This window comes from Rattus norvegicus, chromosome 2, assembly GCF_036323735.1.
Source record: "Rattus norvegicus strain BN/NHsdMcwi chromosome 2, GRCr8, whole genome shotgun sequence".
Classification (NCBI taxonomy): Eukaryota; Metazoa; Chordata; class Mammalia; order Rodentia; family Muridae; genus Rattus; species Rattus norvegicus.
In genome coordinates this window covers 166111827-166256005 of record NC_086020.1, presented here as the reverse complement: position 1 = coordinate 166256005, position 144179 = coordinate 166111827, and the positions used below count along the sequence as shown (strand labels likewise).

General features: G+C 39.7%; 1 protein-coding gene across 6 annotated transcripts; it reads left to right on the top strand.

Moving 5' to 3' along the window:
• Positions 1-26561: 26561 nt before the first annotated feature.
• On the top strand, positions 26562-131773 carry LOC103690241 (uncharacterized). 6 transcript variants are annotated; one of them, XR_010064319.1, is made up of 5 exons: positions 30692-30941; positions 39328-39421; positions 76300-76477; positions 83546-83647; positions 130949-131773. XR_010064319.1 is itself a non-coding variant. In XM_017591289.3 (2 exons), exons 1-2 carry the CDS (start codon positions 30747-30749, stop codon positions 76828-76830), a joined length of 726 nt encoding a protein of 241 aa, XP_017446778.1. In that variant the 5' UTR covers positions 30693-30746; the 3' UTR covers positions 76831-76966. The 6 variants fall into 6 exon arrangements, 1 of the variants encoding a protein (XP_017446778.1); XR_010064318.1 differs by lacking the exon at positions 39328-39421 and having other exon boundaries at positions 30694-31122; XR_591150.4 differs by lacking the exon at positions 39328-39421 and having other exon boundaries at positions 30695-30941.
• Positions 131774-144179: the final 12406 nt, after the last annotated feature.

Sequence of the window (144179 nt, the reverse complement as noted above, 5' to 3'; positions counted from 1 at the left end):
GAATAATGCACAATAGCTATTCTGTGTACATCAACCATGAAAAAACTACTTTCCAATTTGCAGACTACTAACACAAATGTCAATCTTTAAATCTTTCCTGACATGATACTTGAATGCTTCAGTAAATATTTGTATTAAGCCCTTCATAGGCAAAATATCCCATGCCAGACACCTTAGGGCCTTAGGTTTCATGAAAAGTCTATGACTTATTTTAACATCTTAGAAGTAAAAAATTCTCAGTGGGTTAACTTTCAAGGACTTTACTGAGGACTTGAGGAAAACTTGAGAACTTGGTTATTCCTTCTAGACACGTTACGTAAGAAACATTTATTTTGTCTGCTCCTATACTTATCTAGAGACCTCATTATCTGGGAATACACCATGGCTCTCTCCCTTGAAGTCCTGAGGGAAATATCTTCACCTACCATAATATTAGCCTTTCAGTTTTGAAAGTAGAAGTGAATTGTAAATTTATCCTCTAGTCTTCAATTTAAGGGATAGTGCATAGATAAAATGGGGGGAAAAAGCAAGTGGATGAAAAGCTCTTGTCTTTATTCTGAATGTGCTAAGAGCTCCGTGAAGCTAAAACTACTGTCGTGAGGGGTTGACATGCTCAAATTAGAAAAAAGTCTGTTCATTAAAAAAGACTATTTCAATAATTCTGCCTGTCAGATGAGTACAGAGAGTATATGAAAATTGTCTAAAAGTGTCTGCACAAGGGATAACTCGATGGCATACAAGTGTCAGCACTCAATTAAAAAGCTATTCCAATCATTATAGAATATGGGTCATCTGTGGCACATGGCCTATCTCTGGGGATGTGAAGGATGGCTAGACATGTTTATTCTCCTCCCGCTTTCCCTCCTCCATCACTTTCCTTTTCCTTTGAATAAATCGGCATTAGTCAGTTGAGATTTTGAAGTTTTATTTTTCTCTTTTCATGCTTTGGAGGAACACTGAAAAAGAGTTCTCCCTTTTGGGGTGGCTGGAATTTGGGTACTCTTTAATACAGTGCTCAAGGAATTTTGACAAACTAAAGAGGAACCTCTTCTGGCAATGTGATTGCATCAGAACAGAGGTACTGTGACCTAGTACTGTATTTGTAGCCCTGAGTGGCTCTTGTCACATTGTGCTTTTCACTGGGTTGTCTCGTTCGAGTTAGAGCACTATTATTCTTCAATCTTCCCAAAGAACCTTACATTCACAGTAATAAATTAAGAAAGGGGGCTTTAAATAGTTAAAGGCTTAAGGGTTTAAAGGAATATAAGCCACTAGAATGCTATCAGATTAGAAAGAAAGGACTTGTTAATAAGAAGACTCCATTTAGAGGGAAAGTAACTTGGTAGGTACAAGAAAAGGATACAAGGGAATAAAATTATTCATTAGCAAGGAATGGGACTGAATGGAGAAAAAAAAGGGGGGTGGAATAGGCACACTTGTTGGTTCTCAGAAATAAGTTCTGGTGAGAGTAAGATCATTGCAATGTTAATGTGATCCCAGGAGACAAATTTCCTCTCAAAGATGGGAGAGATCCTTGTTCTTTCATTATCTCCTTACCTTCAGGGACAGCCCAGTATCCACAGCTTTTTATCAGTGCCCAAACTACGGTTCTGTAGAGAACAGAACAAGAGGATAGAGACATGAGCATAGATACAGACATAAGGCCAGAGCGGATTTATTACATGAACTTTTGGCATGTGGAGGCTAAGTTTCATAACAGACTGATCATTGATGACTTTGGGATATGGGTAGTGTAGTTCAGCTAAAAGTCAGATAGAGGATTCATGGTATGACTCTCAGTCTGAAAACAGAGACCTGAGAACCCAGGGAGTTTCTGAGTCCAATTCTTGACAAACCTGAAAAATTTTTTAAAGATTTATTTATTTTATATATTATGAATACACTGTTACTGTCTTCAGACACACTGGAAGAGGGCATCAGATCTCATTACAGATGGTTGTGAGCCACCATGTGGTCCTGGAATTTGAACTCAGGACCTCTGGAAGAGCAGTCAGTGCTCTTAACTGCTGAGCCATCTCTCCAGCTGGAAACCTGAAAATTAAATATTCAAGGGCAACAGAGGAAGATTGTCTCTCAGAATGGGGTAGGGAGAGTGAGAGAGAGAGCAAGAGAGAGAGAGAGAGAGAGAGAGAGAGAGAGAGAGAGAGAGAGAGAGAGAGATTGATTCCCAGTAACTTTTGTCCTCTTCTGGAAGATGCTCACCTTAACTGAAGAAACACCTTCCTTCCTCTTACCCTCATTGAAGGCCAAACTCCTTCACTTATCCCACCAGCTCATATGAGTGTTCCTCTGAAAATTATCTCACAGATACTCACAAATGTAGGGGTTTATGAGTTCTTTTATGCGTTTCTCAATGTAATAAAGTGGATACCTGATATTAGTGAGAATACTTAAATATGTGGGATTCTTGATCTTATGGGAAATAATGAGAAATATACCATAAAGCTATTCATTTACAAATTCTTAGTAATTTGACATATTTTCTCTTATAAAAGTTTCATTGGTTGTTTTAGTTTGATAGCATTGCCATAATATAGACAGAATGACCTATAAATAATAGAAATTTGTTTGTTGCCATTCAGAGGCCGGCAAAGTCAAGGTTATAGCTAGCAAGTTCAAAACCATGGCCAACAGATAAACTTACAATGGTGGCCTTGAAGAATTCAGTGTTGGGTGGGGTCTACATCCTGGCTCTCAGATAACTGCCTTCTTATCACCTTACACAGTAGAAAGGAGAAGGAGGTTTTATAGGGCCTGTTTTTAAGATTTCATTCATGGGTGCTCTTCCCTCATGACCTAGTAATGGCTCAAAGGATTAGGTACCAGCATATATACATATGCACATATATACATACACATATACATACATGTGTGTATGTGTGTGTGTTTGTGTGTGTGTGTGCATGCATACACACATATACTCATCTTAGAGGATGTATAAATTCTTTCCCTACAAAACAAATATAGTTCTTTGAAGTCAACTCAGAATGGCCATGAAATATGGCAAAAAAGTACTAAGCACTTTATTCATGAGTTGTTGTCTGAGCCCTGTCACCCAAAATGCTCTACTTCTCTTAGGAGGTGATGACTAATTCAATTCTGTTTGACAGAACACTGTAAGTGCTGCAACTTTGTGAGCAGCTGTGGAAAATAGCTAAGGCACTGGTTCTTCAAAATTTGTTTAGGAGATTAAAGAGGGATTTCAAGCATTTGTAAGCAGTTTCTGGTCGGATGCCTTTTAGCCTTCCTTTCTCCCTTATGACAATTCAGCCATGGGAGAAGTGTTTCTCGGTTATGAACTAAAAACATGTTTCTTAGTTTGATAACTACATCCTACACCTGTGACTTTTCCATTCTGATTTGGAGACATTTTGCCTGAAGGAGTATTCTACCATCCCTCTTCTTTGGACTCCTTGTACTTGGGGTGATTGTGGAGGGATGTACATTGATGCTAATGGGAAATGACATCTGTAAGAACAAATATACATGGAAACATATCTATATGTCTTATATTGTATCTATTATATCATATATCTACATATCTTATATACATCTATATTTTTCTATATTTATATAACATGTTATAAATATATGTTTATACATGATTTACATACATATAAACACAGAAGTATACATTTATGAATAAATTATATATAACTTATATATTATATATCTATATATCTCTATAACTTGAGGCTGTCAGGGCAATCATCCATTCTTCTTGAAGCACAGGGATGTTTGAGTGGCTAAAGCAGTCAAATACAAATGGGACACTCTGACCCATCACAGAGCTGCTCCTTTGAGGTTGTTTTTTTGCTTCTTCCCAATTTGTATTTTCAGGAGTTTTTGCCCTTTGCTATCCTCCTGCATGGTTTAGTCCCCCTTTCCCCTGCATTCTGACTTCTAAGGAAAATCCCTACCTAATTGGCTAGGATACTACCTGCAATTCCTTCTCTAGAATTATAGAACCCAGAACCTGTGAAAACATTTATAATGCTCCTTTTTTAGTCTTGAGCTTGTAAACTGGTATGCAATTTAACTTGATATTTATATTGTAACAAAGCTCCAGGAGGCAGAGCCCCACTGTGTTCCAGTCTTTAAATCACCCGATTATCTCCTGTGCACTCCTGGTGCTCTTTCTGTCATATTGACCTTCAAGTGAGAGCTGTCCTAGTCTCATTTAAGAATAAAGGTTTTGCTCAAAATCCTGCAAATGACCCATTCAAGTCTCTCTCTATACAGATATTTTAACTTCCTGGAAAGCTTTTTGTGGGAAGTTTTAACTAGGAGAACAGTTATTTGTTATGCTTGACCAAAAGAACAGCCTGCTGTTCTGGAGAGGGTTGTCTGCCTTGGCTGACTGGGTGGCTTCTAGAAAGGCCCTGTGGAGCAGTAAAGGAGGAAGAGGACAGCCACCTGGCCAGTCAGCCAGCCAAATCAAGCCCCTGCTCCAAGGGACAGGTATCAGTCAGAGACCCCTCACATCCATCTCATTGATGTGATCATTCATCTGTTTCTGTCCTCCAGAGACCGTATTTGCCTTACAGAGTCTCTAATAGCAATGATGATCATGATTTCATACAGAGCAATAACACTAAGTTTCTGCCAGCTATCAAGACCTCTTCCTAGTGTGTCCTCATCTAAGTGTACGGAAGGTAACATACCATTTTAATTATCTTACAGAGGTGACCACATGAAGTCATGCACAGACCTATCTGTCAAGATTCACATGGGTCTCATTTGCTGTACCTTTTATTTTTCATTAATATAAGGTGGGTAACTATGTAGCTCAGGCTTGTCTATAGCTTGCCATGTAGTCCAGGTTGATCTGGAGTCTAAGAGCCTCTGGTTAAAGCTTTCAGATGCTGGGGTTACAGGTACACACTACCTGACATGGACTTTGTTTGAGCTTCACTTCATCATCATTTTCTCCATGATATATTTCCTTCCATAAAACACCTGATTGATTTTCATAACAATACACAATCATAAAGTTTTGTTAGAATATATCACTTTGAGTTTCCCAGAGAGACTACGCATTCAACTCTCAGGAGCTCGGGTCCTAGACAAAAACAATATGGTAAAAACATATTAAGATACAGCTAAGCATCTGAGCTTTTGTTTGAAAATAAGTCAATAAATACAGCCTCACATGCAGACTGAATATCTTCAGGCACTGCTTTTTCTTGGGCTGGGAATTTGTTACCCCAAGGAGTGATTTATTCTTATTATTTTTCATGCATAGTCAAGCAGTTTCATTAAGTTTCCATATTTATTTCCTAACCACATGGATCTCCTCATAATCTCTTGATCACACTGTGTACATTCCCAACTGCTCCTGTGTGAAGGCCATTCCTCAGGATTAGACTCTTCTCTCTGCCCCTCTTTATTTCCAGGAACAGTCTCCAAACTTCCCAGCTCCTCTCAGCCCTGAGATCCTGCACTGCATCATCCCCCTCCCCCCCACTTCTCAGCTACATAAAGGACACCCTCTGCTCTCTGTCTGCTACTTTCATCATATTACCTTGTACAATGTATCTTTTTTAAGGTTTGAAAGGAATTTAAACATTGTAAGAATAAGAAAAGAAGCACGAACCCCTGTACATCCTTTCCTAGAGCAACTTTTAGCTTTTTGTCTGCTTTTTCTCTCTCCATAATTAGAGTTATTTTCTAAAGAATTTGAAATTAATTTGAAGTCAAAGCCTCTAGATGCCTTAGCAGTTATTTTCTAAGCAAGTCCAGTATTCGTGTGGTCACCTTTTATTTAATATACTCAAAACTGCTAATTCTCACCTTCTACAGTGTTTTCGTTTTAGCATTTACTTTCCATTCTTTTTCGTTTCCTCTTTCCGTTTGCTTTTCCCAATTGTCTTTGAGTGTTGTCTGTCTTTTCTGCTGGCTGCCCATTGTGGTTTGTTTGTATGTGGAATGTTCCCCGTACATTCAAGCATTTAAAACCTTGGTCTCCAGCTGGTGGCATAATTTGAGAAGTCTAACATCTTTAGGAGGTGGATGGGGTTGGCAGGGGTTGAGCCTTGAGGTTTTATAGCAAGCAAGCATCATTTCCGATTTGCTCTCTGCTTCCCTATAGTTACAATGTGACCAGCATCCTCCAGCTCCTGCCTCCATGCTTTCTCCACCAGCATGACCTCATTTGTTATCAATGGTTACTTCATGTGTATGTGTATTTGTGTGTGTGTGTGTGTGTGTGTCTGTGTGTGTATGTGTGTGTGGTATCCCCAAACATTAGCTGTTGAATCCATAGAATTTTACTTGTGTCTATGTTTTCAGGGCTGAACATTTGGCACTGGACAACCAATAGGTGTGCTCTTCCCTGGGGAGGACCACCTCTTCTGCTTCCGGTTGTCCTTAGTCGCCTGTAGGTTCAGCTTTGGTTATCTACTCCTACTGTTTTACCCAGTCAGAAGATTATTTGGTTTTTAGACTAACAACTTGTCTTGCAACCTGAGTTCTATGAAGGATCTGAGAAGACTCATTTGTTTAGTGTTTTCTTGCAGAAGACATAACTTACACATTCTTGTATGTGACATATAGCTGCTGTCTAACAGCACCCCGGTTTTCACAGTCATCATAATTATGTCCTTTGTAGAATTTAAAATAAATGGATCTAGGACCCAGTAGCCTACTTTGGGTTTTGTAGCATTTAGTCTTAAATTCCTTGTTCTCTGTTGTTCCACCACAGTGACATTTGGAGAACTTATAATACTTCCTCTTTGGATTGTATTTGTTAATGGGAGCAGACCTCCCCCTATATTCCCCTGCCTTTTCTTTCCTTTTTGAGACAAGGTCTTGATATGTAGCCCAGGATGGACTCAAACTTGCAAAGTCCTTTAACAATTATTATTGCTATTATAATTGTTATCATGTGTATGTGTGCATGCGTGCATGTGTGCATCTGCACACATACACGCGAGGATAACCATATGCTCACGTGCCACAGTGTGCACGTGGAAGCAAGAAGACAATTCTGTGGAGTCAGTTTTTCCTTCCACTCTTTTATGTGGTTCAGCGATTGAGCTCAGATTAACTAGTTTGTGCAAGAAATATCTTTCTCCACTGAGCCATATTACCAGCCTCAGACTTGAAGGTCCTCCTGTATCAACCTTCAATTGCTGCCATTACCAGCATGTGTCGTTGTGATGCCCAGCGTTGCCTGTTATATGTTAATGATGAACTTCAGAATACTGTTATTTTGAGAGTTCGTATTTCTTATGTGATTTTTCTTGTTTCTCCCTGTTTATCATGGCTGGGGTGCTTCACATCAACTGTCCCACAACTAGTGATGATTGATGATTAGTTAACATAGTATTGCTGGTTAGTTAAGGTGATATGAGCTAGTTAGTCAATGTGGTATCAATCAGGCATCTCCAACACAGTAGCTCTTGCTTTCTAGTTACGAAAATATTTTATTCTTCATTGGACAAGTGGTAGCTTGTAGTGGTTTTCTAGGTAATTTGCTTACTCTCTGTCTATTGCATGCCAAGGAAGCCTGTTTTTGCTTTTTCCAATCATCTATTATTGACCATATGGTGATATGATATTAGAATTCATTTTTGCTACTTTTGCTTTTAATTTTGAAAATTTTTAATTTTTAAAAAATTTTAATGTCCACATTTTCCTAGATCTGGTAAGTGGGAAAGACTTCTCTCCAACTTCTGTTGCCTTTGATGTAGCCATAGTTTGTGGGATAGTTCCTTTCTGGCTCACCAAAGTGACCCAAGGTCCCCTTGAGCTTCCTTACTTTAGCTGTGGATTTGGCTCCATCAAAGGAGCTCTTATTGCTTCTGCTCAGTGGAAGTGTTTGAAACCAAGATCAGGACCTACTTCTGTATTGTTCTAGTTTCCAAAATGTGTTTTAAGTTCTTTAGTGGAGTTCCCCAGAGTGTTTCACAGGGCACATCAGAGCAGCTGTCTTTCACACACTACTTGGGGATTTTAAAATCAGAAGTGACCTTAGCTATTTCTGGCTCATAGTTATCAATAAAAAAAAAAAAAAAAGAAAAGGTGAGTTCAGAATAGTAACTTGGTGGGACTTCTTACAGTGGCAGCTTTGGTTTTGGAATGAAAGTGTTTTGTTTCCTCATTCACTTATCCGTCAGAGTACTTGTGCTCTCTGAGATGCGTACTAGCTGGCATATACGCCATGACCGCATTCGGAAGGAAGGTAAGTTTCTGCAGATCACGTCAGTGAAAGCTAGTTTCATTCTGCAAAACCCTGTTTTTCATCCAGTTTCTTCTCTAGGAATCAAGACTGTATTTAGGGGTTAAATACACACACACACACACACACACACACACACACACACACACACACACACACACGCACACACACACACACACTTCACACTTTCTGGCTAAGCCAGTTTTCTTTGGAAAAAAGAACAAAGACAAAGGCTTAAGGAAGTTAGTCTCAGCATTTCCAAATCTTATCTCATTATATAGAAGTGGAAGATACAAGGTAAATTTTGCAATGAAAACAAAGTTAGGGAGCTACTGGATTTAGTCGTTCACCAGTACTTTGTGACTGTGTAAGAATGTATTAAGGAGGCTGCCCCCAACTCCAATCCTGCTCCTCTCTTTACTTTAGAAAAAGTGATTTCTATAACGTATATCTATGTTCTTGTCCAAAAAGACCCATGTAAGCCAGGTGTGGTGGGTGTGAACTTGCTGAGTCTGAGGCGGGGCAATGGGCAACTGAGGCCAGTTCACTGAGACTGGCTGTGTCTCGAGACAAAGCAGACAAGAATTCATAATCAGTTTGTTATTTCTTATAAGATACTCATCTTTCCACACACGTCATGAGTACATTCATCCTTAATAGTGTAGTCTCAGGGATTGCAGTGGGGTCTATCTCATTCACTGGATTATATTTGTTTGAAGCTAGAGCCTTGAACATGCTAAGCAAGGATCTACCAATGAGTGGAATTCCTAGTGTGCACTGCATTCATCCCTTAATCCATGGCTTGGGGTGCAGGGCCTGCACTAAAAGTTGCTAACAAATGTTTCACAAATGACTGCAGTTTTTGATGTCTGCTCTCACGTAATTACGTAGGCCAGGCGCACATATGTACTGTCCTCATTCATATGCATTTAAGAGAAGTGGTTTGCCTCTTTCAAGTGGGAAAGCCTCTGTAGCGTGGGCCCTGCTTCATACTCAGAACGTTCTACAGTTAGAAGAGTTCTTCCAGATGAAGAGTTTTTTGTTTTTGTTTTCTTCCTCCCAATTATCCATAGTCAGATTCAAGCAGGGCTGCCTTTGTGAATACAAAGAAAGTTCTTTTGTCAATCTATTTTAGGAAGTTCACCATCTATTTTAGTACCATTTCTTGTATTTTTAAAACTTCTTTTAATATGGCACTTAAAAAAGTCATTTTGATTCAACATTAAAAAAAAAACAGTGTGGCTCACAGTTGCATTTTTTTTTTATTTATTTTTTTTTATTAATTTGAGTATTTCTTATATACATTTCGAGTGTTATTCCCTTTCCCGGTTTCCGGGCAAACATACCCCTCCCCCCTCCCCTTCCTTATGGGTGTTCCCCTCCCAACCCTCCCCCCATTGCCGCCCTCCCCCCATAGACTAGTTCACTGGGGGTTCAGTCTTAGCAGGACCCAGGGCTTCCCCTTCCACTGGTGCTCTCACTAGGATATTCATTGCTACCTATGGGGTCAGAGTCCAGGGTCAGTCCATGTATAGTCTTTAGGTAGTGGCTTAGTCCCTGGAAGCTCTGGTTGCTTGGCATTGTTGTACTTTTGGGGTCTCGAGCCCCTTCAAGCTCTTTCAGTTCTTTCTCTGATTCCTTCAATAGGGGACCTATTCTCAGTTCAGTGGTTTGCTGCTGGCATTCGCCTCTGTGTTTGCTGTATTCTGGCTGTGTCTCTCAGGAGCGATCTACATCCGGCTCCTGTCGGTCTGCACTTCTTTGCTTCATCCATCTTGTCTAATTGGGTGGCTGTATATGTATGGGCCACATGTGGGGCAGGCTCTGAATGGGTGTTCCTTCAGTCTCTGTTTTAATCTTTGCCTCTCCCTTCCCTGCCAAGGGTATTCTTTTTCCTCATTTAAAGAAGGAGTGAAGCATTCACATTTTGATCATCCGTCTTGAGTTTCGTTTGTTCTAGGGATCTAGGGTAATTCAAGCATTTGGGCTAATAGCAACTTATCAATGAGTGCATACCATGTATGTCTTTCTGTGATTGGGTTAGCTCACTCAGGATGATATTTTCCAGTTCCAACCATTTGCCTACGAATTTCATAAACTCGTTGTTTTTGATAGCTGAGTAATATTCCATTGTGTAGATGTACCACATTTTCTGTATCCATTCCTCTGTTGAAGGGCATCTGGGTTCTTTCCATTTTCTGGCTATTATAAATAAGACTGCGATGAACATAGTGGAGCACGTGACTCTTTTATATGTTGAGGCATCTTTTGGGTATATGCCCAAGAGAGGTATAGCTGGATCCTCAGGCAGTTCAATGTACAATTTTCTGAGGAACCTCCAGACTGATTTCCAGAATGGTTTTACCAGTCTGCAATCCCACCAACAATGGAGGAGTGTTCCTCTTTCTCCACATCCTCGCCAGCATCTGCTGTCACCTGAGTTTTTGATCTTAGCCAATCGCACTGGTGTTAGGTGAAATCTCAGGGTTGTTTTGATTTGCATTTCCCTTATGACTAAAGATGTTGAACATTTCTTTAGGTGTTTCTCAGCCATTCGGCATTCCTCAGCTGTGAATTCTTTGTTTAGCTCTGAACCCCATTTTTTAATAGGGTTATTTGTTTCCCTGCGGTCTAACTTCTTGAGTTCTTTGTATATTTTGGATATAAGACCTCTATCTGTTGTAGGATTGGTAAAGATCTTTTCCCAATCTGTTGGTTGCCGTTTTGTCCTAACCACAGTGTCCTTTGCCTTACAGAAGCTTTGCAGTTTTATGAGATCCCATTTGTCGATTCTTGATCTTAGAGCATAAGCCATTGGTGTTTTGTTCAAGAAATTTTTTCCAGTGCCCATGTGTTCCAGATGCTTCCCTAGTTTTTCTTCTATTAGTTTGAGTGTGTCTGGTTTGATGTGGAGGTCCTTGATCCACTTGGACTTAAGCTTTGTACAGGGTGATAAGCATGGACCGATCTGCATTCTTCTACATGTTGCTCTCCAGTTGAACCAGCACCATTTGCTGAAAATGCTATCTTTTTTCCATTGGATGGTTTTGGCTCCTTTGTCAAAAATCAAGTGACCATAGGTGTGTGGGTTCATTTCTGGGTCTTCAATTCTATTCCATTGGTCTATCTGTCTGTCTCTGTACCAATACCATGCAGTTTTTATCACTATTGCTCTGTAATACTGCTTGAGTTCAGGGATAGTGATTCCCCCTGAAGTCCTTTTATTGTTGAGGATAGCTTTAGCTATCCTGGGTTTTTTGTTATTCCAGATGAATTTGCAAATTGTTCTGTCTAACTCTTTGAAGAATTGGATTGGTATTTTGATGGGGATTGCATTGAATCTGTAGATTGCTTTTCGTAAAATGGCCATTTTTACTATATTAATCCTGCCAATCCATGAGCATGGGAGATCTTTCCATCTTCTGAGGTCTTCTTCAATTTCTTTCTTCAGTGTCTTGAAGTTCTTATTGTACAGATCTTTTACTTGCTTGGTTAAAGTCACACCGAGGTACTTTATATTATTTGGGTCTATTATGAAGAGTGTCGTTTCCCTAATTTCTTTCTCGGCTTGTTTCTCTTTTGTATAGAGGAAGGCAACTGATTTATTTGAGTGAATTTTATACCCAGCCACTTTGCTGAAGTTGTTTATCAGCTTTAGTAGTTCTCTGGTGGAACTTTTGGGATCACTTAAATATACTATCATATCATCTGCAAATAGTGATATTTTGACCTCTTCTTTTCCGATCTGTATCCCTTTGATCTCCGTTTGTTGTCTGATTGCTCTGGCTAGAACTTCAAGAACTATATTGAATAAGTAGGGAGAGAGTGGGCAGCCTTGTCTAGTCCCTGATTTTAGTGGGATTGCTTCAAGTTTCTCTCCATTTAGTTTAATGTTAGCAACTGGTTTGCTGTATATGGCTTTTACTATGTTTAGGTATGGGCCTTGAATTCCTATTCTTTCCAGGACTTTTATCATGAAGGGGTGTTGAATTTTGTCAAATGCTTTCTCAGCATCTAATGAAATGATCATGTGGTTCTGTTCTTTCAGTTTGTTTATATAATGGATCACGTTGATGGTTTTCCGTATATTAAACCATCCCTGCATGCCTGGGATGAAGCCTACTTGATCATGGTGGATGATTGTTTTGATGTGCTCTTGAATTCGGTTTGCCAGAATTTTATTGAGTATTTTTGCGTCGATATTCATAAGGGAAATTGGTCTGAAGTTCTCTTTCTTTGTTGTGTCTTTGTGTGGTTTAGGTATAAGAGTAATTGTAGATTCGTAGAAGGAATTCGGTAGGGCTCCATCTGTTTCAATTTTGTGGAATAGTTTGGATAATATTGGTATGAGGTCTTCTATGAAGGTTTGATAGAATTCTGCACTAAACCCATCTGGACCTGGGCTCTTTTTGGTTGGGAGACCTTTAATGACTGCTTCTATTTCCTTAGGAGTTATGGGGTTGTTTAACTGGTTTATCTGTTCCTGATTTAACTTTGATACCTGGTATCTGTCTAGGAAATTGTCCATTTCCTGAAGATTTTCAAATTTTGTTGAATATAGGTTTTTATAGTAAGATCTGATGATTTTTTGAATTTCCTCCGAATCTGTAGTTATGTCTCCCTTTTCATTTCTGATTTTGTTAATTTGGACGCACTCTCTGTGTCCTCTCGTTAGTCTGGCTAAGGGTTTATCTATCTTGTTGATTTTCTCTAAGAACCAACTTTTGGTCCTGTTGATTCTTTCTATGGTCCTTTTTGTTTCTACTTGGTTGATTTCAGCTCTGAGTTTGATTATTTCCTGCCTTCTACTCCTCCTGGGTGTATTTGCTTCTTTTTGTTCTAGAGCTTTTAGGTGTGCTGTCAAGCTGCTGACATATGCTCTTTCCTGTTTCTTTCTGCAGGCACTCAGCGCTATGAGTTTTCCTCTTAGCACAGCTTTCATTGTGTCCCATAAGTTTGAGTATGTTGTATCTTCATTTTCATTAAATTCTAAAAAGTTTTTAATTTCTTTCTTTATTTCTTCCTTGACCAGGTTATCATTGAGTAGAGCATTGTTCAATTTCCACGTATATGTGGGCATTCTTCCCTTATTGTTATTGAAGACCAGTTTTAGGCCGTGGTGGTCCGATAGCACGCATGGGATTATTTCTATCTTTCTGTACCTGTTGAGGCCCGTTTTTTGACCAATTATATGGTCAATTTTGGAGAAAGTACCCTGAGGAGCTGAGAAGAAGGTATATCCTTTTGCTTTAGGATAGAATGTTCTATAAATATCCGTTAAGTCCATTTGGCTCATGACTTCTCTTAGTCTGTCGACATCACTGTTTAATTTCTGTTTCCATGATCTGTCCATTGATGAGAGTGGGGTGTTGAAATCTCCTACTATTATTGTGTGAGGTGCAATGTGTGTTTTGAGCTTTAGTAAGGTTTCTTTTACGTATGTAGGTGCCCTTGTATTTGGGGCATAGATATTTAGGATTGAGAGTTCATCTTGGTGGATTTTTCCTTTGATGAATATGAAGTGTCCTTCCTTATCTTTTTTGATGACTTTTAGTTGGAAATTGATTTTATTTGATATTAGAATGGCTACTCCAGCTTGCTTCTTCTGACCATTTGCTTGGAAAGTTGTTTTCCAGCCTTTCACTCTGAGGTAGTGTCTGTCTTTGTCTCTGAGGTGTGTTTCCTGTAGGCAGCAGAATGCAGGGTCCTCGTTGCGTATCCAGTTTGTTAATCTATGTCTTTTTATTGGGGAGTTGAGGCCATTGATATTGAGAGATATTAAGGAATAGTGATTATTGTTTCCCATTATATCCATATTTGGATGTGAGGTTATGTTTGTGTGCTTTCATTCTCTTTGTTTTGTTGCCAAGACAATTAGTTTCTTGCTTCTTCTAGGGTATAGCTTGCCTCCTTATGTTGGGCTTTACCATTTATTATCCTTTGTAGTGCTGGATTTGTAGAAAGATATTGTGTAAATTTGGTTTTGTCATGGAATATCTTGGTTTCTCCATCAATGTTAATTGAGAGTTTTGCTGGATACAGTAACCTGGGCTGGCATTTGTGTTCTCTTAGGGTCTGTATGACATCAGTCCAGGATCTTCTGGCCTTCATAGTTTCTGGCGAGAAGTCTGGTGTGATTCTGATAGGTCTCTCTTTATATGTTACTTGACCTTTTTCCCTTACTGCTTTTAATATTCTTTCTTTATTTTGTGCGTTTGGTGTTTTGACAATTATGTGACGGGAGGTGTTTCTTTTCTGGTCCAATCTATTTGGAGTTCTGTAGGCTTCTTGTATGCCTATGGGTATCTCTTTTTTTAGGTTAGGGAAGTTTTCTTCTATGATTTTGTTGAAGATATTTACTGGTCCTTTGAGCTGGGAGTCTTCACTCTCTTCTATACCTATTATCCTTAGGTTTGATCTTCTCATTGAGTCCTGGATTTCCTGTATGTTTTGGACCAGTAGCTTTTTCCGCTTTACATTATCTTTGACAGTTGAGTCAATGATTTCTATGGAATCTTCTGCTCCCGAGATTCTCTCTTCCATCTCTTGTATTCTGTTGGTGAAGCTTGTATCTACAGCTCCTTGTCTCTTCTTTTGGTTTTCTATATCCAGGGTTGTTTCCATGTGTTCTTTCTTGATTGCTTCTATTTCCATTTTTAATTCCTTCATCTGTTTGATTGTGTTTTCCTGGAATTCTTTCAGGGATTTTTGCCATTCCTCTCTGTAGGCTTCTACTTGTTTATTAATGATTTCCTGTGTTTCCCTAAGTGTGTTCATGTCTTTCTTGAAGTCCTCCAGCATCATGATCAAATATGATTTTGAAACTAGATCTTGCTTTTCTGGTGTGTTTGGAATTTCCGTGTTTGTTTTGGTGGGAGAATTGGGCTCCGATGATGGCATGCAGTCTTGGTTTCTGTTGCTTGGGTTCCTGCGCTTGCCTCTCGCCATCAGATTATCTCTAGTGTTACTTTGTTCTGCTATTTCTGACAGTGGCTAGACTGACCTATAAGCCTGTGTGTCAGGAGTGCTGTAGACCTGTTTTCCTCTCTTTCAGTCAGTTATGGGGACAGTGTGTTCTGCTTTCGGGCGTGTAGTTTTTCCTCTCTACAGGTCTTCAGCTGTTCCTGTGGGCCTGTGTCTTGAGTTCACCAGGCAGCTTTCTTGCAGCAGAAAATTTGGTCTGACCTGTGGTCCCGAGGCTCAGGTTCGCTCGTGGGGTGCTGCCCAGGGGCTCTCTGCAGCGGCAGCAACCAGGAAGACCTTTGCCGCCCCTTCCGGGAGCTTCAGTGCACCAGGGTTCCAGATGGTCTTTGGCTTTTTCCTCTGGCGTCCGAGATGTGTGTGCAGGGAGCAGTCTCTTCTGGTTTCCCAGGCTTGTCTGCCTCTCTGAAGGTTTAGCTCTCCCTCCCACGGGATTTGGGTGCAGAGAACTGTTTATCCGGTCTGTTTCTTTCAGGTTCTGGCGGTGTCTCAGGCGCAGAAGTCCTGCCGCTCCTGGGCCCTCCCCCACGGGAGCCCAGAGGCCTTATACAGTTTCCTCTTGGGCCAGGGATGTGGGCAGGGGTGAGCAGTGTTGGTGGTCTCTTCTGCTCTGCAGCCTCAGGAGTGCCCACCTGACCAGGCAGTTGGGTCTCTCTCTCACCGGGTCTGGGAGCAGAGAGCTGCTGCGGGCCGGGATCCGCGGGTGTGGGACTTCCGGTAAACACAGACCGTGCCTTCTAGAGAAATTCTGCTTCCGTGTGTCCCAAGCTCACCAGGCAGCTTTCTTGCAGCAGAAAATTTGGTCTTACCTGTGGTCCCGAGGCTCCTTTTCGCTCGTGGGGTGCTGCCCAGGGGCTCTCTGCAGCGGCAGCAACCAGGAAGACCTGTGCCGCCCCTTCCGGGAGCTTCAGTGCACCAGGGTTCCAGATGGTCTTTGGCTTTTTCCTCTGGCGTCTGAGATGTGTGTGCAGGGAGCAGTCTCTTCTGGTTTCCCAGGCTTGTCTGCCTCTCTGAAGGCTTAGCTCTCCCTCCCACGGGATTTGGGTGCAGAGAACTGTTTATCCGGTCTGTTTCTTTCAGATTCTGGCGGTGTCTCAGGCGCAGAAGTCCTGCCGCTCCTGGGCCCTCCCCCACGGGAGCCTAGAGGCCTTATACAGTTTCCTCTTGGGCCAGGGATGTGGGCAGGGGTGAGCAGTGTTGGTGGTCTCTTCCGCTCTGCAGCCTCAGGAGTGCCCACCTGACCAGGCAGTTGGGTCTCTCTCTCACCGGGTCTGGGAGCAGAGAGCTGCTGCGGGCCGGGATCCGCGGGTAATCTATGTCTTTTTATTGGGGAGTTGAGGCCATTGATGTTGAGAGATATTAAGGAATAGTGATTATTGCTTCCCGTTATATTCATATTTGGATGTGAGGTTATGTTTGTGTGCTTTTTCTTCTCTTTGTTTTGTTGCCAAGACAATTAGTTTCTTGCTTCTTGTAGGGTATAGCTTGCCTCCTTATGTTGGGCTTTACCATTTATTATCCTTTGTAGTGCTGGATTTGTAGAAAGATATTGTGTAAATTTGATTTTGTCATGGAATATCTTGGTTTCTCCATCAATGTTAATTGAGAGTTTTGCTGGATACAGTAACCTGGGCAGGCATTTGTGTTCTCTTAGGGTCTGTATAACATCAGTCCAGGATCTTCTGGCCTTCATAGTTTCTGGCGAGAAGTCTTATGTGATTCTGATAGGTCTCCCTTTATATGTTACTTGACCTTTTTCCCTTACTGCTTTTAATATTCTTTCTTTATTTTGTGCGTTTGGTGTTTTGACAATTATGTGACGGGAGGTGTTTCTTTTCTGGTCCAATCTATTTGGAGTTCTGTAGGCTTCTTGTATGTGTATGGGTATCTCTTTTTTTAGGTTAGGGAAGTTTTCTTCTATGATTTTGTTGAAGATATTTACTGGTCCTTTGAGCTGGGAGTCTTCACTCTCTTCTATACCTATTATCCTTAGGTTTGATCTTCTCATTGAGTCCTGGATTTCCTGTATGTTTTGGACCAGTAGCTTTTTCCGCTTTACATTATCTTTGACAGTTGAGTCAATGATTTCTATGGAATCTTCTGCTCCTGAGATTCTCTCTTCCATCTCTTGTATTCTGTTGGTGAAGCTTGTATCTACAGCTCCTTGTCTCTTCTTTTGGTTTTCTATATCCAGGGTTGTTTCCATGTGTTCTTTCTTGATTGCTTCTATTTCCATTTTTAATTCCTTCAACTGTTTGATTGTGTTTTCCTGGAATTCTTTCAGGGATTTTTGCGATTCCTCTCTGTAGGCTTCTACTTGTTTATTAATGTTTTCCTGTGTTTCCCTGAGTGTGTTCATGTCTTTCTTGAAGTCCTCCAGCATCATGATCAAATATGATTTTGAAACTAGATCTTGCTTTTCTGGTGTGTTTGGATATTCCATGTTTGTTTTGGTGGGAGAATTGGGCTCCGATGATGGCATGTAGTCTTGGTTTCTGTTGCGTGGGTTCCTGCGCTTGCCTCTCGCCATCAGATTATCTCTAGTGTTACTTTGTTCTGCTATATCTGACAGTGGCTAGACTGTCCTATAAGCCTGTGTGTCAGGAGTGCTGTAGACCTGTTTTCCTCTCTTTCAGTCAGTTCTGGGGACAGAGTGTTCTGCTTTCGGGCGTGTAGTTTTTCCTCTCTACAGGTCTTCAGCTGTTCCTGTGGGCCTGTGTCTTGAGTTCACCAGGCAGCTTTCTTGCAGCAGAAAATTTGGTCTTACCTGTGGTCCTGAGGCTCAGGTTCGCTCGTGGGGTGCTGCCCAGGGGCTCTCTGCAGCGGCAGCAACCAGGAAGACCTGTGCCGCCGTTTCCGGGAGCTTCAGTGCACCAGGGTTCCAGATGGTCTTTGGCTTTTTCTCTGGCGTCCGAGATGTGTGTGCAGGGAGCAGTCTCTTCTGGTTTCCCAGGCTTGTCTGCCTCTCTGAAGGTTTAGCTCTCCCTCCCACGGGATTTGGGTGCAGAGAACTGTTTATCCGGTCTGTTTCCTTCAGGGTCCGGCGGTGTCTCTGGCAGGGGTCCTGCCGCTCCTGGGCCCTCCCCCACGGGAGCCCAGAGGCCTTATACAGTTTCCTCTTGGGCCAGGGATGTGGGCAGGGGTGAGCAGTGTTGGTGGTCTCTTCTGCTCTGCAACCTCAGGAGTGCCCACCTGACCAGGCGGTTGGGTCTCTCTCTCACCGGGTCTGGGAGCAGAGAGCTGCTGCGGGCCGGGATCCGCGGGTATGGGACTTCCAGTAAACACAGAATGTGCCCGGTCCTAGAGAAATTCTGCTTCTGTGTGTCCCAAGCTCACCAGGCAGCTTTCTTGCAGCAGAAAATTTGGTCTTACCTGTGGTCCCGAGGCTCAGGTTCGCTCGTGGGGTGCTGCCCAGGGGCTCTCTGCAGCGGCAGCAACCAGGAAGACCTGTGCCGCCCCTTCTGGGAGCTTCAGTGCACCAGGGTTCCAGATGGTCTTTGGCTTTTTCCTCTGGCGTCCGAGATGTGTGTGCAGGGAGCGGTCTCTTCTGGTTTCCCAGGCTTGTCCGCCTCTCTGAAGGGTTAGCTCTCCCTCCCACGGGATTTGGGTGCAGAGAACTGTTTATCCGGTCTGTTTCCTTCAGGGTCCGGCGGTGTCTCTGGCAGGGGTCCTGCCGCTCCTGGGCCCTCCCCCACGGGAGCCCAGAGGCCTTATACAGTTTCCTCTTGGGCCAGGGATGTGGGCAGGGGTGAGCAGTGTTGGTGGTCTCTTCCGCTCTGCAGCCTCAGGAGTGCCCACCTGACCAGGCGGTTGGGTCTCTCTCTCACCGGGTCTGGGAGCAGAGAGCTGCTGCGGGCCGGGATCCGCGGGTGTGGGACTTCCCGCAATTTTTTTTTTTTTGAAAGCCACGGTGCCCACATGTATGTAGCCGCACCATTCTTCTAAAGAAAATCACTTATCTACACGGATCACTTTTGCAGAGGCATCGCTGGACAGCTCCAGTTATACTCATGATGCTTGCCCGGAGTGACACATGGCTGCACATCTCTGAGGTTCAGAATTACACCGAGCTGTCTTCATGCAGTTCGATTCAGAATAATTACCATCAGTGTCCAGTCCTGCTTTCTAAGTCCCAGAGGGTAATGGGGAATTCATGTGGGCAATAAATTAAGTGTGCAGCCTTGTTCAAGGCCTCTCTTTTTCTCTTCTTTCTAAACTGGAAGTAAAAAAAAAACTTCACCATACACCTATTATTTATATATATGTAAAAAATATCACAACATCTCACCACAAACTTGCCCTTATAAAATACGGTGAGATTGAAATCTGTTTGAAGACACCTAGATTTTTCTCGGTGACTCAGAATCATTTGACATTATATCTGCCTCTTACTTACTTATTTGAGATACATTTGCCTACATGATTTAATATAAAATTCTAAATCATGAAATATATTCATATGAGCTATAACAATCTGTTTTCCTTTACTGTGAGTGTGAAAGTAGATGATTTGGTGCTAAAGATTTTTGCCTTGCTTGTTCGTTTTTCAGTGTATTGTTTACACAGAGAAAATCTAGAATGGTTTTATCTACTAATATGTAAAGCTTATGAGATATCGATTTTTCAAAAAGGGGCTGAAGAGAGGGATCACTGATTAAGAACACTTACCACTCTTGCAGGGGATCTAGCTTTGGTTGCCAGTACCTACATCAGGTGACTCACAAGGCTCTGTAACTCCAGTTCTAGGGGAACAAATTACCTTTTCTGGCCTTTGAGGGCTCCTGCATGCTTGTGGTGTACATAAATACACACATACACCCAGATAGATAAATCTATAAAGTTTTTGAAGACAATCCAAAGTGATTTTGAGGCCTTGAAAATGCACATGAAATTTTCTGATTGAAAATGTTAACCTATTGGCTTAAACTTTTCAACTATTTTTAAATAATTTTAAAAACTCTTTACTCTGACAAAAACCTATTTCAAGCAAGTATGAAAGTATTAAATTACTTCTCCAAAGAAGAGTTTTAAGAATAGTTATCAATGTTCTAAATACTAAATTGGTTATATTTTTGAAGTCAAAAGCACTAGAGATGTTTTAAAAAGACCACCAGGAGTGATATTATTCTGTTTACTTAAAATTACTTGTTTATGAGTATACATCTATGCTATATACATGTGTATACATATATACAGTTATATTAGGCATACATAATATATACATATATATACTATAATAATATGGTTATTATATTATATTATGTTATATTATTATATTATTATATTATATTATATTATATTATTATGTTATATTATATTATATTATAAATGGTTATATATATTATATTATTTTATATGTCTATATTAATTGAAGTTATAGTATTGGGGTGACAATACTCCCTCTTTCAGGATGGGAATGGGGTCAGAAGTCCACTTACTATATTTTGGATTTGGTGTTTTATGGGACCCCTGAGTTCTTCACTTACACTTATTGGTTCTGTTTAGACACCCATCGTTTCTTTTCTTGCAAAGCCACTAATGTAGGGAGCCCACTGTCACTTTTTTGTTTACCTCTGTCCTTCTAAATTTCCCTCAAGACTTCAAATATGCGTTTGAAAATGACTTCAATATGCATTTCAAAATGTAGTCTCCATACTTACATGCAAGCATATTGCTTAAATGTTAGTATTTGAGAAGTAATCTTATAGGGATTGCATTCCCTGCCCCCCAAATAGAACCAGATAGTACAGATTTTACTGTGACGAACTTTATTACCTGGGGTTACCTATGGCTAGTGTAGGACCACTGATCACTCTTCTCCCTTAGCAACTTGCACAGCTCCTTCTGGAACCATGGGAGTTAATTTTCAGGGTGGAGGCTTCCTGGGGAGTTCAACCCAATCCCTCAAGTGTCTGAAGTGTGCTGTGTCTTCGTCAATTTAATCTTACATACAAGTTCCTGGAGGCAACATAGGGCAATGGTGGTAGCCTATATTATTTGAGATCACCTGGATTCCTGTGATAAACTTCAAAATATGTAACTCAAATTCTTGATAATTTCATGACAGACAGGCTTTCAGATTTTTGAATAAAATGTATTTCATTTTATACGATCTGATTTTAGAAAGATAAAAATTGCATTCATGTTCATTGACATGTATTTGGAGCTCACGAACACTACATTTGGATATGAAATGTCCTAGAAAGGTTCAGGTCCTTCTGTGCTGTTGGGACGTCCCTTCTCGAGGAGGAAGCTAATTGGACCATAGGTTACTGGGGACATGCCCTAGAAGTGATGTTAGGGCTACAGCTCTTTCTTCTCTGTCACTCATTCTTTAGTTGCTGTGAGGTGAGCAGCCTCGCCCACTCAGTCCTGCCATCATCTCCCATGCTTTACAGGTTCTGAGCACCGATGCAAGCAGCTACACATGGAGATCTCAGAGACTGTGTATCAAGGCAGTGGCTCCTGTTCAGAAGCTGACCATGTGCAGTAATTTAGGACACTAGCTAGCTCAGCGGAAGTGTACCAGGAAAAGACTTGGAGAAATATTAAGTCTATATTACCTTTCATATCTTTTTCTGATATCAGTTTGTCAATAATTTTCCATGGTAGTAATATTCCATAATTTATTTATTTTAACTAGTAAATGTTAATATTTCACACATCTATTTCAAAATGATGCTAATATGAAGAACTTAATAAATAAATCCTATTCTATATCTCAGGTGAGATAATAAGATTCCTATTAAAGCATTCAGCAGTCAAGAGTGTGGAAACATTTTAAAGCTGTTATTACATCTTTGAAAACTTAAAGCCAGAGATATTGGTATGTACACGTAACCTCAGCACTGGGAACATGAGACAACATGATTACAAGTTCAAGGTCATCCTGGGTACATTGTGAGAAGCTTGCCTAAAATTTTTTCCAATACACGTATGCATAAGCAATAATGATAAAGTACCTTTATTAGAGCTTATACCACTGATCTTTTGACTGATGGTGAAGGGCATTACCAATTCAATATATTGCTCCAACACTGGGGATTGTCAGATTTTGAAAAGCAAGTCTAATCTACTTTTAAAAATCTGCTTGTTGTATGCAGCAGGGTCTCATGGAGCTCACACTGGCCTCAAACTTGCTACCTAGCCAAGGCTGGACTTGAAGTCTTGACCTATCTCTCATCTCTGTCTCCCAGGTGCTGGGATTACAAGTGTAGGCCACTGGGCCTGTTTAAAGTCTTTGTTAATATGATAGGAAATGTCATCTTGCCTTTGTCATTGTTTCTTGTTTATCTTTTTGTAGTGCTAGGACTTGAATAGAAAAGTCTCACGTATGCTGGCGCATGCTTGATTGACTATTGAAGTACGCCCTTTGCATAGCTCGTTTAAATTTCCCTCTTTTAGATGTGAGATGGAATAATTTTATTTATTTATTTATTTATTTATTTATTTATTTATTTATTTACTGTGTGCTTATATATGTGTATACGTATGGAAGTCAATGGTGCCATTACCTGAGTGCTCCTTCTTGTTTTTTGAGATAAGGTCTCATGCTGGGACTTTTGCATTGCTGACTCAGCTAGGTTGACTGGCCATTAAGTCCCTAGGGTCTAGTGCTGCATGACAAGCACTTTATTGGTTAAGCTATTTCCTTAGTCTCTGCGAATGAGGACCTCTGAATATCAATTATAGTCACCATTCGAGAACATGTGAACGGTGCACAACCAAGGTATATGCTGTAGTTGACAGAAATAGCTTTTACCTCAAAGGAATGAAAGGCATGGTTTAATCTGGAGCCTGATGTATGAGTGACCGTGGCCTGGGACCATATATTAGGTTTCCCCAAATACAATGTTTCAAGGTGAATATACTTTCATGAAATTTTTATAGTGACAGAACAAACATTTGTAGAAAGATGTTAATTTTTTTCTCATTTGCTTGTTTGCCCCCCAGTAGCTTTCTCTCTCTCCCTTCTGTACACTCCAAACAAGGCAGGGCAAAAGATTTCTGTTTGAAATGTACGTAGAAAGAAAGTTTTTCTTCTTCTTTTTCAAGAAAGTTTTTTTTCCAGGGCTATTTGCCTATCATCAGAAGTGTAGTAGTCAGCACTGAGCATGTCCTCTTTGTCCTAGGAACAGGGCAGAACATTCCAGTACCCTTATGTTTCAGGATATCTGCAAGTATCTTGAGATGAGTAAATGAAGCAGGGAGGCTGGTAGGAATAGGTAACCTCGAATTGCTTTCCAGGGTCTTTTTCCGTTTTTGTAAGCTCTTAACTTTTTAGAAAAGGACAGCTATTTTAATTTTTGTGAGAGTTGGGATGTGACCCTGGTACTTTCAGGGTTGATGTCCCTGTGGTGTATGGTGGGTCATCTTCAGCTTGCTCTTTTGTAATGGAGCAAGTTTCCGTCCAAGATGAAAAGCAAAAGCTTAGTGTGCTGTGTAGATTCCGAGCTGTGTGTTTTGGAATGGCTAGTAAAGCCTCCCACAATCACTTTAGGACATTCCCTCCCCTCTCTGTATATGGAATGCCCCCTGAGGATAAGACAGAAAGCCCTGAAACAATAGAGAAGAGTCTTTCTCTGAATGTCTTGTTCCAATTCGGCCAATTTCTGACAATAAGAAAAATGTTTTCCAATATCAGATGTCAGCCAGGGAAAGTAGTAAATATTCTAACATATCTGGCCATCGTAGTTGCTTCTGCTTCCTTCTGCTTCCATTTTTGCCTCAATCAAAGTAATCTGTCAAGCAACTCCACCTTAATTGGTAAGCTTTTAATCACTGTCAAGTTCTCAGAAGAGGGTCCAACCAGATGGAGCTCACCCGAGAGCTACTACTAGTCCTGAATATAGCCAAAAGAACTCTGTCAGCCATGGACATGTTAATGATATGGGTGCCCGTAGATCTGCCTGATCTTCTAGGTCTTCATTTTCAGGGTTCTGCCCTGAACCCACACTTGGGCTATAAATGGTAAAGGAGACAGGAAAGCAACCCCTGTCGCAGAGGAAGGAGAGGATTATTAACTAAAGCTAGAATAGTGTCAGGACATTAAACAGTTAAAACATCTGCAGGAAATAGTATGCTGTACACGCAAGAGTCTGGTCACCGCATGGGACTCTATCAGGGAGCTGGCTGCCACGGAAGCTTTAAATTCACAGCTTTACTGACTAAAATGGCAACAGGGAATGTGGCAAGTCTCCAGGTAAAAGGCAGAGAAGGTGCGTTTCTTCTGCCTAGTTGTGGCTATAACATAAACAAATCAGGTTCGTTTCACCGATTTCTGCCTGTTCGGTAAAGCAGCAAGCAGTAGAGCTCGGATTCTGGCTACAGTGGCTTCACCAACATAACCAAGTTTTTAATCCATCACACACACACACACACACACATTTATCCTCCAAGTCAGACTTTTTTGTCTGACTTTTGGTGATATGGTCTCTTTTTATCAGTGTTGGACCAAAACCAGAGCCTTGAGCTTGATAGGTAGGCATTTCACCACTGAGACGAACTCTCCACATGGCAGTACAAGTTTTTAAAAATTTACTTTTTAACTGAAACCTAAAAAAAAAAAATCACACATATTTATGGAGTACCATGAAATGTTTTGATAAATGGATATATTGTGTAACATTTAAATCAGGCTAGACCCATCCATCTATTTGAATAGCAGCTGGTTATTGCTGACCACTGTCACTCTTTGTGGAACACTTTTGTGTGCCACGCTACACAAGGCTTCTAGTTCCTGAGTGTAACCTAGTCTGACTCATTCATCCATCCCCCATCTTCCTACGAGAAGTAGTTTTGAAAAAAATGTTATCTATTGGAAATCTGAATTTGGAAGAAAAGAAAACAGGGGCTTGTAACTTTTTTGCCAGTCAAATACCCACAAAAAAGGGTTCTGAGTCACAAATATGTCCTCTTTTCCACTGGCTTTAATCAGAGACTAGGACTCCCTAATAGAAGCTTCTAGAGGGCTAGAGAGATGGCTCAGTGGTTTAGAGCACTGACTGCTCTTCCAGAGGTCCTCAGTTCAATTTCCAGCAACCATATGGAGGCTTACAACCATCTGTAATGAGATCTGATGCCCCCTTCTGGTTTGTCTGAAGACAGCTACAGTGTACTCATATATATATAGATTAAATAAATAAATCTTTAAAAAAAAGATAAGCTTCTAGAATGAGAGATCTGTCTGGCTCTAATGGTTGAAGTGGCCCAAGGCTGAGCACCCGAAGCTAAAGTGGAAATTTTATTTTCCTAGTCCTTTTAGGGTTTTTGCATGGAGTCTGTAAGGAAAGCTGAACAACTAACAAGGTGAGGCAAGTGAATTTAAATTTTATGTAAACCTGGTTTATACCTCAGTGGTTGGGTGTTTGTCTAACATGTGTGAGGTCCCAGGTTCAAATCCTAGCACTGTATGATAGAGACATGGTAAATTTCACAAATATGTTTGATTAGATGTATACTCTTAAAAGTAACATTTTGACTTATTATTGTATTTGCACATGGAGCCTGTGTGTGTGTGTGTGTGTGTGTGTGTGTGTGTGTGTGTGTGTGTGTGTATTTAGATGATAATTCTGTGGAGTCAGTTCTCTTCTACTTTTATGGAGATATTCTGGGGCTCGAACTCAGGTTGAAGCTTGTGTGGTAAGTGCCTTTACCTACAGAGACATCTCAGTGGCCTTAACATGAGAATCTTCATGTAGGTTTGACGGAGAGTGGGTAGTTTGCAGGGAATATGATTGTATGAGAGTATGACCTAATGCTCATAAGTGGGAATTTGCATCATTTGCTTGTCTCCTGTGTCCTGAGTCTCTCTGTTTTCACGCACAGCATGGTGCCTTCGGAAAGATGCTCTCGTGGCCTATTTCAGGAGGAGGAGTGTCATCTTCTTGCCTGCTTTATCCTGCTTCAGAGGGGAAGAGGTAGAGTGGCTTAGGGGTACTTTCTTATGTCACCCAACTTCCCCATTGCCACAGTGCCACGCATAGAGGCAGGGCCGGAAGCATTGCCAATTAAAAATGCTAACTATTCCGACAAAAGCAAGCAGAAAACAGTGTCATGAAGTTAATCGTATGACATCATCAGAGGTACAGTGCCGTGAACATGCAGGACCACATTTTTCTTGTCCTTTCATGTCCTAAAAGGAAGAGGAGGATACAGTTCAGTGGCAGAGCATTTCCTTAGCATGCTCACATCTCTGAGCTCTATCAGGAGTCTAGCAAAAGGAAAAGGAAAAAACAAGGTGGGTTGGGAAGGAGGGAAAAATACAAAACTCGCCAACAACGTTAACTAGGCAGAAAAACTCTCCCAAAGAAATTTGAATTGTAAATAGCTATTCAGAGAAACCAGTAACAGTAATAACAGGAGGAATCTACTGGCTCTTCATGGACCAGGCAGTGGTTCTTTGGAAGGAAAAGTTGAGAGGATTCTACTTGGTCTTTGGTCCTGAAGTTCTGAAGGCAAAAACACAAATGCTTGCTTGCTATCAACATGGCCTTGGAGAGGAAGAAGAAAGAAACCGACAGTGAGTTTCCAATATGGCTCTGCATTTTCTGATGTTCTGGAAAGGAATGGAGGCAAAGGGGAGGCACAGGAGGAAATCTGCATCTCTCTCCGCACAGAATTCCTTTTCTCCTATTTTCATTTGGCCCCAAGGCTTTAGACGGATCAATTCAGATCTTCCTAGGGAAGGAAATGAGACAGAAACATGCGCCCTGGTGGAGCTGCTTAGAATATGGAATAGGTTTTGACATAGCTTGATGCAGATGCAAGGTAAAATTCTCCAAGGAGAGAATTGCTACAGTAGTTTGCTGCTCCAGGGGGAAGAAAAGAAAGTAAATGAGAGCGGGGAGGAGAACGAGTGGAGTCATTCACTCCTCCCACCTCCGAAGTTCACAAATAGACAGCGAGTTGAGAATGCAGGAGCTCAGGAAAAGCACTTCGCTGTGATGAAAACTATTTCCTACCCCATCATCACCGCGGCAGAGGGCACTGAAAATGCCTCTGCCTCGATTTTAAATCAAAATTCATTCTCCGGGGCGGCGCTTGCTTTCTTTCGTGTTTCATTTGATGGCTGCACCGCTGACATGGATTCGCAATGGTTACTAAAATATTCACCGCGAAGAGCTGGTGTGAAACAGTTTCATACACTGCTCCTCTTACTCATCTGGATTAACCTTTCTCGGGAAATCACAGCATTGTAAACACCCCTCAGCATTAAATAAAACACAGCGGTGTGCAGCTTTAAATGATTGCTTCAGCTTTTTTTTTTTTCCTGGCCCAACGCGTGACTTGTTTTATTTAGCAGTTTCTGCATTCCCCACTGTTTAGCAATCAGGCACCGTTGAACGTTTGCTTCCACTTCCCCTCCCTGGTTTAATGAGGTACAAGATAAAATACTCAGGCCTTTCATTTTTTTCCTCCCTTGGAAGATCCAGCCTTGAATAAGAATCAACTCTGGAAGGTCAATGTTCAAAGGTTACTGCTGAGTCTACTTAGTGTCAAGAAAATACAGACCATTGCAGAGAGGCAAAAAGCAAGTCAAGGTTGGTTTAAAAACTTGTAGATATTAATGCAACATTGTGCCTGAGAATTCAAATTCATAAAAGTCAGGAGAGTCAAAATTATGATCCTCCCAGCTCTCGTTATTCCTTCCATGCACACATGATAGTATTTTATGTACTGTGTTTGCTTTTATATTTATGCCCTTATATAGAATATGCCAACTTATAGTTGCTAGGGGAAGCATAACTTTCCATTTCAAACTTTTCTGCATTCTAATTTTTTTCAGCCCAATTGGCATTAGCACATCTCCCTTCAGTTTCCTCTCCTCTGATTTCTTAAGGAAAATTAAACCAGGTGGCTGTGTACCTTCTTGTTTTGAATGTTCGCTGATCTTTTGGGTTTATTATATGTTTGTGGTCGGGGCTGCGAAGAGTACAGAAAAATTCCTTTGTTTGGGAAAGGAGCTTTATGCAGCTTGCAGATTCACTGTACCCATCCAGAGATCCTTTTTGGAGAAAGCAGAGAGGAGTGTACTGGATCTCTCCAGGGTCCTGACACCCTACTCCAGGGCAGGTCACCGCTGGGTATGCACCGTTTAACACTCACAAAATTGGAGAATAGGAATAATAACTACAGCAGTTAAAAACAGTGAAAGAGGTCTGTGTAACTTCACAGGCACTCAAAGAATTTGAGCAGAAAAGACATTTTCACTGCACTGAAAGTGCAGCACCATAAGGGCAAATACTTCAGACTCGTGGGAGCAGAGTATCTATGCTATCTGCTCTAATCAAACCTGGTGACTGCAGAGGGTTTAGGGACAAAGGGTTGCTCAATTCGTTTACAGACACTATTTGTTAAGCACGATTTTAGCTGGTAGTAATTTACGATGGAAAGAGTTTGGGAAGAGGACATTTATATCTTGATGCTGATATGAATGGGCTGCTGTGGTAAGGACTTAATCTCTGCATCCTGATTTAAAAAAATTTTTTTATTAGATATATTTCTTTACTTACATTTCAAATGTTATTCCCCTTCCTGGTTTCCTGTCCATCAAACCCGATCCTCTCCCCTCCCCCTTCCCCATATGGGTATTCCCCCCATACATCCCCCTTACTGCCCCCCATATTCCTCTGCACTGGGGTCCAACCTTGGCAGGACCAAGAGGTTCCCCTTCTACTGGTGCCCCGACAAGGCTATTCTCTGCTACATATGCAGTTGGAGCCTTGGGTCAGTCCATGTATAGTCTTTCAGTAATGGTTTAGTCCCTGGGAGCTCTGGTTGGTTGGCATTGTTGTTCTTATGGGGTTGCAAGCCCCTTCAACTCTTTCAATACTTCCTCTAATTCCCCCCAAGGGGGTCCTGTCCTCAGTTCAGTGCATCCTGATTTTTCAACTGACAAGGCAACTACACACTTTTAGAAGACTGAAAAACTTAACCGAGTAATTTGTATACCTCCATATATGCTATGTGTATTTATGTTATATTGCTTACAAACAATATATATATGTGTATAGATATATATGTATATATAGCCTTTTACACATATATAAGTTAATACTTAACAGTATACAGTTATAAATATTATTACATACATTGTACCTTATAAATGTCTTTGCTTTTTATGCCCTTGGTTATGATGTCAATCAATATTTAGTTTTGTTTTAAATACAGTTTCTATACTTTACAGATTGATCTCTTTCAGTAATTGCATTTCATTAAACAACAAAATGTGAGTTATTTCTTAATAGTTAGAAAACATTTTTTATTTGGTTGGAGAAAATGTTTTGGTAGCCTGCGAGTTGTTTATTCACTTTCATTTGTTCTTTTATTTAATATTTAATAAGTATTTATTGGGGGCTTATGCCAGGAACCAAGGGTATTTAGAACATGTGTGGGGCTTGAGAATGCAGAAGTAAAGAAGACAGACTGAAATATTCCTATGAGATTACAGCATTGAATGTTGCATGAGGGCTGTCCAGCAGAGCAACAATGAAACCAAATATGTAGTTTATAATCTTCTTGTAGTTATTATTAAAAAAATAAAGAGAGTTAATGATAATAAGAGTTAATGCTGACAGTACATTTAACCCTGGTAGGCATAGAACTCTATCATCTCACACACTATTCAAAGTCACAGTTCAGTAATTTGCAGTTTTCTTTTACACTCTGTCTTTAAACTCTGGTGTATATTTTGCAATCATCACACATCTAAATCCTGACTAGCCACATCCAGATGGCCATTGGTCAGTGCAGCTCCTGCTTACCGTTGAACAGCCTGGCTCTTTTAAGGCAAGCAGCTCATGTCAAACACTGTAGCAAATAAATATCCAGTAGCCTTTAAAGAAATGAGGGATCGTATTTCCTTCAGCCCTTAGTTTAGTGACCCTGGATATTTTCAATGTGTGCTAGAATCCCCAAGGAACTCATGAGTATTAAGAAGAAATTGTTGAAATCAATGATTCTTAATGGGGTTGTTAGAATTAATTAGTAGCGTTTAACAGGCATTGTGGCTGAGGTAGTCTTGGGGGCTGATGTGTTCCTACCTCTGATGACTTACTTTTGTTCTAGATCTGTAAAGAAAGTCTGAATTTTAAATTTTAGAGTGCAATTGAATCAGAAATTCCTAGAACCTAAATTGGGATGGCCTTTTTTCTTAAATGAATTAACATGGAAATATGTAGGATCAATGATACACAGAGAAAAAAAAAGCACACAGAAGAAAGGGATACTGGGGTGAGGAATGCTTTTTCTTCTAGGCAACCACCCTTTCCCCTGAACCAGAGAGCTCTGAAAATCTGCTCTAATGGCCAGAACATGGCTGTACTGCAGCCCTGAGAGGATTTCTGCACATTGGGTTGAATGTTATCTTATATTTCAAGGTGAATCCTGTTCCCATAGTAATATACTAGTGTGCTGCAAGTCAAGCATTTAAATACCCCAAAGTGGAGTCCAAGGAAACAGGCGAATAGAATTCCAAATAGAAACAAGTGACCTCACAGAGGCCAAAAGAACATGAACAGAAACAGCCCAGGCATTGTGACAAAGTGCGAAAAGTTCATTCATGGTTTTTCTGCTTGGAGGAGATTCGAAGGATTGGGGTTGCTGCATCCTCCACGATTTGAATTTCTTCTCCGTCTTCCCCTTAGCAAAGTGTTTTCATTCCCATCACAAGAAAAGCGAATGTTCTCTGCTTCCCTGCATTGGCCCAGACCATGAGGATTTAGCTTGCTTGAAGTCAAAACAGCAGTTGACTTGTGTAAGCATCCCTGAAGCCCGTTGTAAAAAGGCTCTGGCCCTTCCACATTTTCCTCCTCAATGGCATAGCAGTTGGTAGGTGGGAAGGACTCGTCCCTGAAGACTGTGAGAAGACATGTATACAGTTTTATGAAAGTGTCTTTTATTATTGAGTGGCGGGGGATGTACTAAAACTTGCCAGAGTAAGTGTGTATTATAAATCTGGGACGGAGAGGGTAGGGGTCTGAAGGAAAACTGCACCGCAGCTATCATTTCAACTCCGGTCATTCCCCATAAGAAATGTGAAATCAAAGGAAGGGAAGGAGAGTGAAAATTAACTTTAAGTCCCAGAAGCTGACAAGCAGCTGCCATGATTTAGAGCCAAGTCACATCAAGTCCAGTGTTGAAATGGGAAACGTGGAGGACAGGCATTTTTATGTTGGCTGTAATTGGGCAAGTGAAGAGAATGATTTGTTGAAGGTGATGCTAATGACAACAGGCCAATGTCAAACCCTGTGCTCTGAAGGGGAAAAAAAAAACCAGCACAGAGGCAGAGCATATTGTGCCCAGCTTGAGTTTAAGAGGAAAAAGGTTTTGTGCCAGAGGGAACATTTTTTGGGACCACAAAAATGTAAATGTGGAGACTTATGTCTCTGGCTGGGTTCCTATTCTGATTGGGTGGTCTCTTCGTGCATGCTAACTGCCAACTGGGCTCTCACTGATCGTAGTCCCGTCAGCCTGCACTGCTGTTCCAGGTGGTATTTTAAAATTTCCTGTTTTCAATTATGCTGGCATATAGCTGTAAGTCTTGATAGATTGGATATAACTTTATACCTGAAGAAGAACCAATTGGTTTTAGTGATAACGTTTTAGTCATCATTTGACCACATTGTGCTCCTCATCCTCCCAGATGGCCTCTGTTCTTGGACCTGTATGGTTACCAAGATTGTCCCCCACTCCATTTACATTCACCGATGCTGCCAACTCCACCATTTCTCATAGTTTATTTTCTCTGTGACCTAACCTTGGAGATGACTGCAACACAATTTATTTTTTCCAGTTTAGATTGATTCTTTTGTATAATTAACTATCAAAGAACTTTTATTTGCTTGTTTGAGAGACTGTGTGAACATGAAGTTGGGCGGACAGGGAGGTGGCAGGGAGACCCTGTGAGGGGAGAGACTATGCTCAAAACAATTCTATGAAATTCTCAGATAAATAAAACATAAAAAATTCTTACAAAATCAAATAAAAAGAGAACAGAAAGCCCTGATGTTAAACTTTTTAATTTGGACACCTTCTCCTACAAAGAGCCGTGTGTTCAAGGCTGGTGGCTCAGTGACACAGTTGAAAGGTTCTAGAACTATTAAGAGGTAGACCTGCTAGGAGGAGGCCTTCAAGTCAGAAGGCCATTAACAGGGTCGGTAAGACCTTGCCTCTTCTTTCTCCTTTCTTGGTTCTCAGTCAAGTGGTGAATGACTCAGTTTTGGGCACATTCCAGCCATGACATGCCACCTCAGCACCGTGACGGGAGGCCTAAAAGCAGCATATCTGCCCAGGCTAAGACTGGAATTGCCAGAACTGTGCTTAAAAGAAATTATTGCTGTGTATAACTTGGTTACCTTATGCATTTTTTCATTTTAACTATTTTTCATTTTAATTATGGGTATATGTACTGTGTGTGGATATGCATAAGTAAGTGCAGGTGCCCATGAGGCAACAAGCATTGGATGCCCCTGGAACTGGAGTTAAAGGCATCTGTAAGCCACCTGACTTAGAGGCTCGAGGCCAAATGCCAATCCTTTGCAAGAGCAGTAAGGGATCTTAACCACTGCAAAATCGCTTCAGTCCTTGCATGTTTGTTATGGTGATTCAAGGCTGATGCCTGACATTAAATGGAAAAATATTTATTCTGTGAGAGTTTTATATCTATACATGAAATATACACTTATATATGTAATATAAATATGATATATGCATACTAATATTTCTCCTTTTCTTTCTATCTCTTGTGATCCCCTTCTCACATTTCACCTCTCAACTTTATGTTCTTCTCATCTTCATTTTTCCCCCAGTAACCTACTGAGTCTAGTACTGCCCATGTGAACATTTGTGTAGGGCCAGCTACTGGAGCATGGGCAACCTACAAGGGGCCTGATTGCTAACAGCTCCTCAGCTAGGTTTGGAGCCACATAGGCCACCATCACCAATGCTGGACTGTTGACTGGCTTGATCTTGCACAGATCTTACCAGTCAACCTCAGCTCTCGTGAGTTTGTTGGTGTAATGTATTTATAATGCCTGTCACGTGGAAAAGACACTATTTTTCAGGAGTTCCCTTTAACCTCTGGCTCTTACAGTCTTTTGGCTTCCCTTATGTGGTGCTTCCTGAACCATGAGGGGAGAGTGTGAAATAAGTGTCCTACTTAGAGCTGAGCACTCTGCAGATACTTACTCTTGGTAATTGTGTATCGCTGCATTAACCTCTGACCACTTCGAGAACAAACTTCTTGAGGGCTGAGAATTGTGCTAATCTTATGGTGGGAAGAACAGTATTTAGGAGGCAGTTTGATACTATGTTCATTTAGCAAAATAATAATAGTATGTTCTTCTCTATAACCTATGACCTCCCTAGTCACCAGTCTGTGGCCGAGTTTACAGTGCTAAGCTTGAGTCCCACTCTTGTAGAGAAAGCTTTCCCATCAGAAATCTGTTAACTACTCTGAGGACGTTCATGTCACTATTGTACCAGTGGGCATATTTTCTTAAATTGATCAGCATTGTAGTTCACAGGGTTTATAGCTGGATAAAACGACTGGTGCTTTTTCTGCCTTAACAGCCTGCATAGGACCTTGCAGTGTTAGGAAAGTTAGCCAACGGGGGAGTATGTGTCTAGCGTAATTTTTCCCAGTGATGTGACCAATGTATGTGATGTCTTCAGCAGTAGGGTCTTACCATCAAGTTCTAGTAAGCAACCAAGAATACCATAGAACTTAAATATTATTTTTTATGGTCCAGTTTTCTAAGAAGCTTCTTTCAATATGGTCTGCCTTGGTGTCATACCACATTTTACACAAGTTCTTTGATTAGAATTACACCCTGGAGAATGTACAGCAGGCCACAGAGCAGGCCTAGACCAATTCCATATAGAAAGTAAGCAGAGCTTATAAGGCCCTAATGGATAGCTTTTGGAGCATTATCCAGCAACACTTCTTTCTGTGGGAATAAAAAGCATGAGTGAGAGAGGACCAGAAAGGACATTTAACATTCTACAGAAAGGAGTTTCCATGAGCAAATGCTAGCAGGTTTACTCATTGTGGTGCAGGAGGTGTCAAGACTGGAGCAGCAATGATGGAGACCGGGCTCACAGGTTGATCACATTGTCATAGTAGACAGAAAGCAGTAAACTCGGGGAAAAGAGGAAGGCATAATTCTCAAAGGCCTGTTCTTACCCAACTCGGCCAATTATGCATTTCACACCAAATATTTCCAGCCCTCCTGAATAGAGTTTGGGACCAAGTGAACCTGGGGTGTCTGTGATTTTATAATTCAAGCCTCAATAGACAGCACATTTTCTATTTTGTTTAAAATGTAATTTTGGCAATCTCTATTCCAGTGTGATTAGAATGACAAAGAAACTAATTAAGTAAGAATCATAGGAATTGTGCACATATTATTTTAGGCATCTTTATTTTGCCCTACCAAATCCCTTCTTTTAATTAAAAAAAGGTATTTTCTGTTTAATTGGTAAGTCCCTTGGCTCAAAATTCAGAAGTACAAAGGCTATCACTGACAGATTTCTCTCTCCTACCTCTTTCCTCAGGCTAAACAACTCTCAGTGCAATAAACCAATGCTTTGGTATCTTGAGCTGCCTCTGTTTATTCTGGAGTGTCTTAGTCAGTTTGCATTGTAACAATGTCTCAGAGATGAGTTCACTTTTCATCAGCAGAAATTTATTTCTCACAGTTCTTAAGATTGGAAATCCATGGGGTTATGGTGAGGCCTTCTGGTTTCAGAGTTCTAGAATCTTGACAAAGCAAGACAAAAAGCTAGCTCTTTGCTTCCTCTTTAAGAAATTCCACTTATGAGGGATTTAATTATGTCTTGCCAGAAGTCAGGGGCATCTGGAATGAGGGCTCTTCAATTGAGTAAATGCTTCCTTAATATTATCCTCTAAGAAAAATCTGTGGGGATATTTTCTTGACTAATGATAGATCTGGGAGGGCCCAGAACACTGTGGGTAGTTCTGTCCATCTATAAGCAGGTGATACTGGGTAGTACAAAACAGTAGGTTGAATAAGCCATGGATAACAAGCCAGTAAGCATAGTTACTCTACGACATTACTTGAGTTACTGCTTCCAGGTTCCTGGTTGAGCATCTGATCTGGCTTCTCTCAGTGATGGACTTCAACTGGGAAGCCAAATAAACATTTTTCTCTCTAAGTTGCATTTGGTCATCATGCTTACCACAAGAGACATCAAACTAGAACACCTCTGGAAGGCTTCATATTCCAATATCATCATTGTGAAAATTAGATTTGGGTGTGTACATTTTGAAGAGCAGAGTGGGGGACCACAAATATCCAGATCACTACTTTGAATATATTTACAATCAAATCCTCTTACTTTATGCAAACATTTGCATACCACCACTACACACGATGGCTTTAGACTGACACTTTGAAGATGAACTAGTTTTAGAATATAACGAGTTGTTTTACTCTTTTAAAAAACGACTATATAGGATTCTTCTATATTTCCTAATATATCCAACAAATTCAGACCTGTGAACAGTTTGGTTGTTTGCTCACTTTAAAACATGCAGTGATGCATTTCACCCAAGATAACCAACTGTGTAGGACACAGTCCTAAAAGTGGAATTTCCCCACTCTTTATGTATATTTATACATTTCCTGCATAGAAGGTCTTGTCCTGAAGTGTTTTTGTGGTATATTAGCCAGCTTCAAGGCTGCGCTGCTCTGCTAACAAATTCTGTGGTTTTGTTACTTTCGTTTTTCTGTTAAGAGTGAATTTGAGTGTCATTTCATTCCCCTAATGCCTATCTTTATATTTAGACCATACGCTCATCATACACTGCTGTTTTCTGAATGTGTTACTAGACTTTCACAAAATTTATTTTTAGAAGCTCTTTATATATTGTGAAAACTGTCCACCTGCTTGGACTGAGATGCCAGAGGATGAGGAAAGCACACATCCTGGTGTCTCCAAGTGGGTGTTTCTAGATATAAATGCTATGTGACAAGGGAAGGTTTGCCATGAAAATGGCCTTGATAGGCCAGCTGGCATGTACGAGCTCCCTTCTTGAGTTGCCAGTGAATCTATTGCTGTTTCTATGACCTGTGGACATCACTTGCCATCTTCAACTCCATTAACAGGGTCCTACCCTAGAGATAAGCCAGAATCCTTCTCCGTCTTTAGCCTTGGACTTGGTAGCATTCTTATTCCTACTTGTTCTTAGACCTGCATCTTCCTGGGTTCTTTTCCTTGGTTTTCTAGTCTACAATTGGATCTGTTCAGCCTCCAATTATGTTAGCTATATACAAAGCCCTGTTTATAATTGTATACCTGTTCCACTGGTTTTCTTCTTTTGTCACACTCTGTCTGGCACATACGTTAAGTTGGAGCTTAGGTCATCACGGCACGGTCATACCTCCTCAGGTTTCCTGTGGTTTGCCTTTGCTTGGTGAGTTTTGTGAGACAGAAATAAAGGCTACGTGTTTAGTTACATTTATCCATGTGTTTTTGTTTTTGTTTTGTTTTGAGATAGAATCTTACTACATAATTTAAGCTTCCCTTGAATTTGCTTTGTCAGTCACACTGACATTCATCTTGGGATCTTCCTGTTGCAGTCTCTTATACTCATTTTTAAGGTGTGCGTTACAATGCCTGACAAACCTTTATCCATGTTCTGTGTTTAACTTCTAAGTACATTTTTTTCTTTTGATACTTGAAATGGGTCTTGGTTGCTCATATAGAACACATGCTCTATCAACATGTTATACCCAACTCAGTTTTCTAACCTTTTTTTTTTAAATAAAAGTCTTTTCTCTTTTCGAATCATGACAAATTCTAGAGATATATTCTAGCATTTTATGAGTTTATTTCTCCATTAAAGAACCCATATAAATAAAACTATAATTATACCAAAGGTAGCCAAAGCATAAATATCAACAATTGAGGTCTATTTGGACTGGACATGATTAAAAGAGGTGTTCATGCTTAGTGCCATGAAGGTTTCTCCTTGAATCTAGCTTCAGAGGTTAACTATGGTGAACTGAATCCTGCCCCCGCCAACTTCTTTTTCCACTGCTCTTGGAGTGGAAAGCATTTGAAATTGACAAAGTTGTTATACAGGTATAATTGAGGATAATCTCTCCCTACTGCCTACGAATATTACTAAAATGAGAACTTAATATTAGTTTGTGCAGCGCTGTAGAAAGCAATTGGAGGCACATATACTGGAATAGATCTGATATCATTAACTTTAAGGTTAAATGCCTTCTCAGTGAGCTACCTGCACAAGTAAATTAAATCAAACGTTTAATGTTAGCAATGCGGGTTACTTCATTTATGAAGGTTAAATAGCTAAATTTCAATTTAATTTTTTTAGCTCTTCAGTGGTGGAAGAATTCTTGTAAATACCCTTCTCAACTGCTAAAGGAAAACATCTTTGAATATTAACAATTTGTTTTCTCACCTTTTCAAAGTGGTAATGAAATGATGACAGGTGGCAAGTACTATAAATTAACTACTTGAGTATTAAAATATATACAACAAAAATTAATTTGGGAATAGCATAATCGAAACAAAGAATCCTAAGTGGATTGCCTATTGGATATGCTATGTGAGTCACTAAGATTCACATGGTTGGGACTTTACATTCATGGGAAATATTCAGTTTCAAAATGTGGGGAAAACTAGATTGCAAAGAGCAAATGTCTGTTTGGGCTTAGGGGTTCTGTCCAAGCCCTGTTATTTGTTGTTTTGCCTGTGCTTCATGAAGCTGAATATCAGGATGGGAAGAGAGTGGCAGAGTAAAGTTGCTTAGTTCATTGTTGCTATGGGTGTAGCGGGTAAGAGATGGGTGTGTGTGCTAGGTTTCCAATAGTTTTTGCTCCTTGGTGACCTGACTTCCTTCCTTTAGTCCCCTCCTTCTAAAGATTGCTTTGACTCTCAAATTGACTGGCTAGAAATCAGCTCCTCAAATCATGAACTACAGGGAACATTTACAGTCCAAACCATACAGCTAAAATGTTTAAAAGATGGACCAGAGAAATGGCTCTGTGCCAAAGGCTCTTACTGCCAAGCCTGATGGCCTGAGCTGGCTCCCAACCCACATGTAGGCAAAGAAATGGCCTTTGCTAAGTCGTCCTTTGGTTTCCAAAATGCGAAGTGTGACTACTATTTGAAGATACACACACACACACACACACACACACACACACACACACACACGCTGAAAAGAATTATTTTTCCAAACAATGAAGATTTTTCAGAAGTAAGCATATAAGCATATTTAAATTTTAATTCATGTCACATTTACATCAGTTTAGTTTATGAAGCCATTGTTACGACAGACGTGATCATATGATAATAACTCCAAGGTTGCCTTTTTCTTTTAAAAATATTTTTAGGTAGATGGCTCAACTGTTAAGCATAATTTGAGGGATGGGGTGATTACTCAGTGGTTGAGAACACTGGCTGCTCTTTCCGAGCACCAGGGTTCAATTCCCAGCACCCACATGGTGGCTTATAACAATCTATCAATTCCAGGCAATGTGTTGCCTTTTTCTGGCATTAGAAGGCACTGTACATATGTGGTGTATAGAAATACATGCAGGCAAACCACCCATATTCACAAAATAATAATTGTGTTGGCTCTTGCAGAACACTTGGTTTTGGTCCTAGAACCTACATGGTGGGTCATAACCATCTATAACTCCAGTTCTAGGGGATTTGATGTCCTCTTCTAACACTGTAGGCCTCAGGTATTTATATACATACATACATATATATGTATATATGTAACCCACATATAGGGCCACATATAAAATAAATAACACTGTAACATGTTTTATTAGCATATATTAATTACACAAAATAGGCTTCATTGTATTCCTATATATGTATGAATTATATTTTTATTCTTCTCCTATGAATTAAAAGTATGCAATTTATTTTGGTCACAGTCACATGGCCCATTGTTTGCTCATCCTCCTCCCACTCCTGATGACTCCCTTCCTTTTTCCAATTGGTCCTGATTCTACTTTTAAGTCTTTTTGTGATTGACTAAAGGAGTATAACTAGGATTGCTTGTAGGAGAATGGGTGAGAAGTTATTTATAGAAGGAGTGATTACATGACTGAAGAAAATGCATTTTCTTCCAGGAACTATTGTCTATTGGTCCTAGGGAGGGGTGAGGGTTCATGAAAACCCCTTCCAACACCCAGGCCAGTACTTTCTACAAATATCCAGGGAATGGTGAGTTTTGAAAACCCTATGTGTTTTTATGCCAAAAGGCTGACAGGTCCAATCTTGTACAGATCTTGACTAGGTAACCACATCTATTGAGAGCTCAAGACTGCAGTAGCCAGGCTAGGCCCCTGAGAATAGCTTTCCAGAACCCCTGACTTCTTCCCTCAGCTCTAACAGTCCTCCAACTCCCCCTTCTGCAATTTCACCTTAGCCACGGAAGAAGCGACATAGGCGTCCTGCTTTATATAGGTGGCTGAACATTCAACAGTCACTTACTCTCAGCATTTTGACGAGTTACAAGCCAACGGCAAAAACAAGCTTCTCTGAATAAAGTGGAAAGTAGTACCAATTAATGGGAAAACCCATAAACACTGAGAAGACAGTTTGACAGAAACATCATGTGCATTTAGCAACATAATGGTGGTAGCTTCCCCTCACCAGATTTACTCTATAGTAGAGGTGATTTCTATCCTGTGGAGCGTGCTTCAAATTTAACCCTAAAAGTGGTTGGTTATCCCAAACTCATCATGCTACTATTGTACCAGTGGTCATATCTTGCCTGGCAGATTCATAGTATATCATTTATATCACATAGGATATCACTTATCAAATCATATAGTATATCACGCAGTTGAGAAAGAATGTCAACACTTATTCCAAAGCAGTCGGAATAGCCCCTCTGGCACTATGAAAGTTAGGCAGCAGAGACAATGTGTGCAGCTCAGTTCTAGCTTGGTTTCTTCAAGTCCTGCAGTTAAAATATGTGGTGTCATTAGCACTATGGTCTATCCATGTAGTTCAGACAGGAAAATTGCCAGTTTTACAGAGCAGTAGTAAGATCTAATACCACAGTCAATGGATATACAGCAATGACTTTCTGGCAAATATTTTCTGGCTTAGCACAAAATATAAAATGTCATTATAATCTACCAGATCAGCCCAGATGTATGGTCTGCCTGTGTGAAAAATCATTGGTTTAATGAGAATGCTTGCCTGGTGTGGATAACTCCAGTGGTTCCTGTGTGAGGATATAACTCTCTTTCCTATAGAGCCCCTAGTGGAGAACTCTACAGAAATTATATATTATTCTTAGCTATTGCTTCTTAAAAGGTATGTGAGTAAACACATAGGGAATAATATTCACAGCTCTATAGATTGAACTGTTTTGTAGATATTGACAAATTAGAAATGGCACAAAACCATTCTAGGCTCCAATTGACAAGAGAAACAAGGAGAGATGGGATCTGAGATGTGGCCGTGGTCATAGTTCTGATGGAGATTAGATTAGAGTAAAGCAGTGGAGAGGGACAGTGGCTGAGATGCAAGGTAAGCATAAGCCTGTGTTAATGCTCAGGTTTCTCACTGAAGGTAGAAAGGGCCAGAAGGCAGTCTTTATGGCTTATTGAATTAATTGAGTTAATATTATCTCTGTAAATAATGACTTACAAGCTCCCTGTGAGTTTTGGGGTACAACCCAGGAAACTTAAGTATAGTATTTTTAAATCAGGAGTCATAGAAATTATATTTTGTAGTGTAAGGCATTTGCTGTATGATTTCACTCTTAACTGTGAACTCTGCATTTTGTAGTCATTCAAAATTATAGAGTTGGATTGGAGAGGTATGAAGGCCGACAAGAGTAGTTGGGCAGTGGTGGCATGGTGGCTACTTTTTGTTACTTGACAAAGGGGAAGAAGGAATCTGAAATGGTGTCCATCAAATTGACCTATAGGCAAATCTGTGGGGGACATTTTCTTGATCAATGACTAATGTGGAAGGGCGCAGATCATCTAGAGGTGGTACACTTTGGACTCTCTCAGGTCCCCTCAAGTGGTTGCCCCATGCTGAGCCTTGCTGATGCATGTGGAAGCCTTTTTTTCTTTATTAGATATATTTTTTTATTTACATTTCAAATGTTATTCCCTTTCCCGGTTTCCTGTCCATAAGCCTCCCTCCCCTTCCCTCCCCTCCCCCATATTGGTGTTTCCCCCATCTATCCGCCTTACCAGCCCACCCCCCAACATTCCTCTGCACTGGGGCTCCAACCTTGGCAGGACCAAGGGCTTTCCCTTCCACTGGTGCACCAACAAGGCTATTCTCTGCTACATATGCGGTTGGAGCCCTGGGTCAGTCCATGTATAGTCTTTTGGTAGTGGTTTAGTCCCTGGGAGCTCTGGTTGGTTGGCACTGTTGTTCTTATGGGGTTGCAAGCCCCTTCAGCTCTTTCAATCCTTCCTCTAATTCCCCCAAAGGGAGTCCTGTTTTCAGTTCAATGGTTTGCTGCTAGCATTTACCTCTATTTGACATACTCTGGTTGTGTGTCTCAGGAGAGATCTATATCTGGTCCCTTTCAGCATGCACTGTTTAGCTTCATCAATTTTATCTAGTTTTGGTGGCTGTATATATATGGGCCACATGTGGGGCAGTCTCTGAATGGCCGTTCCTTCAGTCTCTGCTCTAAACTTTGCCTCCATAACCCCTCCTATGGATATTTTTGTCCCCTTTTAAGAAGAATAAGAGCATCTGCATTTTGGTCATCCTTCTTCTTGAGCTTCCTGCAGTCTGTGGATTGCATCTTGGTAATTTGAGGTTTTGGGCTAATATCCACTTATCAATGAGTGCGTACCAAATGTGTTTCTCTGTGATTGGGTTACCTCACTCAGGATGGTATTTTCTAGTTCATTCCATTTGCCTATGAATTTCATGAAGTCATTGTTTTTGATAGCTGAGTAATACTCCATTGTGTAGATGTACCACAGTTTTGGAATCCATTCCTCTGTTGAAGGGCTTTTGGGTTCTTTCCAGCTCCTGGCTATTATAAATAAGGCTGCGATGAACATAGTGGAGCATGTGTCTTTGTTATATGTTGGAGCATCTTTTGGGTACATGCTCAGGAGAGGTATAGCTGGATCCTCAGGTAGTTCAATGTCCAATTTTCTGAGGAACCTCCAGACTGATTTCCAGAATGGTTGTACCAGTTTGCAATCCCACCAACAATGGAGGCGTGTTCCTCTTTCTCCACATCCTGGCCAGCATCTGCTGTCACCTGAGTTTTTGATCTTAACCATCTTGATTGGTGTGAGGTGGGATCTCAAGGTTGTTTTGACTTGCATTTCCCTGATGACTAAGAATGTTCAACATTTCTTTAGGTGCTTTTCGACCATTCGATATTCCTCAGTTGAGAATGATTTGTTTAGCTCTGTACCCCATTTTTTAATAGGGTTATTTGGCTCTCTGGAGTCTAACTTCTTGAGCTCTTTGTATATTGAATATTAGCCCTCTATCAGATGTAGAATTGGTAAAGATCTTTTTCCAATCTGTTGGTTGCCGTTTTGTCCTAATGACAGTGTCCTTTGCCTTACAGAAGCTTTGCAGTTTTATGAGGTCCCATTTGTCTATTCTTGATCTTAGAGTTACATAAGCCATTGGTGTTTTGTTCTGGAAATTTTCTCCAGTGCTCATGTGTTCGAGACTCTTCCCCACTTTTCTTTTCTATTAATTTGAGTGTATCTGGTTTGATGTGGAGGTCCTTGATCCGCTGGGACTTAAGTTTTGTACAAGGCAATAAGAATGGATTGATTTGCATTCTTCTACCAGAAGCCTTTTCTTCTTAAAAAAGGAACATACTGAACTTTCTGTTTGAAACCTGGGAGTGTATGCCTGGGTAGTTACATCCTTGAATCAGTTCCTATTTTTTTGTTCCTGTTTTTCTCTTGAGGGAGTAAAGTTGTTTTTCCACTGTGCTTCCTGGAATTCTCCACCCGGTGAACTAGGGGGTATATATTTTGTGAACCTCAGTAAAGCTTTGGCATTATTGTAACATGAATGACCTAAGTATGTGTTTTTTCTTAAACCTTGCAGACCTTTGCACAGTTCTCGGTACCGTGGTGGCGCAGGCGCTGTCAGGTACAAACCTGACCAGGTGATCTTGAGTGATATTACAAATAACTAAGTTGAGAAAACTATGGGGAGCCATCCTCCATGGTCTCTGATCTAGTTCCTGCCTTAAAGTTCCTGCTTTGAATTGTTGTCCTGAATCTCCTCTCCTGTGGACTGTAACCTATAAGAGAAAATAAACCCTTTCCTCCCCAATCTGCTTTTGGTTCTTGTCTCATCATTGCAACAGAAAGCAAACTTGAACAGGTGGAAACAATGTGGAATGTATGATCATCTGATTTAGTCATGGATAGAGTGAACTATGATGATAAAAGTGCAAGTTAACTTGTAGGAAAAGCTTGCATTCATCTGTTAGGACAGGTGTAGTCTCCTCATTAATATCTCGTGTGCATGGCTTTTAGCTACTGATCTTGAATTTCTTGCTAGTATGGTCTTTTTGTACAGCCTAACTTGCTATAAAGCATTTAATTCCTTTCTTTTGACCTCTTCAGGGAAGTCTCCTGAATAACAAGTTAAGTCCCTATAAGCTTCAACTCAACTGTTTTTGAAAGTAGTTGTCTTGAGCAAGGCCTTAATGTTAGAAAAGAGGAGATGAAGTAGAGTGACGTTTCTACACTCAGTGCATTAGAAGAGGGTCAAAGTTCCATCGATGTCTTAAATCCAATGGTTAATCCGCTTTTAACATTTTGTAGTCATTTTAAATTACACATGTACTTTACTGCCATATGTAAAATAAGCATATAAATAACATTTAATGTGTGCAAAAACCTTTTATTAAATTATCTAATGACAGGAACAAGTTTTCTGGAAAGGGCAAAGGAGTCGGAAGAGTTTTATGTGACTTAATCAGCCAGATTCTAGACGTGATTTTAAAGGTGCATTTCATTATCCCTGCTGAATCTGATTCTAAGTTCCCCACTTGATCTAGGAGATGAATAGGTGTATCCCTTCCTAATTCCTTCCTTGCAGTTTCATGCCTCAGGATATTTAAGGCTCAACAACAGGAAAAATCAGTGCTAGATTTGAATTTCTTTTTTATTACTGCAGAGTAAAATTCTTTGAGGGTGAAATAGTGTCAGTTAGACTCAGTGTATGGTCATTGACTTCCAGTACACCCAAGCTCTCAGGTTTTTCCAGAGTTTGTCTTTGGTAGTGTGATATACATATGGAGGTTGGATGTTTGATTTTGATGCGATGGCTTAAATTAGGAAAAAACAACAACAACAACAACAAAAAAAACAAAACCCCACCACATCCTCAGAGGATTAATCCCTACCTTCCAGGTCACAGTACGTGTTACAAAAACCATCTTGATATTTACAGGGTTGCTTTCACTTGTCAAGTGATACAGGCCAGTAGGGCACAGCAAAACTAGGTGGTCCAGTCACATTTACTCTCAGAGAAAACATTAGCTTTTAGAGAGAAAACCTGGAGGCCAAGATGTTGGAGAGATAGCTTCTTGGGTAAGAGCACTAGCTGCACAATCATGAGTAGCAGATTGGATTCCAGCACTTATGTAACAAGCCAGATAGATGTCTTGTGAATGTGTGTAATTCTAGCTGCAAGGGATCCAGTGTCCTTTTCTCTTTTCCATGCTCAAACAAGAGCCTGTAGCCCATTTTTGTACATGCATATTCTCACATGGGCATACACAACACACACACACACACACACACACACACACACACACACACACACACACACAAATACATTTAAAAATTCCCATAGGGCAATACTTTGTTTTCTGACTGTTCTTCAGTGATTGTTGATCTAGTTTTTCATGAGGTTTGGTTATACTAAATGCTTTTACTTATTCCTCCTTTGCAATCAAGTCATTTTGTATCTTTTTGTTCCTTACAACCAAAGAAATCTTGAGCCAGACAAAGGAATGATGACAGTGTTTAAGACCAGCTCTTTCTTACCATCCTTCCTTTCTTACTGATTCAGGCCCAGCCTTCAAAGCAAGAGAACTGGACATGTTGCTGGGTCATTTCAAGAAGATTTCTAATAGTTCCTAACCTAAGCTTTTTTTTTTTTTTTTATTAACTTGAGTATTTCTTATTTACATTTCGAGTGTTATTCCCTTTCCCGGTTTAAGGGCCAACATCCTCCTAACCCCTTCCCCTCCCCTTCTTTATGGGTGTTCCCCTCCCCATCCTCCCCCCATTGCCGCCCTCCCCCCAACAATCACGTTCACTGGGGGTTCAGTCTTAGCAGGACCCAGGGCTTCCCCTTACACTGGTGATCTTACTATGACCTAAGCTTTCTATACCAGTGTTCCTGTGGTGAAAGCATTACAGAAAAGGAATATCTGAGCAGATTTCCAAGGTGTGCTTGGCTCTGATGGGAGACATGTTACCCAATAAGCATCCCTTTGCATTGATAGGACACAAGAAATAAAAATTCTATGTTCTTTCCCTACACCCAAAGCAGACCATAAAAATGTAAGCCTAAAATTCTAAACTATCACAGTTAAGGAATAAGAGCCAAGAAGATCTATGTTGCAAAACAGTAGCCTCCACCTCCATACCCTGAAATTCAGTCCCCCCCAACCCCCAGGAAACCTATACATGATCAAATAGTAAAACATTTTAGTAATAGCCATCTTTCTGAGCATGCTCAGTTTGTGGTTATCATTTAAGCAAACACATTTTGAGCATATTTAGCTCTGAGTAGATGGAATACCTCTGGTAGTGTTCACCTTGTAGCATAAAGTTTTAGCTGAAAATAAAGGAAAGGATACTAGTTTGCTCCTGAAGGTGCCTGTCTTGACCAGCAGGTTACACACCCTCCAAAGTAGATTATAAATGTTCATTCTAGGGAGATTCTCTCTTGTCATGCAGGAAAAGAAGTTTCTTATTTTCAAAGACACAAAGGCACCAAGAAGAGTCTGAACTTGTCCCATGTTATTACAAAAAAAAAATCAATCCATGTTATCCCCAGCTACTATCCAGTTGCAGCAGCCTCCCCACCCCAAGGTTATCCCCTTGCAGAGGTCCGCCCAAATTCCTGCTGTACAATTGCTGCTGAACGTGCTCATATTTTCAGCCATTAGCCCCCCGTGGCTAGCTGTCACAAATCCCTATAACCCAGTAAAATCAAAACTCCAGAGGCCAGTAATTTATCAGTCAGATTTATAACAGTAAATACTCAACTCACAAAATGGCCACTTAAAGACCTCAAAACTCTCTCTCTCTCTCTCTTTCTCTCCATATATACATACATACATATATACATACATACATATATATATATATATATATACATATACACACACAAGCTGCACCCCTAGATTAGAGAAATTGTCCCCTATTCTATTGCTTTCCTACGATATTCATAGCTACCTGTGGTTATTTCATGTCATGTGCATGTGAATTTGGTTCATCCTCTTCCTCCATCTTCTCTTGTCCCTGTCCCTCTCTATTCCCTATCCTCTCTCTCTGAAACTCTTAGATCCACCTTCCTTTTTTTTGGGGGGGGGCAAACCACAGACTCTAACCTTATATTTCGCCTGCCCTCACCTGCATATGGACAGCAATCCACAGAACCAACTGGCCTTGCAACCTCCTCTCCTTTGAGGCCTGAGATACCCACTTAAGACTCATTGCCTGATGTGTACCATAGAGAGCACTGCAGCATTAGGCTTTTTCATATCTGTGTAATGGTGTCAGATCCTCTGGAACTGGATTTATAAACAGTTGTCAGCTGTCATGTAGGTGCTGGGAATTGAACCTAGGTTTTCTGGAAGATCAGTCAGTGCTCTTAACCACTGAGCCATTTCTCCAGCCCCAGCACAAGGGCTTTGGGAAAACAAATTTTTTGGTTTGTCTCCCATATTGGAGGTTGGGAAAGGTTCACAGGGATTGGTGAGAAGGAACATGGGTGGTGAGAAGATGAAACTGAAGTGGAAATTTCTGGTTTCTTTAACAGTGTTGTGTCACATCATGTTTTTCTGGAAGCTGTCTGGAGAGAGAGCATGTGATATTTTGCTGAAAACAGACACTTGAGAGGGTGCGTGATGGTTAGAAAGAATATAAATACAAACAGTGAGAGAGCTCTTGCATTGATATGCCGTGCAACGATTTGCTTCTTTGCTGGTCTTCATTAGTCTTCACATCATAGAAAGAAATATGCTAAAGAACTTCTAGTGGTATCCTGCCCGATTCTGGCCAGCTTCCACTGACTCTTACAGCTTTGGTGGAGCCTTGCTGTTTCTGCTGGATCAGTGTCACCTGTTTGGTGTTTGCTATTGAGGTGGACTGTTGGTATTCAGACAACAAAGAGTAGAATTGCCCCAAGGAGCTATTTCTGAACATGTCCACAACACCCGTTTCCTGTTAAGCTTCTTTATCCCCTGCCTCTGATTGACAGATTACAAGGGAGGTTGAAGCATTTAAGAACCCTAAATAAAATAGGTTTTGAAAGAAAATCTAAGCCTATGTGGCATTTTGGGTTGTTTTTGGGCAGGTGTAGGTGTTCTTTATGCCTCTCTACAGGTTTCTTTTGGGGAGAATTATCATGTTCTGCTGTTCTGTGTGGGAGAAATTCAAACTTGTGACATTGGAATGTTACTTACTGGTATCAGGTGTAGGCTTTTGAGTGTCTAGTCTTGCAAAGCCACTGTTAAACCAACATTGATTAGATTCAGGAGCAATTTTCTGAAAACACTTACACAGTGTTCTGTTTATAGAGTTTATGTCCCTGTGTGCCCTAACCTTAACATTTTTTCCCGTAACTCTTTTCACTGAGCCTTTGAATCTTTATTTTCTTAAGAGGATTCCCAAGCCGGATACAACACATCAAATGAGTTAATATTCTTCTTTGTTTAATCTGTCTTTTGACACATAGGTCTCAGATATGAACCTAACTGTGGATGAAAAAAAGACATAGAGAAACATTTTCATGCTTTCATCCTCTGTCTTTTGACTTTTACTTATTGAATTTGATTTTAGATGTAAGTACCAACCACTCTCACCTCCTACCTTCCTAACACGTTGTCACCTCCCTCTTTCCCCCAAATCTTTCCTTCAATGTTCACAACTATTTGTTTTGTGTTGTGATACTCTGAGGTTAACCAGGGCCATTTATGTGACCATGGACCTATCAACTGGAGCCCAGCAGGCTCAGCAGTGGATGTCCAACAAACAACAGTGGTTCTCCTTTTCCCAGAACCTATCAATAGTCCATGTTTTAGAGGTGAAGCATAGAACCCTATAAGGGCCTTTGCCTTCCTTGATGTAATATACTAATGGCTAGTTTTGTGTGGGTCCAAAGCCCTGGCTTAGTCTGATATTGTCTACCTGGTTGAATGTCTAGTCTTTCCTAATCTTCTTTATTTTTTGAGGACAAGATACTCAAAGACAAACAGTTCCTTTTTAGTTGGTTGGCAGCCAGAGCGACCAGCTCTAATTTGATTAGAGACAGCTTCTAATTTGATTAACTCTCACCTCTGCGTTAAATGACTGCAGACAATGAGGCAGAATCACAAAAGAAGGAAAATAAGGCCAATGAGGTGATTCAGTGGGCTAAAGTGTCTGCTCTCAACCTTGAGGATGGGAGGCATATTTCTGGAGTCCTTATGGAGGAAGGAGAGAACTGATTCCTGCTAGATTGACCAAGCCACCTCTGTCAATCATCAGGTTCTCAAGGGCAGAAGTGAGGATTAAAAAGAAAAGAGATAATTAGACAATACTGTAGCATGACCCCAGCCAGTTCTGAGGCTGAGGCGAGTTCATTATTTTCCAGTCTGCTTTTATGCCAATTTAAGTACATGTGAAATGATAAGATCAGTTCTGGGTCAAGGAACAAGCAAGGCAATAGACAAAATTCTGTAAAGACCTTTCTAGGGGCTAGTCAGGATGACCAAGACAAAAGGAATGCCACGCATGTCTCTACTGAGCAAGTTCTGAGCTTTGCATTAATTCAAATGTAAATGTTCTTAATCTGGGTCTATTTCCTGAGTCCAGGCCTAAAATCAGATTCCCATCTTTAGCTTATTTCTTTTGTCTTGTATATGCTCCCTCCACACACACATATTATGCACATACACAGACACACATATACACAGACAAGTCCATGGACAGACACTGACACACACAGACACACATCAATAATAATGAAAAGCATTGCATGGGAAATCTCTGAAAATATCTGCCGTTTCCTAAAAGAGACAATGTCCCTCCACTTTTAGCCTATCTCTTCCTTCAAAGCTGAGAAGTGTTTTTTTTTTTTTTTCAGAATAAAGTCTCTTTCCCTGTTTACTGTTCACTGGCTGCTGGCTGGTATTATTGATTTCACAACTCCAAGACAGAGAAGAGCTCAGTTTGGAAGAAGTTTCATGTTTATTCTGTGTTACATAAGAAGTTGAGAGAAAACTGCTTTCAAAGAATAAGCAACAAAAGAGTAGAAATGATAGGAATTGGTCAGACAGGTTAGGGTCCTATTTCACAGAACCCGATGGAAAACTTTTTTTTAATGGAAAACTTTCTAATCGTTCCCAAATTAATTTTTGAGGATTTACTTTTTATTTATTTGCAAATGTGAAGGTTTGAATGAAAATGGCCCCCATAGGATCATATATTTCAATGCTTGGCTCCTAGTTGGTAGAGATATTTCGGAAGGATCAGGAGGCATGGTCTCATTGGAGAGGTTGTGTAATTGGAGGTAGACTTTGAGGTTTCAAAATTCCATGCCATCCCCAGTCTCTCTCTGTTTCTGTCTGTCTTTCTGTCTGTCTGTCTCCCCCTCCTCCCATCTGTCTCCTACTTGAGGGGCAGGATGTAAACTATTAGTTATTACCTCTCTTCCTGATTGTCTGTTGCCATGCTCTGCAATATGTTAATCAGACATGATTTTATGATAATTATCACAACCTTCTGGAGCCATTAACCCCAAATTAGATGCTTTCACACATATGTTACCCTGGTCATGGTGTCTTATTACAGCAATATAAAAGTAGTTAAGACAGTATGTGTGTATGTATCTGTGTGTGTGTGTGTGTGTGTGTGTGTTTGTGTGTGTTTGTGTGTACATGCAGGTACATGTGGAGGCCAGAAGAGGTCATTGGATCCTCAGGATCTGGAGAACAGTGGTGTAAGGCTCAAAGTGAGTCTTAACTACAGGGAGAACCCCCAAGTGAGGCATGAGAACAGAGTTCGATGCAAACTCAAGAGGTTTATTTTCTGGTGCGTTGGGGTTGACCTTCAATCAGCCCCTCGTGGGGAGTGACTAGAAGGTGACCCTGAATGACTGTAACAAGCAGTTTTTATACTTTCAGAGGTACAGGTTACACCAGTAAGCTTACTGTTTAAACTTATATGACATGCCTTCAAGCTCTATCTGGGACCAGAGGGTCAGATGACAATCAATCTACATTCTGCAGATTTTCAAGAATGTCCCTGCTCCTCCCGAGAACTGTGGGTGGAGAATGGAATTTGTCCTAGCCTTGACCCGAGGAGGGAAGCTGGTCCTTGGTCTAATCTTGACCTGAGGCAGCAGGTGTAAAACTGGCGAAAGCCCTTAGAGTACTCATAACCTACCTACTTTCTATCAGGCCAAGCTTCCTAATAGCTCTTATGCTTCAGTAAGAACTAGGGTTCTTCAGTGGTTGTAATCTTCTTGTTGTGGTACAGGAAACTAAACCATAGTGATATGGAAGAATGTGGTCATAACCTCTGAGCCATCTCTTCCGTCTCAAAATTAATTTTTGAATGAAACTGTAATCTGTCAAGAAACCATCCCAGGTTTTTTTTTTTTTTTTTTTTTTTTTGTATGTTATCGAAATCTGAATTTGCTTAGTCCATTATTTCAGGTTAAAAGAAATCTGAGATACTGCCTTTCTTCCTTTTTATTAGGATGTGTCAGTAGGATCCAAGCCATACTTAGAAAAAAATATATATGTGTGCATGTGCACACACACACACACACACACACACACACACGGATATATATACATATACATACATATATATATATATATATATATATACACACACACACACACACACATATATCCTATTATCCCCCTAAATGAGGCTAAAGCAAATTCATTAATTTTTAATCTGAAAACACCTTAATTAATTCGGGATGTGAAAGGTTAGTTTGAAAATAAGGTATGCTACAAAGGGGATGGCAGGCACCCTGGTGTGCAGCAGATTGCCTCTGATCTTTTGCAATCCAAGTGAGAAGTTGTTGTTCTGTTATGGATGAAAAGGCTCATTATTTCAAAGACAATTGCTCAGATGCCATACCAGTGAGGTCACACTGCACAGAGCTGTGGTTTCTGAACCAAAGACTTGAGCTAATTAACACTTAAAGGTATAGGGAAGCATTTTAAAAGTTGCATAGAGAGCAACCCACGAACACTTCCTTTAGCCAAACAATATAAGCACTTATTTGGGGTAGGATGCTTTTAGTAAAACTGTTAAAATTAGAAAGAACAAGTACATTTTTCTCCCTACCATATACTCACGTGCTTTCTGTATTGTGCAAGTTTTGTTTGATGTTTCTTCTGATGATACTGGACACAGCGACTTCCATCCTAGTGACTCCAAACATAGAAACAGGTGTAAGGCATGCAGCCATAGGCTGGCGTTTGAATCAAATGCATTTAGTTGGCTGTCCTTGCTAGGAAAAAGAATTCAGCATTGGAAGCCTACCTGGAGTGGTCCGAGCTCTGGTAAGACTAGAGGCAAGAAGATTGGGTTTTACAAACCTCTTCCTCGTGGTTTTGCCATGAAACTTAAATCAGTGGTCAGTTGTTCCTGGGAGACCCCACTACGACCTTACACTTGGTAGGTGCTTTGTTTGCTTGTTTTTTTGTTTTTTATCCACTCTTCCCCAACGAGATATGATAAGAAATGGAGAACAGGTCCCTGAATTGCCAAGGCAGGAGAGAAAAATCTTCAGAAACAGATTTTGGACAGAAGCTTGAAGATCGTCCCGATTCCTTCTCTAAACGTGTAAACCATTCTGTTGACATTTAAAGAATAACGTGTATCACAATGGTAACTCACGGTACTTTAATACCTTTATAACTATTTTAGCATTTTGACCTCGATCCTTAGGTTTTGAGTTTTTAATATAATTGAAATCTTGAAGCCCTGGGCACTGTACTTCTCTAGAAGATGCTCTTTCAGAAGAGTGGTATAGTGTGCTAAGGCAGGGAGGGAAGCACAGCGTCACCTGGCCTCTTTGTTCTGCTTCCCCCTCTTCCAAGGGAATGCTATGCTATGCTTGCTTGGATGTCTGAATTGCAACGTTTCATAAGGACTCTGCAGGTGGTGCTATCAGAACTGAAGCTGAATTTTATAGTAAGCTCCAAGGTCTTTTGCTATTAGAAAAAACTTAACACTTTACATCAAAACTAAGGATGGATTATATACTCTGTGCAAAGATCAAGGCTGACTGTTGCAGTGTTTCTTAGTTTATTTTTGTCCTGGTTTTATCCTTGCAGGTGTTGGTGGTGTGGAGTATAGAATGAAAAAAAAATGAGGTGAGCTTTGATGAGCATTTGCAGATGGATATATGGAAGGAACATTGTGATCGGCTTAGGGTGGAGCGGGTAACAAACCTGAACACAGAGTAGAGCCGGTCAGAACTAGCACAGTAAAAGGACAGGCTCCCTCTGGTATGGAAACATCTTCAGGCTGTAACTGTCTTACTGCTGTTTTCCTCTTTATAAATAAAGTCAGTGCTGGAATGGTAGGTGATTTTGATAGTGACTTATAAACTAATTGGAAATGGCTATTTAAAACTGCTCTGCATATTTATCTGTTAGTCACATGTGGATGGTTTGTTAAGAGTTTAGTGACTACAGGTTCTATCAACAGGACACAGGATCGGTGCAATATTCCTTTCTCCTGTCCACAGTGACTGACTCAGGGATAAGCCAGCCAGCCTGGCCTTATACTATTTATTTCGGGTGGAAGAATAGGGACACTCTCACTTTCTTCTTCCTGGGGACAAAAGCCTTCTCCTACAGAGTTGCCTACAGCAACGCCGTGCATCACAGGAGGAAAGCCTGAGAGACAGAGGAGAGAGAGAGAGAGAGAGAGAGAGAGAGAGAGAGAGAGAGAGAGAGAGAGAGAGAGAGAGAGAGAGAGAGAGAGGCAGGCCCAGGGTTCAGCCAAACCAGACTCTTTTAAGTTCCTGGCTTCGGGGCTCTGCTCCTCAGGGCAGCCGTGGGCGCCAGCAGCACTTCAGTTCTGCACCCAGCACAGGAGCTTTATATCACCTGACACTTCTCACCCGTTCCTCTTGGGCTTCAGTCACACTGAGGTACTACACAGGTGTGTTGTTTCAGTTAAAAAGACAGAGTGTATTTGAACGGAAACCTTCAAATTGCTGCCAGTTGTCTATGTGATATGCAACCATGTGCCGAGGATTCTCTTGAGATAAGAGGAAGAAATGTTGTTTCTCAAACCTGATGGCCACAATCTCCCTGCGAGATATTCTTACATTTCTCTTGTGTTCAGGAGTAGCTGTCCTTTGCACATCTCTCTTTCATCCTTCAGGCTTCATGTCAGCTCCCCAGAGAAGCCGGAGCGTTGAATTTATGTGCTTCCTCCCATCTTATCCTCATCCTATGCTGAGTATGATCTTTCACCATACTCCATTCCGTTTGATGACACGGAATTGCTAGTAGCTAACATTTGCCTGTATTCCCTCTTACTGTATAAACTCGGTATTAACAGGAGCCACGTTAGTACTTTTCTTTTTCTTGTTTTCTACATCTTTTTGTTGGTTTTGTTTTTTTGTTTTTTTTTTCTTGTTCTTTGTTCTTTTCTCAATATGTTGCCCAGCATACTCGGGAAGTTATGGGTTCCAGCAATCCTCTCCCTTCTGTCTCCACAGTAGCTTAGAACACACATTCATGTTGTTGCTTCTGCTTTCTCTCTTCTCCTCACCATAATGACCTTTTACCTAGCAATTATGATCACTAAACCATTCAATTAGAATCAGAAAATGAAAGAAAAAACCCTGCTCATGGGACAGATGCACACGGCCAGTCACAAATCCCTTTTTCTCCCATCTTCCTTGACAATAGACCTGCGAAATTTCCCAGCTGTTGGACAGCTGTTTATTCCGGGACTGGGGAGGAAGCATTTTGTTGATCAGTCTTTATTCTGATGAACACTGCAGCCCAGAAGCCCCATCTCTTTTGCTGAGGTTTTGATTGAGAAGCAGTACTGCTGGATAGAGGCTGCTGAGTTTTCTTCTTTTTCAAGAGAGAGAGAGTTGGGGAAGAGAAGCTTCTCTCTTATGGCCTTCAAAGGCTATTGACTGAGGATGCAATTGTAAAGTTACCTGGCGTCTTTACGGTAGACAGCGGTGAGACTGAGAGGAGCAGAACAAGCATCAAAAGAGTCTTACTGGTACCCAGCTGTGAAAACATTCTAACTCCAGCTTCCGGCCATGGACTAAATCAGATCTACTTCTCACTGTCCAACGGCTACTCATACAAAGGCATTCTAAAAGGGCTGCAATAGTGAGTACAATCTATATAGCCGTAGGAATTTAAAGTTACGTTTTCTTAGAAAAAGACAATTGGAAATAAAGTCACGATCAATGACTAGATGTTAATGAGATGTTTGCTTGCTTTTTGACTGAACTGAGGAAAATGTTCCTCCATGATAATGGGCTAAGGAGTTCTGATCATTGCTGTAGACAAGATTTATCAGGAAGGATTTCAATTTAAGATAATGTTGTTCTCACCTCTTTCATTTAGTGATACAAAATGAATGCCTGTTTCAAGAGCACTGGAGAATTGGAATGACTGCTGTAATAGCTTTAAACCTGAGATATCTTCAAGAAAGAAACATTTTCTTTTAAACAATTGTGTCTAATTATACTTAAGAAATAAAATGTTCTTAGTATCTATGAATAAATAAGTTTTCTTTCTGTTTTCCAGCTGTGTTTTCTCTCTCAGAAGTCTATTAAATAGAAGAAAACTATTTATTACTGAATTTTAAATCTTTTTATTTTTAATTAAAAAAGGTTTCACAGTATGAAAAACAGTCCTTATAAAACATAGTTAACTCAGAATAATGGAAAGCTGTGTTTCTCACAACTTAGGACATAGTCTTAGTTTCCAATTGTACCAGTTCAAGTTTATTATTCCATCTCAGATCTCCTATGAATAGCTTAGGTAGATGAGTGGGCAGACTACATCATAAACAAAATAAATACTTACTAAGTACTTTCTTTTCATGAAAGAAAGGCTAGGGAAGGAATCCTGTTTTCAATGAGTTTTTGGGACAAGTGGAGGTGGAAGGAGAGTTATTAACCAAATATTTCCCTAAGGGGAGAATTGTCAGGGTAGGGAAAATACTGTGTGGATAAGCAGAGGGACTTGACATTCCCTTGAGACTGTACAACCTCTTTAGGGACACTGAACTTACAAAGATCTAGGGAAAGTGGGAAAGAGCATTAAAAATCATTTTTTAAAATTTATTTTAGTCTGCCAGATGGTAGAACATCCTATCCAGTGTCAGCATTTTGTATGTTTTAGCACTTGATCTTGTTAAATATATCTGAACACATCAGCAATATCAAATATATACAATTGAAGTATTAAGAAATAAATTGTTTTAATTTGAGATTGAAAGTAAATCCCTACAGATAAAAATAAAACCCCAGAAAATACATGAGTATTATTTAAAATACAAGGAAATAAGATAAAAGGAGGCTACACTAACACTACTTACAACGTGGAAAATTGAGGTTAAGCCATATTGTGAACTTCTGGGAAATTTTTTAGTTCTCTCCTAGTCATCAGAATAAGGATAAAGAATGATACTTGTTAAAACAGCATCGTTCTTAAATGGTGTCATACATTCAAACACTGACACTAAAATCGTTTAGTTGAGTGAATGTTTGTTAGGCTTCTGAATTATTATGTACATGTGTTTGTGAACTTCTTTGTAAACTCAAATTTAGCAAACATCCCTGATCAATCACTCAGATATAATAAATATCTGGTCCCCTTTCTGATTAGACTCCTCCTCCCCAAGTAGTGATTGTCCTGACTTCAGCAAGCTTGTGTTTAGGTTGGTTTCTCCACTTCTCTCTTGTGTATCCTCTTAAGTTTCCTGCTGAATCTGCTCTGTGGCTATGAATAGTTATTTGTTTTTTGTGTATTCAGATTCAAGTCCACTTTCTCCTGTTGTTTTCAATCCTAGGTCCTAGTTCTATCATGATGTTGGCTTTTCTGTTTTGACAAGTATCACTGAACAATTTTTTCTTTAACCTAATTCTGGTGCATGGAAGAGAATTAAGGTTTAGTTGCTGATTTTCACTTACTGTTTGATCTGTCTTAAGTGTAATGTTCTTAGGTTCTTTATAACACTTCCCATGAAACACTGGCTCGATTGGGAGTTTTAGAGAGCAGAGTCTTGTCTCTTTGTCATGAAATCCAAGGACAATACAGAAGTGCTGACTGTTTGACTCAAGAGTGAGGTATTTATGCGGGTGTGTAAGTGCATTGTATGGATGGTGAGGTGTATGGGGTTGTAAATTTTAGGGTATAACTCAGGTAAGGAACATCTGTTTATAGACAGGGAATGTCTTACCTCCACTCTGCTGTTTTTCCTCTTTTCTTCTGTATGGCTACAACAAATTTTAACTCTCCTTCTTCTGTCAAATTTGTCCTCTTCAAATGTGTATTCCACCATGCTTCTCAGACAGAATTATAAAGATTGAAAGATAATACATTCTCTTGTAATGGGTCCATCTGACCATTGCATTTTAGAGCCCCTTGGTGATATGCCATCATCCTGAGGATGACCAGGAGCTTCACAGGAAGCTTGGCCAAGTGGCTCTTGATTCTTTCCAAAATTTCTACCTTGCTATGCTTTATGCTTAATTTACTACTCTGTCAGATAGATTAGCAGCAGTTCCTTGATAAATATAGCGCTTGGCTGGTATTGCTTTCCCTTTTCAGCATGCCCTCTTTGTGGTCTACTGCTCCAATAGTCATAGCACTGCTGGCTTCCTGGGCTACATGGTTCTATTTTGACTCAGTTCCCCATAATGCCTTCCTTCTATGTCCCATAGATCATTAACCTTATCACTGAGTTTCTCTTAATCTACTATGACCTTCTAGGTCATCAGTGTGTCTTTTTAATTTAATCTACAAAATGCTTAATATTATTTCTGGAAAATGGAGGAGGCACCATATGATAGGCAGAACTTATCATAAACAAAGTTTGATTTTTTTTGTTGTCTTTAATCCTATTCACATAGTATATTAGTCAGCATCCTGTTACAATACTAAATACCCAAGGCAATCAACTCATGAAGAAAAAGGTTATATGTTGGTTCCAGATTCTGCAGATTTCAGGATATATTTGGTTGTTCTAATAGCTATAGGATGTTGGTGATAGAGCCATCATGTAACAAAACTGATCATCTCTTAACCAGGAAGTAAAAGAAAATGAGAAGGGGTCTGGAACCACACATTTCCCCTTAGAGAATATCCAATGTCTCATTGACCTCTTAAAGTTTCTACCACCTGCCTATAGTTATCAGTCTGGAGTGCAAGGCAAATCATGGGCAACTGAAGTAATCCTACCTATTATGTTATCTAGTTTATACATTAGGAAATAATCTATTTTCAATATTTGTTTACTTTAAAAGAATGATTTTTTTTAACCTTGTGACCACAGATCCTTGGAGTCTGACGTTTGGATCCCTAACTCACTGCCGTGTATTTTTGAACATGTAACTTAATGTCTTTAAAGATTAGTTTCCCACCTGTGAAAGAACAGTGTTTCCCACCCAGGGCTGTGGGAGGATTAAGCTCCTTAAGCATTTTGGGAACCTTGAAAATAGTAGACTTTAACTAAATGTTAGGCATTGTCATTTAAAAATGTTCTGTATTTTCTGTCGTAGAACATGTTGGCAATAATTCAAGAATTACATGAAAATTCAAGAATATACATAAAACTCTTAAAAGATAAGGGAGTTTTCAAGGCTGTGTAATAGAAGCCCTTACCAGATGGTTATATATTCAGAATCTTAAAGATGGGTAGAATTTATAAGAGAAAGGTGACAAGTAATTCCAGAAAACTGAAGAAAGCCCTGAGGGCTTGGAATGCTCAATCAGAGGGTGAGAAGAGAACACGTGCTAGAAGAGAAGGCTTTGCAAGCACAGGTGTGGGTGGGACTTTTGCAGATACTTGAATTCCTTCAGAAGCCAATTCACTGATACAAACACTAGTAGGAAGTTTGGGGCCTTTACTACAAAGTCTGTGTCATAAGTTCCTGCATGGACTTCAGGGGGGGATCAAGTGGATGGCCAATTGCTGCTCTAGTCAGGCCCATTGGTTTGCTCCAAGATGTGCTGGCCACTAGTCTAGGAAATGTTTTTACATCTATGAGAATATTTCTAGGGAACCACACCTCTTATGCTATGGAAAGATTTCAAATATTCAAAATGTTTTCTCTGCTTTCAGGTCCTCAGGTTTGCATGGGTTAGCTTTTTCTTTTTTTCTTTTTTTCTTTTTTAATTTTTTAAAAAAATTTATATTCTTACTTCTTTCAATACATTCTGACCTCAGTTTCTTCTTCCCCCTCTCTTCCTCCATTTTCCTTCAAAAAGGAGCAGGCCTCCTAAGAATATCTGCTGAACATGGAATAACAAGATACTATAAGACTAGGCTCAAACCCTCAAATCAAGGCTGGTTGGGGCAATCCAGTAGGAGGAAAAGGATCCCAAGAGAAGGGAAAGGAGTCAGAGATACCCCCACTCGCATTTTTAGGAATCCCACAAAACCAGCAAGCTAACATCCATAACATATGTGCAGAGGGTTTAGCAAGGACCCATGATAGGGACAGCAATTTCGTTTTGGTCTCTATGAGCCCCTATAAACCCTGCTTAGTTGATTCTGTGGTCTCTGTTCTTCTGGTGTTCTTGACTCCTCCAGCTCCTTCCTACAATTCTTCCTCTTCTTCTTTCCTGGGTTCCTGAAGCTCCAAGGGGAGTAACCCAAGGGAGATATATAATTTAATCTCAATCTCTCTCTCTCTCTCTCTCTCTCTCTCTCTCTCTCTCTCTCTCATTTTGTTGTAGTTCTCTGCATCTGTTCCTGTTAGCTGCCAGTGGAAGTCTCTCTGAGGATTGACTAAACACCAATCTATGAGTATAGAAGACTATCTTTAGGATCATTTTAGCATCATTTTATTGATTCTTCTTCACGCGGCCCGCATCCTAGATCTTAGATCTCTGGGCTATCAAGCTTCCTGTTCCTGGTCATCCAGGCACTGTTGAGCATGGGCTCTTCCTCATGGTGTGGGTCTCAAATTAGACCAGTCCCATGACTAGTTGGCCACTCCTATAAGTTCTGAGCCTCTTTTATCCCAGAACATAATATAGGCAGAATAAATTGAGGAAGCTTTTGTGGTTGGGTTGGTGTCCCAGTTCTGAAAGAACCAGAGTTGGGGTCAATTCCGCCCCCCAAAATTCCCACCACAAACCTCCAAGCTCAAGGACCCTTCCCTCCCAGGAAGAGAAAAGCTGGTTTAGTACCCGGAACAGCTACAAACCAAACTGTCACACAAAGTTACCTGTGGCTTCCAACTGACCCCCACCCTGGGAAAGTCTTAAAAGGGTACACTGAGCCAATCTGAAAGTTGTTTTGCTCCACCAAATGAGCACAGTATTCTGCCTAGTTACCATTGTGCAAATTCTGCCCCAATTGTTTGAATTCTGCCCCAATTGTTTGCAAAGTACATAATCCCCTGTTAAAATCTGCTTAGGGTCATCTCCCCTTGAAGAGGGATGACCCCAGACATGTCAGAATGATTAAACTCCTCTTGCTTTTGCATAATCACCACCTCTGTGAGTCTCATTTCAGGTGGAGGTCCCAGTAGAGGTTCAATTCAGGCATCGTAGTCCTACCACTGGAAACTGGTGTGGTGGTTTGAATAGGATTGGCTCAGGGAATGACACAGTTAGAAGGTGTGGCCTTGTTGGAGTAGGAGTGGTCTTGTTGGAGTAAGGGTGCCAAGTTTGTGGATGGGTTTTGACACCCTTCTTCCAGCTGGCTGGAAGCCAATCTTCTCTTGCTTGCCTTTGGAACAAGATGTGTAACTCCCAGCTCCTCCAGCACCATGCGTTCATGGATGCTGCCATGCTGTTCACATGGTAAAGGACTGAACTTCTGAACCTATAAGCCATCCAGATTAAATGTTGTCATTTGTCTTAGTGTTTCTATTCCTGCACAAAACATCATGATCAAAAAGGAATTTGAAGAGGAAAGGATTTATTAGCTTACACTCCTGCATTGCTGCTCATCACCAAAGGAAGTCAGGACTGGAACTCAAGCTGGTGAGGAAGCAGGAGCAGATGTGGAGGCTGTGGAGGGGTGTTACTTACTGGCTTGCTCAGCTTGCTCTCTTATAGAACCTAAGACCACCAGTTCAGGGATGGCACTACCTACAATGGGCTGGGTCCTCCTACTTGATCACTGGTTGAGAAGATGCCTTAAATCTGAGACTCATGGAGGCATTTCCTCAATGGAGACTCCTTTCTCCATGGTAATTTCAGCTTGTGCCAAGTTGACACACAAAATCAGCCAGTATAATTGACCCCTTGTCAACTTGATACAAAAAAGACATTAAGGTTCAATCCTTACTTTCTTATTTGTCCCCAAGATCTAAATAACTTTAGAAGTCTTATGTTTTTTTTTAAATTCTTACATATTAAAATTTCAATCCCTTTAAAATATCTAATATCTTTTAAAATTCAAAATCTTTTTTTCAGCTCAAAGTCTCTTAACTGTGGGCTTCACTAAAATACTTTCTTCCTTCAAGAGGGAAAAATATCAGGGCACAGTCACAATCCAAAGCAAAATTGAATTCTAATTGTCCATTGCAACTAGGCTTCACCGATAGCTCTCACATGCTCTCTTCATTGTGCCAAAGCTCAACTCCTTTGCATGACCCTTTGAGTCCTGGGCCATCAATTGCAACTGAGGCTGCACCTTCACCAATGGCATTCCATGGCCTCTCATAGTGCCCAGCCTCAGCTGCTCTTCATGACCCCTTCATGTCTTCAAAACCAGTACCACTTGGGTGACTCTTTCACATTTTCAAGTCCAGCCACATCAGGAGGTACAACCTTGGCTATCTCTAGAACACAGAATCTTTGTGCTCTTAGAAAACACTTTCCAGAAGATTTCACCTCAATGATAATGGTCTCTTCTTCCTCTTCCTTTCCTTCTCCTTCTCCCCCCTCTTCTTCTTTAAATTGGATACTTTTTATTTACTTTAAAATTTTACCCCCTTTCCCGGTTTCCTGGCCATAAGCCCCTATTCCATGCCCTTCCCCTTCTTCTACAGGGTATTCCCCCTCCCCAACCACCCTCCATTCCAGCCTCCCCCACTGACATTCCCCTACACTGGGGGATCCAGCCTTGGCAAGACCAAGGGCTTCTCCTCCCATCGGTGCCCAACAAGGCCATCCTCTGCTACATATGCAGCTGGAGCCATGAGTCTGTCTATGTGTAGTCTTTGGGTAGTGGTTTAGTCCCTGGGAGCTCTGGTTTGTTTGTTGGTGTTGCTCTTATGGGGTTGCAAGCCCCTTCAGCTCCTTCAATCCTTTCTCTAATTCCTCCAACAGGGACCCATTCTCAGTTCAATGGCTTGCTGCTAGCGTTTGCCTCTGTATTTGACATGCTCTGACAGAGCCTCTCAGGAGATGGTCTTTTTTTAATCACCACTAATTTCTTAGCTCCAGCTAACCAGCATCAGTAGTCCCAATAATGAAAAGGTTTTGCTTTAGTAGTTCTGGTATCTTGTTAATAACAGCTGAGTCTTCAGCCCCAGTTAACCAAAACCACAGAATCTTCACAATCAAACCAGCAACAGTCCGGAAAAGTCTTTAATCTCTCTGAAATTTCATAAGCCAGGCCTCCATCTTCTGCAGTGTTCTCAACATTATCTTCCAACCTCCTACAGAATATCACACAGAGCTCTTAACATCCTAATGGCTATTCTAGTTCAAAGTTACAAAGTCCTTCCACAGTCCTCTCCCAAATATGGTCAAATTGTCACAGGAATACCCCACTTCCAGTACCAATTCGTCTTAGTCAGGGTTTCTATTCCTGCACAAAACATCATGACCAAGAAGGAAGTTGGGGAGGAAAGGGTTTATTCAGCTTACACTTACACATTGCTGCTCATCACTAAAGGAAGTCAGGAATGGAACTAAAGCAGGTCAGGAAGCAGGAGCTGATCTAGAGGCCATGAAGTGATGTTACTTATTGGCTTGTTTCCTCTGACTTGCTCAGTTTGCTGTCTTATAGAACCCAAGACTACCAGTTCAGGGATGGCATCACCCACAATGGGCTGGGTCCTCCCCCCTTGAGTACTAGTTGAGAAAATGCCTTACAGCTGGGTCTCATGGAGGCATTTCCTCAACTGAGGCTCTGTTCTCTGTGATAACTTCAGCTTGTGTCAAGTTGACACACAAAACCAGCCAGTACATCCTTTATAAGAATTGACTTGGTCATGGTGTCCTTTCACAGGAATGGAAACCCCAAATTTGAAATCTGGTTATAGGAGATGGCCAGTTCTGGCTCCATATCCTATAGTACTAGGAATCTTACTAGTCACCTTCTAGATCCCTGGGAGTTTCTGCTGCAGTAGGTTTCCATAACACCTCCCCAACATTCTCCAATCCCGGCCACTTCTCATTGTACTCTCTTCCTTCATCACTCCCTAACACCTGATCCTTCCTGTTCCCATTCCCACCTGCCCCTATCCATGCACAAAATTCCTCTTGCCAAGAAATCCATGTGTCTCCCTTAGAACTATCCTTGTTACTTACTCTTTCTGGGTCTGTGAATTGTAGTATGATTATCATTTACTTAACAGCTAATATCTACTTGTAAATGAAAATATATCGTGTTTGTCTTTCTGGGTCTGGGGTACCTTATCAGAATGATTTTTTTCCTAGTTCCAACCATTTGCCTGCAAATTTCATTATGTCATTGTTTTTAACAACAGAGTTATGCAAATGTATCACATTTTTAAAAATCCATTATTTGGTTGAGAGAGATTTGTTTTCCAGTTTCTGGATATCATGAACAACACTGCTATGGAAATAGTTGAGCAAGTGCCTTCACGGTGGGACGGAGCATCTCTTATAGTAGTATATAGCTGGATCTTGAGATAGATGGAGTCCCAGATTTCTGAGGAATGGTCTTATTGATTTCCAAAGTAGTTGTACAAATTTGCAATGGCAGAATGTTTTCCTTATTTCATATCCTTGAAATTTAGGACAGCATGAGCTGTTACTTGTGTTATTGATCTTAGACATTCTGATAAATGTGAGATGGAATCTAAAAGTAGTTTTGATTTTCATTTCCCTGTTGGCTAAGGATGTTGAACATTCCTTTAAGTGTGTCTTAGCCATTTGAGATTTCTCTATTGAGAATTCTCTGTTTAGATCTGTACCCCATTTTAAAAAAGGTTTATTTAGTTCATTGAAGTCTAGTTCTGTGTGTTCTTCATATATTTTAGATATTAACCCATGTTGCATGTGGAATTAGTGAAATCCTTTCCCATTCTATAGGCTGCCGTTTGTCCTATTGATGGTGTTCTTTGCCTTAGAGAAGATTTTCAGTTTCATGTGGCCCCATTTATTAATTGTTGATCTTAGTGCCTGTGCTATTGGTGTTCTGTCCAGGAAGTTGTCTCCCATGTCAATGTGTTCTTCTGGGTATATACCCAAGAGTGGTATAGCTGGGTAGATCTATTCCCAATCTACTGAGAAACCACCAAATTGATTTCCAGAGTTGTACAATTTCGCATTCTCACCAGCAGTAGAGTGTTCTTTTCTTTACAACCTCAGCAGTATGTGCTGTCCTTTGGGTTTTTGAGCTTATTCTGAGGTCTATAAGATGGATTCTCAGAGTCATTTAGATTTGCATTTCACTGATGACTAAGGGTTCTGGACATCTTTTAGGTGCTTCTCGGCTATCAGGATTTCTCTGTTGAAAATTCCTTATTTAATTCTATACCCCATTTTTAAAAACTGGGTTACTTGGATTGTTGTCTAACTTCTTGAGTTCTTTATGTATTTTAGATATTAACCCTCTGTCAGATGTAGAGTTAATGACCATTTTTTCCTAATCTGTAAGCTGTTGTTTGCCCTGTTGACTGTGTCCTTTGACTTATAGAAGCTTTTAATTTCCTGAGATCATATTTATTTATTCTTGACCTTAATGTGTAAGCGATTGGTGTTCTGTTCAAAAGTTTTGTCCTGTATTGACAAGTTCAGGCTATTCCTCACTTTCTGTTCTATTAGATTTTAATGTATCTGGTTTATATTGAGGTCTTTGATCCATTTGAAGTTGAGTGATAAACATGGATCTATTTTTATTCATCTAATGCAAACATCCAGACTAGCACCATTTGTTGAAGATGCTTTCACTTTTCCATTGTATGGTTTTGGCTTCTTTGTCAGAAATCATGTGTCAGTCAGTGTGTGGGTTTATTTCTGGGTTTTGATTTGATTCTATTTGTCCTCCTGTCTGTTTCTATATCAATACCATGCGGGTTTTATTACTATTTTCTGTAGTAGAGCTTGAAGTCAACGATAGTGAAACCTTCATAAGGTTTTATTCTTCAGAACTGTTTTAGCTGTCTGGAGGCTTTTGTTTTTCCATATGAAGTTGAGAATTTTTCTTTCAAGACTAGTGAAGAATTGTTTTGGAAGTTTGATGAGGATAGCATTGAATCTGTATATTGTTTTTGGTAAGATGGCCATTTTTACTATATTAATTCTACTGATTCGTGAGCAAGGGAGGTCTTTCCATCTTCTGATATCTTCTTCAGAGACTTGAAGTTCTTGTCATACAGGTCTTTCACTTGCTTGGTTAGAGTCACACCAAGGTATTTTATGTTATTTATGGCAGTTGTGAAGAGTACTGTTATTCACTAACTTCTTTTTCAGTTCTTTTGCTTATGTAAAGGAAGACTACTGATTTTTTTGAGTTAATTTTTTATCCAGCCACTTTTCTGAAGGTGTTTATTGACTATAGGAATTTTCTGGTAGAAGTCTTTTAGGTCACATATATATACTATCATATCATCTGCAAACAGTGATACTTTGACTTTTTCTATTTTTCCAATTTGTATTCCCTGATCTCCTTTAGTTGTCTTATTGCTAGAACTTCAGGTACTATAGTGAAGAGATATGGGGAAAATGGACAACTTTGTCTTTTTTTTCTTTTGGAAATGCTTTAAGTTTATCTCTATTTAATTTGATGTTGGCTATTGGCATACTGTATATTGACTTTATTGTGTTGAGGTATGCACCTTGTATGTATCCTGCTCTCTCCAAGACTTTTATCATGAAGGAATGTTGGATTTTGTCAAAGGCTTTTTCAGCATCTGATGAAATGATCATGTGATTTTTATCTTTCGATTTGTTTATATGATGGATTCTGCTGATGGATTTTTTAAAAGCCATTCCTGTATCCCTGGGATGATGCCTACTTCATCATGGTGGATGATGTCTTTGATATGGTTTTTGATTCAGCTTGCAAGTATTTTTGCATCAATGATCATAAGGGAAATTGGTCTGAAATTCTCTTTTTTGTTGATTCTTTGTGTGGTTTTGTTATCAGGGTGACTACGGCCTCATAAATTGAGTTTGGCAGTATTCCTTTTGTTTCTATTTTGTGGAATAGTTTGGTGAGAATTGACATTATCTCTTCTTTGAATGTATGATAGAATTCTTCACTAAAACCTTCTGGCCCAGGTCTTCCTTCCCAACCCCCCAAGGAGATTTTAATGATTGTTTCTATTTTCTTAGAAGTTATAGGGTTACTCAGATAGTTTACCTGATCTTGATTTAGTTTTGGTAATTGGTATCTGTCTAGAAAAATCATCCATTTCATTTACACTTTCCAATTTTGTGGAATACAGGCTTTCTAAATAAGATCTAATAATTCTTTGAATTTCCTCAGTGTCCATTGTTATGTCTCACTTTTCATTTTGACTTTGATAATTTGGGTACTGTGTCTTTGCCTTTTTGTCTATCTTCTTGGGTTTTCTCAAAGAACCAGCTCTTGGTTTCATTGATTCATTGTATTGTTCTTGGTTTCTAATGTATTAATTTCAGTCCTGAGTTTGATGATTTCTTGCCATCTACTTCTCCTGGGGGTGTTTGCTTCTCTTTTTTCCTAGAGTCTTCAGATGTACTTTTAATTCATTAATATGAGAACTCTCCAATTTCTTTGTGAGTCCATTTAGTGTTAGAAACTTTCCTCTTAGCACTGCTTTCATAGTTTCCGATAAGTTTGGGTATGTTGTGCCCTCTTTTTCACTGAATTCTAGAAAGTCTTTAATTTCTATCTTTATTTTTTCGCTGACCCAGTGATCACTGAATAGAAAGTTGTTTAGTTACCAAGAACATATAGGCTTTCTGTTGTTGTTGAAGTCCAGTTTTAATCCATGGTGATCTTATAAGATGCAAGGGTGTTTTTCAATCTTCCTGTAAATTTGTCTTTGTCATGGAATATCTGTTTCTCCATCCATGATGATTGAAAGTTTTGCTGGGTATAGTAGTCTGGATTGACATCTGTGGTCTCTTAGGGTCTGTAAGACTCCTGCCCATGCCCTTCTAGCTTTTAGAGTCTCAGATGAGAAATTGAGTGTAATTCTGATAGGTCTGCCTTTATATATTACAAGGTCATTTTCCCTTGCTGCTTTTGAATTCTTCTTTTGTTCTGTATATTTAGTGTTTTGATGGAACAGGAAGATATTTTTCTTCTGATCCAATCTATTTGGTGCTCTATAAGCTTCTTTTACCTTTATAGCTCTCTCTCTCTCTCTCTCTCTCTCTCTCTCTCTCTCTTTCTCTCTCTCTCTTTAATGTTGGTAAATTTTTCTTCTGTGATTCTTTTTTTTTTTTTAAGAAGATGTTTTCTGGGCCTTTGAGCTGGGAATCTGCTCCTGCTTCTATTCCTAATATTTTTAGGTTTGGTCTTTTTATAGTGTCTCATATTTCCTGGATGTTTTGTGTTAGGAAGTTTTTAGGTTTTGCATTTTCTTTGATATATTGATTTTTTTCTATTGTATTGTCTACAACTGAGATTCTTTTTTCCATTTCCTGTATTTTGTTGGTGATGCTTGTGTCTGTAGTTCCTGTTCTATTGTGTATGTTTTCCATCTTTAGAATTGCCTCAGTTTGTGTTCTCTTTACTGCCTTTATTTCCCTTTTCAGGTTTTGGACTGTTTTATTCATATCCTTCACCTGTTTGCATTTTTCTGTATTTCTTTATATTTATTTTCTTTCTTTCAGTGCCTCTACCTGTTTGAATATATTTTCCTGTATTCCCTTAAGAAATTTAGTCATGTCCTCTTTAAAGAACTCTATCGTCTTTATAAGATGGATGTATGATCTTCTTGTGCTTCAGTTTTATTAAGATATTCAGGGTTAGTTGTAATAGGATAGCTGGGCTCTGGTGGTGCCATACTGACTTGGTTGTGTTCTTATGCTGTACTTTATAGACATCCTGTGGTTGTCTGAATGATCTCGATGACAGAAGAACTTCTTGGGAAGGTGGGGTGGTGTGGGGAGCTGTGGACCTGACCATGGAGAGTACTCGACTGGCTTATGCTGTGTCCTGCATGGACCCTACTTCTGTGGGCTGTGTCCTAGTCAGACCCAACTGGGATGATGGGTGGATCTAACTATGCAAACTATATCCTAGGTAGACTAACTGGGATGGCAGGCAGATCTAAATGATTAGGAAGGGTAGTAGAGCAGGGTTCCAAGCTAGTTAGTTTTGGGGCCCCTGGAAGGTTTCCAGGGAGGCAGGATGCTCTTGGAGTCCCTCAAAGCTCCTCCAGACTGAAGAACAAGTCCAGATTCAGGCAATCTCAATTCTATTAACTAACGTGTCTCTTTTAATGCCAATACCATGTGGTTTTTATTACTACAGCTTTGTAGTGTAGCTTGAATTCAAGCCAGGTATGACAACACTTCTGGAAGTTCTTTATTGCTCAGGATTGTTTTAACTATCTTAGGTATGTTTTTCATATGAAGTTGAGTATTTGCCTTCAATTTCTGTAAAGAACTGTGTTCAAGTTTTGATGGGGATGGATTGCACTGAATCTATATATTGCTTTTGGTAGGATAGCCATTGTTACTATGTTAATCTTACCGATCCAAGAGCATGGGATATTTTTCTGCCTTCTGATATCTTTTTCAATTTATTTCTTTAAAGACTTGAGGTTTTATCACACAAACATCTTTTACTTGCCTGGTTAGAGTTACTAAGACCTTTATGTTATTTGTGACTCTTGTGAAGGCTTTGTTTTCCTGATTTCTTTCTCAGTCCATTTGCCATGCATATATGGAAAAGCTAATAGTTTTTTCAAGTTTGCTGATGATCAGCTGTAGGAGTTCCCTGATAGAATTTTTTGAGGCCCCTTATTTATACTATCATATCATGTACAAATAAAGATACTTTGACTTCTTTCTTTCTAATTAGGAAAGGAAGATCTCCTTCAGTTGGCTTATTATTCTAGCTAGAACTTCCAAATACTGTATTGAATAGATGTGGAGAGAGATGACAGCCTTTCATTGCTCTTGATTTTAGTGGAGTTTCTTTGAGTTTCTCTCCATTTAATTTGATATTGGCCATAGGTTTGCTCTAAATTATCTATATTATATTTAGATATGTCTGTTGTATTCCTGATCTCTACATGACATTTGTCATGAAGGATGTTGAACTGTATCAAATGTTTTTTTTTTTAATCATCTAATGAGATGAACATGTGCTTTTTACTTCTTTCAATTTGTTTATATGGCACTTACATTGACAGTTTTTTTTAATATGTTTAACTATCCTTCATCTCTTGGATGAAGCCTATTTGATCATGGTTGATGATCTATCTTTTTGATGTGTTTTTGGATTTAGTTTGCAAGTATTTTATTGACTGTTTTTGCATCAGTTTTCATAAGAGAAGTTGGTCTGTAATTTTCTTATTTTGTTTAATCTTTGTGTAGTTTTGATAACTGTGACTTTGGTTTCATAAAATGAATTTTGCAATGATCCTTCTGTTTCTATTTTGTGGAATAATTTGAGAAGTATTAGCCTTAGGCTCTCTTTAAAAGTATGGTAAAGTCTTGCACTAAAACTGTTTGGCCCTTGGCTTGTTTGGTTGGGAGACTGTTAACAACTGCTTCTATTTCCTTAGGGGTTATCAGTCTGTTTAAATTGTTTATATGGTCATAATTTAACTTTTTAAATGGTATTTATTGAGAAAATTATCTATTTCTTTTAGATTTTCCAATTTTGTAGAGTATAGATTTTTAAGTATAATCTAATAATATTTTGAATTTCCTAGGTATCTTTTGTTATGTTCCTCCTTTGCTTTCTGATTTTCTTAATTGGAACAGTCTCTTTTAGTTAGTTTGTATAAGTTTGTGTATCTTGTTGATTTTTCTCAAAGAACCAATTCTTTGTTTCATTCATTCTTTGAACTGTTCCCTGTTTCAATTTTATTGAGTTCAGTCCTCAGACTGATTACTTCATACCATCTACTCTACTTGGGAGTATCTGTTGAGATTTGTCTTATGACTGAGTATGAGGTCAGTTTTGGAGAAAGTTCCATGAGATGCTAAGAAGAATTGCCTGGAGCCAACAAGCTAATAACTAGCAGGTAATCTTCCTGCAATGACTTCACCTTAGATTAAAATTTTACAATGAAGCACCACTAGGCAAGGGCCATGTGAAATCATTTTAGGAAAGATTCCTGCTATTAATATGTTTTTCCTGTTCTTATTAAACATATATGACAACACTAGGTATGAGCCTATACTTTTGAGCATATCTCTCAGATCTATGAAGATGTACTATCTTGTAGTGATGCTATATAGACAAATAGATGACTTCTTAATACTGTATGATGATCTTATAAGAATTCCTAAAATTATATCAGTATTTATTAAACTCTTTTATAGTGGGACTGCTATTATGTCCTTTCTGATAGTCAGAACTGTAATGAAAACTCGGCCAGTGTCCCATGTGTCACCAGTTAATTGCTTCTAGATAGTAAGCAGACTTTCTATTACTCAGTGCACATTCTAAGAGGTTGTAAAACCATTAACCCAAGGTCTTAAGAAGGGAACTAATGATTCATTTATTATAGGTGCTGGGACAGAAGATAAAATATTGACTGGATTTATCTATACAAAACTTCACTAACAACTTTGTTGTGGTTTTTAACTCTTGAAGAACCTGTAGAGCTGTGACAGGTGATCAATGTTTAGTCATATAAATACACCTAATGGATGTACATGTAAACCTTGACTGTTGGAAACTTCTTATTCAATTTATGGTTTGATTTTATGTATGAACTTGTGAGGAACCTTTTACCATGTGATCATGTATTCTGAAAAGATGTATAAGTGGTGAGGACCAAGAGAGCAGAGAGAATTTTCCCTTGCCCCACTTAGGATCTTTCTGCTTTTCCTCGTTTTCTTAGAGAGCTTTCATAGGAAACTTTTTACAACTTAGAAATAAAGGCAAAAAAAATCACTTTTTAAAAATCTTTATTAACTTGAGTATTTCTTATTTACATTTCGATTGTTATTCCCTTTCCCGGTTTCCAGGCCAACATCCTACTAACCCCTCCCCTTCCCCTTCTATATTGGTGTTCCCCTCTCCATCCTCCCCCCATTACCGCCCTCACCCCCACAATCATGTTCACTGGGGGTTCAGTCTTGGCAGGACCAAGAGCTTCCCCTTCCACTGGTGCTCTTACTAGGCTATTCATTGCTACCCATGAGGTTGGAGCCCAGGGACAGTCCATGTATAGTCTTTGGGTAGTGGCTTAGTCCCTGGAAGCTCTGGTTGCTTGGCTTTGTTGTTCATATGGGGTCTCAAGCCCCTTCAAGCTCTTTCAGTTCCTTCTCTGATTCCTTCAACGGGGGTCCCGTTTTCAGTTCAGTGGTTTGCTGCTAGCATTTGCCTATGTATTTGCTGTATTCTGGTTATGTCTCTCAGGAGCGATCTACATCTGGTTCCTGTCGGCCTGCACTTCTTTGCTTCATCCATCTTATCTAATTGGGTGGCTGTATAAGTATGGGTCACATGTAGGCAGGCTCTGAATGGGTGTTCCTTCTGCCTTTGTTCTAAACTTTGCCTCCCTATTCCCTGCCAAGGGTATTCCTGTTCCCCTTTTAAAGAAGGAGTGAAGCATTCACATTTTGGTCATCCCTCTTGAGTTTCATGTGTTCTGTGCATCTAGGGCAATTCAAGCATTTGGGCCATTTATCAATGAGTGCATACCATGTGTGTTTTTCTGTGATTGGGTTACCTCACTCAGGATGATATTTTCCAGTTCCATCCATTTGCCTATGAATTTCATAAAGTCATTGTTTTTGATAGCTGAGTAATCTTCCATTGTGTAGATGTACCACATCTTCTGTATCCATTCCTCTGTTGAAGGGCATCTGGGTTCTTTCCAGCTTCTGGCTATTATAAATAAGGCTGCTATGAACATAGTGGAGCATGTGTCTTTTTTATATGTTGGGGCATCTTTTGGGTATATGCCCAAGAGAGGTATAGCTGGATCCTCAGGCAGTTCAATGTCCAATTTTCTGAGGAACCTCCAGACTGATTTCCAGAAAGGTTGTACCAGTCTGCAATCCCACCAACAATGGAGGAGTGTTCCTCTTTCTCCACATCCTCGCCAGCATCTGCTGTCACCTGAGTTTTTGATCTTAGCCATTCTCACTGGTGTGAGGTGAAATCTCAGGGTTGTTTTGATTTGCATTTCCCTTATGACTAAAGATGTTGAACATTTCTTTAGGTGTTTCTCAGCCATTCGGCATTCCTCAGCTGTGAATTCTTTGTTTAGCTCTGAACCCCATTTTTTAATAGGGTTATTTGTCTCCCTGCGGTCTACCTTCTGGAGTTCTTTATATATTTTGGATATAAGGCCTCTATCTGTTGTAGGATTGGTAAAGATCTTTTCCCAATCTGTTGGTTGTTTCAACAGATGGGAAACAGTGTCCCTTTTTCTTCCAGTGACTAGCAGGCTGAAAGTTAGAGCCATTCAGTTCCTGCTGAGATTGAACAAAGGTTACATTACTTAATCCTAGGCCACAGGTGTTAATCCCCTAAACCAGCAGCCTTTAACCTCAGAATTAGCAAGAAAAGTCTTTCGGACTTTTTAGAAGTTATCATCAGTATTTCAGTATAGTTAGAGAGCCAGAATGTCCAGAGACCCCCAGTCTTTAAAGCTACACCAGAGTCCTACTCTGTGTCCTGCTTCAACCTGCTCCATGCTGGGAGGCTCCCACCAAAGAGTGAATTTTTTTGGGTGTGTTTGGGTGAACTGTTTTGTAGATATCTATTGGCTCTGTTTGGTTTATAATATCTGTTAGCTTTAGTTTTTCCGTGTGTAGTTTTGGCTGAATGACCTGTCTCTTGTGGAGTGGGGTATTATTGATGTGTCCCACTATCAATGTAAGAGGGACAATGTGTGATTTAAGTGTTGGCAGTGTTTCTTCTACAAAAGTGGGTACCATTGCATTTGGGGTTTAGATTATAAGAATTGAAATACCACCTTGTTGGGTTTTTTTCCCTTTGGTAACTATGAAATCTCTCTCTCACTCTCTTTTGATTAATTTGATTTGAAGCCTATTTTTTTAGATATTAGAATGGCTATACTGGCTTGTTTCTTAGGTCCATTTTTTTTTTCCGGAGCTGGGGACCGAACCCAGGGCCTTGCGGTTGCTAGGCAAGCACTCTACCACTGAGCCAAATCCCCAACCCCAGGTCCATTTGTTTTAAAAGTGCTTTTCCAACTCTTTATTCTGAGATACTTTGATATTGAAGTGTGTTTCTTGTATGCAGCAGAAGGATAGATCTTCCCACATCTATTCTGTTTGTCTGTGTATTGGGAAATTGAGTCCATATTATTTTATTGTTGTTGTTATTTGTGATGGTCATAATGTTTGTGTGTGTGTGTGTGTGTCTCGGTGTTTGTGTGGTGTGTGTGTGTGTGTGTGTGTGTGTGTGTGTGAGAGAGAGAGAGAGAGAGAGAGAGAGAGAGAGAGAGAGAGAGAAGGAAAGGGAGGGAGGGAGGGAGAGAGAGAGAAGGAATGCTCTATTTTGTTTTTGCTGGTATTAACTTTCTGTGTTTTCATGGTAGAGTTAATCTCCTTGGGTTCGAGTTTTCCTTTTAGTACATTTTAGGACTTTGTGGATACATAATTGTTTAAATTCGACTTTATAATAGAATATCACTTCTACATTTATAGTGCTTGAAAGTTTTGCTGAGTGTATTAGTCTGGACTGGCATCTGTTGTCCCTTAGAATTTGCAGGACATCTGTCCAGGTCCTTCTGGCTTTTAGACTTTTCATTGAGAAGTCTGGCATAATTCTAATTGATTTGCCTTCATATGCTACTTTGTCTTTTTTTCTCTTGCAGCTTTTAACATTCTTTCTTCTGGTTGTTGTTATTCTGTATGAATGGTGTTTTTTATTATTATATGGTAAGGGTACTTCTCTTTTCTGGTTCCATCTATTTGGTGTTCTGTAAGCGTCTTTATGGGAGTCACCTTCTTTAGGTTAAGAAAAAGTTCTTCTATGATTTTGTTGAAAATATTTTCTGGGTCTTTGAGCTGGGATTCATTCTTTATTCTATTCCTATTGTTTATGCTTGGTCTTTTCATGGTGTCCCGATTTCTTGGATGTTTTGTGCCAGGAATTTTTTAGATTTAACATTTTCTGTTGTGTTAAATAATTAAAAAGCCACCATGCTACTGACACGCCAACCCCATGCATCTAGATTCACATGGCTAGCTGGTTTATACTTCTCGCACACCCATGCTTTGCCCTGTGAGTTGCCGCATGAAAGAAAACACCACACAAACTTAGTTTAAAGTCAACAGGTAACACAATCATTGGGTGCAACAACTAGCATCCTAATTTTGTGAGCCATTCTAAGTTAAACTGGTCCAGTGATGAATCCTGGCAGCTCTGCCATCTAAACTGGGGGCCTCTTGTTTGCTCCATTTTTTCCTCCAAGCTCTCCTGGTCCAAAAGCAGGTCACCTTTTCTTGCCTCCTCTTTTTTCCTCTCTGACTCAGAAGTCCCGCCTACTCCTCACCCAGTGACTGGTCCCCTGAAATCTTTTTTATTAGGGGAAGTTTCTGCCACAATTTTCTTTTACTGAGTTATCTATCTTCTATTCCATATTCAATGCCTGAGCTTTTCTTTTCTATCTCTTCTATTGTGTTGGCAATGACTGGGTCTGTAGTTTCTGTTTCCTTCTCCTAGATTTTCCATCTCCAGGATTCCTTCTGTTTTTGTTTTCTTTATTGCTTCTATTTCCATATTCAGATCTTGAACTATTTAACTGATTTCCTTTAATTTTTTTGTTGTTTTCTTGGCTTTCTTTAAGGGAATTGTTCATTTCCTCTAACTTTTTGTTTGGCTTTTCTTCTGTTTTCTTAAAATGGGATTTATTAATTTATTCATTTTCTCTCTATAAGCCCCATTCATTTTTATAGAGTTTGTTGTTAGGTCTTTTTCTTGTATTCTAGCTATATTGGAATATTCAGGGAATAGTGTTGTAGAATAGGTGGGAAGTGAAATATTGCCTTGGCTGTTGTTGTTAGTTGTGTTTTTATGCTGGCATTCAAGAACCTGGCTTTGGTACAATTATAGGTTTAAGTAAAGATTTCTATGGTTGTCTTTGTTGGTGTTTTTTCTTTGGTTTCTCTTTCCTTTCTGCTCTTTTGGCTGGAGTGGCTTGTGGTTAAGCTGGGGGTCTTCACCCAAATTGAGGTCTAAGTCATGGTGATACTGAGGGTATGGGAATTGGGGTTAGGTTTGAGGGGCACTGAAAGATTGGGTAATATCCAGGGCCTGGCAGCCTACCTTGACCTTTGGCAGCTGCAGTGGACTCAAGTAGAATAGAGTGTCTCAGTCCAAATTGGGGTCTGGAAATCATGATACAGTGAGGTTGGGGATTGGGAGTAGGGCATGGGAGCACCAAGAGAATTGGGAGAGGACCACAAGTGGGCTGCCTACCTGACCTTTTTGCAGTTAGCATGGCCTCTGCTAGAGAAGAGAGTCTCCCTTGTCTTGTAGTTACAAGGGTAAAGATTGTGGGCCACAGTTAGGGCAATGGTAATAAACAGAATTATTTCAACTTGACATTTCCTCCAGTGCAGCACCTGGTATGTTCTCCTGCTTATTTCAGGCAGCTCTAGACAGAAAGGTCTACAAGCAGCAAATGGAAGGCACAGTGTAGCAGCATTCAAACATACCCAGCTTACACGGTGGCAACACAAAACCTTTCTGTTTTGTATTCTAAAGAAATGGTAAATGTTGGAGGGAATATTTATGGTGACCTGATTTAAATAGTGCAGCATGTGTCCTTGTACTGAAGTACATTTAAATACATAATTTTAAATATAAAAATAAAGTATTTTTATTAAAAAATAATAAATTCTCTCTCACATTTAAGTCAAAGTAATTCATTCATTCTCAAGAGGGAAAGACAATGTCAAATTTAAAATAAGGAGAACTCAGTTACAGGCTAGAATGAAGATTCTGAGAGGCTTTCTGCCTTGGTATCATTTGAATAATGAAGATTCTGAGAGGCTTTCTGCCTTGGTATCATTTGAATACTGAGTTCTATAAGTGGCACACAGTCAGACTCTGAATGCTTCATGTGAAGTGCTTTAAATTTGGATGCTCAAATTCCTGTGTTTCCAGAGAGGCTAACATAAGCTTCTTGCTAAATTTGTATCCTCAAGTGAATGAACAAGATAGAGGATCTCATTTTACTAAAAGGATAAACACAGTGAGGTACATTAGAGCTTTTAACTGAAAAATTTGTTAATTTGCTAGTAGTTTAACCTTGAAAAAATTCATATTCTGGTATTCTATCTATAGCAAGATGTAAGTCTTGATTATCCCTTCCCTGTTTTATTTTTTTTAAAGAATGAAGAGATCAGCCATTCCTCTGTCTCTGTGCTTCTAAATGCTGAAAATATGGCCCCTCAAGTGTCAGCAGACTGTCATTATGTCTCATTATTCAAGATTCAAGATCCTGAGTATCATTTTCCTGCAGAAGAATGGGAATCAACTGACTTATGCCTCCTCAGAGCCAGAGACTTGGGTACTAGTTTGTTCTGCTCTCGTCTTAGTGTCCTTTTCTGGCCTCCTCAGCAGGATGTGGGTCACTATCTGGGCTACAGCTTGAAATTGGGCTCTGGGATGGTTCGTAAAAGTTCACACTACTGGATATTTCCCTATGCATTGTCGACCATAACTGTACGGTGGCTTCTCTTATCTCTTCAGCAGAAAGTACATATTGCATTTCCTGATCAGGTCAGAATATGTATTGCCCTTATGCAGTGTCAAGGCCACCTGGAGGCTGACTGTATCAAGGCCATGGTCCAGTACATTGATCTCAGGTCCAAATGCTCTGTATTGACTGTAGTTTCTAAAACAAAAATCCCAATCATTTAATTTAGCAAATGAAGACTCAAGAGCCAGATGCTGTGGTGAAAGCCTGTTAGCTCAGAGAGACATCAAAAGCATCAAGCTGACCTTTCCTCCTCAATGGACATCCCAGAAAGAATAAAAAGTTATCCTCTCCACACTATCTTAAAAGTCCTTCCAAACTTAATATGCCTCTATCTGTCTTCCTGACTTCCTCTCAGATGTGTTTTATAAAATGGCCGGGGTAGTACGGTGGAAGGGAGCACATGGGTGGGCCCATGCCAAAGCATTTCCTCTGAGAAATTGACCCACGCAATAGGCCTAATATAAAAGGAAGTTTATTCGGGACCTGGAGGAGATGAAATATGGGACATGAGATTAAATATGGAGGAGGAAGTAGAGGCAGAGAGGGGAGGACAGAGAAAGAGGAGTGGGGGAGAGAGAGGGAGAGAGGGAGGGAGGGAGGGAGAGAGAGGGAGGGAGGGAGGGAGAGGGAGGGAGGGAGGGAGGGAGGGAGAGAGAGGGAGGGAGGGAGGGAGAGAGAGGGAGGGAGGGAGAGAGAGAGAAGCACCAGGTTTATACAGGTTTATACCTGGCTGGCAGCTGTTGCTAGGTAACTATTGGGCGGAACCTAGAAGAAATGTACTTTTACAGTATGATTTTTTCCTATGTTCACTCCCGTCTACTAGTTTCTTGCCTTGTCTCTTGACCTTATGATTAACTTTACTAAATCTTGTTTACGATAAACAGAAAGCTCTCAGATTAAAGGAGTGTGCTAGGGTTGAGCCAGAGACAGGGTTTTTCAGTACACAATCTTGGGGTTCATACTGTGATCAAATAGCCTACAACATTTGATCAGTTCTTTTTCCTCTCAAGAGATAAATACCATTTTCTCTCTTACAGCCCCCCTTTTCCTTGAGAATTCCCCAGTTTGCCAAACCGAGTACTATATGCCAGAGGTTGCCATTTAATTCCTACAAACTGCCCTCTACCACTTTGCCTGTCTAAATGATGGTTACTTCACACCCTGACATAATCATTACTCCAAATAATGAGATGCTTGAATGTGGTCTGCATAAATGCGCAAAGGAGCTGTAAGGACTATTTTCTTCTAAATCCAGGGGCTGCCTGGTCTCTGCATTGTCAGGATCACCTGCTACATGAGTGTAAATACATTTATTTAAGGACTAAGTTCTAATGCTGCCAATCTCAGTGGCTCAAAAAATTTATAGTCAACACTTTTAAGCAATTAAATTAGTTCTGTGACTAGAATAAAGGTTTATATTCCTCTCTCACCTCAACTCATACCACTAAATCCTAGTGGCTGATGCGATGATATTTGGAGGTAGAATTTCTTTTTTTTTTTTTTTTTTCTTGAGGCTCATTAAGCTTAGATGAGACCATGCTGTTGGGGCTCCTGGACTTGGGTTCATCTCCTTTTAAGAAGAAGAAAGGTGTTCTGGTTTAGGTGCTGTGATAAAACACCACGATTAAAAGCAACTCGTAAAGGGAAGAGTTTATGGTTTTTGGTCCATTATGAAGAAAAGTTGGGCAAGGGCTTAAGCCAGACTCCTGAATGCAGGAACTGAAGCAGAGTCCACAGAAGAATGATGCTTACTTGCTTGCTATGTGTAGCTTGTTCAGCCTGATTTCTTATACATCTGAGAATCCTACCCATGGGTGGCACCACCCATATTAATCACTAAGACAATGCCCCACAAATTAGTTCAAAGGCCAGTCTGAAGGAGGCATTTTTCTTAATTGAAATGTCTCTTCCCAGATGACTCTAGATTGTATCAAGCTGACACAAAACAAAACAAAACAAAACAAAACAAGACAAAACAAAACAGAACAACTAACCCCAAAATCCTAATCACCACAGAAGGAGATCAGTTCTTGATGCCTTTCCTGGTGTGTAGGAGACACAATAATCAGACAATCACTGAAAGCCTCAAAGAAACCCCTCTCCAAGAACAGATTTACTTGCACCTTGAGCTAGAGCTCCCTGAACTCCAGACTAGCATGAATCAAGCTCTTGTTTATCTTCAAGCTTATGAACTTCATTGTCGCATCCCATGCTGACAGATGGGTACCGGACAATTAGATCTGTAAGCATTCCTTTTATTCTTCTGAAAATTCTAGTCATGGAGGCATAGATGCTTATCCAAATAATCACAGAGTTTTAGCACTCAGAAAGGAGCATATAGTAATTAATGAGATGCAGGCAAGGAAGGAAAAGTATAGCAATTATGCACCTGAAACTTTTGGCTCAGGGCCACATCCAAAATGAGCTCTCAGTAATTGTGTGTGATGATGATACCCAGGCTGCCCAGGGTGGTCCTGTGCTTTGCTTCTCCCAACAGGAGTAGACTTCAAATAGGCTTTCTGAGTTTGGGTCCCCTGATTTCTTTTTTTCTTTTCTTTTCTTTTTTATTCTTTGGAAAGTAAAATTTTCTTTGACCCTTTGAAATGTCAATATTTACAAAAACCTCTTGGCAGGTTCACATCTCACTCCCATTTTTTTCCAGCACTCTTTGAAATGTGATTATCATCATAAGCAATGCCCTCCCTCCTGTTCTCTGTGGGAAGATAGCTCCTTATCCAGCTCTTGTAACTGCCTCCTGCCAGAAACATAGGAGTTTGCCTTTTCTTTTGATAATTTAGATCACAAACACAGATGGCCTATTATTTTACCCATCATCCTCCAGTACTTTTCTAATTGCTCCCACCAGTACATAGAACTTGGCCACCCTTTGTTTCAGATGACTTTACCTCAGATTGAAATTCTGCCTCTTCTTTCCTAGTGTAGTAGCTGTTAGTAATTTTGCTTTGAAGAGGATGATATTTTTCACAGGCTTGAAAATGTAGAGAACAGAAGTCAATGGAAAATGAGGAGAACTGAAGGTGTATTCTATAACAGTGAGGAAATGTTCAGATGGTTAGTATATGCTTGGCCCGGGGAGTGGCACTATTAGAAGGTGTGGTCCTGTTGGAGTAGGTGTGGCCTTGTTGGAGTAGGTGTGTCACTGTGGGTGTGGGCTTTAAGACCCTCATCCTAGCTGCCTGCAAGCCAATATTCTGCTAGCGGCCTTCAGGTGAAGACATTGATTGAACTCTCAGCTCCTCCTGTACCATGCCTGCCTGGATGCTGCCATGTTCCTGCCTTGATGATAATGGACTGAACCTCTGAACCTGTAAACCAGCCCCAATTAAATGCTGTCCTTTATAAGACTTGCCTTGGTTATAGTGTCTGTTCACAGTAATAAATCCCTAACTAAAACAAATGGTGAGTGACTTTCAAGCAAAGAAATCTTGGCCCTGGGGCTTTGATAGGATGAGTACTTAAACATCATTAGCAGTGTGAGATGTTTAAAGTTCTAGATGTGGTGCTATTCTTATGGAAAATGAGGCAGACGATCAAAGGTATGGGAGGGAAGTTTATGGTAAGTATGGAGAAAGGAGAACCAACAAGAGGAAAGATGGAGGGGCACCTAAGTACAGAACCAGGATGAGAATGACAATCTAGAGTTTTAGCTAAAAACTCCTTTGGCGAACTCCAAAAGAGTATTATAGTGGTGGAGGGGTGACAGAGAAATCTTAAAGGGAGAATACAATGTTGCTAATAAGATCAGAAAGTGAATACAAGTCATTTGAGATGTTGGACAGTAAGAGGATGAGTGGAAGATGAGGAGAGTGAGGGGAGAAAAAGAGGGGAAGGAAGGAGGGCTGGGGAGGAGGAGGGGGTGGGAGTTAGGCTAAATAGACATCTATAGAATATTCTATCTAACAACCGTAGAATGCACATTCTTCTCAACAGCTCATGTATGCAATTTTCCCTAAAATAGATCACATTTTAGGAAAAAAATAAATTCTTAAATTCAAAAGAGTCAATATAATTTCTTGTAGCTAATAAAATCAAAGTGTAGTAAAACTAGAATGAATAGCAAGAGTAACCACAGAAGCTATAAGATACATGGAAACTGAACAGTAGATTGTTGTATAGTTGTATTATTGAAGAAAACTTGGAGTGAACTTAAAGATTCCTTTAATCAAAAATAGTGAAAGTACAACTGTTCAGGGCCATTGGAATATAGCCAAAGCTGTGTGAAATGCAAAGTTTGTAGTTATAAGTGAGTACATTAAAAATTCAGATCTCAGATAAGTGACTTAATAAAACAACCTAGGTCTTAGCAAAGCAAGAACAAGCCTCAAAAGCAGCAGAGGGAAAGAGCTAATAATATTAAAATAGTGCTTTTTTTTTTAAATAACTGCAGCTTATATTCTTCAAGCTTTAAGTAGCTACAGACAGGAATCTAAGGGGCTCTCTCATATTATCTCATTTAGACAATTAAAAAAACACGCAAAGGGGATTTTTCAGTTTTTGATGGAGACATTTCAAAGTCTCTCAGATTCTGTACATTGTCTGGCTGCGAGTTTCTGTATTTCTTCCTAACTACTGCATGAGGTAGCTTCTCTGATGGTGGGTGAGCAAGCACTGATCTACGAACATAGCAGAATGTTATTAGGAATTATTTTAGTGTTCCTTTCCTCTAGCAGAGCAGTAGTATTTAGGCTTTCCCCTTTGTCTATGGTCTATCTAGTCTCCAGATTCTTGGCCACCCAGAAAGTGTCAGACATGGGTTTAATCTCATGGAGTAGGCTTTAAGTACCATTAGATATTGGTTGGTAACTCCCACAAGCTTTATACCTATATTGTACTAGCATGTCTTACATGCAGATCACCATTGTAGATTGAAGGGTTTGTGCCTGGCTTCACGTTTGTGATCCGGCTCTGGAACTCCTGTGTATATTCTATATGATGCTAGTGAATATATCATAGACACACTTGACATCATTCTTTTTTTTTCCCATTTTTTTCTTTATTAACTTGAGTATTTCTTTTCTTTTTTTTTTTATTAACTTGAGTATTTCTTATTTACATTTCGAATGTTATTCCCTTTCCCTTTCCCAGGCCAATATCCCCCTAGCCCGTCCCCCTCCCCTTCCCCTCCCAATCCTCCCCCCATTACCGCCCTCCCCACAACAATCACATTCACTGAGGGTTCAGTCTTAGCAGGACCAAGGGCTTCCCCTTCAACTGGTGCTCTTACTAGGCTATTCATTGCTACCTATGAGGTCAGAGTCCAGGGTCAGTCCATGTATAGTCTTTAGGTAGTGGCTTAGTCCCTGGAAGCTCTGGTTGCTTGGCATTTTTGTACATATGGGGTTTCGAGCCCCTTCAAGCTCTTCCAGTCCTTTCTCTGATTCCTTCAACGGGGGTCCTATTCTCAGTTCAGTGGTTTGCTGCTGGCATTCTCCTCTGTATTTGCTGTATTCTGGCTGTGTCTCTCAGGAGCGATCTACATCCGGTTCTTGTCGGCCTGCACTTCTTTGCTTCATCCATCTTATCTAATTGGGTGGCTGTATTTGTATGGGCCACATGTGGGACAGGCTCTGAAAGGGTGTTCCTTCTGCCTCTGTTTTAATCTTTGCCTCCCTATTCCCTGCCAGGGGTATTCTTGTTCCCCTTTTAAAGAAGGAGTGAAGCATTGACATTTTGATCATCCGTCTTGAGTTTTATGTGTTCTGTGCATCTAGGGTAATTCAAGCATTTGGGCTAATAGCCACTTATCAATGAGTGCATACCATGTGTGTTTTTCTGTGATTGGGTTACCTCACTCAGGATGATATTTTCCAGTTCCAACCATTTGCCTACGAATTTCATAAAGTCATTGTTTTTGATAGATGAGTAATATTCCATTGTGTAGATGTATCCATTCCTCTGTTGAAGGGCATCTGGGTTCTTTCCAGCTTCTGGCTATTATAAATAAGGCTGCGATGAACATAGTGGAGCACGTGTCTTTTTTATATGTTGGGGCATCTTTGGGGTATATGCCCAAGAGAGGTATAGCTGGATCCTCAGGCAGTTCAATGTCCAATTTTCTGAGGAACCTCCAGACTGATTTCCAGAATGGTTGTACCAGTCTGCAACCCCACCAACAATGGAGGAGTGTTCCTCTTTCTCCACATCCTCGCCAGCATCTGCTGTCACCTGAGTTTTTGATCTTAGCCATTCTCACTGGTGTGAGGTGAAATCTCAGGGTTGTTTTGATTTGCATTTCCCTTATGACTAAAGATGTTGAACATTTCTTTAGGTGTTTTTCAGCCATTCGGCATTCCTCAGCTGTGAATTCTTTGTTTAGCTCTGAACCCCATTTTTTTCTATTTTTTTTTTTATTAACTTGAGTATTTCTTATATACATTTTGAGTGTTATTCCCGGTTTCCGGGCAAACATCCCCCTCCCCCCTCCCCTTCCTTATGGGTGTTCCCCTCCCAACCCTCCCCCCATTGCCGCCCTCCCCCCCAACAGTCTAGTTCACTGGGGGCTGAACCCCATTTTTTAATAGGGTTATTTGTCTCCCTGCGCTGAACCCCATTTTTAATAGGGTTATTTGACTTGACATCATTCTTACTGCTGTATCATTCATAGCAATCCAGATACAAATCAACCTAGAAGTCCATGGACAGGTGTGTGGACAAAGACAACATGTATATATGTGTATATATATATATATATACATGTATGTGTGTGTATGTGTGTATGTATACTAGATTTTGTTAAGCTGCAAAAATAGATTTTCATAATTTGAAAGCAAAATAGATAGAACTGAAGATCACCATAGTAAGTGAAATATGCCAGATCTCAAAAAACAAATATTGCATGTGTTTTTTCTATTATAGGTGGACTCCAGAGTAAAATATTTGCATACACACATGGGACACAAAAGGAGAAGGCTGACTACATATGAGGAGACTATGGTCTAATGAATTCAGAAAGAGTGGGTAAGTAGATTGTGCAAAAAGCTGAGAAACAACCCCTGCTTCCTCTCATAGGCAGAATCGACAGTCGATTCCACAGAAGCAGAAGCAGAGTAATCTGTGTGGAGGAAAAGCAAAGGGAGTAGGGAAGGAGGGGAGGCAGGGCAATGGAGGGGTGAATAATGCCAATGAAAATGAATTATAAAAACTAAAACTTGAAGAAAAACCATGGCAGAACAACCTACCCAGGTAGCAGCAGTCCCCTGGGAGCAACGCAGGACATCTTGCATCTGAAGAATCTCAGACTTGGATTAACTATTTTTATTCCTACCTAAAATTTCACATTTCTCAAACCCTCTCACATGGCAGTCCGTTTAAATGTGAGCAGTCCGACTTGCCATAACTGATATTTAATTTTTCTTAGCAGTGTTCCTCAGGCACAATCGTTGACTGCTGTTGACCTTATGTCAGCGTTTGACTGAGACAAACTGTTATCCCAGATTAGTGTTAGTGCCAATCTGCTTCTCTCACTGGAGTGTCCTCATCCTGAAAATAATTTCTATGATCATGGGGTCAATAGCAAAACACATCTGTCACTCTTGGTTTTTATAAAAGCCAATAGAACTTCCAGGATTGTACTCTGAAACCAATAAACAAGAGGCTTAGAGTGCCAGGCCCAGGAGGGCAAGATTTAAAAAGCCCACTGTGTATATGGTACATGTGTATATGTGTGTATATGGTATTAATATGTGCTGCCAAAAGTTGGAATAGATGTCTCTCCAGTGCAGAGTCCTCTATGATGACACTGTAAAGGTGTCAGTTTGCTTTTGAAGGATATGTACCCAGAGCCCCACTTGCTCCTCTTCCCTAACAGGCTCCTCTTTTACTTTCATGGATCCAGTTCCATACATCTTCTCTTTTTCTTCTGTTTGTTTGTCCTGTTGGAACTTTTTAACAATTGCATTTTTATTTTTATTTTGTGTGCATGTGTGTACACGTGTGTGTGTGTGTGTGTGTGTGTGTGTGTGTGTGTGTGTGTGTGTGTGGTTATACTACAGTGCACAGGTTGTGATCAGAGAGCAGCTTGCAGGAGTCCCTTCTCTCCTTCTTTTGTGTGAATGTAGGTCATGGGACTTGGCAGCAAGTGCTCTTATAGGCTGACTTGTCTCATTGGTCCACAATGGAGCTTTTATCACATAAATAAGTACTATAAGTAAATATATATCACATACATAAGCAGTAAATGATATATTATTGTTTTAAATATTTGTCAAAAACAGAAATCACCAAAATTATCACCCATAGACATTCATATTTTTATAGCTCACCAAACTAATTGTGTGTCAAAAATCTTAACAAGTATCACAAGAAAACTCAGTAATGGTGTGTGCAGGAGAGAGAAATTCTGCTTCTCTATTACATTTTTCAGTCAGGTATCTGACTGAATCTCCTAATCTCCAGAAATGGGCCTTTCTGACAAAGCCTTCAAACTCAAGGATATGAGTAAAGCATGCATGTATTCATGCAGACATTCAATAAATCTGCGCCAAGCTCAGTAACTATGAGCGTGTAGTTTGTGGTTTTGAAATGAGCAATAAATTGCATCCTCAAAGGGTTTTATCTTGGGAATAGTTTCAGCGGTATTTGAAGAAGATTCAAAGGTACAACCCACGTATACATAGTTCCATAAGGGGTGCTCAGTGTGATTAACATTCTAGACTGTTCTAATAATGAATGAACATTTCAGTCAGAGCACTGAGAAGCGGAGCAGGGGGTCTCGGGCCTCTCATAGATCAACATAAACGCACTGACGATATGTGTTTCCACATTCTCAGATGTCATCCTCTATCTGGTCACAACTGTCTAGTCTTAAGCATTTGAAAACAATATCAATCAAATAAACAAACCAGGCAACAAACAAAAACTCCTCCAAACCAACCAGCCAAAAAGAAACAAAACAAAACAACAAAGTCCACCAAACCCAAAACTGCCTGTGATCTTTGATCTTTTTCTGGCATATATACCTAAACCTCTCTGTCATTTATGACATAACTTAAAATAGTCTATACCTTTCAAATACACAGAGGAACAGCTTGCTACATTTTACTTAACTGATTAGTTAAAAAAAATAGATCAACTACTTAACTGTGCATAACACAAACCTCTGTTTTCACGTTCCCTAAGCATTTTAAAATTATTCAAATATGACAGCTAGAAATATAATGTGTTTATTTGGGAAGCAAATTAAAACAAATTTCCTGGAAGAGAAAGAGGTCTGAAGGACCATGTAACTGGGGCATTCTAAACATGATAATATTTCCACGTTTTTCTAAACATCAGTGAAAAAGTTGCTTAGACTGTCTATTCTATTAAACAAGCCACATCTCTGGTAAAAGGGAGTTCAGAAGCATCATTCACTTTTGGGTGTGTGAAATTGGGAACATCCAGTTGCTAGGGTCATATTTCGGAGACCCACACTCTGGTGTTATCTCTGCATGTTTGGCTACTTTCTTAGCTTTGTTAGAAGGTCTGTACTGTCAAGGACTAATTTTTCATATATTGCCATCCAGGACCGAGTGGCACCACCCACATGGGAAAGTAGAAGAAATAAAGAACCCAGTGAGAACCCAAAGGCAGGCCCATTCTCAGTGGTGCTTTTGTGCACAGACACTTGTCACTGTGCATGTGCTTGGCCATAGTCAAAGGTTTCCTCCAGGACTCCAATTTGTTATGGGGCTCTGATGAAAGAAAGCCCCACAAAATCGGAGAGGTTCTACCACAGTACCAAGCACATCAGATCGTAGTATCCAAGGAAGATGCTTCACGCCTGGACTAGATCAATGGTCCAATTCTAGTCATGACTACAGAAGTTTGTCACACAAGAGGTATCTCCTTATGAGTCATGAAAATAGGTCTGATTAGTTTTAAGGCAGACAGATCTGTTAAACAATACTTTCTAAGGTAGATGATTCCTATCTTTCACGTACTGAGCACAACTTATGGCCCTGATCCCAGACAGCCAAGCTCCCAAGAGTAAAAACAGCCCCTCTGACAGAATTCTGGTCCATTATTTTAAATTCCGTTGCCATTGATGGTTCTTGTGGTTTTTTTTTTTCTTTCAGCTCTTGGCCAGTTTTCTCATTTTTGTTTTTGTGACCTATTCCCTACCTGGTGGTAAGAACCATTGAGCCTTCATAAAGGAGTGCCTCACAATGGGGAGGCTTTGGTGAAAACTGAGGGCCCTGGAAGGCAGTGTGTCTGGAGACACACAAGCCTCACAGCCAGTGTAGGATGCTCTAGGCTTATTAAACTGATCAGAAAGGTCCAGTGACCTGCCAGCTTCATCATGCCATTCCCTTCCTGTGGGCGAAATTAGGAAAGCACTGCTTCTCAGCTTCCTTCCCAGTCATCTCACTATCTACCAGGCTCTGCCTGCCCATATTACTGCCCAGTGCCAGCATTCTGTCCCCCGTCACGCACTCGCAGTTAAAAATCCTTTCAATGTGATATTTGATGAAATATTCTCAACTACAATGATTCTTGGTGACTTCACCTTCACTTGAGTTATTTAGACAATGGCCATGTTAGGGAAGGGAGGCTTGAAGAGACAAGAATTCTGAGGACTGATATTACATTCTCTTCCTTCTCCTCTTTCACTTGAGTCAGACACTTCAAAGATAGTGTTGTTTTTCTCTTGCTAAGTGTTAAAGACAAGTTGTGCCAAATGGAGTTAAATAGACAAAGGAAAAATGTAAGACTAAGGAAAGTAAAGTTGAGAATGTCAATATAGAGAGACTGGGCTCAGTTCAGTATGGTAAGAATGGTGTGCGTTTGTAGGAATGAGTAGACCCTTTAGTCAGTGTCTGGAAATTGCTAATAGAAAACTGCCTAGATGTCCATTGTAGGGAAGAAAACTAAATTTGTTCTTTAAATTTGGTGGGGGTTTTTACTAAAGTGGCCTAGATGGACCCTTTGTAGAAACTGGGAAAATAGAATTCTTTACTAAAACATGATCTGCAGACCAAGCACAATCTTAGATAAGAAAAGGTATCTAAAGAGACAGACAACAATATGGTCCATGGAAAAGTTCTAGGAGCACAGTGAAAGGGTTGTTAGGGGAAAACAGCTCAAAGATGTTGGAGAAATGGAAGATACAGTCTGATCACAAAGCCTCCATGTTTGAAGCCCTCCTGTTCTTTCTTTAGAAGTAGTAGACATGGTAACCGCATGTCTGTAGCCCCAGGAGTACCCTGAAGCCGTCTCATGTGCCAGAAGTTACTCTCAGAGACCCCTAAGAGTTCAGCCCCATTATTGCTTCCTAGTTACAAGTGAGTCAATCAGAGCTCATTGGGGTGGGCTAACTTAGCAAGTACATATTCTGAGAAGTTGGATTAATAGGCCAGAGGACTTGGTGGTCACTTACCTCCATGGACGATCCTAATGTGGCTCATTATGTCAGGTAACCTTTGGGTTAAGATGTACTTCAGTTCTCTTGGCAACCCATTCTTTTCAATGTTGGCCACTCTAAGATCCCATTCTATTGTCACAACTACTTTCTGGATCCCAACCTCCAATCTTCTTTGCAGTATGATGGCTCCCAGTCACATGAACACTTCATATCAGCTCCATACCATTTGAGGACATACAGAAAACAAGATGGTGTGAATAATGCAAAAATAGCGATGCATTACATTACACACCAGGTATGTCCATTCACCTTACATTTTACACAGCAAAAAAAAAAAAATCAGGTCAGTGGGAAGAGATTATTAACACCAAATAAAAAATAGTTCCATATTTTAAATCTACATAAAGTAGTGTATGCTTCAAAGAGAGATCACAAAACCTGCTTTGAAAAAAAAGTTAGGTGTATGTGTGTGTGTGTGTGTGTGTGTGTGTGTGTGTGTGATTTAAAAAAAAATTGTTACTTGTGACCAAATTAGAAAAAAAATCACCTCTCTCTCTCTCTCTCTCTCTCTCTCTCTCTCTCTCTCTCTCTCTCTCTTCCTTTTGAGACAGGATTTCTCTGTGTTCTGGCACTCACTATGTAGACCAGACTGGCCTTGAATTCTAAGATCTGTCTGCTTCCTGATGCTGAGATTAAAGGTGTGTAACACTATAGTCTGGCCCTGTGTCTTTTATTCTAATAGAAACATACATTACTTTTAAAATTTTAATTGAGTAATTTATTTGTTATTTGAGCCAGAGTTTTCTTATATTGCCTGAACCAACATTAAACTCATGGTCCTCCTGCCCTTGTTTCCTGACTAATAGGAAAATAGGCATATGTTACCACAACTGGCATGACAGATTTTAATCCACCCTGTATTTAATACAAATTCCTGGATGTATATTAAATACATAGGTAGACAATAAACAAATAGATCAGATGAACCAAGTAACAGAATCATGTACGCACAGCATTGGCTTTGTTTGCTACAGTCTTTTGAAGTGATGTTAAATCCCATTCGGGTCATTTTCAAAGCCCTTTTCTCACTTTCTCTTCCTCTCTCCTTTCATTCCTGAGGAACAGTAATGAAATGGCTAAACATTGCCTGTCTGAAAAGCTGGGTTACAGCCAGGCCTGAACCATTTTGCTGAAATAACTATTTACAGAAATGTATAGCTCCTTAGCCTGCTGGAACTGTTCTTGTGATGGAAAGCAGGTGTGACACAGTTGGAAGGTGAGGGTTGCCATGGCCACAGCAACAGCCTTCAGATAGTTCAGATGCTTTGAGTGGTGACCCAGAACTCAAGAGAGAACATTTTTGGGGAAGCTGGAGTGTGTATGAGGGTAAGGGACATTCACTGTTCATGGACTCAGGCTTGATTTGACAAAATAATCCAGGAACATTTCTTTATACCTTTGTGTTTTGGTGTCAAAACAACTGACACAATGAAGAATACTTAGCATGTTTGGGGTTTTTGAATACATTAATTGCTCTCACTGGGTGCTCAGAAAGGAGTACTATTTAGTTATTAGACTTGGATTGTGGCAGGGTTTCAACACAAGCCGTCGTACTGTTTAGCTTGTCTAATTCCAAGGAGGCTCTTTTATTTCCATGAGCTTTGTGTTCACCTTTGCAGAGTGGAGGTAGCTAATTGATGATAATCGAGCCTCCCCTCTAGAAGGGTTTCATGAGGCTTAGATGAGGTAATTCATGCAAGGCATTTGGAAACGTGCCAATTGGCACATGTGGGTATCTGGGAAAGGTTAGTGTTTTGTGAAATGAGCAACAAATTGAGCTATTTTCATTAAATGAAGGAGTTCATTTCAAATAATGTATAATTGTTAAGTCATAAAGGTTTGAGAGTGTCTGAGCCCAGTGTTGGTGTGCATGTCCATGTGTGTGTGATATGGATACAAGGGGTGAGCAAACCCAGGCATTGCTGGTTTCCTGTGTGATAACTTGCCTTTGGTGATTTCTAGTTCTAGACTTGGAGTTGTTTTACCTTCCACTGCAACAAGAAGAGGAGAGGGGGCTACTCCTTGGGAGACACTGTTATGTATCGTATTTATATCTTGAGAGGGTTACCTAAGGAAGGCTTAGTTATCTGAACTGTATACTAAGAATGATGTAGAGACAAGAACAATGGAGGGGCAGAACTTGCATGGCTTAATGAGTTACTCAGGGAAGTGAAAGACATTGGACTACAGGTATGGCTATTCATTAACATCCCTTCCTCCTGTCCCAGGAGAGATCATCTCTACCTCGATTTGCAGGCTCTGAATATGAACATCTTCCCTAGGCTTTTATGTTTGAATACTTGGTCCTCAGTTATGTTTGCAAAGGAGTAGAAAGTGCAGCTTGTTGGAGGAGGTGTGTCACTAGGGGCAGGCTTTAAGATTTCAAATGCCCATGCCATTCCCAGGTTGTTTTCTCTGTCTTGTTCTCGTGCCTCCAGATGTGAGCTCTCAGCTTCTACTCCAGCACCATGCCTCTCTGCTATGTTACTCAACATGGTGGTCATGTAATCTAACTTGTAAGCTCCCAATAAACTCTTTCTTTTATATGTTGCATTCATCATAGTGTCCTATTTAGCAATAGAAGAATAAGTAACTGATACGCTTGCCAAGTTCTTGATTCTTCCTTTCCAAATTGTGTTTTAGCTAACAATGGCTGGAGCACAGGCATCAATCAGTGCTTAACAGTATTCTATTTAACACTTTCTAATCAATCAGGAGTGAACCTAGAATAATAGGCTTATTATTTTTCTTTCAGATTAGCAAACATTGCTCTTGCTAACCAATGCCTTCTTGACTTATAACCTGCCTGCTTGCCAGCAAACCATCTCTTTGCTATCATTATCACTATTGGAAAATACTAGAGGGGTAGGGCAGGCTCACATTGGCATGGGCAAGGTGTCAATAACTATTTCTAGGCTTAATCTTACAGTTTTAAACTCAAAAAGTTTACATGAAATTATATGAAGTGATTTAACATACTTAGACATTTAAAACGGAATTTTCCATGACCTCTGTCTTCATCACCGTTCTATTGCTGTGAAGAGTCTCTATGACCATGGCAAAAGAGAAAACACTCAACTGTGGAACTGCTTAGGGTTTGGAAGTTTAGTCCATTATCATCATGGCAGGGAGCATGGAAGCACGCAGGCAGGTGCTGGAGCACTAGCTGAGAACTACATCCTGATCTGTAGTCAGAGAGGTTTAGTATAGGCATTTGAAACCTCAAAGCCCATTTCAGTGACACATGTCATCCAACACGACCACACTCCTTAATACTTAATACTTTTAATCTTTTCAAATAGTGCTACTCCCTGGTGTCCAAGTGTTCAAATATAAGCCTATGGGGCCATCCTTATTCAAACCAGCAGCACTCCCATGCATTCCTTCCTATAGGATATGATTACAAAACATAAACAAATTTTCATATTTCTTTTAATATAATTCTTTAGCTTTAGTCCTACTTGATGTTTTCCTGGCATGTCTCATTGCCCACACATTCATGCACCATTCTCTTAGTTCCAGGGGATGCAATCTGCTTCCTTTTTCACTTTTGTGCTACTATATTTCTTCAGCTATTTCTAAAATCCATTGTTTTCTATGTATCTCTCTCCCTGGGTCGGTGTCACTGTGTGTTTCTATGAAGCTATATATCTCTGTGTACATATACATACCTTTGTGTGACTGTGTATCTAATCTGTGTGTCTAAGTATGAATTTATATATTTCTGTATGTATCTCTGTATCTATCATCTGTGTATCTATATACATGTGTGTATAAATATATGGGTGTGCATACCTGTCTGAATCTGTATGTGCATATCTATGTTGTGTCTGTTTATATATCTGTGTATAACAATGTACATGTGTATGTGTGCATCTGACTCTGGGCATATGTGCATCTGAGTACATGAGTACTTATGTGTATCTATGTGTGTTTCCACATAAGTATCTACAGGTATGTGTCACTGTTCGTAAGTATCTACATGTATGTGTCACTGTTGGTATGTATGATTGCAAACTTAGAGATATTAATTTTATCATTGCCTAAAGTCTATGCAAATGTTAAGAAAAATATCCATCACTGAAAGTTAAGTTCGTATTATACCAGCCATTGTGGTCCAAAAGCTTCATCCAGGTGAAGGTTGCTTTGAGATGTCCCCCATAATGGCGCTACAAATTGACAAAGACCGAATAGCACTGGGTAATATAATCCTGTGATCAGCTACCTGAACAAGCCCTTGGAAAATTCATTGTTTAATTTTTTTAGTTTATTTTAAGCTGAAGCAAGACAATTGTATATATTAATGGCATGCAGATAGAATAGGATCTATGTATACAATGTATGAAGTGTCAGGGGAGTAGAAATTCCATTCCCTGGAACATACAAACTGCTCTCCTATCGTTCTTCATAGAATGTATGAACATTCTATGAATGTAGGCTTCCCACAGGGGACAGAACACTGAGACTTTTTCCTCTGGTCCGATTATATTTGGGCAGCCATGATGCAAACTTCCCCTACCTCCTTGTTATTTCTGCTCCCCAGCCTCTAGTAATCAAGTAATTGTTCTTTTTTTTCTATTTTTATGAGTTCAGTGCTTTTCTTTTCAAAGTATCACATAAAAGTGTGATCATGCTGTGTGTATCTTTCTGTGTCTGGCTTATTCTACATAACACCCCCTATTCCATGTATTTTTTTGTGGTTGATAACAGGATTTTATTTTCTTTTTGGCTGATTACATTTTGGTGTACACATGAACTACATTTTATTTACTTGTCCATCTCTAGATAGACACTTTGATTTCCCCACATCTTGCCTATCTGTATCACAGTAAACATGGGGCGCAGGTATCTCTTTGATAAGATGATTTTCCTTTCCTTTCCTTTCCTTCTCTTTCCTTTCCTATCTCTCCTTCTCCTTCTCTTTCCTTTCCTTTCCTTCCCTTTCCTTTCCTCATATATCCCAAAGAGGTCTTGCTGGGTCCTTATCGTCCATCACGAGGAAGCTCTCGATTGTTCTCCATTATGGGTCTTTAAAGTTCCATTCCCACTATGTGCAAGAGTCTCCCTTTCCCCAAACCTTTACCAGGTAGCTTGTTTTATGATTTTATTATCTCCATTAGAACAGTCATGGAATGCTATCTCAATGTGTTTTGATTTACACTTCCCTGATATGAATGTCATTGATTTTTTTAAAAGATATTTTTAAAAGACTGCCTTCTATATATCTGTCAGTTTAGCCTACAGACTAGGTAAACTGGCACTACTGTGGTGTAATATTGCTAACTGGCTGGTTTTGTACTGGGAGTGTAGCAATTGGCATGTCTAGTAGCAGACTGTGTGTTGGTTTCCCTATGAAAGTTTTTTCTAGGGTGCCATGAACATCTCAGAAGCTGGGATCTTGGCTTAGCTAAAAGGCCAAGATCCTGAGCTGGCAGGGTCACCATACCAACATACAATGGACTGATGGCAGTCCCTTCATTGGGGTATAATCTATCAGGGAATCTTTTTAGAGCCTCTTCAATTCACTCAGCATTTGTGAGGGTAATGGGATGCACCTGTGTGGTTACTGAAAGCAATGGAAACCCATGTAGGTATTTCCAGTCTGTCTTTGTCTAGAGGAAACCCAGTTTCCTTCTGGACTTAAAGATGGTTATAGCTTACCCTTCTCTGATATTTCTGCCCTGTCCTGTCATGCTTCACAGGGCCTTGTTCTGTAATACTCTCTAGTGTATGTCCTTGGTCACTCTAGTTGAAACACAGCAAGGAGTTCATTTTGCCTTCTTTCTGGTCTGGCTCTGTGGTGAGTTAAGTGACTCCTTTAGGCCACCCTGCTGATGTCATGTTATTTTAGAGCATCTGTGCCTTACTCTCGCATGAAGACCTTTTGTACTGTTCATGTAACTCCTGTTTTAGACACATAGTTTCATGCGTTGTCTCTTTACCTCTGACATGCCTTTTCATTTTATTAATACTATCGAATGCTTTGTTATTTTAATTCTACCTTATTATTTTCTTTAACATCTCTTGAAGTAAAATTTAAAGTATCATGTCTAAATGTAGAATTACTAAGATTTTTATCTTATAGCTCCTTCCAAAGTTTTTAAAATGTCAGCCTCCATATTATAGTTTGGTTCACTTTCAGTTTTATTTCTTTGTGTGTGCTTTAGTGTTTATACAATATCTCCTGGTCACAGCTGCTCTTCCCTCATCTCCTCCAGATACTCCACACTTGCCCACCGATAGAACTTCATGCCTTCTTTTTCTTTCTCTTTGGAAAAGAAACAGGCAAAAAAAAAAAAAGGCTTAAACACACACACACACACACACACACACACACACACACACACACACACTCACACTCACACCTCATAAAAATACCAAATCTGAAACCAAATTATACGAAAGTCCAGCAAGGTAAAAAAAAAAAAAAGCCCAAATAAAGCAACCTGAGATTAAAATCTACAAAAACAATAGAGTTCCTTTTGTGCTATCAGTCTGCTGTTGGGCATAGGTTCTTGCCTTGAGTATTTTGTGAGACATACGATCATTTTCCTCCTTTTCAAAATGAAGTTATTCAATACCATGGTCTCATTTGTTGAAAGATAGGCACTTTTCATTGATTGCCTTGGCACTTTAAAAAAAATCAATTGACTATATACATACAGGATTATTTTGGGGCTTTATTTAGTTTCACTACATTATATGCCTATCTTTATGCCAATAACACAGTTTCTTGATTGATGTAGTTTTATGATATATTATGACATCAAGTACTGTAAGTCCTCCAACTCTGTTCTTTTATAAAGAATAATTTTGGCCTTTCTAGGTCTTATGAATTTACATATAAATTTTATAGTCAGATGGTCAATTTCTATCAAAAAGCCTGAAGGTATTATAATTGAGATTGGCAAGGACTTACACATCAATTTAGAAAGAGAAATATCTTTCTGATAATTGATTTGATCCATGACAATGATATGTCTCTTTGTTTTATACTTTTAAGGTTTGTTTTAGCTATGTTTTGGATCTTATAAATATTTTGTCAAATTTATTCACAATTATTTCAAAAGTTCTGAGACTAATATAAATAGCATAGCTTTAAAATTTTAATTTATGGCTACTTACTGCAGGTTCATAAAAATTTCATTAAAGTAAATTTTATTGATTAATTTTTATAGAAATATTAATTTTTAAATATTGAGTTTTTAAGACTTGCTAGACTTTCTGATTATTTCTAGTTATTTTCATATTTCTTGAGTTTTCCTACCAATATGATCATGTCAGTATGAATAAAGACAATTTTATATATTTTTACTTGAGCCAGTCTGATAAACATCTATACTTCTTCAAATGAGAGTGTTCAGTGTTCGGTGTTCAGCTCTTTTCTCCTTTTTACTGAGCTCATGACCCTGGTCTGTGGAATGAAGGCGCCCACAGATGGGGCTTCTTACGTTTAAAACAAATGGATATTTTATTGTTTTACAAGTCAAATGTCCCCTTTTGTAGTTTCCCTTCCAGAGCCCCCTATCTCATCCTCCGTCCTCCTGCTTCTATCATGGTGCTCTCCACCCACTCACCCATTCCCACCTCCCCATCCTGGCATTCCCCTACACTGGGGCATCGAACCTTTGCAGGACGGAGGGTCTCTCCTCCCATTGATGTCTGACAAGGCCATTCTCTGCTGCCTATGCAGCTTGGAGCCATGGTTCCCTCCATGGGTACTCTTTAGTTGGTGGTTTAGTCCTGGGGACTTCTGGGGGCTTTGGCTGGTTGATATTGTTGTTCTTACTAAGGGTTGAAAACCCCTTCAGCTTCTTCAGTCCTTCCTTAAACTCCTACATTGGGGACCCCATTCTCAGTCCAATGGTTGACTGAGAGCATCTGCTTCTCAGAGTCTTTGCCAGGCTCTGGCAGAGACTCTCAGGAGACAGCTATATCAGGTTCATGTCAGCAAGCACTTCTTGGCATCCGCAATTGTGTCTGGGTTTGGTGTCGGCATATGGGATGGATCCTCAGAGTGGGTGGAGCAGTCTCTGGATGGCCTTTCCTTCAGTCTCTGCTCCACACGTTGTCTTCATATTTCCTCCCTCGATTATTTTGTTCCCCCTTCTAAGAAGTACTGAAGCATCTACACTTTTGTCTTTCTTCTTGAGTTTCATGTGGTCTGTAAATTGTATCTTGGTTATTCTGAACTTTTGGGCTAATATCCACTTATCAGTGAGTACATATCATGTGGTTTTTTTTTTTTGTGATTGGGTTAACTCACTCAGGATGTTATTTTCTAGTTCCATCCATTTGCCTAAGAATTTCGTTTGTTGTTTTTAATAGATGACTAGTACTCCATTGTGTAAATGTACCACACTTTCTGCAATATACATTCCTCTGCTGAAGGACATCTGGGTTCTTTCCTGCTTCTGGATATAATAAATAAGGCTGGTGTGAACATATTGGAGCATGTGTCCTTGTTATATGTTGGAGCATCTTTTGGGTATATGCCTAGAAGTGGTATAGCTGGGTCCTCAGGTCCAATTTTCTGAGGAACCACCAGACTGATTTCCAGAATGGTTGTACCAGTCTGCAATCCCACCAACAATGGAGGCGTGTTCCTCTTTCTCTACATCTGCCAGCATCTGCTGTCACCTGAGTTTTTGATCTTAGCCATTCTCACTGGTGTGAAGTGAAATCTCAGGGTCGTTTTGATTTGCATTTCTCTGATGACAATGCCCATGATACAACCCACAGATCATATGGAACGTAGGAAGAAGGAAGACCAGGTTGTGGATACTTCAATTCTGCATTGAAGGGGGAACAGGCTGATCACAGGACGTGGAGGGATGGGGAGGCCTGGGAGGGAGAGTGGAGGGGAGGAAGTAAGGAGGACATTATCAGGTACTGGAAGGTACAGGAGAGAGGTACAAAGGGTCAGGAAATCGATGAAAATTCTGTAGCAGTGGGGGATGAGTAGATGGGGATAGCCACTGGAGGGGCCCAGAAGCCAGGGAATCAAGAGGCTGCCAGGACCCAACAGGGATGACTTTAGCTGAAATGCGTAGACCCTATTGAGACTACCTCCAGTAGGTAGGCATGGCCCCTGGTTGAGGGATGGGACCATCCACCCATCTCAAAGTTTTTAAACCCAGAAATTTTCCTGTCCAAAGAAGGGACAGGGACAAAAAACAGAGAAGAGACTGAAGGAAGGCCCATCCAGGGACCTCCCCACTGTGGGATACATCCTGTCTGCGGACACCAAACCCTAACACTGTTGCTGTTGCCAAGAGGTGCTTGTTAACAGGAACCTGGTGTGACTGTTCCTTGGGAGGTTCTGTCAGTACCTGACCAATGCAGATGTGGATGCTTGGAGCCAAGCATCAGACTGAGCTTGGGGACACAGTGCAGGAGCTGATGCAAGGCCTGGAGGAGCTGAGGGGTATTGAGACCCCATAGGAAGAACAGTGTTGGCTGACTGGACCACTCATTGTTGCCAGGGACTATACCACCAACCAAGGAGTATACCGGGAGAGATCCATGCTCCATATGTAGGAGAGGATGAACTTGTCTGACATCAATGGGAGGGGAGGCTTTTAGTCCTGTGGAGGTTTGATGCCCTAGCACTGGGGAATGCTGAAGGGGTGAGCTGGAGGGGGTGAGTAGGTGGGGGAGTACCCTCATAGAGTCAAGTTAAGGGGGGAGAAAGCAGATGTGGGATGGGGGGTTTTTGGAGGAGTAACCGGGAATTGGGATATCATTTGAGATGTAAATAAATGGAAATCTTAGTAAAAAAAAACCCAACAAACATTTATCACCTCATAATTTCTGTGCATTAAGCATTTCAAAGCACCTTAGTTGTATAGTTCTAGCTGAGTCTCCCTTGTCAATTGAAATAGTTTACCCTTACCCAAGATTCTTAATTTGCAGCTTCAGAAACTCAGAGTAATGTTTAGTCTGCCAAAGTCTGTTTTATTCATGAATGAAATAGAAGTCCATACAGATTGCAACATAGAGGGATCTTCATTAAACTATATAGGAACTAACAGATTAGAAAGGAATGTACTATCTAAATTGACAGTGGGATACAAGAGTGAAAATACTTAAGGTCCCACTTATTGTTTGTGTGGTTCTCTCTCTCTTTTTTTTATGAGGTTCAGAAGGAGATTTTCATTAATATGGGCTTAATTTGGTGATTCTCTGTTTTGGTTGACAGGTATAGGTTGCATACATGTTTGCTCACTGTGAATATTCCTTTCCATAATGTGTCAGATCTTAATCATATACATACCCATACATAGACATATGGATTTCCCTTAAAAGTTCATAGAGAGACACAGTTTTGTCACAGTTTGCACACACACAAAACCAGTTCAGGCTAGTTCAACCCTCCAACCCTCAGATCAGGATGTATTCAGAATATTTTGAGTACATTCAAGAAACTATTCAAGTTTGATGGATGTTAAAGGTCATTAAGGAAGTAAAACCTAATTTGTTGTTTGGAGTGGAATGCACATGCAGCTCCACTATGGTAGAGGTCCCATATTGCTAATAGGTTCTAGGTTCATTGGTTAGAGAGGGATCAAGCCAATGTGCATAATACCAGCAAGCAAGCCTTTCAAGCTGCAAATGTAGTAATGAAAGAGGTGCATATGTGCAGCCTAAACCAAGCAGAGTCCCTGAATTACTAAACAATCTCTTATGTTTCCCTCTTTCTGTCTGATTTATACAACCAACCAAAATTACTTAGTTAAGGCAGAAAGTCATTGAATTTGTCAGTAGAAGACACAAGCTTACAATCTGACTGATGACAATCTCTTTCACCAGAAGCACAGAACCAGCGGCTTTGTTGCATCCCAGGGTTTTAGTCATTCACACGTTTTTTTTGTACATTGTGTACAGAGAAGGGAGACCTGCTGTACTGTCCACGGCTGCACTCCTTGCTGACAAGAAAGGTAAAGATCCAATTTTGTGCTTGCTCCCTTGCTTGGCTCTATCAGGCTCCATTTCTTCGCCAAATATTTGCTGAAAACTTCAGTTTTGTACCACATGGACAGCTCCACAGTTTCCCAACTGTCCTCACAGCATGATAGCTCTATGCTCCAGACTGAATTATCTAAGATCTCTCTCTCTCTCTCTCTCTCTCTCTCTCTCTCTCTCTCTCGTCCACATAGATTGAAGATATAGTCATTTTTTCTTTTTTTTATTTTTGCAAAATACTGTCAGAAGTGCACGCACACAGCTTCCAAGGTGCTCTGTTCATTAGATATGAGTCTTTGAACCCTTTAAGAAGGGAGAAATATTAAGCATTTTGTGGATATATTTTAAAAACCATCAAAAGACTTTTATAAGTAATCCATGAAGATCACATAAACTTGAATATTTAAAGTTTTTTCTTCATATAAAAATTTACATGATGTAGTGTAAAGACTAAAGGTTATTTTTGCTATCATGTGAAAAGAAAAGTCATACTGTTATGTAGAAATAACTTTAATATATTTTTGCAATGTGATAATAATTGGTTTATGTTCTGGGTATTTTCGAAAAAGAAAGGATTGAGGGAAAATTGTGGACTATATTTGAAGCAGTTTAAAAATATTTCATACAAATTTAAAGAAATTCATACATATTTAAAGAAATTTTATGCAATCGAACTTCAACCTTACCCTTCAGATACTTGCACGTTCATTTTGGGGGCATTAATTGAGGTTACTGCCAGGTTCAGTACAAAGGAGAAGGGGTGGATTATGCATTATATATCTTTTTAAAAAACTACACACATGTAATTGGATATATTTTATATCTAATTTTCTTTTTTCTTTTATCGCATATTTTTTATGTACATTTCAAATGTTATTCCCTTTCCCGGTTTCCTGGAGATAAGCCCCTATATGATGCCCCTCCTCTTCTTCTATAAAGGTATTTCCTCCCCATCTGCCTCCCTTCCTGCCAAACCCCACCCCCGACATTCCCCTAAAACCCAGATAACTAGCCCTTCTCTCTGCAGAGAGATTCAGAGTATTAGGATAGAAAACTGAGAACCAGCCTTTCCACCAAATGCTTATCTATGCTGTGGCTGCTGGTCAGAGGTGTACACTTGGATGACCGCATTCTTTATTAAAACAAAACCAGTTTCATACACTAATTACATGGATATACATTCTTTTTTATTTTACCAAAAGAAATTAAATCTAGGCCAAATGTTTGGTCCTGCAGGATATAGAAGATTTTCAGCATTTTAATGAATTGAGTGATATATTTTAGTTCTTGAAAATTTATCTTGGTTAAATACATCCTCCACTCCCTCCCTCCAGATATCCTTGCCCCTTAATGTATCTCCCATCTTCGGTCCAATTTCATGTTATGTTAAAAACAACCCACTAAGGACAATCAGTGCTGCCTATGTGCAAATGTCTATAGATAGGGTCATCCACTGAGGCACGGGCAATCTACTAGCGAGAAAGTCACACTCCTTCCCTCAGCAGCCAGGAACTACCATGAGCTCTTCAGCTAGGGTGGGGCATCAGGAAACCCCATTTTTTCACACTGAAAATTTAAACTTATGATCTTGTAGAGGTGATGTTTGAGTACTTACAGAAGGGGGTTGGTTGATGATATTTTGATTTTGATCGTTATTAATTGTGTGAACACGAAATCACATAAATACATAATAAAATCGGCGGAAACATATTTTAGAAATTGTTGAAAATTCTGCATTAATCCAAAGCCAAAAATTTACTGAATGGCTAAAGAAAAAAAGAAAAAAGAAAAGAAATTCAATGAGCCACTCAGACAGCAATTTAAAAAAAAATTCAAATGAACCCACAGGAAGCTCAAGAAGGAAAGAAGGATGACCAAAATGCAGATGCTCCCACTCCTTAAAAAGGGGAGAAAATATTCATAGAAGGGGATATGGAAGCAAAGTTTAGAGCAGCGACTGAAGGAACGGCCATTCAGAGCCTGCCCCACATGTGGCCGATATATATATATATATATATATATATATATATATATATATATATCTCCACCAAAACTAGATAAGATTGATGAAGCTAAAAAATGCATGCTGAAAGGGACCCGATATAGATCTCTCCCAAGAGGCACATCTAGAGCATGTCCAATACAGAGGTGAATGCTAGCAGCAAACCACTGAACTGAAAAGAGGACCCCCTTGGGGAGAGATTAGAGGAAGGATTGAAAGAGCTGAAAGAACTCGCAAACCCATAAGAACAATGCCAACCAACCAGAGCTTCCAGGGACCAAACCACTACCGAAAGATTATACATGGACTGACCCAGGGCTCCAACTGCATATGTAGCAGGGAATAGCCTTGTTGGGGCACCAGTGGAAGGGGAAGCCCTTGGTCCTGCCAAGGTTGGACCCCCAGTGTTGGGGAATATGGGGGTCAGTATGGGGGATGTATGGGGGGGAATACCTGTATGGGGGAGGGGAAGGGGATGGGCGCATATGGATAGGAAACTGGGAAAGGGAATAACATTTGAAGTGTAAGTAAAGAAATATATCTAATAAAAAAAAGAGAAAAGAAAAAAAAAGATTAATAAAAAAATCCCAAATGTTGAAACACGGAACAATTAAGAGCCATTCTTCCTTTATTCTTTCTTTAGAGGAATGGCAATAAAAAATGTTAAAGGTTTGTTTTCCATTACTAAATCACCATGTTTCTCTAAGAGCAGGACATTGTATATGCAGTAAGAAAATCTGTAAGTTCATAGTATATGGTAGTCACCCCAGAGCTGAGATGATTAGGCAACCATTGACTGGCGTTTCATGGTAAGAAACTGTATCTGAAGAAAAATGAGCATGCCATGTGCTCAGAATCGACTACAGTGAAATTCCGCAGTTTAACATGGGCAAATGTAGCCAGGACTTCCCAAGTCATGCACTTGATTTTTTCCCAATTATTTATTTATATTTAGTTCACTTTACATCTGGATCACAGCCCTCCCTCTCTGGACTCCTCCCAGTTCCACCCTTACAAGTCCCTTCCCCCATTACTCTTTCCCCTTGGACACCTCTCCACTCTGGGACATCTAGTCCCAGCAGGACTAAGCTGTTCCTCTCCCACTGAGGTCCAACCGGAAGTCCAGGAAGGAAATCCAATGGCAGGGAACAGAGACTGAAACAGCCCCTGATCCACTTGTTGGAAGACTCACATGAAGACCAAGTTGCACATTTGCTACAAGGGTGTGGGGGGAGGGGTCTAGGTCTAGCTCCAGCATGTGCCCTGGTTTGTGGCCCAGGCTCTTGAGTTCCCATGGTCCTAGGTTAGTTAACTCTTGTGGAGTCCTTGTGGAGTAGCTTGTTCAATTCTATCCTCCACTCTTTCAGAAGACTCCCCAGCAACTCCTGACATTTGGCTATGAGTCTCTGCATCTGCCTCCATCCACTGGGGTCTTCTCTGGTGATTAGCTCGAGGCCTGGGATAGCAGAGGATATGGGGAGTCTATGGGGATGTCCCTAGCTGAGATTCCTACTGGGAGGGATATAGAGACTGAAGCAGTCACCTCCTGTAACCAGGCAGGACTTCCAGAGGGGTGAGGGGCATCAATCCACAGACTTGATTTTTTTAAAGGTTTTATTACTTTTCCATACAGTATATTTTGATCATATTTTACCTCCCTTACCTCTTTATTCACTAGATTTCACGTTCTTTCTCTTTTAAAAATCCTCCCAATGAAGAAAAAAATCTAAGCCATAAATAAAAACAGAGAAGCAAACTAAAGCAACAAACAAAAACTAATGAGAAAGAAAAACAACAAAATTAAAAAAAAACCCACAAGGCCTGATTTGCGTTGGCCAGCTACTCTTGGACGTGGGACCTGCTACCCGCAGTGTGATATGCCCAGTTACTCCACTGGAGGGAACAGCTTTTCTCTTTCTCAGCAGGTATCAACCTTAGTTCTGTGTCTACTTCTCATTCTCAGTGGCACATTGTCTGTTTTGAGCCTGTGCAGGCATTTTGAGTACTGTCATGGTGTCTTAGGGTTTTACTGCTGTGGACAGATACCATGACCAAGGCAACTCTTAGAAGGACAACATTTAATTGAGGCTGGCTTACAGGTTCAGCGTTTGAGTCCATTATCAAGGATGGCAGCATCCAGGAAGGCATGATACAGGAGGAGCTAAGAGTTCTGGTTCTCGGTAAGTGCAGAATCATCTGCAGAATCATCTTTCCCGCATTTATGTATTTGATTTCTAACTATACTTTGGTCACACATTTTTTTCTGTTGTTGTTACCAAGATTTTCATGACCTCCACATAAGGTGTCATGATCTTATGTGGGGTCAAAACCTTGTGGCATAGAACATTATTTAGGTGTTTAGGTGTTGTCTGTTAGCAAGGTCTCATCTCAGCCTTTCACATGAATAGATTTTGATTTCTCCTTTATTATTAAGAACTTTTTTATTGGATGTGACTTTTCTTTTAGAACTTACAAAGGCTTGTGATGCTTCCTCTTGACCCTTAGCTACTCACGAAAATTCAGAGGCTCATTTAAATTAGTTTTCATTCATCCTCAACATTTTCCCTTCATTTTTAGAATCCAAAAGTTTTAATTATTGATGCACGCTTGTAATCTCAGCACCTGGAAGTGGAGGCAGGAGAATCACAAGCTTAAGGAGATCCTGGGACAAAGTGAGGTAGAGGACAGCTTAGTCTGGGCAGGGAGACAGTGTCTTAAACAGAAAACAAATAAGACACTTTGTTGATTACGAATAAAGTAATCAACAAAGACATTTACTTATGGTCTGTTATGGAAATTTTTGGCTTAACCTACATGAGTCATATTCTTTGCTTGAATCTATATTTCCCTGCCAAACTTTTATGGTTTTCTGTTAGTATTTCTTTGAATGCATATTTAGTTCTATGAGCTTTTTCTGTTCTTTTCTGACTTCTGGCACGTATGTTTTATCTCTTGTTATATTCTTCATGTGCTCTGTTTTTAGCTTATTTTGTTGAGTGAGTCATTATTATTTTTAATTTACAGTATATGGGGAAGTATGTGTTGGTGGGTGAACGTGTGTGTGTGTGCTTATATGTAAGACAGTGGAGGGCATTGGATCTTTCTGTATTATTTTATACTTTATCCCTTTGATTCACGGTTTTTCTCTTGTAGTCTTTTTGGATAACAGGACCATATAGCCATTTCCAGTGCTGGCATTACCTACCTCTACCTAGTATTGGGGTTATAGGTACACGCAATCGTGCATGACTTTTTATGGGTGCTAGGGATTTGGATCAGGTTCTCAATCCTACAAACACTCTTGCCCACTGAGTCCTCTTCTGATACCTCCATCCACTTATTTTTCCCTCTTTTTCTTTCATTTTTCTGTTGATTCTATCTATTGGAATATCATTTTATTTAGGTCATATTTGTCTATTTTAAATTTCTTCATTTGTTTATTTTTTCCTGTATTTTATTTCCTTCTACAGTATTAGCTCATCCTATACTTTCTTGCTGAAGCCTCTGTTTTTCAACTTGTGTCATTTTAGTTTTTTGAAGCATTTTTATGATGGCTACTTTTACATATTTGTCAGATTACTATAACAACTCTATCGCCCATATGATGGCATTTATGGATTTATGTTTTCCTTCAGTTTCTTATCTCAGCTCTTGGTATGACAAATGAACTTTGCCTGGCACTTTGTAATTTTGTGCCTGTGGAAGACAGCGTCTTTTATTTAAGCCTATGTTTTCTGGATTTATGTGGCTCTACTGTAGTGGTAAGAGCTCCCTGTTACTGCCAAATGTGAGGAGAACCAGGACTTCCTCACCTTCCTATATTCTGCAGCAGACCTCCTTGCTTCATAGGGAAGATAGCTGGAGAACTCCGGGTCACTTATGATCCCCACTAACACTGCATGTAAGATTTCCATTACTGGAGTTGAAATGGTTGTGTTCCCACATCAACAGCTTTAAAACAATCTGGTAAAAGGCACTTGGGAGTGCCTTGCTAGACTCTATTCAAGAATGTTATTGAAGGGTTTTGTTGTGCGACTTTTCCTGGAGGAAGACAAAGACAAATGTCTACTTATCCAAGATATCAATACCACCATCAACAGCAGCAGCAGCAGCAGCAGCAGCAGCAGCAGCAGCAGCAGCAACAACAACAACAAAAACACCCAAAGAAATGTTTCTATTCGATTAATTTTTAAGCCAATGAGTTAATTTACAAGTGTTAACATTTATGTGGCTTAATCTAGATGCATCCTTGGAAAGCCCATCCCAGCATAGGCTATGAGTAGTGAGTAACTGCATCCCTGAGCTCCCTGCATAACCTGTAGGCAGCTCCATCAGGAGTCTCCACTCCCTCCCTCCAATCATTCTTGCTAATATAACTTTGGATAGGGTTCTTGTGAATCTTGCAATGTTCTCTTATTATAAGGATGCTCCCACTCCCACCCACTCACTCCCACCTCAACACCCTGGCATTCCCCTATATTGGGGCAAGGGCTTTTCCTCCTATTGATCCTGGACAATGCCATCCTCTGCCACATATGTGGCTGGAATCATGGGTCTCTCCATGTGTACTTATTGGTTGGTGGTTTAGTCCCTGGGAGCTCTGGTGGGGTCTGGTTTATTGATATTATTGTTTTTCCTATGGGATTGCAAACTCCTTCAGCTCCCTCAGTCTTTTCTCTAACTCCTCCCTTGGGGTCCCCTTGTTTGTCCAATGGTTAGCTGCAAGCATCCTCATCTGTATAGGTAGAGCTCTGTCAGAGACTCTCAGGAGACAGCTGTATCTGGCTCTTGTGTGCAAGCACTTCTTGGCTTCAGCAATAGTGACTGTGTTTGGTGGCTGCATATGGGATGGATCCCCAGGTGAGGCAGTCTCTGGATGACCTTTTGTTCAGTCCCTGCCTGACTCTTTGTCCCTGTATTTCCTCCCGTGAGTATTTTGTTCTCCCTTCTAAGAAGGAATGAAACATCCACCTTTTGGTCTTCCTTCTTTTTGAGCTTCATATGATCTGTGAATTTTTTCTTAGGTATTCCAAGCTTTTGGGCTAATATCCATTTATCAGTGAGTGCATAGCATATGTGTTATTTTGTGACTGGGTTACCTCACTTTGAATGATATTTCTAGTTCCATTCATTTGCCTAAGAATTTCATGTAGTCATTGTTTTTAATAGGTGAGTAGTACTCCATTGTGTAACTGTACCATATTTTCTCAGTTGATTCCTCTGTTGAAGGACATCTGGGTTCTTTCTAGCTTCTGGCTACTATAAATAAGGCTGCTATGAATGTAGTGGAGCATGTGACCTTATTATAGGTTTTGGGTGTATGCCCAGGAGTGGGATAGCTGGGTGCTCAGGTAGTCCTATGTCCAATTTTCAGAGGAACTGCTAGAATGATATTTAGAGATTTGTACCAGCTTGTAATCCCACCAACAATGGAGGAGTGTTCCTCTTTCTCCACATCCTGGCCAGCATCTGCTGTCACTTGAGTTTTTGATCTTAGCCATTCTTACTTGTGTTTACTTTTTAATTTTGTAAATTAGTGTAATATTTTTTACTGAAGAACTACTTCCAATATAAAATATATCCCACTAAGACAAAATTATGTGAAAAATATTGAATAGAAGTATGGATTCAAGTAGAGTAAGGACGGATGTTAAATATGTGAATACCATCAGAAGAGCTTAAGCATATATTTAAAACTACAAGATGGCTAATAAAATTTTTGATTATTTTGAGATTCCTAGACAAATTGAAATGATTGGATTTTTTTATTTATATTTCAAATGTTATCCCCTATCCTAGTTTCCCCTCCAGAAACCCATTATCTCTCCCTGTTTCTATGAGAATACTTCCCCACCCACCCACCTACTCCCTCCCACCTCCCCACCCTGAATTCCCCTACACTGGGGCATTGAGCCTTGACAGGACCAAGTTCCTCTCCCATTGATGCCCGACAAGGCCATCCTCTGCTGAAGCCATGGGTCATTCCATGTGTACTCTTTGGTTGGTGGTTTAGTCCCTGAGAGCTCTGGGGTGTCTAGTTTGTAGATATTTTTGTTCTTCCTATGTGGTTGTGTAAGGCTTGAAGTGAGTCTTAACCACTGGGTGACCCCCCCAAGTGAGACATGAGAATGGAGTTCAATGCAAATGCAAGAGGTTTATTTTCCAGTGTGTCGGGGTCGACCTTCAATCAGTCCCTTGTGGCAAGAGAATAGAAGGCGACCTTCAATGGCAATAACAAGCAGTTTTTAGGGGTACAGGTTGCATCAGCAAGGTTACAGTTTAAACTTATTGGCTAAGCATATTGACCTTTGAATCTATTGGCTAGCAAGCATATGATATGCATTCGAACTCTGTCTGGGACCAGAGGGTCAGGTGACTATCAGTCAGTACATTCTGCAGCTTTTCAAGAATGTCCCTGCTCCTCCCAAGAACTATAGGTGGAGAATGGAACCTGGTCTAGCCTTGACCAGAGGCAGGAAGCTGGTACTTGGCCTAATCTTGACCTGAGGTAGTAGGTGTAAAACTGGTGAAAGCCCTTAAGATCCTTCACAGGAACTCCATAACCTACCTACTTTCTACCAGGCCAAAACTCTTAATAGGTCTTACACTTCAGTAAGAACTAGAGTCTTTCATTTGCAAACCCCTTCAGCTCCTTCAGTCCTTTAACTCCTTCATTGGGGACCCTGTTCTCAATTCAATGGTTGTCTGTGAGAATCCACTTTTGTATTTGTCTCAGGAGCTCTCAGGAGATAGCTATTTATAGAGTCAAAATTTTACAAAATCTCTTACATTCTTCTGGGAACTACTTCACTTTTATTCCCAACCCTAGTATCCTCCATCAAATTCTGGGAGTGTAACTAAAAATTTAAGAGTAGAGAGGTTAGTTAGAAGGTAGCAAAGACATAGGTTAATGTATAACAGGTGTCTGGACAACAACCTTCCTCAGATTAAAGGATGCTAAAATTTTGTCACAGTTTATTTAATTGCTTTGATTGTGGCATACACTGGTGAATGCAGTGGGACCTTTATTGCAATGACTTTATCCACCTAAGTCCAAAGATCTAGGGTGCTGTCATTTCAAGGCCACCAAGATTAGCCTGAGACAGTGGCTGCTGAGTTGGTGCTTCTATGCCAGTGAAGATCAAAGTCACAGACACATCTGAGAGCAAACAAAGAAGAAGCATGCCATACTAAGAGGATCGGGAAAAGTTAGAAACAGAAAAAAGTAGAGAATCAGAGAGAAGTCAAATAAACTCCTCAGAGTACAGGGGTTTACAAGAGAGAAAAAGCTACTGAACTTCTCGGTCCAGATGTTTTAATAATGTTATGGCAGAGATGAGAAAGACTGAGGTAAATGACATGTTGGTTAGTTCGCATTGATATTGTGGGTTAGGCTGATGCAAATGATTCAGGTGTTACCTCTCTTTGTTCATCGAAGATATTAAGAAGTAGCAGTGGTTGTTCTTTGTTAACTCTGTCTTTATGATATGGGCTGGGATCTCTTTACTGGAATAGGAGGAAGCCGTCTAGCAGCATTAAGAGCAAGGATAAAGAGACTACAGTAGTGTCTAGCCGATGTTCCCCAAAGCCAGCAGGCCTGTCTTTGCTGACCCAGAGCTGTCTTTCCTTTTGTTAACTCAGCTCAGTAATAGTAATATCATATCCTGCAACAGGCGTCTTTGTTTCTCATCCTTACTGTTCTTGGGTTGGGTATTTTGACCCTGATCTTTCCTTTCAACCCAGAAAGGTTGGTTAATGGAACATATATCTGGGCAACTTTCAGGTTTTTCCTTGGGCTTTTTCCTTTTAACTGACAGTGAGATAGCTCCTGTGTCCAAAGTAAAAGCGTGTGGCTGGTGAACACTTTCCAATGAAGAGAAAAAAAAACTTAACTGGAATTTATAGAAATTAATATTCAGGCTTATGATTTTTATCCTTCATAAATACATATCAATGATTTTAAATCTTAATGCACAGAACAAAAAGTCATTCAGATGTTTAGAATTGGATAAGTATATTTGGGTTTTGAAGGTTCAGTTTTTATGGATCTAGTATTTAGTCCAGGGTTGGCATCACTCTATCAGACCTAGGTCCACTCCAAAGCACCGGTTATATGCAGTTCTCTTGGATGAAGGAGGTGGGGGATATGGTGAGTTTGAACTAGCCTTGGCTACATAACGTAATACCCCCTCAACAAACCACAGCAAACCAACAAAGCAAGGAAGCAGAACAAGTTATCTGCTGTTTTAACAATTGCTTCTAAAATCATATTCTCAGTTCATGCTCAAAGTCAACCATGTCCTTTATGATTGTATTTTAAAATAGATTTTCTTAGTAACTTAATCTTAAAATGTTATGTTTGCAGTGGACTGGAAATGACATCTTGGAACTCCTAAATCATCTGATTAGCAAGAGAAACAAGTTGCCAGTTTAAAAATTGGCAAGGGAAACTGATTTCACAAGAACATTAAGAAGATCATATATCATTATCAATTTATTTTTTCTTCAGGGATGCAAGGATATCTCACCAAATGCAAATCAATAAGTGTGATACAATGAGAAAACAGAGTTAAGGACAAAAAGTGTAATATTTCAAGAGATAAAGGAAAGACCTGTAATAAAGTTTAGTACCATTTTATGATACTAGAAAAAAAATGAAGGAACATGTTTTAACACTGAACAGTTTTGATATAACAAACATATAGCTCACACTGGGGAAAGACTAAAATCACTTTTAAATTTGAGAATTATTAGGGTGTCATTTTACGTGTTTACTACTGTTATTCAACACAATTCTTGAATATTTAGAGTAATTAAAAAAAGTGAGGAGACACGACTAGGAAAGGAAGATATCAAATTGTTTTCATGAAGACAACATGATGCTGTACATAGAAGATTCTATTAGGAAAACCATCTACCTATTTGGTACAGTCTCAAGGAAAATTGCAGTGAAATTCTTCACAGCGATAGAAGCCTTTAAAGACCCTGAATATTTAAACAAATTCTAACTAGAAAGAGCATTGCTGAAGGTAACTTAACCAATCTCAAATTATACTATAGAGCCTTATTAAGCACATTCAGCATGGTACTGGCATAAAAATAGACATACAGATTAACAGTCTGGAATAGACGACCTGTCTGGAATAGAAGAACCACAAAGATACATCTAACTTTGAACAAAGTTGTCCAAAACACACAATAGAGAAAAGACTGTCTAAGGGTGACATTGTTAAATAATTCTTAAAACAGTTTTTAGAGAGGATGTCGGGATGGAGTTTGAGTCCACCTCTCTTGGGTATGTGATTCCATTTGAGAAGGCTTCATTCTTTATATGAATTGGCTTGGGAGAGTCTAAAGTCATTTTTCTGTGTGGTTTTCCCAGTTGACAATGTCATCTGTTGTGTCTGATACTGCTCAGGGAACTGTCTTTCTCAATATTGTATTATCCAATACAGAGTGTTTGGCTACTCTGCTCAAGGGAAAAATGCAGGTTCATTATCTAAATTTGTACTTGCCTGATTGTTGATGCAGTTGAGAACACATTTTAATTGTCTATTTATACAATTATCTTCTCCTCACCTGAGTGGCAGCATTGACAATGCTTATCTCCCTCCCAATATTTATAACTGACTGGAAGATATTTCTTGTGTGTTCACTTAACCCTTGTCAGTTACTGTGTTAATTTAACTTCTCATGTAATTTATATATGCAGCATCATTTTGGTGCTCTTGATGAACATATGATTTAATAAAGTGTGTTATATTGGTCTTTTGAAAAAAATTTTTAAATGTTTTTAAAATGTTTTTCTTACTCCAAAGTCATGAGATGCTCTACATTTCTCCTGAAAGTTTTTAGTTTTGTTTTATATTTTATTTATTGTCAGTGACAGTGTGTGTGTGTGTGTGTGTGTGTGTGTGTGTGTGTGTGTGTGTGTGATGCGTGTGTAGGTCACAGACTAGTTTGTGGAGTACCTTTACATAGATTTTGGAGGATTGACCCTGGGTCTTTGGGCTTGTCTTAACATTTTTACCTGCTGAGCCACCATCCTGGGCTTGATACTCATTTTCTTTTAAAGAGGGAGTGAGAGAAGTGATTTTGAGTTCCTTTCTACCTTATTATTTGCAGAATTTGCTGAATGATTTATCTTTACTCAATATACTGACAATGTCACTTCTGCCAGACAGTATTTCAATGCATTCATGAACTTGAGACTGGGCTCAGTCTGTCTCACATACAATCTTATTAACTATAGCTTTCAATCAAAATTTGATATAATAAGAAAGTCTTACAATTATTATAATCTTTTTGTTTTTTCTCTTTGTTTCATGTGCATGTATGTGTGGTATATTGGCATATGGGTATGTTTGCATGTGTGTCTGTGTGCACACATGTATGTGGAGGTCTGAGGCTGACACTGGGAGTACTCTAAGACTGCTCTTCCACCCTATTTTCTGAGGTTGGATCTCTTCATCAAAACCAGAACTTGTCAGTACAATTAGTTTTAGTAACTGCTTGTTCAGGGGATCCACTGCTTCTATTTCTAAGGCTAGAATTTCAGGTAGACTACTGTACCCAACCAATATGCACGCTGGGGCTCTAAATTATAGTACTTTTGATAGCATGGCTAAACCATTTCCATAGGTCAGTTCCCATGATAATTTTTAAATGTTTTGTTTTATTTATTTCATTCATTTGTATGTTCGTGTATTTGTGTGTGTGTGTGTGTGTGTGTGTGTGTGTGTGTGTGTGCGTGTGTGTGTGTGATAGAGAGAGGGAGTGGGAAGAATAATAGGATATCTAGAGGGCATCTATTCTCCCCTAGTATCATGTGGTTCTTCAGGATTGAATTAAGGTAGTAAAGCTTGGTAGCAGGTTCCTTTATTTGATAATTTCAATTCCTAGATTGAACAGATATGGAAAAATGGAAAACCTTGTCCTGTTTCTGATTTTAGCGTGCTTTGAAAGCAAGCGTGCTTGCTTTCTCTCCATTTAATTTGATGATGGCTATAGGGTTGATATAAATTGCCTTTATTATATTTCAGAATGTTGTAAATAATCTCCTCAGGACTTTTACCAATGATGGGGTGTTGAATTTTGTTAAAGGCTTTATTTTTCTTCATCAAATGAGATGAACCGGTGGTTTGTCCTTCAGTTGATTTATATGGTGGGTTTACATTTATTGACTTTTGTATATCAAGCCATCCCTGGCTTTTGGTATTGGTGGCTAACTCTTATGAATGAGGATAGGGTAGTGGTCTGAGGAGGTTCACAGGAGGTTCACAGGGAGGAGAGCAGAGTATTCAATCAGGATCTGCTCATTTTGCCTTCTTGGAATAGTGGGAGACAACTGTTAGACAACTAAGAGAGGTCACCCTAGAGGATGTGCTATAACACTGGGGATAGAATCAGGGGTAGGATTTGGACTAGAAGGACAGAAAGAGAGGGGAAGGTCTACAGATAGCTAGGGAGGTTAGACTGGGCAGATCTATGGGGTCTACAGGTGATGGAGACATGGGGGCACGGAAGGGTACTGCAGGTGCTCTGCTGCAGAGATTCGGATGAGACTGCGGGATGGGTTCTGGAGGAATAGAGGGAAAAGAGGAGACCAGAAGGAAGCCTACCTGGTTTTCTGGCAGGTGTGACCTGTAGGTAGCAGGAGTTGTCTACTTGAGTTGGGGACTGACCAGGTCGGCGAGATGCTTAGGGCAATATGGATATGGGATCCACAGGAGATGTGGGCAGGGGTAATGAAAGCTGCAACTGGCATTTTGTTGCAGCACTAGAGATAAGACAGAGGGATTGGAATTGGAGGAGAGGAAGGAATTATAAAGGTCATCAGTTGGCTTACATGTTTCCCTGGCCTGCTCATCTGGTGTATTTCAGTGAATGCCTACCTGTGTTGAATGATGGTAAAATGGGATGAGTTGGAGACAGGAAGGTTGTGGGTGAAGATCTTTGTTATCCTTTGGGATGGGGGTAGAGAGGAAAATGAGGATGTAGCAGGTTTTCTGCTACAGAGCTGGGGAAGAGAATGGGCAGATTGGGTCCGGAGAAGCAGAAGGACAGGTATGGATTCTCTGTGATTCTACTTGTGTCCCTGGCAGGAGTGGACCTTGGGTTAGGAGGGTGTACCTGCATGGGTTAGGGACTGGGCCATAGCAACTGTGGAAGGGGAAGATCTGTGGAATCCACAGGTAATAGAAACCGGAGGACAGGGAAGGCTATCACTGATGTTCTTCTGCAGAGTGTAGGATAAAATTGGGGGATTGAATCTGGGGGGACAGTGGGAGAAGAGAAGGTTAGCAGGCAGCCAGTAAAATGTTAACTTATCCTGGTTATTACTTGTTATCATTTCAGTTATTGCTTACTTTTTAATGATTAGAATTATTTAATGACAGCTGTTTCAGAATAAACAGCACAGAGGAGGGACAGCATTCAGTCTGGGTGTCAGGAAATCTCACTGACACCCTCCCCCATAGAGGTATTTGTTCATTTGTTTTGTTTTTGGACATAGGGTCACTATATAGTTCAAATGTGATCTTTTTTTCTGAACCATTCAGATATTCTGAGATCAGGTAAATATTACTATGGTGGATTAGTAGAGCTCTATAAAGTTATGTGTGCATGTGAACTCTTCGTCTTATTTTTAGATGATAACATTTGGGATTATAGATGTTGTAAGGATCTATCAGGGGGTTCTGTTCATCCTCTGAAAGTTTCTATGGCTCAATTAGGAATGCATTAATGGAAAAAACCCACAAACATATTTAATCAATAAGTGTTCATGGGGATTTTATGGTCTGTACCTTAAATTTCCCCATAGACTCACATGTGGAACACTATCATAGTCAATGTTTTATTGCTGTGAAGATACAACATAAACACAAACAATTCCTTTATAAAGGAAAGCATTTCATTGGGACTTGCTTACAGTTTAGAGATTTAAACATCCATTGTCATCATGGTGCGAAGCATGGAAGATATGGTACTATAGCAGATTAAACAGAGTTATTCATAATTCTACATCTGGGTCCACAGGCAGAGAGAGAGAGAGAGAGAGAGAGAGAGAGAGAGAGAGAGAGAGAGAGAGAGAGAGAGAGAGATAAGCCTAACCCTAGTGACACACTTCCTCCAACAAGGTGATAGATACTCCAAGGCCATACCTCTCAATCTTTTCTTAAGTAGTAACATTCACTAATGACAAAATATTCAAATACTTGAGACTATGAGAACCATTTCTATTTATTTATTTATTTATTATTGTATATTTTATTTATTTACATTTCAAATGTTATCCCCATTCCTAGTTTCCCCTCCGCAAACCCCCACCCCATCCTCCTCCCCATGCTTCTATGAGGGTGCAACCCCACTTACCCACTCCCACCTTACCACCCTGGCATTTCCCTACAGTGGGTTGTCAAGTCTTCACAGGATCAAGGGCTGCTCCTCCATTTGATGCTAGATAATGCCATTGTCTGCTACATATGCAGCTTGAGCCATGGGTCCCTTCATGCATACTCTTTGATTGGTGGTTTAGAGCTCTGGGAGCTCTAGGTTATCTGGTTGGTTGATATTATTGTTCTTCCTATGGGGTTGCAAACCCCTTCAGCTCCTTCAGTCCTTTCTCTAACTCCTCCATTAGGGTCCCTGTGCTTAATCCAATGGCTGGCTGTGACCATCCACATCTGTATTTGTCAGTTTCTGGCAGTGCCTCTCAGGAGACAGCTATATCAGGTTCCTGTCAACAAGCACCCATAGAAGGCTAATATTCAATATATACAAAGAACTCAAGAAGTTAGGCTCTAGAGAACCAAATAACCCTATTAAAAATGGGGTACAGAACTAAACAAAAAATTCTCAACTAAAGAATATCAAATGGCCACAAAGCACCAAAAGAAATATTCAATATCTTTAGTAATCAGGGAAATATAAATCAAAACAATCCTGAGATTCCACCTCACACCAGTCAGGATGGCTAAGATCAAAAACTCAGGTGACAGAAGATGCTGGTGAGGATGTGGAGAAAGAGGAATATTCCTCCATTGTTAGTGGGATTGCAAGCTGGCACACTCTGGAAATCAGTCTGGCAATCCTTCAGAAAATTGGATATAGTACTACCTGGGGATCCAGCTATACCTCTCTTGGGCATATACCCAAAAGATGCTCCAACATACAACAAAGACACATGCTCCCCTATGTTCATAGCAGCCTTATTTATAATAGCCAGAAGCTGGAAAGAACCCAGATGCCTTTCAACAGAGGAATGGATACAGAAAATGTGGTACATTTACAAAACAGAGTACTATTCAGCTATTAAGAGCAATGACTTCATGAAATTCGTAGGCAAATGGATAGAACTAGAAAATATCATCCCAAGTGAGGCAACTCAGTCACAAAAGAACACACATGGTATGCACTCACTGATAAGTGGATATTAGCCCCAAAGCTTGTAATATCCAAGATAAAATTCACAGACCTTATGAGGCTGAAGAAGAAAGACTAAAGTGTGTATGCTTCAGTTCTTCTTAAAAGGGGAAACAAAATACTCACAGGAGTAAATTCAAGGAAAGTGTGGAGCAGAGACTGAAGGAAAGACCATACAGAGGCTACCCTACTGGGGGATCCATCCCATAAGCAGACACCAAACCCAGACATTATTATGGATGCTAAGACCATTTCTATTTAACCTACCCAAAACACTCAGTCCTGTGCTGATAATTTGGGAAACTTTAGGATGGAGTTATGGCTGGAGGAGACAGGCCATTGGGTACATACAGTTGCTAATTACAGCCATGTTCTCTTTTCCTTACTCTTTGTTTTTTGTCTGTCGTGAGGTAACTGTCTTCTGACATCTGCTCCCACCATGGATGCTTGGGCTCACTGTGGACCCCAAACCAATGGAACCAGTACCCATGGACTAGGACTTTTGGAACCACAATCCCAAGTAGACTTTCTCCTTATGTTGCTTGTGTCAGGTATTTTATCATTGTCACACAAAACTAACACATGTGCACACACACACACACACACACACACACTCTAACATTAGGGCATGGCATTGTCTAATAACCTACCAATGTCTGAAGATTCATAAATCTTTGATTGTAAGGCAGAGAGGGTAAGGGAGGGAGAAGGAAAGGGAGAGGAAAAGATATTTAAAGGGCAATTAATGATTTTGAATGGGCAAATTTGTCCAACACTTAGATAAAGATTAGTAAGTAATTTTATGTGAGGGTTGAGTGAGACTAGATGATGATAAAAATCTGTTCAGGTGCAGTTATATTCTTTAGTCTTCTGTCTTGCAGATATAGGTTTTGGGAATGAAAACTGAGAGGAGGAAAGAAAGGGAATTATTTTTTCTTTAGTGGATCCAGTCTTAGTCAGATGAGAGAATGATTAAAGCCTTTTCCAGCATATTCTACTTTCCCAATGTATTTAATTTAATATAAGCAGGATACCAATGTGCTATATTGTAAGGTAAATTTTCCTGAAATTGTGACTGTGTTAGGAGGAGTGAAAATATTCCGAAGAGGGAGACTTGTGCTCCTTTCTTGGCTACTAGACTTTTGAGACAGTGGTCTGGAAAGAATTGGGTATATCAGGAATCTCATGCTAGGAGGGAATAAAAACTGAAGGCTAGGGTCAGCTAAAGGAAATAGTTTCCCAGGGAGGGATTTCTACAGTTCTAATAAGTTTCCAGTTCATTTTACAGGACAAAGAGGACAAAAGGTTGAGTGAGTGATGGGGAGGGAGGGTCTACACCTTCATAAGAACGACTTAGTTACACACCTGTCTTGTTCTCTATTTAAGGTTAAACCTCACCTCAGTGGCCTAAAGATAAAATTTGGGGATCAACTGGACCACGTTATGTTTTCCTTCTACCACTGCGGCCACATTAAAACACCTTTTTCTTTCACTGTATTTTATGGTTACTCATCATTTTAATTGGCTTTTCGAGCATGACTGATGAGCCAGCTCGTTGAGGCTGGCAGGGCTCTCAACCTTTGACCCTCACAACTCTGGCTAAGGTAATTTATTGTCTTTCTCTTTTCATAGTTTCCTCTCTCTCCATCTTGATATAATTACAGCGAAGATGCCTATGTTCTTCCTGTTTTTAGACAAGGTAGCGGGAGCTACAGTGACATTTCCTCCACACCCTCCTTTATGCCAATAATGCTGCTCTTTATTTTCGTCTCCTCCACCAAGATCTCTTTTGGAAAGTGGCTTCTCTCTTTTTTTATCTTCTCATTTATGGTAATTGTTTTTACCCTCAAAGGAACCCTTTTTCATTTGTGTTGACGTTGGCTTTAAAAATATTTATTAGTGTCAGCCAAGATAGAATTTCCATGTCTTTTTCCTCTTTCACTACTTTCAGTTTGTTTCAAGGGAAATTCTGGCTAAGGGTTTTATTTGACATACCAATTTGACATCTAAGCTTGATGCATAAAGTCACTAAAATAATTTCTAAGTCAGTTTTTTTGATCAATATCAAATGCTAGAAATTGTGGAGAGAAAAACTCTAATCACATTGAGTATGAAAAAGTTCAATAGCATATATGACATAATCACAAGTGTAGCATAAAGAAGTGTGTTTTCCATGATTGTTGGGGGGAGGGTGGTAATGGGGGGAGGATGGGGAGGGGAAGCCCATATAGAAGGGGAGGGGGAGGGGCTAGGGGGATGTTGGCCCGGAAACTGGGAAGTGGAATAACAATCGAAATGTAAATAAGAAATACTCAAGTTAATAAAGATAAAAAAAAGAAGTGTGTTTTCAGATTTTGCCTGTCTCTCAAGTACGCTGTGTAAGCATAAATATTATATTATGTTTTTGAAATTGAGAAATACCTACGGCTGCCATATATTACCTTTATATGAGTTTCTGGCCTACACCTCACAAACCTCTTGGAGTCTATGGAATGATGACTGTCCTTCATATGCTTATGGGGCTGATAGTATTTAGGACCTCCTGAAGCTTACAGCCAGGGACCCATAGCTAGAAAGATCAAGGCATGTCTAGAAGATTGGAACTGTAGTGCCACTTTCCTGAACTCTAGAGAGGGACTGAAGATTGGCTGATGATAGAATCCCTCATTAATGGCAAATTGTACAAACAATCATTTCTTTGTAGTGGATTTTCTTCTGTAAATGTCTTTATAAACAGTGGTGTTTGCAGAACTTGTACGTGATGGGAGAGTGGTGCTCTCCGAAGCAGCTTGAGAGTTTCTTCACATCTTTAAACTAATGGGTGTGACATTAAGAACTTCCAGCTATCTTGAGAAATACAAGTACTCTTATATTGTGGAGTGCTTAGCACCAGGAACTGGAAGCTAACTTAGTGTCAGAATTGAGAGAGGAGGGGATTTTACACAAGACACCACAATTCTGGTGTTTAAGATGTTATGGGTCAATATATCTCCTAGTACATTTATTGAGGAAAATCTAGTTGATTATTTTCCATTGTGAAAATCAGAATCAGAAAGTATGCACTATGCTTAAGTGTTATGTTTATTACTTTTGAGAAATGTGAATTTCTAGTTATAAATAGAGAATTACTAAATGTGACTAGCACTTACAGAAATCACACACACACACACACACACACACACACAAACACACACACACACACACACGCCTCACTTGCAAGTATCAACAGTTTTGAGTTCAACAATGGAAACAGAACATTCATGGATCTGACTACACTGAAAGCCTCTGATTTAAAATGCTACTCATGTTAAGGTTATATAACTTGAAATAATAAGGTAATTTGGGGGTAGTTTAACATTTTGGGCCTGGGTGTGTTCTAAGTTAAAAAAGTATACCTCAGTCCCCAAGTCAAACTGTTTTGGACTAGCAGAGAGTCTTACAATTTGGAGCGACACCCTCCCAAGGGTATGGCTGAGGCAGGACCACAGACTGTAGGATATCCTCCCATCACATTTCTCTATTTTAACTTAGCCATTCTTATTCTTTCATTTCTTTATGTCTCACTTTTCTTATTTTGTTCTTGGTTTTAATTGGTCACCTCTGGGTGCTAGGCTAAATTAAATTTTCTTCTCTACCAGTACTGGTTATGAATGTCTTGTTAGAGCATATAAGTTATAGAATTTCATTTGCCATCTTAAAACAAAACTGTGAGGGACTTTCTTTGTTGAATACAGATACAAAATTCTCAATGGAATGAATACAGATCAAATTCAACAGCACATTAAAATGAATGCTTTATGGAATGATTGGCATCACAGGATGCAAGAGAGTTCAATAGATACAAACCAGCAAATGTAATAGTACATATAAATACTATTACAAGGAAGGAAATTACATGATTGTCTCAAAACGTTCAGAAAATGCCATTGAAAAGTTTCAGCATCTCATCATGATAAAAATCACTGAAAAAACCTGGAAATAGAAGGAGCATGCCAACATAATAAAATGTATATACAGTAAATTTAAAGTCAACATTGTACTAGATGGAGAAAAACTGGAAGCATTTTCTTTAAAGTCAACAATGGTGCCCACTGTCTCCTTTCCTATTGGATATGGAGTCTGAAGTTTCAGCAAAAGCAGTAAGATAAGAGAAAGAACTACAATGTATAAAATCAGGAAAGGAGAAAGAAAAAGCATCACTTTATGTAGACAATCTAACCCTCTAATTTAAAGACCACCAAGGACTCTTCCAGGGAACTATTTAGATCAGATACTAGGACAAATACCACTAACTTTTTAATGCACTAAGAACAAACATGATGAGAAAGAAGTCAAGAAAACAACGTTACTTACAGTAACCCAAGAGAAAATATTTGGAGTTATCCTGTAAAAAAATAGGAATGATTTCTATAATAATAATAAAAAAACTCATCAAAGAAAATAAAGACTCTACAACAGTGTTTCTCACCCTTCCTAATGCTGAGACCCTTTAATACAATTCCTCATGTTGTGGTGACCCCACCACCCATCACAAAATTTTTTTTTGCTACTTTATGACTTTAATTTTGTTACTGTAATGAATTGTAATCTGATATGCTGAATATCTGATATGTAACTCCTGTGAAAAGGCCATTCAACCCCCAAAGAGATGTGATCTACAGTTTGAGAACCTCTAGTCCAGATACACTGTTGTCATGGATTAGAAGAACTAATAAGATAAAAATGGCTACATTACTAAAAGAGATCTACAGATTCAATGTAATCTCCATGAAAAGTAGGGGAACACCTCAAGATAAGGGCAGAGGTAAGGACTTTCTGAATCAGGCTGCAGTAACTCAAGAAATAAAAGCATGCATGCATCAATGGTATTGCATCAAACTAAAAGGACTCTGCACAACAAATGAAGTAACACAGAGAGAAAACCATTACCAGACATATGCCTGAAAGGGATTTAATATCTAGAATATCCAAAGAACTAAAAAAGAGTGGCATCAATCCAATTAATAAATGCATCGAATAGATAGTGCTAAATAGATAAAAGAACGAGAGAAAAAAACTGTCCATTACCATAGCTATCTTGGAAATGCAGATCAAATTTGCATCAAAATCCACACCGTCCAGTCACAGTGACTACTATCAGGACTTAAACCAGCAACAAAGGCTGTGAAGGGTGTGAGGAAAGAAAGACCTATATACATTGCTAATGGGAATGTAAATTACTGTAGTCACTGTAGAGATTAATATAACCCTTACCCCCAAACCACTACCACCCACAACCCAGCTAGGGTACGTAGCTGAAGGAAACAAATTTACCACATCAGAAGGACCCTTGCATGCCCATGTTTATCATGGGACCATTCACAATATGTTATCACAATAGGAATCAACCAAGATATCCACCAACAAGTAAATGCATTCATAAAATGGCACACATCCACAATGGAGTTTTAATAATCTATGTGGAAGAATCAAAAAGTGGAGATCGTTACATTAGAAAGATTAATATTGCAAGTGTCTGCCCCTATGCAGAATCTGGACATGAAAGGAAGAGATAGACTATTAGGGACAAAGAAATGGACCAAAGAGTTGGGAGAGAGGGAACAGGAGAGGATAATGGGAGGGAGAAAGACAACTGTTCCATGTTTTATTTTATATGCAGAAGCTAGATTTAAATATACACAGGCATGTCCTATGTCATGTCATGCTCATTCGACATCTTGGCCCACATGAATAGTGAAGTCGAGAATGAGGATGTACAGTTATATGTGGTGTATATTGACTTAGAATCCCTTGGGCATACATCCAAGAGTGGTTTAGGTGGCCTAAACAGTAGGTCAGTTTTTAATCTTTTTGAAGCTTCTCCACATTGTCTGCCTCGGTAACATTGCCACCAGCAATGGAGAATTTTCTTCTTTTACATTCTAACCAGCCACTATTTTTATGGCTGGTAGCTATTCAGATTGAGTGAGATAGAATCTCAAAGCATTTTAACATACATTTACACGGTGGCTGAAGATGTTTAACACCTTTCCAAATATTGCTTGTATGTTATGATCACTCTGTTAAGCCTTTTATATAAACTGCTGATTATTGCTCATGAATTTGACTTTCTTAGTCAAGAGACTGCATACTGAGTCCTTTTGCAGTTATTTCTCATAGCCAGATCTTCTGCAGATTCTTGAACTAATATTTCTAGTCATTAATAATTTCATCTGAAACAACTTGTGTATTTTAAAGCTATGGAATCATATCTCTAAAAATTATAAACAGTTTTAAGGTAAAGAATGATGTTGAGATTTTGACTTACCTATTTTTGAGTGTCTATGACTAAAATATGTTACTTAAAATTAAAAATTAGCAGTAAATAAGACAATGTTTTATTATCTTTGATAAGGTTTCACTTGAGAGTTTGACTATTACCATACTTTATGCATTTTGTACCAAATCTAATGTCTCTGGAATTTTAGCACATAGCAATCAATAATAAGATAGCCACGTCTGCCATCTATTAGCATCTACCACTTTCCCCATCCAGTCAAATGTTAAATTCCAGAAAAAAAATCAAGGGTGAAAGTGTGTTTTCCTTCTTTTCTTTTATACCATTTTCTCCTGGGCTTTCTATCAAGACATTGGGTAAAGATGTTGCTTTCTTTATCAAGTAAAAGCATCAATTCTACGCTTACAAATTCAATGATGAACCTGCTATAGCGCAGGACATGACAACTGTGGACATGAGATCAAGTTTCTCTTGTTGGGGAAAAGAGTAATAATAGGTCTTGGCTGTTTAAGCTCAAAGGGTTATGTTTTTGTGACATTTAAACTAATAATTGAAAGGCTGTGGTAACCCTTGAGAGAGTCAGGTAAATGAAACACAGTAGGAAATGTTCTGTCCTAATCACTGGTGTTTGAGTGACCCCTACTAATGTGGAAGGAACTAGTTTTATCACCGTCAGGTAAAAGAAGAAAAATGGAATGAAAGCAGAGTTTGATAGAATTGGTGATTTTGCACTCACACGTATAATGCACATTAAAAATAAGATAGGTATTTGTTTTAGTAAGGTTAACCATTGCTGTGATGAAACACCATGACCAAAAGCAACTCGGGAAGGAAAGGGTTTATTTTGCTTACGCTTCCATGACACATCCATCACTGAAGGAAGTCGGGACAGGAATTCAGCAGGTGTTCAAACCTGGAGGCGGGAGCTGATGCAGAAGCCGTGGAGGGGGGCTACTTACTGGCTAGCTCCTCGTGGCTTGCTCAGTCTGCTTTCCTACAAAACACGGGCCACCAATCCAAGCATGGCACCACCCACAATGGACTGGCACCACCCACAATGGACTGGCACCACCCACAATGGACTGGCACCACCCACAATGGACTGGCACCACCCACAATGGACTGGCACCACCCACAATGGACTGGCACCACCCACAATGGACTGGCACCACCCATAATGGGCTGCCTTCTCCCCCATCAGTAGTTGAGAAAATATTCTACACACTTGCCTACAGCCTGATTTTATCGAGGCATTTTCTCAGTTGAGGTTCTCTCCTCTCAGATGACTTTAGTTTATCTCAAGTTGACATAAAACTAGCCAGCACAGTATTATATTATATTATGCTTGGGAAAACTAAGCTTGAGCAAGCTGGTTTCATTCTTCATCCTGACTATCATGCTGCTTTATCCAATTTCAAGAAAAATTATTGACCCAAATTTGTGGGAGAAAATTATTTCCCACACTGTGCAAACTTAACAGACTATCGTTCAAATGGACTCCAACGCGGCGAGTTCTTGTCCAAATAATTGAACAGGGGAGTAAAGAACAGCTTGTTTTTCTACCGTTCCTGTGTGAAAATATATCCATGCAGTTACCGATTTAAACATAATTTGATCATGCTTACCAATGACCATATTTGAATTGAACTTAGTTTTAAATGAGATTTACACAAGAAATTTAAAAAAAGCATTAAACATATATTTTGAAAAGTGTTAGAAGGGAAAACTAACATGAGATTTGTGCTGTCCTTTTCCACTTTTCGAGCTACTATCCATAACTGAAGACAGGCTGCTGCAGTAATTCTTGCTGTCGTTTGCTCTCATATGCCAAGCAAGGAAACCAGACATGATTCATATATTTTGGAACTGGATCATCATGAGTTTGAAACTTAGGTTCATCATTTGCTAGTCATCTCACTTAAAGTGTTTTTTTTTTTAAATTTCTTTACCTCTATTCAAGACCCAATAATGCTACCTCAAAGATCATTTGTTTTGAGGATCAAATGACTTGTGTGAGGACCTACTGTGATACCTCAGGCCTGCTGGGCTGTGTATTTAAAAGTTAAGAAAACAAAAACAAAACAAAACAAAACAAAACAAAAAACAAACCAAACTAAAAGTGTCAGAATATAGAGTAATTTCAGTATAGTGAAGAAAAAAATTTGGAGTACATAAACTATTCAAGTTACTTAGAGAACATATGAAACTTACTGGAAAGCCTCAGTAACCCAGTTAAGAGGTTACTGACAAAGAACAGAAAAATAAATCAGTGAAACAGAATAAATTCACACAAATATAATTGCCAGATCATTGGCGAGACAACTTCTTCAACAAATGGTCCTGAGAAAACTGAGTATCCATGTGTTGAAGATTGAAACTAGATTCCTAGTTCTCACTCTGAAAAAAAATTACACTAAATGCAACAAGGCCTTAATGTAAGATCTGAAACTCTGCTGCTCTTAGAGGAACAAGTCAGGCAAACATTTCAAGGTATAATTATAAGCGCCTGAATGAAAGACTCCAGTTGCTAAGGAAATTACTTGAACGTTAGACAAGTTAGATCACAGGAGCTGCTGCTTTCTGGCTCTGGTCACATGCCAAGCAGCCTCTGTCTACACTGCACTGGTTGCAAGAGCTGATGTGATCCCCAAGTTTTTCCCTTCACAGCTCTCATGAGGGCCAAATCCCTGACATTTCTTCTGTTGCCTGGGAACCTAGTGCAACCTGACTGACAGTGGTAGCTAACTTATTAATAAAGCCTGTGCCTCATTGAACCCACCCCATCTGTCAGAAGCCTTTAAGGTTAGATATCTTGCTTTGTCTGGTGTGGCTAAAGTCCCTTTTGCTAGGGAAGCATACTGCACTATCTTGACTGTTGTCCCTGTGGGACTAATAGCCCTCTTAACGAAGTTCTCATGTGAAGAACAATTCATGCGCCCCCACCACCTAACTTTGTTGGGATTTTCTACAGCAAAGAAAATTGTTACTCGAATGAAGAACCGTCCTGCAAGATGGGAGAACGGTTTTGCTGATGTACATCTGAAAATATATGTGGAATACTCAAAGACCTAAAGAAACGGAAAAACAAGACAAACCACCCAATCAATTAACCATGGAATAAGATAAACAGTTTTAAAAGATGGAATTCAAATGTTCAACATATATATTTATATATTTATATTTATATATTCATATTTTTCTAGATGTATGTATGTATGTATGTATGTATGTATGTATGTATGTATGTATGTATGTATGTATCTTTACACTCTAGCTCTCCTGGTCCACCCTCTGACTGTTCCACATCCTATACCTCCTCCCCATCCTCTGTCTCCACCAGGATGTCCCCACCCCACTAGACCTCTAAACTCTTGAAGGTTAGGTGCACCTTCTCTGACTGAACTCAGACCAGGGAGTCCTCTGCTGTATATGTGTTGGGGGCCTCATATCACCTGGTGTAGTCTGCCTGGTTGGTGATCCAGTGTCTGAGAGATTCCAGCGGTTCAGGTTAATTGCGACTGCTGGTCCTCCTACAGGGTTGCCCTCCTCCTCAGCTTCCTCCAGCTTTTACCTAATTCAGCCAGAGGGATCAGCAGTTTCTGTCCATTGGTTGGGTGTACATATCTGCATCTGACTCTTTCAGCTGCTTGTTGGGCTTTTGGAGGGTAGTCATGATAGGTCCCTTTTTGTGAGTTTCCCATACCCTCAGTAATGGTGTCAGGTCTTGGGGCCTCCCTCCCCTTGAGTTGGATCCTCCTTTGGGCCTATTGCTGAACCTCCTTTTCCTCAGGCTCTTCTCTATTTCTATTCCTGCATTTCTTTCAGACAGGAACAGTTATGGGTTTTGACTGTGGGATAGCAACCCTATTCCTCACTTGATGTCCTTTCTTTTTGCTCAAGGTGAGCTTAACAATTTCCCTCTTCCCATGGTAGGGCATTTCATCTAGGGTTCCCCCTTGGAGTACTGAGAGCCTCTCACCTCCTAGTTCTCTGGTACATTCTGGAGGGTCCTCCCAACCTCCTTCCTCCTGAGTTTGCTTGTTTCCATTCTTTCTACTGGCCCTCAGAGCTTTAGTCCTTTTTCCTCACCCAATGCCAGATCATGTTCCCCTTTCCCCCCACCCCATCCCTATTCCCTCCCAGGTCTCTCCCCACCTCCCTGCTGTGGTTGCTCTCTTCTCCTTCCCAAGTGCAACTGAGGCATCATCACTTGGGTCCTTCACCTTGTTGACCTTTTTGAGTTGTGTGGACTGTATCGTGGGTATTCTGTACTTGATTGTTCTTTTGTGTGTGGATAATATCCACTTATTAGTGAAAACATGCTGTGCATGTCTTTTAGGTCTGAGTTACTTCACTCAGATCGATATTTTCTAGTTCCATCCATTTGCCTGTAAAACTTAGGATGTCCTCGTTCTTAATAGCTGAGTAATATTCCATTGTGTAAATAAACCACATTTTCTGTATCCCTTCTTCTGTCATGGGACATCTGGGTTGTGTCCAGCTTCTGGCTATCACACATAAGGCTGCTATGAACATAGTGGAACACGTGCCCCTGTGGCATGGTGGAACATTTTTTGGGTATATTCCCAAGAGTGGTATTACTGGGTCTTTAGGTAGATCTATTTCCAATTTTCTGAGGAACTTCCAAAATAATTTCCAGAGCGGTTATACCAGTTTTCAATCCCACCAGCAATGGAGGAGCATTCCTCTTTCTCCATATCCTTGCCAACTTGTGTTGTCACATGAGGTTTTGATCTAATGTGTAAGGTGTAAGGTGGCATCTCAGGGTCGTTTTGATTTGCATTTCTCTTATCACTAAGGACTTTGAACATTACTTTAGGTGCTTCTCAGCCATTTGAGATTCTTCTACTGTGAATTCATGGTTTAGTCCTATACCCCATTTTTTGATTGGGTTGTTTGGTTTTTTGGTGGTAAGCTTCTTGAGTTCTTTATATATTTTGGATATTAGCCCTCTATAGGATGTGTGGTTAGTGAAGATTGTTTTCCCAATCTGTAGGATGCCGATTTGTCTTATTGACTATGTCCTTTGCCTTACAGAAGCTTTCCAGTTTTATGAGGTCCTGTTTATCAATACTTGATCTTAGAGCATGAGTCATGGGAGTTCTGTTTAGGAAATTTCCCCCTGTGTCAATGAGTTCAAGGCTCTTTCCCACTTTCTCCTCCATTAGATTGAGTGTATCTGGTTTTATGTTGAGGTCCTTGATCCACTTAGACTGGAGCTTTGTGCATAGTGACAAATGTGGGTCTATTTTCATTTTTCTACATACAGATAGCCAGTTAGACCAGCACCATTTATTTAAGATGCTTTCTTTTTTTCCATTGTATATTTTTGGCTTCTTTGTTAAAGACCAAGTGTGTGTAAGTTTGTGATTTTATTTCTGGGTCTTCAATTCTATTCCATTGATCAACCTGTCTGTCTCTATACCAATACCATGCAATTTTTATCACTATTGCTCTGTAGTAGAGCTTGAGGTCAGGGACGGTTATTCCCCCAGCCGTTCTTTTATTGTTAAGAGTTTTTTCACTACTCTGGCTTTTTTGCCTTTTTAGATGAATTTGAGAATTGCTTTCCCCATGTCTTTAAAGAATGTTCAGATTTTTAAATCAAAATTATATTGAGTTTCTGTCTTGCTCCAGTCAGAATGCTACTTGTAATGGCTATTCTTATTGTCAAATTGACTACACCTGGAATGAATAAAATCCAAATGAAGAGAGATCGTTTCTTAACAAAATCATTTGAAGTGGGAAGAGCCATTTCTAATCCAGATCTTTGAGGTGGGAAAAAACATCCCTCCCTCCCTCCCTCCCTCCCTCCCTCTGACCCTCCGTCCATCCCTCCCTTCCTTCCTTCCTTCCTTCATTCATTCCTTCCTTCCTTCCTTCCCCTCCCCCCTCTCTTTCTCTCTCTCTCACTTATTTTTGTTTTTTTAGAGACAAAATTTCTCTCTGTAGCCCTGGCTGTCCTGAAATCCACTCTTTAGACTAAAGGAAGTCTAAGTGAGATCACTTTAGACTCACAGTGATCCACCTGCCTCTGCTTCCCAAGTGCTGGCATTAAGTGCACATGCCAACACCACCTAGCTGATAAGATACATTTTTAATCTAGATCTTTTGAGGTAGGAAGACCCACCTTTAATCTTGGCTACACCCTCTGCTGGAAGGCTATATGAAGGACAGGGGAGAAGGAAGTTTGCTCTTTCTTTGCCTGCATAAACTAGTCAAGCTACCTGAGTCACTTGGAAGGGATATTCTTCAACCTGTTGAGGAGCCTGCAGTGTGTTCCAGGTTCTCAGCTTTTGTGAGCTGCCACTCATGCTGGGGTGCACTATTGTAAGGTGGCTGTCTTTGACTCATTTCTGCTCTTCTAAGTGACATTTCACTCTTACTCTTGTAAGTAACCCCAATAAAACTTATTTGTTAACCTAGTTGGTCTTTGGTGGTATCTATACTTTGGACTGCAGTGGACTCCCTATTTGGAGTGAGTAGACCTCTGTTGTGTCTCCCCTGGAAAAGTCTTGTCACACAACACATAACTGTGACAATTCTAAGTAACTAAATTGCCTCTCAGCAGATGAATGAGAAGGCAAACTGGTGCGTTCATAAAAGGAACTAATGTTCAGTGCTGAAAAGAAATGTACTCTCAAGTCACAATAGGACTTGGAAGAATCTTAATAACTATTAAATGAATGAAAATTGCCTGAAAGGATGACATTTTACGTGAATCCAAATGTCTAGTATCATAGAAAAGGCAAGAATATAAAGGAAAAGTCAGTGATATGAAGGGTTTGGAGAGTTGGTATGGATGAGTGGGTAGCACATGTGGCATCTTAAGTGTAATGAAAGCACTCCATGTGATAGCCAGATGGTGGAGAGGGGACATTACCTAGTTTAGCAGAGATATATAACACAAAGTCCATTTTTAAATAGGAAGTTTGGGTGGTTATAAGGCATCAGTAATGTTTCCACAGTTGTAATAAATGTAATAAATCCTCAGTGCAGGATGCCATGGGAAGGGAAGACATGAGTGTGTCAAACAGGATGTAGCCTCTGCTCATTTTTATCTTGTAAACAATAGTGCTCTAGCACATGAAATCAATTAATTAAATAAACACTGGAAATACCATAAATGAGAACATTATAAATTAGGAAGAACAACAGAAAAGTGAACAGTTAAAAGCAATTAATCTCACAATTGTCCAAAAATTACTGATACATTTGCCTTTAGTTTCATATTCAGACTTAAAGTATGCATACATTTACATAAACAATATAGCTAAGCACAAATTTAGCTGAGATATGCTGTATGAATATATGCCACAAAACATTCCTGACAATATCTTGATAGTATTATCATTGGAATATATTTTTAAGAAATACCATTTTGAGGGGGTTGGAGAGAAGACTGAAAGGCCAAGGGCCTTTGCTGTTCTTTAAAAGGACTCATGTTCAGTTCCCAACCCCCATGTTGTGTGACTTATGAGTCCATTTCCAAGGGGGATAGGATACACTATTCAGACTTCCATGGCACTTGTACAAACATCACACACACACACACACACACACACATACACACAGAGGCAAAAGAGTAGAAAAGACCATTTTGAACATGTACGTAGCGTTCTCTGAAGTTGGTCATTTAGAAGCTTGGGTTTTCACATGTGATGAGTCCTCTGCAGCACGTTCTTAAGCTATTGTAGCTAACATTCTCAAAATCACAGTTTCAGTGAGACCAGAAGCCAATGAGCTGACGTGTGTGGTGGACATCTGCATCTCCACCTGTGTTCTCACTCAGGATATTGGTGCTGTGTGTTTTTATTTCCTGGACTCACCAATAAGATGATATTGAATTTATTGGTTTCATCACTCATATATTTCCTAACACCATGGATGTTGTACTTTTGCGTAAGATTTATGTCCCCAATTAGATTATAAACTCTTTTATGGCAAAGCTTATATTATATGACTCTTTGCATTTCCATTTCTTTGCACAGCGCCTTGCAATAAATATGGGTTTAAGAGGGTCTGTTGACACTGATTCTGAGTCAGATTCTCGAATTTATTGGATAGATGCCGCTCTGAAGCTTACATTATCTCAACTGTGTATTTGCTAAATGGGTAGTGTCAGGCAACTTTGTATGCTCCCTAAGCACATTAGAAGTAAATATTTACATCCCAGACAACTGGTTTGCTTTGGGAGGTTATAGCAACTGCACAAAGCACAGAGTTTCATTAGACAGTTTTCGAGCTTTGCTGTAACCACACAGTTTCTTGAAACTAAAAATCAGGCATTTCTCTGGAAACCATCTTTCAATAATGAAGTAATTTAGTTGTGTGTGACATTCAGAGAAGTCGTGCTACGAGTCTATTGCATACTTTTGCGGGTCATTGCTGTGTCTTCGAGATTTTGCTACTCAAATTTTAAAACGAGATGCAATGACACAGCTATAATGAATGGAATGACACAAATGAATTGTGACTTGTCACATTTCAGTAAAATATTTATGCCCATTGGAAATTTCAATTACAATGTCACTGAGTTCTTCAGAAAATAAATATGAAAGAAAGAAAAGAAAAACTGAACATGCTGGTTAGAATATTTTATGATGCATAAAGAAAACCAAAGCACATAGGAAGGTATTGTGGATCCAGTGGGAGCATACCTTTCCCCTGGGGGATTTCATGTCCCTTCAGGTAGACCTGGCTACAGCAGATGACAGTCTGTTTTTAGAGTCTATCTCAGTGAGGGACAAAATTTAGAAATGATGCCCCAGTTTTAGTGTGACCAACAGTTTATTTTTTAAAAAAGGTGAAAGAAGTAAAGAAGGGATGCTGAGCTGTCCTGCATAGTTGAGATTTGACAATAGCCATTCTTCTCATGAGAGTTATATAAGTGGTCCAGATGCCAGAAGGGTTTTGAGATTTGGACTCAGTCCACTTCCCTGCTGGCTGAGAAAGCAGTTATTTACTTTCATGTTCTCTTTCTGTTCTGTGCTGGAAGCCTATGATATTGGAGCTGTTAAGCCTCTCAGTTTAGTTACTGCATCCATTTGAGCCTGGGGAAGTAACCAGGAAGTTAATTCTGTACAGAGTTAAAGACAGGGGCAGTATCCTTAGCAGATGGCACTTTGACTTTTGGAAAAGTCAATTTCTTCCTCTCCGTTCCCGCAGGCCTTGAGAAGAGCCGACTGAGTTGCTCACAGAGTGGAAAGACGCAACTGAGTGTGGCAAAAGAGGAGGAATTTCCGAGCCGAGTCACATCAAAGAATGTTTGAGGATGATTTAGCACTTGGAACACTTCAAAAAGTGTGACGTGAGCTGTTCTTTTCACCCCAGCCTCAAACGTACATCCAATATTCTTGGATAAGCTTTCATATGCAAAGCAAAAAAAAGGAAAAGTGGCTTTCCCATTAAATGCATTGTTATTCTTTGCCTTTCATACATCTGGGGCCTGAAAGTACAGAAGGGAGAGAAATGGAATGTCAAAGATTTGCCTGTCTTTTATTTTAAATTTTTTTTTCATGGATCCAAAGTTCTTGTTAACCCTCTGACACTCAAACGTAGGTTGTGACTGTTAAAGACTATGGTTACAAATGCTTGTCTTGTTCTTTCACTGAACAAATTTGCTGATTATTTGACCGTGGTTTGCAATTCTTTAAAAGAATGAATGAGCATGGTAAACACTTGAATGAAGGTATCTGAATAAAGTGCCCCTCAGGATGGCTAAGACTATAAGCTTGCAATGGTTTGCTGAACAGACGCATAGGAAGGAGTCCCTGCTTGTCCTTCGAAGTTCACTGGCGTGCCTCTATCACACTGAAGACATTTGACAGCTGAAATGTGACATGCAATTATTTCCTTTCTTCCTTTCCTTAAAAAAAATTGTGGTTGAAATCTATCATTCTATGTCTTGACCTTGTAGAGAATACATTAAATGCATAAACCTTGAACAGAAGGTGGCGCTCCAAATAAACCAAGCAAGATTGTGAGACTCTGTTTAAGTTTTGTGCCTAATTTATTCATACTAAGGCGATACTAAGGATGCTAAATGTGTCCTTTCCAGTGCTCAGGTATTGAAAACTTAATCCTAAGGGAACATTTCTGAAATGAGGAGCCTTTCAGAGGTAACCAGGTCACAAACTCTTCTCTAGTAAATGGATCAATAGTGTTATTACGAGAGTTCGCCATCACTGCAGGTCTGGAAGTAAGAACAAGCTGGGCTCTTCCTTATTTCTCCCAGATGAGACCTTTCCTTCCCTTCTACCTTTTGCAATGAGATGAACGGTAAAAAGCCCTTACTAGCTTGAGGCTCCTTAACCTTGGACTTCCTAGGCTTTAAAGCTGTAAGAAATCCATCCTTGGTCTTTATAACTAATCTACTCTCATGTGCCCTGTGATAGTTTCAGAAAATAGACTAAGGCAAATAGATAGAGAAGTGTGTGAACATGAGTACAAATACATGCATCTCAAATTGCAGCCAACTGAATACAGTAGCAGCTATCACACTGTGTTCTACTTCCTTTATAAGAATATTAATTGAGGAGAAGGGAAATTCAGAATCATTTACATTAGGTTTAGAGATTTATGTTTTACCCCGAGTCATTGAAAAACTCATTTATAATGTATTTTCAGTGAACAGCAGGCCACTTGATGTTTTTGATGATCTCACCCATGTGTTTGACTCTAAAGGTGAACAGGTGAAGCAAGTCATTAGACCTCATGTATCTTGTTCTCCTTGAAGTGCCAAAGTTGGAGTTGATCTGTACCATGAATTAGCCCACTGAGATCCTCTGCTGTGATGATTAAGGGGAAGGGGTTTGAAAGTGTTAACATGTACTATAAAACTTGGTCATATTTATATCTAGAAGTCTACTTATTTTTAGTACTGTAAGCAATTCCAGATTTTTCACACCTAGAAATATCTAGCTAGACAATGTTTTATTTGATCAAGAGCTTGCCCAGATCACAGTTAGGTTCCATATGTTGAAAATGATTCCTTTCAGAAAAAAAAAACCCTACCGAAATACATGATTACTGAAACATGAAATGAGTAAGGACAACAATGGACAGGCCAAATAGGATCAGACGAAAGATCCAGAGGCCTCAATCCTACATAAAGAACTATAGGAAACTAAGGAATACTGAGATTGGGAGAAATAGTCTTTTTCAGGGATGAGCACACCAACTAGTTAAGAGCATACTAACTAGTTATCCAATACTAAATGATTGGCACTGAGAGCATATATAGGAGTAACAGGATAAAGGCTGAATAGTTCGTATTTAGGACTATATATGCATATACACATTTACCTGTATCAACAATTAATGAAAAAGCACCATGACTTTGATCAAGAAGAGGTGTATCAGAGGGTTTGGAGGGAGGAAAGAGGAGGAGAAAATGATGAAATTATATTATAATTTTGAAAATAAGAGGAATAATAATAAAAAAGAAAAAGAAAAAAATAATGTTTATTAAAGATCTCTGACAATGAAAAATCCCTTCAGTTTTCCTTAGGAATTTGTCTTAAATTATGATATATATCATAATTAATTATTAAAAGAACACCAAAACTTGAACTTGAGCACCAAGACCAAAGGTCTCAGCAGTGATCTGAACAGCCTACTAGGAAGGAACACATTGACTTCTGTTAATAAACACTAAAGTAATTGGTCTTTTTGTCGTTTGTATTAAATAGAATATTGGTGGCTGTTTTCTGAGGCAAAGGACTAGGAGTCTTATATCTGGACGAAAGATGAGATTTACCTCTCTAAATTTATTCCTTTTCATATTTAGAAAGTGAGGTTAGTAATTATAATAACCAACAGAAGATTCTGGGAAGTTGGTGACATGCTACATATAATTGACATAAAAACTAAAAAGACTTTGTTTTGGCTAAGAGTTTCAGAAGAATAAATCCATGATGATGTGGCTCCAGGTCATGGGCCAGAACAGTCTCCATCTTCTAGAGTTCTATTCTCCATAATCTATTTAAATTATGAATCCATCAGCGAATAAGTGATTCATTAGATGTAATTCCTTTTCAAAACACACTCACAGAAATGCTCATTATTTCCTGAGGGTTTATTAGTCCAGTCCAGTTGACAGCAAAGTTAAGCATCATGTAAAGGAAGCATTACCCAGAACATACCTCCAAAGCAGCCAACAATTGCACTGAGGTGCCTTGATGTGAATATTTTGAAACTTTAGAGTCTACTCGAGCCTATTGACTTCTAGGAGAAGACTTACACAGTAAAGTGCCAGTAGCTTTGCCCAGTTACAGCACAGTGCTTGATCTCCACCTCAGCCTGATGGTTGGCACACATTTCTGGAGCATCCTACATTAACTATTAACTACTTCAGATAAGAATAACCTATTCCCTTTCTCACAGAAATGGTATAGAACATGTTTGAGTGGAAAAGTGACCACAGAAGAGGAAATCAGCCCGAGGTTCCTAAGGTCGGAACAGGTCACTGCAACTGAGAATCTAGGTTGCTAGATACATTGTTTGGAGAGGGATGTGGATGGGTCCAGACCAAGTGGAGTTCCAGGTTGCTTGCTACTGCTATGCTTGCCTGGCTTAGTTTTCCTATCACTATCATTTTGACCGTATCTTCCTAGTCTCTCTTGACATTCTGAGGAACCATCTCTTAGCTGTATTGTGTTCCTTAAATATGACATGTCTTAAAACATTTTTTTTAGTATTCTTCCTTCATACTTATGCTTTTTAAAACATTAGTTAATTTCATTATGTTTTTAAAAACCTTAGTTAATTTCACTCCTTTAGGGCTTTTTATTGGAGCTTCCTTTGTTTCTTTTGGTAGTTTCATATACTACTTAACTGTTGACATTAAAAAAAATCACAGCTCTCATTTTAAAGCGACTAAAAGGTAGTTTATTCTGAAGCCACTTTGAGCAACCATGGCCTGAGAATACTGATTTAGGTTACCCCAAATTCATGCTTCAGTGTGGGAGCAGTTTCACATGCCTTTTATAGTTTTACAAAACAGAGAAAGTCATAAATTGAGGCAACTTTAACATACATTGGTGAGTACTACTTGATGGGGGAGGTTATTTTTTATAAACCCAAGATGCTGTCCGATGATATACGACATAGCCCTTGGAACGGTGGAAGCTAATGTTCTACTTTGTTCTAAGTTAATAGCTTTTAAGAGGCTTTTATTTGTCATGGTGTGTTAGTTCAGATACAGAATAAGGCAAGATGTGGCTCTTCCAGAAGGCTAAAACTAGCCCAAGATAAAATAATTAGCTTCTGATTTTGCAAAATTGCAAACAGACTCCTTTCCAGGAATTTTTTCTTTGTTTGTTTACCACCAGACCCAGCTTCTTTCAGGAAATTTCATTTACACTTCTTCCCACTTCACTTTTTACATCAAATTTGTGATCTTTTGTTGATCCCTGTATATTGGAGGAAATGGCCACTAGTTTTATCTTGCACAAGTCTGTGTGTGTGTGTGTGTGTGTGTGTGTGTGTGTTATTGATGATGAAAGGCCTTCAGTATTTATTCCAGCCAGCTCATAGCACTGTTACTGCATTGAGTCAATGTCTGTGCTCAGAGATCAAAAGATGTCTCTTTATATGATCAGAAGTGCAATGGGACGCTGGCCAGGGGAATTCTCACTGGGTTTTGTGATTGCCTCTAACAAGCCAAGGTTAGATTGTATTTCCCAACTAGGCAATATTATTGTTTGTACATATGATTTTGTGTTATTCTCTGAGGCTAATTTTTTTGTATATATTCTGTAACTACTTGAGGCAAAAAGGGTCAGAGCCTGTAGTCTGGAGATATGTGTCATTTGGCACTTACCTCTGGCCTAACAGAGCCTTAGGCAGAGCCAGCCTTGATTAGGTTAACACTGGGCTTGAGCCGCTGCTCTCTTAGAGCTTGCTGACCTGTTTTCCCTCCTGCCTTCAGCATGACTTGAGAGCTCTACCAATTGTGTTGCTGCTCAGCCCAGGGGGGAGGCCAGAACCACCTTCTACTTATTATGGGTTATTTGAATTTTCTTCTGGTTGGGGAAAGCATAAGGTTAGTTTTTCTGGTGTGAACTGGCACAGGCTAGGGTCCTGAGCCTGATAAGCCATTTATTAAAATCATATTTAACATTTTCATATTAAAATACAATGGCTATCAATCTTCACAGCAACCTCCAGGGAGACACTCACTGATTTTTCCATTTCTCAGTGCATTAGCTCCACTCTACTAAAGTTCAGGCTTCAAGAGGTTGGTAATGTGAGCTTGTACCATTGTGATACCTCAGAAACTAGGACAGCACCCATAGCTTGCCTGTTTTAGTAGCTGCAGCTACAAGAGATGAATAATGAATGATGTCTTTAGGTTAAAACATTATAATGAGTAGCTGAGCCTAGATGGATGCTGGAGTCTGCGCATTTCAGTCATATGAAGCTATAGTCTATCCAAATCGAAACAAGCAGAAAAGGATTTTAACTTCATTTATATTTAAACCAACCGTTCCTTGTTTGTTTCACAGGTAAACATTTAGAAACCCATTTCACAGTGAAATGACACAGATGATACACAGGTCCCTCCTTAGTCATGTGACTCCTGCCTTCATGGTTTCTCTCTTTTTTTTTTTTTTCCGGAGCTGAAGACCGAACCCAGGGCTTTGAGCTTGCTAGGCAAGCGCTCTACCACTGAGCTAAATCCCCAACCCTCATGGTTTCTCTTGATAAGTCTTTATTGCTCTGGAATTTTCTAGTTTCACATTAGCTTCTATGAAGGGTGAGAAAAATTTTTTTTCTATTCAAGAATCAGGATTATATATATGCATTTGGATCCAAAAACACTATTGAGATTAATTAAACATTTGGAGATGTAGTCATCCTGAGTAAATTACTGTGAGCTTGCTACTAATTTGCATTTGATATATGGTGGAGTGTCCAGGCTGTTTCACAGGAAGATGAGACTAGTGCTTGGTTACAGTATAACAATTTCTCCCGGAAGACACAAGGCTTCCTTGCCCTTCCAATGGTAGCCTGTGCTAATGCTGCTGCTCTCCCTAATTACTCTGCCGATTCCACTTAACCTGAGTGAAGGAACCAGAACAGAATCTCTCATCCAGACTTCATACTGAACTCTCAACTACATGAAAACCCCAAACTAGAAATCATAATCAAAACCCCAAATACTTTGAGGATAACTCTGAGGACTTCTATGAAATCATAACATAAATATCCTTTTGAAACATAAATGGAACATTTAAAAACAGTAAATGGTTAAAGTTCATGTATACCAAATAATTATTGACTCTGACACATAACTAATATACAATATTCTTGAGAAAAAAATGTGAACCATTTGGACTACATGAGTCTTTGCATTTATGAAGAATAAATCACATTGGTTATTATATGTACAGAGAATTAACTGCTTCTAAAACATGAATAACTTAGCAAATTTTATTACTACCAATTTACACTTTTAAATGGACTTGTTAATTTGTCAAGTTTAACTCAGTACAATTTCTATTCTAATAACTTAGAGACTAGAGGTTTGAACATTATACATTATGATACTGCAAAATTAAATGTATCGGTACGTGCTAATAAAATGTAAATTTTTTGTAAAGGCCATTAGAATTTATAGAAGTGATAAATTTGCTATTAGTATTTGTTAAAATATTTAACATTAACTTGGCCTTGCAGTGCTTTATATCACATGGTTTGGCTCATTTCTTCTCCCAGAAGTCAATAGCTCTAAGTAATAAGGTAAAAAGTTTTAGTTTAACTTATCTTTGAGTTTGATTTTCTTTTGGACACCTCTAGGTTAGCCTATACTTTCCTTGTCAAAATACAGTCATCAGGTAGATCAACAGGAATACTCTAATTAGATGCCACTGCCTGGTATGTAAATGTTTTAGTGCTTGGCAGGGAGACAAGTGTTTGCATTATTTCCAGCTCAAAGTTGAATTCTTCCTTGGTGACAAACACCAGAGAAGGTACAGCAGTCCTTCTCAGTGAGGTGTGTTACAAGTTTATTGGCCCAGGACAGAATCGCTCTTCATTTCATTCCCTATCATCATCACTTTGCTGTAATAATTGATATTGAGCATCCTAAACTGTGTGTCAGGAGCCTGAGATAAGCTTATTTGAACATCTGGTACATGCAGATAGCATTTGTTGATGTCAGTTTTATTATTAATAACACATCAAATGCTAGCCAGTGTGTTACTTATGCCAATACAAGAGCACTGATGCAAGACTTGTTTTACCAATAGAGTCCATAACCTCCTATTTAAATGTATTTTAAATTTATGTAAATTGGCTTTGTGATAGCTAATCTAAATATAAGGCACAAGGTTTTCTGATATTGCGTGGATATTCCTCAGCATAAAGTAAGCATTATTTAAGGGTGAGACCTCTAGTTAGATTTATGAATGCATTCTAATGCAGAAAATAAATCTAAATGGAGATAAATTTAAGCTCTGTTTGGATAATGAGTTTCTCTTTAGTTAAATTATAAATGAAAAGCAATGAGAAGACATTTATTCTTGGTGGAGGCTCACTTCAGGGAAGAGGTATTTGTGTTCCCTACATTCTTTACTAAGAGGACCCTCTTGAAAATGGCTAAGGGAATTTGGTGAGCTAATATAAGAGACAGGAAGTCTAAATTACTAGCATACTTTTATTCTTGAAAAATATTTGATGAAAAACTTCCCAGGCTTCTACAAGTTGAAGGAGACAGGGAGCTGTTGTAATCTTGTCCCCAAATCAGTAGTTGAGCCCCTTTGCTCCATTACTATAATCTTCTGGAAAAAATGTCATTGTTGTTTTATTGATTTTGTACTAAAAATTTTAAATGTATTTTTTTTACAGTGAAAATGATTGTACCTTTTAAACCTTTTCTATATTTCAATCTTAATTTTAAAAGCAAAGTTTCAGTGATTCATCACTGTTCCTAATTATCAAAGCAGTGTTTTCAGGATAGTTTTTCCTGGGGGGGAAAATCACGTTTTACACATGGATATTCTTATTCCAGGGAATAACACCTGCTTTTACAAGTTGTGAACTTTCTTTCTGCATGGTTGACATCACACTATAAGTAGGTGTTTATAACACCATGGTGTATTCTTTACAGACGACCCCAAGATATCTCTCATGGTATCATTACAACATCAAAACTATCTATTTATATTTATTTCTATATATATTCTAGGGTATGGGTAGCTTTTTCTTTATAATTCTCAAGTTTGCTTCATAATTTTGGTATTCTTATAGTTTTTTGTCTTAATGTAATCATTGCAATGGTATTATTTTGTGTGATTTTATAAAAATTATTTTCAAGCAAGAAAATTTTAAATAAACACTTAGCCATGAGCTATCATCTTTCTTGAAGCTCCACTTTTGAAAACTTTTAATTTTAATTAAGCATATGTTCAACACATCTTCATACTTTGTTTAGCAGTTCATGTTAAGTTGAAGTTGTCAGTGAGATTCCACAGGCAATCCTCTTCTATCTGGGGCTGTATCTGAGGTCACTTAATATCATTTTCCTCGCTGTTCCCAAGAAAAGTCATTTTGCAGACTGTGCTATAAGATATATCTGCTAGCTATGATATATATTATTGAGGAAAGACCTGGAAACTTGGCTATTATGAAAATGTTTGAGTGATCCATTTGAAATACAACGTGTGTCTAATTATTGCCCGGCAAATTGGCAGCTGTTTAGAAGAGCTACTGTAAACTTTAAGCCAATGAGGAAGTAAAAAATATTGTTATATCTTTTTAATAGGAGAAACCGATCTACATGGCAAAGCCACTAACTTCTGTGCTGCAATTCCTGGCATTATGACATCTGGGGTTGCTGTGGAATCTGGGCCCCGCTTAGACCAAAGGCAAGGCCCTACCTATGGGGTTGACCTAATGATTGCCATTGGCTGCAGGACAAGCCCAGTGCAGCCTTTGCTCACAGCAGCTGGTAGCACTTACTGTTTTAAGTTCAGCGGCACAGTCTAAATTGGCCTGCTTCGTACTGCCTGTGTCACCATAGGAACTGTCCTTATAGACCCACTGAAGATCTGGGGCACTTATTTTCCCTAGTGACTAAGATCCTTTTTGCTGTTTTCCTAGATAGAATTTGAAGTGGGGAAATACAAGTTCAACAAATCTGCTTTAATTTCTTTTCCTGCTGCTGTGATAAAATACTCAGAAAGAAAAAAAAAGAACTTAAGAGAGAAAGGGCTTATATACTTAGAATTTCAGGTTACAGACCACCGCTGCAAAAAAATCTCAGAAAGAAGAAGCTTGAAGCAGTTATGTTTCCAGACAGAACAAGAGAGGAGTGGATAAATACACACATACTCAGCTTGCTCTCCACAGTCTGGATGCATTGACCGGTGAGTGAAGGATCTTGCCGACAATTAAGATGGATAGTCTCATCTCAACTAACATAATCAAGACGATCCCTCACCACAGACATTCTCAGAGGCTAATCTAGACAAACCCTCCCAGATGTGCAAAGAGGCTTGCCTTTTACATGTCAAGTTGACAGTTAATACTAACTGATGCCAGCAAGGCTTGGTTGGTTCTTTTTCTCTATCAGTTAAAGAATTAAAAGGCAGGGAGAAAAGTGCAGGGCAAAAGAAAGCCAGTGGTTATCTGCAAGCATTAACAAATACACGAAGAGGAACAGTTGGGGGCAAGTGCCATTATCTTTAAAGGTGTTTGCGATTAGCTTGATTTTAGGGTGTCATAACTGGTTATTTCTCTAGCCTTCCTGCTGTTTACCAGTTGTCTTAAATAGGGTTTCCATTGCTGGAAGGAGATACCATGACCAAGGCAACTCTTACAAAGGAAAATATTCAATTGGGGCTGGCTTACTGTTTCAGAAGTTTAGTTCATTATCATCATGGTGGGAAGCATGGTAGCGTGCAGACAGTCATGGTGCTGGAAGAGCCTAGAGTTCTTCATCTTGATCTAAAAGCAGCAAAAGGAGACTGTGTGCCACACTGGGTGGAGTTTGAGCACAGGAGACCTCAAAGCCCATCCCCCACAGTGACACAGTTCCTCCAACAAAGCCACACCTACTCCAATAAGGCCATACCTATTCCAACAAGGTCACACTTCCTAATAGTGCCACTCCTTACCGGTCAAGCATCCAAACATGAGTATATGGAGGCCATACCTATTCAAACCACCACATTAGTTTACATGTATCCGTGTACCCTGTCTATGGGTTTGTGGGATTGAGTCCACAAGCAAAGAAACAATTGTAGTCAGACTCTGCTGCTTTGAGTCTTGAGCATGGAAGCAGCTATAATAGGGCCCCTTGCCTTACTGCCTGAGTAATTGATGATTAGCTGGATAACTGTTAGTGCCCAAGCTACTTCATCATTGTGGTATCACAGGTACAGAGAGATTCACCACATAATGAGGGAAAACTCTGCTGGAGAAAAAAAAATCCACAAAAAAATATTATAGCAAAAAGCCATTGAAAACTCAGCTGAGGTTATCATATTCACATTTCCCCACATCTAATCATCTAGGCCACATCTAATACATAGCACTGTGGATTACCCATCATGTCCAAAGTCTAGAACACACAATATTCCATAAACACCAGACTGATTCTGATTTTTCGAAGTTATTCCAGGATTTCCAAAAGAGGTAGATATTAGAAAATGCATATTTTTAGTTTTGAATATATATGTCCTTCAGATAGATTATTAAAAAATTAAGTTCACGCTTAGGTAGATTGCCATGTTAGAGATTGTTTTCTGGGAAAGTTGTGTTTCAGAGGAACATATACTGTGTTGAGCTGTTCCATTCATAGTGCACAGACTGCTCCATAAACGACTTGTTACCACTTTGTTATAATGTGGATGGGAAAAGAGATCATGTAAAAAGAAACATTTTATACAAATTTGACATCAGAACACTTCATTGGGTAAGTATAGTCATAACTGTGAAGGTGACAGGGACTATCATTTGATTTAACCACCTAAGATTGAATAGAAGAAGAAAATGAAGCAACAACATGAAACTGACATCTCACTGGAGGATGACTTGAGGATCAGTGGCCCTGAGCAGATTGACAGCCACGAGATAGAAAAGCACATATACTACTGCACAGTCTCTGTGCCTAATACTTGATATAATATTTCTGGGATCTGAATAGAAGATTTGGAAATGACACCATCTATCCTCTACTCTGCGTCTATCCTTTAATAATGATGTATAACGTCAAGGAGGAAGCTTCTCATCACAGAGATTAAAATCCTTTTATATGAAATCAAGAGAAGGATCGCTTGACTAGCTCATTGGGAAGTTTGTACATGGCACTGATGTTGATGGAGTTTTGTCAGGAAGGTGTTTTCTCTCTTTCTGACTGTCTTTCTTTCTTTCTTTCTTTCTTTCTTTCTTTCTTTCTTTCTTTCTTTCTTTCTCTCGCTCTCTCTTTCTTTCTTTCTTTCTTTCTTTCTTTCTTTCTTTCTTTCTTTCTTTCTTTCTTTCTTTCTTTCTTTCTCCTTTTCCACTTTGTATGGATGCCTACATGTGAATGTTTATATGGACTGAGGTAAGTGTAGGCTCAGAGTGTTCTATTAGCATAACAGACTGCATGACAGGCTACCTGGAAGATTATGACTTGGATTTATTTAAAATAAAAAAGCATGAGTCCAAGACAAAGCGCCTCCATTCTTGGTTGAATAGAGGAAATATATATTCATATTCTGCAGATAAACTGGCAGTGGGGACTTAGCTTCTGGAGCACAGCCTGTACTTGAATAATTGGTTGCTGATTAGATTCCCTCAGCCCACAGGCCTGGTAATGCTGAGTCTTCAGTGCCACTTGTAGGGAGAGTTTTGTCCTTCATGCTTAGAAGTAGGCTCTCGATAAGACCGCAAGGGCAATTGCATGGATATGTGGAATGCTCACATTATATGCATCTACCAGAAATGAGGGCAAGAAAATGTGACCACATCGGCCTTTCCAGATAGGCAAGGTTGTTGCATCCCGAGCAGTTTTCTTGTTTAGTTCATGTTCTATTAAACACCATATGCTCATCTCACTTGAACCCTGGGGATAATTTATCAAGAGCTAAAAACTCCATACTTCATGACAACTTAAATAGACGTCATCTCTTAGAGAGTATCTAAATGTGCTAGCTTCATGCAAACAGCCCATAAGGGACTCAAATTTCTGACCTATGATAAACTATTTATGCACAGCACCATTGTTCAAAGGAAATGCAAACACTCCATTCCAGTTTTGTAACCTTGTGGGAATACCATTTTCCGTGAACTGATAAATAATATAACAGTCTAATCAGATTTAGTTCTATTTATTTTTCCAATATAATCATAATCTCTGCTTCAGAAGAGTCATGGACTGGGTCTCCTAGGAACTAATCATCTTAGAGATGGAGATTAGTGTTTGGGAAATACATTAGGGACTGTTTTTGGACTTTAAATGATGAGAGGGTGAAGCACGGCTGGGGAGAGGCAGGGTTTAGTATGTTATATACTTGCAATAGAAGCCTGAGCTTTCTACTGGGACACACTTCAGTGGTAACCTCTGGAGTATCACATTGCTGTTTGTGAATGTGACTGCTGTAGGTTGTGTCTTGCTAACATTATCAGCATCCTGGGATATTCCCTTTTTACTCTTACTGTTGGCCGTATATTTCAGATGATAGGCTAAACCAAATCTCTCCACAACCTATATGTTGAAGTCCTAGCATTCAGTTTTTTACAATCTAGTCATCAGCACAAGTCAGGTCCTAATTCAGTGTCTGAAGTCTTCACAGGAATAAGGAATTGACACATACATAGTAACTCAAGTCATGGTTCTCTTCAGTGTATTATTCGGTGAAGACACAGGAACAAGTCAGCTCTTGCTGGCTGAGGATAGGCATTTAGAAGGGACTAGCTGTAGTGACACTTTGATGTCCTATTTCCAGTCTCCAGATGAGAAAACATTTGCATAAAATATTTTTTTTAGATTGTGGTGTTTTGTTATAGCAACTGTAGCAACAGTAACTAGAAGGTTTAAGCCAACAAGAAAACCATCTTAGAGTTCCTACTTCATTTCTCATTAAAATAGTGTGTTTCAAAATTCTGTGACAAATTTTGGATGGTATTATTTCCTTTAAATATGCTATTTTCAAAGCTGTACACATACACACAGTCTACAGAACAATTTCCTTTCATTCTGAAGGATTTGACATGTATTGTTATTATTAACCAATCATACCTTTTTTCTGTGGAAATTAGAAAATTAAATGACCAATTGAGGCAAACTGTTGTTGTGGAAGACCTTGCTTCTGATTAAAGCTCACAGGGGGATGTTGGCCCGGAAACCGGGAAAGGGAATAACATTTGAAATGTAAATAAGAAATACTCAAGTTAATAAAAAAAATGG

Coding starts and splice junctions, on each gene's coding strand:
- LOC103690241 (XM_017591289.3), top strand. CDS start 30,747: ATGGTTTTTCTGCTTGGAGGAGATTCGAAGGATTGGGGTTGCTGCATC. Junction 30,942..76,299: donor CAAAACAGCAGTTGACTTGT/GTAAGCATCCCT, acceptor TTTTTTTTAAAG/AATGAAGAGATCAGCCATTC.